Source organism: Bombina bombina, chromosome 8, assembly GCF_027579735.1.
Source record: "Bombina bombina isolate aBomBom1 chromosome 8, aBomBom1.pri, whole genome shotgun sequence".
Classification (NCBI taxonomy): Eukaryota; Metazoa; Chordata; class Amphibia; order Anura; family Bombinatoridae; genus Bombina; species Bombina bombina.
Window position 1 is genome coordinate 106,290,659 of NC_069506.1, and position 144,179 is coordinate 106,434,837.

The window sequence follows — 144,179 nt, forward strand, 5'->3', positions numbered from 1 at the left end:
TCGCAGAAAGACTCTCCCTACACTTTCACCCATGCTCTCACTGAGAGGCTGTCAGGACTACTTAAAACTCCAGTCTCATGCCGAAGAGTACTACCCTCCATAAGAGACTATCGAAAACTTCTGACACTTCTCTGCCAACCTCCTGGGACGAAAGGCAAAAAATGACTGGGGGATGAGGGAAGCGGGAGGAGTATTTAAGCCTTTGGCTGGGGTGTCTTTGCCTCCCTCCTGGTGGCCAGGTTCTAAATTCCCAAAAGCAATGAATGCAGCTGTGGACTCTTTTTCCATTTATTTAGAAAAATATCCATTCTCTGTGTCCAGTCCTGTGTCTTACTAATTGAATATGGCTTCAATAGGTGATCCTCCACATTTTTGGAAGATATATTTTCATTAAAAGGGGCTTTTATAGGAAAACTTCCTAAAACTTGACATTTGTTGTCCCCTTATACTACAATCAATGAACTCTCTCTTATTTCTGCTCAGTCACTATTTTTACTTTGCTAAACTTACATGTGCTCTGAAGCAGCCCACAGTAATTTGGATGTTTTTTTCAAAGCAACCCTTTGTAAACACTTATCAGAGAGGTTGTGGGACATACTGTAATCTTGACTTTGGAGTTGCATTTGTTGTTGGTCTTCTTCTTTATCTGTCTTTGATTATAGTATCCTGGAGGATCTTTCCCTAGTATCCCTATAAACTAATTCTGGCCTAGCTCTGATGGGGTACCTTTAAATGGACTTGCTGTTTGAGAAGCCAACCTACTCATACTTCTTAGCTCAGTTCCACCAACCAGCCTAGTCTTTTGACTCCTCTTAGCATCACTTACTTCTCACTCTTTCCCCCATTATCATTCAACTCCTCTCATCCTCCCTTACTAATAATAACCTCTCTCACTTTCCTAAGTCAGCTGTTACTCATGCAAACAATCACACTGGTTTTCAAGTCAAAATATTTTGGCACAGGATGGTCTTCACTGACATTTTCAGTAATATTAGATGCTCATGTATTTTGTTGTGAACATTTTCCTATATACCCTTTTCCACAAGCACACTCCTGAAGGTATGCTATGCAACCAGCTGTGCATCTGATTATATAATGCATTTGATATTGTCCTCCTGTAACAGAAGACATTTCTCCATATCGGCCTAGAGAAGGATTAGTATTCAAAATATGACAATGGTGATTTCTCTTTTTATTTTTAAGGTATTATTTTAAAATTGCTCTCAATGGCATGGAAGATATTAAAACCAGAGAACATTGAGTGCTTACTCCTTTTTTGCGTAAAACAATAGAGGAAGTGGATATTTGAACAATAATTGCATACAAATAATTCAACAGTTTTTTTGTTTTGTTTTTATCATTCACCATAAACTAATTCCCATCAGTCAGTCAGTCCAAATAGTGTCCTATTGATAATGAGTACTTCATGTTGTCAACTAAAGAAATCATACAATGCTTAGTAAGCATAGCCACTATATGAGACACAAAAGATAAAATGTTTTCTTGTATGTAATAAGTAACTCTTATCTCTTTAGTAATGTATAATTCAGGAGAAAAAGTACTTTTTTTGCATACATACATACTGTACCACTTAAAAAGTGCAACTGATTAAATCATTATAAATACATTTATTATTTTTTGTGTCTGCAAACAATAATTCTGTATGCTTTTTGTATCATCTATAAGAATTTTCTTCCCAGAAATAACACATTTAGAAAACATTGCTCCTAACTGCAGCCTCAACAAAAATACATGATTTATCACAAGGACAAAAGGTTTTCACATTAAAAGGAAACATACATTTTTTCCATTTTGTGAATTTTGTGGTGTGAAATCAGACTTGATATCTGAGAAAAGCTTATACCACACTCAGAACACATATAATCCTTCTTCTCTGTATGTACTTTTTGGTGTCTAAACAGATATGATCGTCTGGAAAATGCTTTCCCACAATAAGAGCAAATATAGGGTTTCTCTCCAGTATGAATTCTGTGATGTCTAACTAAATTTGACTTATCAGAGAAGCATTTTTTACATACCTGGCAAACATATGGTCTCTCTCCTGTATGCGTTCTTAGGTGTATAGCTAAACTTGATTTTTGGAAGAAACATTTGCCACATTTAGGGCAAACCAATGGTTTTTCAACTGTATGTATTTTCTGGTGTTCAATCAGCTGTGAACTTTGAGAAAAGTTTTTTCCACATTCAGTGCAAGAATAGTGATCTTCACAATTTGCTCTTCTATCTTTGGTTTCTTTCTTCTTAATTCTAAAAGTCCTATATGCTGCACTACTGCCAAACTTTACTCCATGTTTATAATACACTGGAACAAAAAAAGGGTTTGCTGCCTCACATATAGCTGATTTGTTATAATAGTTTTTATCACTCTCTCCTTCATGGATACTTTGAGAATGACTTATATGTTCTTCCAACATTCCGTCTGATGAACAGGGTCCTGTTTGTGTTTCTTCAACCAAATTCAAGCTCTCTGGTCTATCTGTAAAAAGTACACTTTAAGTTAATATACAATTCTATAAGTTAAATGGACAGTATACTCCAGAATTGTTATTGTTTTATAAAAAGATTTTATTTTTGCATGACTAACATGGTTATATTAATATACTTTTTACCTCTGTGATTACATAGTATCTAAGCTTCTGCAGACTGCCCCCTTATTTCAGTTCTTTTGACAGACTTGCATTTTAACCAAGCAGTGCTGACTCATAAATAAATCCACAGGAATGAGCACAATGTTTATCTATTTGGCACATATTAGCGCTGTCTAGCTGTAAAAAACTGTCAAAATGCACTAAGATAAGAGGCAGCCTTCAAGTGCTTAGAAATTAGCATATGAGCCTACCTAGGTTTAGCTTTCAATAAAGAATAGCAAGAGAACAAAGCAAATTTTAATGATAAAAGTATATTGGAAAGTTGTTTAAAGTTACTGCCCTATCTGGATCATGAAAGATTAATTTTTAAATATTTTAATGGGTTTCCTTTGTTGCTATGGCAAAACAAATAATTAGAAATATTTTAGAAATCTACTCCTGTTGAAACTTTGTCAAGAAAAGTACGAAATTTAAAAAATTTTGGACCTATAGTTGCATTGAACAATGACCTACTCCAGGAGACGTACTCACACATTGCACTTTACAGGTTCATCTCTTTCTCTATAATTCATTTAGCGTTAGACATATGAGTAATTCCTGTGTGCATAACATTATACGCTTGCCTTAACTACCTCTTTACCAGCATATAGCGGCACCCACAACAGGTTCATCTCTACCTCTCCAACAGTTCCTGAGGCTAGACATATGAATAACCCCTGTGTGCCTGCACTTTGTTCTAATCATAAAACTACCATCTACGGCAAGAATCTCTGCATGAACTACTCCAAAGGGGTTAAAACACTGTCTGGAGACTTATACAAACAGAAGACGGACCACTGCTTATATCCATGATCACCACGCTGTTACGAACAGCGGACAGTATTGACTTTTATTAATGATCTGAGGAAAGCGATCCACCATTTGCAAGTATCTCTGCCATCACTATATTAATATAAACAGATTGATACAAAGTTTCTTTTTTACCGGTACTTTTCAAAATAACATTGTATCCAGTCGACTGCTACCATTGGACCATTTCTGTAAGTCAGGTGACGCAACGTCACTATCCACGGATTTCAGTCACAACTTAACGGACACAATACCGGGTTTGCATTACATCTGCCCCGGTTATTAGGATTTTTTGCAATAGTAGTAGGTCATTGTATTTATTTGTCATTTCTCGATATGTTAGTAACATAACTCTAGCACGTATCATCCTACTATTGTCTCTATTTTATGTCTGGTTAGGTCAAAATATTTGGACCTATAGTTGCATTGAAGATATAGTTATTAAAACTTATTTATGAAAAAAGTAGGGCATTTAATACTAGTGGTTTCTTAATTGGATACTAAACAGTCTGTTTCATTGCTGTAATAAAAAAATTAAAAACACTAAGCAGGCGGGCGTATCCGGGCAGAGTCCATGACAGGTTGCATAAACCAGAAGCTACACACCAGGGGATAGATAGTTTACCAGTTCTTTAGAGTTACTTTCCGATTTCTGCCTAATAAGTACTAGAAACGTGTGTACAAGCTGTTGCTACATTGTGCAACACCTTTTGTCTTTGATGTTGTCAGTATATGGCCGGGTTATAACACAATATATTTAATAATTATCCTTTAAACAAAACCTCAATAAAATATGCATATACTAAAACCATAAAATTAATATAAATTCCTGAATTCATTTTATTAGTTAATATCTATAAAAAATAGTCTAGGGGTGGTGTGAGTGCTAGCTACGTGGTATGTGCTTAAATCCCTGTGCAGTCTAGTATAATCTCCAAATACAGACTAGTGTTACAAGAAATGGAAAGGGGTGGGATAAGCACTCTAAAAGGAGCGAACCAATTAATAAAAAATAGTGAACAGAAATAATGGATATAATATATTAGGAACTGGATTAAAAGATTGTTTAAAAAATGAATTTAATATAAAGTATATATCAGCAGTATGTAAAATAACAATATCAAATGGAAATATCCGACAGTTAATGATATCAAACAATTATTAATATATATATAAAAGATGCCGGCATCAGTTAAAAAATGTGGTAAACAAAAAATTATTAGATAAAAAATTCCGTCTTAAAAAACTGGAGGTCAGAATATTTAAATAATGTAATTACCCAGTATATAAGTCTAAAAGCAATTTGCAATTAAATAACAGCTAGATATTTTGACCTAACCAGACATAAAATAGAGACAATAGTAGGATGATACATGCTAGAGTTATATTACTAACATATGGAGAAATGACAAATAAATACAATGACCTACTCCAGGAGACGTACTCACACATTGCACTTTACAGGTTCATCTCTTTCTCTATAATTCATTTAGAGTTAGACATATGAGTAATTCCTGTGTGCATAACATTATACGCTTGCCTTAACTACCTCTTTACCAGCATATAGCGGCACCCACAACAGGTTCATCTCTACCTCTCCAACAGTTCCTGAGGCTAGACATATGAATAACCCCTGTGTGCCTGCACTTTGTTCTAATCATAAAACTACCATCTACGGCAAGAATCTCTGCATGAACTACTCCAAAGGGGTTAAAACACTGTCTGGAGACTTATACAAACAGAAGACGGACCACTGCTTATATCCATGATCACCACGCTGTTACGAACAGCGGACAGTATTGACTTTTATTAATGATCTGAGGAAAGCGATCCACCATTTGCAAGTATCTCTGCCATCACTATATTAATATAAACAGATTGATACAAAGTTTCTTTTTTACCGGTACTTTTCAAAATAACATTGTATCCAGTCGACTGCTACCATTGGACCATTTCTGTAAGTCAGGTGACGCAACGTCACTATCCACGGATTTCAGTCACAACTTAACGGACACAATACCGGGTTTGCATTACATCTGCCCCGGTTATTTGGATTTTTTGCAATAGTAGTAGGTCATTGTATTTATTTGTCATTTCTCGATATGTTAGTAACATAACTCTAGCACGTATCATCCTACTATTGTCTCTATTTTATGTCTGGTTAGGTCAAAATATCTAGCTGTTATTTAATTGCAAATTGCTTTTAGACTAATATACTGGGTAATTACATTATTTAAATATTCTGACATCCAGTTTTTTAAGACGGAATTTTTCGTCTAATAATTTTTTGTTTACCACATTTTTTAACTGATGCCGGCATCTTTTATATATATATTAAGAATTGTTTGATATCATTAACTGTCGGATATTTCCATTTGATATTGTTATTGTTGTTTTACATACTGCTGATATATACTTTATATTAAATTAATTTTTTAAACAATCTTTTAATCCAGTTCCTAATATATTATATCCATTATTTCTGTTCACTGTTTTTTATTAATTGGTTCGCTCCTTTTAGAGCGCTTATCCCACCCCTTTCCATTTCTTAATATCTATAAACACATTGAATTATATTTGTAGGAACTAGCATATGAATCAATACTATACACGTTTGAATTATTAAAATATGCTATACTCTTTACAAAGCAACCCAAATTGTAACTTTATTACTAACCTTATTCACAATTGAATTGCATCAAAATATCACACTGAGACCAAGATATAAGCCACTAATATTCAGACAATACAATTAAATTATTTAACCCACAATTGATTCTCATGCAATTCTAATTAGGACACTAAAAGTACATATATCCTTAAAGTAAACGGTCACTTTGAATGCCAATTTATCTAACTGAAATAAATTCTTAGTTATCTACAATTAAGACAATTCTAGAATATATATATATATATATATATATATATATATATATATATATATATATATATATGTATATGTAAATTTTCCAGGATAAATTGCTTAGCACTAATGATTAGTTTAAAATACACAGACTATGAAATACTAGTTTTAAAATACACATATGCTCTTTAAATTTATTTACTACAGCAACAAGGAATGCTTATCTTAAATGTTTACCTATATTTTAGCAACCTTTTAATACTTTACCAAAATGAACACCAAATCGATAAGTCAGTTTCCAAAAACTTCTTGATTCATCTCAGAAGACAAAATAAGTATATTTTGCAATTAATGAGAAAAGTTAGCCCAGCTTTGCTATAGTAAACTGTATTTCAAACGCAGCCAATTTCCAGTTACAAGTTAGCTCAACAGCATGTCCTTTTCCTATTTTGCATTCACTTATATATGTTTTAATCATTTATGAAACAATATAGGTGGCCCTACGGATCTGCACATGGACTGGTCACCTGGGAAGTCTTATCGGATTGGCCCTAGGCTTGGCATGGTTACTATGGAGATGCATCTTTTAACCGTTAAATCTTTTGACAGTTATACTGGATTCTGGCCATCGGGGGCAGCATGACAAACAGATTAATTTAACCATTCCTAGACAGTAAAATATTTCTTTAAAAATGTTCATATAAAATGCCATAATTTCTTTATATTGCTAAATTACATGTTCAAATGTACTGTATTATGTCACACTATTTATTCTGATTATTCCAATACTAAATACAGTATGTTTTTTAACATTATATTATATCAAAGTAATTTATATGGCTAACTGATTAGCTTAAAATCCATTTAAAATAGCCTTCAGTATCCTGGCATTTATATACAAACACAGCATATTTCATATTCAGTACTGCACTGCATCCCAACATGAATATAATATATTTCATATTTTTAATAAATCCCGAATGCATGAATCTTGTCTATGCAGATCTGAAATAAAAATAATAGGGTTACTAATTTTTATGTTAAAATATAAAATATCCATATGTCTGTTTTTATGATTAAGGACCTCATGTTTTCCTGTCAAATAAAGGGAAAATTGTCAAATATGTATAAATCTATTTGCAGCATTTATCTAAAATGTTACTATTAATTATTGCTTTTTAGGTCCACAAATATCCCATTACATCAGTTGTTCCTATAATTTTCATTAGATTTCTGGAAAACAGAGAATAAAATAAAATGTGTTTATCTTGGAATAACAAACATTTTATATATATATATATATATATATATATATATATATATATATATATATTTATTAATGCAGTTATTCATTTAATTTATTTCAATCTGAATTGCATTATAGACATGTAATACAGTCTAAGGTATATATGTTAAATATTCTGTTGTCAACAGTACACAGCAGAGGTCATTTTACAAGCCTGTGCTGCTCTAGTTTATGCTCAGAATATATTCTCCATCCATTCCCTGTTTGCTACCCCCTGCAAGGCTGTGAGCTTAAAACTGGTATCTTTTAATTAGGATAAACGTGTCTTCATCCAGCCAAAACCATTTGGCAGGGGGGTTTGTGATTTCAGTGAAATAGCACTGTTGTAAATAGCCTCATATTTAATTAATTCTGTGGTCTCACCAACTATATATATATATATATATATATATATATATATATATATATATATATATATATATATATATATATATATATATACTCCTGGAAAAACAAATGCACTATCAGGTTTTTTTTAGGTAAATAAAAAGCAATCTTTAATGGAACGTTTTCAGGGACTTCATCAGCATCCTGATGCTTATGATGGGGAAGAAGTCCCTGAAAATGTTCCATTAAAGATTGCTTTTTCTTTACCTAAAAAAGACCTGAGAGTGCATTCGTTTTTCCAGGAGTATCCATTGCATGTTTGAACCCAGGCAGATGTCCCAAGGAGGGTAACAATGTACAGTGAACGGCATTTTATATATATATATATATATATATATATATATAACATTTTCATTATTAATATTCATATACCCTGACATAAATCCCCCTTCCAACTTCAAATAGATGTAGGACACATGTATTTGAATTGGCTTAAAGTCAGTGGTGCATCATAGACAGTCTTCTATGGAGAGATTCCGTTATTTTTGAGCCCTTATGCTTATCAGCTAGGCATCTTTAAACCACAGTATGTCTTAAGTGCATTTGGGGATATGACACTTCATACTCCCTCTATGACTTGTAGTTGGGACCTAGGATGGCACGCTCGCAGCTGATTGATATGGACCCATTTATCTATGAAACTTTCATTTTTGGGGATCTGTATTTTATAGGCCACTGGAGATATTTTGTCAGTAATGACAAAAAGACCTTTCCATGATGGGAGAAATGTATTCTCCTTAACCTGATCTCTTCCAAAGTTATAAAGATAAACTTTATCATTTATTTCATATTCCTTTTTGGACGTCTTGAGATCATAATAGGTTTTAGTGGCAGTTGCGGCTTTCTTTAAGTTTCTTTTGAGCAAATGCAAAGGCATATTGCAGGTGCTTCCTTAGGTTCTCCACATATTGATGCGTATTGGCAGTGTTTATCAAGTTCCGGTCTGATGTACGGTAGATGCTGAGGTAGAACCATTCTTCTACCAATCATCAGTTCAAAAGGTGACATGTTGGTAGCACTACTTGGAGTTGCTCTTCATGCCATTAAGACTAGAGGTAGTTTTATATCCCACTCTTTACCAGTTTCACTCACAAACTTTTTGAGGATTTTAACAATGGACTGGTTGTAATGCTCTACTCCACCACTTGAGGCAGCTCTATAAGCAATATGGAGCTTCCTTTTTACCCCTAGGATTTTCCACATTTTGGTCATCACTTCGCTAGTGAAGTGGGTTCCCCGATCTGATTCTATTCTTTGGGGCAAACCAAATCTGGAAAACACGTGGTTGATGAGCAATGCTGCGCATGTTTCAGCATTATTGTTAGGTGCACTGATGCACTCTACCCATTTAGTGAACAGGCATGTCACTGTTAACATGTATTTGTTACCTCTTGATGACCTAGTTACTGGACCAATAAAATCAATTTGTTTATCTGACCATGCATTACCATCCCCCTTTTCTGCAATGGAGCTCTATGCGTTGGCGCAGTGGGTTGGAACTGTGGGCAGATTAAACACCCTTGACAGTAGGGTTGAACATCTTTCAACATGTGTGGCCAAAAGGCATATTCACACAATATTTCATACGTGAGTTTGGCAACACAATGACCAGATGTGGGAGCATTAGACCTCTGAACTTGGTGGTTACTACCCATTGCTGGATGCCAGTTTTGGAGGTTCTAATTAACAAACCATCCTGTAACTTGAATTGTGATCTGGATTTTATTAAGATTCTAAGATCTTCTTTGCCAATACAATCATCTTTTGAGATGGGGTTGCTTTCAGGATCTTCTATGTGTTTATAGAAGATGCCTACAATGGGGTCTTCTTTTTGACTAGTGATCAGGTCCTCACTAGAAGAATCCTGACTCCATTGCACCAGGTTAGGCTCACTCTGTTGTTTAGCCTGGTTTCTGGTAATGGCTTCTACTTGAATTGCACCCATTAAGTGGTCAATATTAAGGAGTTCTCCAGTTATGGATCCTTGTTTGGCTAATGAATCCGCAAGGTCATTGCCTTCCTTATCAGGACCTAGAACCCTGGAATGACCCTTGGTCTTTTTCCAGTGTATGGTTAAATCATTGGATACCACTAGATTATCAATCTCGCAGAACAACTTGCCATGCTTGACTGGTTTGTTATTGCTTTTCTGCATGCCATTTCTTTTCCAAGTTGGCAGGTATTCAACAAAACTGTCACGCACGTAATTTAAATCAGTGATGATCACAAATTCATGAATACCATGTTCAATAGCCATTTCAATGGTTTTTAGAACAGCAGTGAGTTCTGCAACTTGACTGGATTTTGGTCCAATGTTGAAACCTATAGATATATTTGGGAATCCATTTGCCCAAGTTATACCAATGCCAGCCACTAGTCTGTGCTCATTATCAATAGTGGCATGGTGGTAACAACCATCAACATATACCCAAGGTAATGTTTGACACTGGTCCTCATTATACATTTTATATGGGGAAAGCAATTGTTCCTCCAGAAAATCATCTTCTGATAATTCTTCCCCAGGATCTTTAGCAGTACAGTCATGGAGCTCAGCAAGCCCCTGTGCGACTGGATTCTTTTTATTCTGCTTGTAGCGAATTTCTAAAGGCCACCCTTGTAAGGAAAGAGTCCACGCTGTTATGCGGCTATTAGACAAATTCCCATCTCTTATTCTCTCACTTTGCAAATATAGCAAAGGCTGGTGGGCCATTTATACAATAATTTTCTCGCCCTGTATGTAGCTGTGGAAATTTTGTAGAGCCCATACAGTAGATAAGAGGGCTTTTTCGCAATCGCTAAATTTTATTTCTACTGGGGATAAAGTTTTGCTCGCCTTTACTTAAATTATCATGCTTTTGGTATAAAACGGCACTCATGCTTAAATCTTTGTAATCTGTCTCTAAAAATAAAGGTTTTCCACCTTCAGGGTACGCTAAGCAAGGTGCTTGTGTGAGTTTTCTCTTCAGCTCCTTGATGGCTGTCTCTTGAGACTCACTCCAGTGCCATTTAACATCCTTCTTTAGAAGTAGTAGTAGTAGTAGTGGTTTAGCTAATTCTGCATAATTATCAATAAATTTACGAGAATAATTTGTCATACCCAGGAATGATCTCAATTCCTTTAAGTTAGTTGGGTTTTTAGAATTTACTATAGCTTCTATCTTTTTCTTCTGAGTATTTAGCCCTTCAGAAGTAACTTCATGTCCCAAGAAGTTTACACGAGTGCGGCACCATTGAGCTTTTTGTAGGGATAATTTGACACCTGCCCTTTTAAGTTGGCTGAGGACGTGTTTAAGCTCTGCGATGTGTTTTTCAAATCTGTGCTTTTGATTAAAACATCATCGACATAAGATAAGGTCCCCCTTTCCAGTGCATCAGGCATAGCCTTATGAATGAATACAGCAAATTCATGTCCAGAATTTATGTATCCAAAAGGAAGTCTCTGAAATGCATACTGGACCTTTTGGAATGAGAATGCCAGCTTATACTGGTCCTCCTCATGTACCTTTTATAGTCCAATATCCCTGTGCACAATCAATGGCAGTGAATATTCTGGATCCCTGCATCTGTGCTAGGCAATGGTCAATATATGGCACAGGCCAGCCAGACATGTACACTCGTTTGTTTAGCTGTCTTAAGTCAGCACACAAACGCCATTGTCCATTGGGCTTAAGAACACCTAGAATAGGATTATTATAAGAGCTGTGCACCTGTCGGATAATACCCCTTTCTTCCAAGTTCCTTATGATTTCTGCAAGAGAAATATATGAGGCTAAAGGAAGTCTGTATTGTTTAACAAAGACAGGTGGTGCATTGGGATCTGTTTGTATTCTTGCAATGTGTAAGTCTGTAGTCCCACAGTCATAAGAATCCCTAGCAAAGATATTCTTGTACTCCATCCGGAGTTCGCGTAGCTGTCAGCATTCATCATCACTGGAACAGCCATTAGCTAAGGATATTTGCTCTTCGACTATTTGGTGAAATCCTGGAAAGATTTCAGGCTGTCCTATTTCATAGGCTTCTTCCAATCTAGAGGTGAGATCCCCTTGATTATAATTTATATTGCCCCATGACTCTGGGTATTGGGGTATTCTTGCTGTTTGATCGGCTGATCAAATACTAGAGAGGCTTCTTCAATTTTACAGATGCTTTCCTCTGAGCTGAAGGGATAAATAGACTGAATTGTAAATAGATCCCCCTCGGGCATAGATGCAAAGGATTGTTCTATTAATTGTTCTTCAGTTAAGTATCCTTCAGGTATTAGCCCAATTATATTATTCTGGAATCCAAAAGTGTAATAACTTGATTCCAGTGCATATCCTATGGTAGTTCCCTTGGATAAGGTTATATCCTGTGGGGTGATTTATATACAATAACATGTATTGGAATAGTTCCAATATTTACCAAAGGAGTATAGGTCATTGTGATACCCAGATTTTGTATTCTATGGGAGAGGCAAATTAGTGTTTCAGAAGTTTTTAATTTGTGATCTCTCTTTACCTGTAAGGGTAAAATAAATTTATCAGCCCCAGCAGGAATTATAACATCGCTAGACACCTGCATATTCACAGCATATGGCAATTGCTGGTTTGATTTCAGGGCTGCATTTTCATCCTGAAATACTTCAGGGTCCCCCTTTAACCTGCTCCAGAGGCAAGAGTTAATCAAATCTATTTGTATGGCATATCTATGTAAGATATCATTGCCAATGTATATTTGATTATGGGGAGTATTTAAAACTAAAAACAGGTGCTTCACTGACTTATTACCTATAGAGACAGATAATAAGCACTTAGCTGTGATGTTATAGCTTTCAAACCTGTCATCCAGGCTGTGGACACAGTTGTCTTTGGGAGAAAGATATTTAATCACTTTAGGTTCCGCTATCTGTGATAATAAACATTCGCTAATATAGCTAGCTTCCTGTTTTAAGTTCAATTTGGCATACTTTGTTGTACCAAGGTCATGCACTTGTATAGGGATAAATAGATCCTCTTTAACTCTCTCAATTCCTGCGAGGTATTGAGCGTGCCCCCCCCCCCTTAGGGATCTTATGATCCCCCTTGTGGAGAGATATGGTTAATAAATCGCCGTCTAAGGAAATATTCGCTATCTTTCCAGGCGACATTTTAAAAGTATTACCATCAGAGCCACTTAAAGGAGTCTGATCATCTATTTGTAGGATAGTGATTTCAGGTACAGAGTTATTCCTTAAATGAATCTCCACAGCATCTGGCTTCTCTTCCACCACGTGACAGTTATGTCGGGTGTGAGATATACTGAATTGCTCATAATTAATAGGCCTTTTAACTTGTGACCAAATTACATTATTTATGCAATCAATTATGGTGCTTAATAGCTTCAAGAGATCACTATCGATAATTAAACGATCAGTTGGCAGATCCACTATAATGACAGGGTGTCTTATAACCCTGTTCCCCAGTTTAAATTTTAACCAGGCCGTACCGTAGACTTTTAGAGAGTCACCCCCAACACCTATTAGTGAACCATCAAATTCTTTTATTTTAGGTTTGTGGGGTGTTAGCTCATTTATCTGTGTGTAGTACCCGTGGGATAGAATAGTTGCCTGAGACCCAATATCAATTAATCCCATGATAGGGTTGGATACTGAATCCAGAGAGTCGCCCCCAACACCTATTAGTGAACCATCAAATTCCTTTATTTTAGGTTTGTGGGGTGTTAGCTCATTTAGCTGTGTTGCCTGAGACCCAGTATCAATTAATCCCATGATAGGGTTGGATACTGAATCCTGCAGCTCAGCTAATACATAATATCTCCCTGCAGTTTCTACCATTTCACACATAAAATTGGCATTATCATACATCTGTGGGCTTCGCCACGTGTTACCTGAATCCGCTGTGTTACCTGATGCAGAAGAGACGTTACTCTTACCGGTTCCCTCTATAATAGGGTCGACTGGGTTCTTGTGTACTGCATCTGTTGAAATGAGGTTAAGAAAACGCTGCAAAGGAAGAGATTAGTTAATTTTTCCCAGCTGAGGTTGCTTGTCATCACAGCTAAATCGTCTGTTTCCGGTCTGTGGGGAGAGAACATGATTAGTACCATTTTTGACATTCATCATTTTATTTATATATCTCTCCCCTCTCTTTCAGGTGATACTGCAGTATTTATGACTGTGCCTGTGGCCCACTGCTGACCACTGGCTGTACCTCTAAAAAAGTATTGTTCGGTTGCTGAGCCGTAAAAGGTTGACTCATATTAGCGAATTGTTCGCTCAACCGATTTAACTGGGTATAAAGCTGATCTACTTAATCGTATAAGTTACCTCTCTCCCTGGGCCTATCTCTTGATGCCCCATAATCATGATTCCTGGACCATTGGTTCCCCTCAGAATCAGGGCCGCTGTTTCTATCCTGGCGTGGTTGCCCCTGGGGTTCAGCATTAGTATTTTGGGGAGCATTATTTACTTGGGGTGTCTGGTTACCCTGAGAATATCTTCGCCACTTATTTTATCTACCCTTGCGGGGGTACCAATTATTTTGTGGGCATTCTCTTTGGGAGTAATTATTTACTTGGGAATGTCCCCCACTTTGGGTATAGTCTTTCTGCGCCTCAGCCCGTGTTGGGGGAGGGGTAGAGTTAAACCTCTGTGGGGATGGCCTGTTTCCTCTGGCCACCTCTGCATAGGTTTTCTTTTTAGACTCCAAATTGAGGGGGCTAGGTGACACCCTAGTTTCTGAAACAATTTTGGGTTTTGATTCCCTTTTAACCCCCTGTTCACCAGACTGCTGAATAGAGTATAACTTTGTACTCTCTTTGATCAGCCATTTCAATGAGCAGTTCTCATCAAAATCTCTAGCTAAATTAATTTTGATGGGGGCGGGCAGTGCTTCAAAAAATAAATTCACAAATTCTGAGCATTCAAATATGGGAATATCTTCAGCCATACTGTACGCTTTTTTCAGTACAGAAAGGAACTCTATGGGGCTCTGATTTGCACTACATTTTAAACCATATACAGCTATTTTCGCTGCAGTTTTAGTGCGATGTTGCCCGAATTCCTTTCTGCACTGTCGTTTTGTTTCATTCTAGGAATGAATATTCATATCCTTTAGTGAAGCAAAGAATTTGTGATGTTTACCTTCAAATACCCAGGGCAGAAATTTAATTTTTGACTGCTCACTTGTAACATTCATCATAGCTAAAGCATTTTCAAAGGCCTCTAAGTGATCAATTACAGAGTTTGTTCCCTTGTTGGAGAATCTAGGTACTGCATCCTTTAGGAAAGTAATTATTTTATGGGAGTCATATACCTTATTAGACTTATTTTGGGATTCTCTAGGAGCCTTATTTTTGGGGTTGGAGTGTTCCCTATTTTCACTATGGGGAGACCCCCTACGTACATTAGTACTACGTGGGCTATTTGGGTAGTTAGCTCTGCCCTCTGACTCTCTATTAGAGTTTCCTTCCCCCTCATCAGCTGAGTTACAGCAGCTCCCAAAATTTACATCATGAGGTGACTGTCTATTTGGGAAATCTATTTCTGACCCAACAGGGGTCATTTGTCTACACTCTTCCATATATTTCTGCATTTCGTCCCTGATGCATTCTATAAGGGAGTTAGAATTATCTGCATTATTCTCACTGTTAAAGGATTTCACCCCTAAGGATGAAGTAAATCAGCCGTCCAATGCGCCAAGATTACGAGTATAAAATGTAACTGTTATTTAGCAAATGCAGGTAAAAGTTCTTGTGACATAGTACATGTACATATCAATATCACAGCTAGAGAACCAGTTAGCCTCTATTCACCACTCCAACATGTTTCGTGCCTGAAACGGCACTTCATCAGGGATAGGGTTAACTGTGATTGGTACAGTTTAAAAAACACGCAATAGCCTATCATGAATGACTTGGATCTTTAAGCCTATCAGATCATGTGTTACTTTACACGTCATGAACTTATTTCAGCAATATAGGTCCGCATTCAGTTAGGGATTGGTCCATGTATTAAAAATTTAACATTAGAAATTAACTCCTATACAAATAGGTGATATAGGAAATGTGGCCTGAAATTAAACGATTTCTTGGTTGGAACTTTTTATCAAAAATACTCATTACTGTGAATCTCGTTCTATTATTGCAAATTCACTACTATATTGGCAAATGTATGAAAAAAATAAATAAATATATATATATATATATATATATACACTTGTAAAAAAGGGGTACATATTATTTCCAATTGTAGGTATGGGAAACAGCACCTGTATTCTTTTGTCCTGTGGCAAGGAATAGGACTAGCCAGGTCCCAATGTACTCTTGAACAAAATGGATTTCCAGCCTCCAGGGTATAATAAAAAGACCTTTTATTTTTCTTTCACAGGGTCCATAAACAAACGACCATATTATTATTATTATTATTATTATAAGGAATCTTAAGGGATGATATTTGCTTTGATGTTGCTTTAATGTTGCAATATCGTGAGTATTTGCTTTAATGTTGCAATAGCATGAAAAATCCTAGACAATAATATTTGCTTTAGTGTTGCAATATCCAAAACAGGAGCCGTACCAGGGTTCATTGTATTGTTAAGAGATATAAATGAAATTCTATGAATTGTGGAATACGATAATTATTTACTGTCAAGTTATTTTTATGCCTATCCACAATAGATCAATTCGTAGTGGTGGTCTCTTGATAAGTGAATAACGATCCTAAAATTGCCTCTAGTAAAATGTGTTAAATCACTGATAGCTCATGAATTATAAAAAGGGGTGCTGACTAAATTGGAAAGTGAAAAATAAAAGTGCCACGTTTATTAATACAAAATCTGTGAAATGAGTTAACACAAAACAGGAAAGCACTGTTTACTTTGATAAAACCTGCAGCATAACGTATATGATATAAATGAAAATATCCGCTGTAGGGAATATAGCTGACATCATATATTGTGTTGACTCATTGAGGTGCTAGTGTATGTGATGAGATAAAGTATGTTAAACTCGTAATATACCATGTAGAAATTTATTGTGTAGTAATCGTGCTACTAAAGGTTTATATGTTGGGTTTTGTATTGAACCCATCAACTATATAGTAAAAACTAAGTTTGCATGAAGTATAATAAAACAATCTGCAGCAGAACTGTAAGGGTGCTCTCGGCTTACAATGTATTGGACGAACGATATGGCAGTGACAAAAATAAAAAATACTCATAGCACAGGGCCGATGAAAAGCAATGGTAAAACAAAATTTATGCTAACCTGATAAATTTCTTTCTCTTGTGGTGTATCCAGTCCACGGGTTCATCCATTACTTGTGGGATATTCTCCTTCCCAACAGGAAGCTGCAAGAGGACACCCACAGCAGAGCTGTCTATATAGCTCCTCCCCTAACTGCCACCCCCAGTCATTCGACCGAAGACAAGCAAGAAAAAAAGGAGAAACTATAGGGTGCAGTGGTGAATGTAGTTTAAAAATAAAAAACACCTGCCTTAAAATGACAGGGCGTGCCGTGGACTGGATACACCACAAGAGAAATAAATTTATCAGGTAAGCATAAATTTTGTTTTCTCTTGTAAAGGTGTATCCAGTCCACGGGTTCATCCATTACTTGTGGGATACCAATACCAAAGCTTTAGGACATGAAGGGAGGGACAAGGCAGGAACTTAAACGGAAGGCACCACTGCCTAAAAGACCTTTCTCCCAAAAATAGCCTCCGAAGTAGCAAAAGTATAAAATTTATAGAATTATAAGACCAAGTCGCCGCCTTACAAATCTGTTCAACAGAGGCCTCATGTTTAAAAGCCCATGAGGAAGCTACTGCTCTAGTAGAATGAGCAGTAATTCTTTCAGGAGGCTGCTGGCCAGCAGTCTCATAAGCTAAGCGTATTATACTTCTTAGCCAAAAAGAAAGAGAAGTTGCCAAAGCTTTTTGGCCTCTCCTCTGTCCAGAGTAGACAACAAACAAAGCAGATGTTTGACGAAAATCCTTCGTAGCTTGTAAATAAAACTTTAAAGCACGAACCACATCAAGATTGTGTAATAGACGTTCCTTCTTTGAAGAAGGATTAGGACGTAGTGAAGGAACAACAATCTCCTGATTGATATTCTTATTAGATACCACCTTAGGAAGAAACCCAGGTTTGGTATGTAACACTACCTTATCTGCATGGAAAATCAGATAAGGGGAATCACATTGTAAAGCAGATAACTCTGAAACTCTTCGAGCCGAGGAGATAGCTACTAAAAAGAGAACTTTCCAAGATAAAAGCTTAATATCTATGGAATGCAAAGGTTCAAACGAAACTCCTTGAAGAACTTTAAGAACTAAATTTAAACCCCATGGCAGAGCAACAGGTTTAAACACAGGCTTGATTCTAATTAAAGCCTGACAAAACGCCTGAACGTCTGGAACCTCAGCCAGACGTTTGTGCAAAAGAATAGACAGAGCAGAAATCTGTCCCTTCAAGGAACTAGCTGACAATCCCTTCTCCAATCCTTCTTGGAGAAAGGATAATATCCTAGGAATCCTGACCTTACTCCATGAGTAACCCTTGGATTCACACCAGTGAAGATATTTACACCATATCTTATGATAGATTTTCCTGGTGACAGGCTTTCGAGCCTGAATTAAGGTATCAATGACCGATTCGGAAAAACCAAGCGTTGATAGACTCAAGCATTCAATCTCCAAGCAGTCAGACGTAGAGAAATTAGATTTGGATGTTTGAAGGGACCTTGAAGTAGAAGGTCCTGCCTTAGCGGCAGAGTCCATGGTGGAAAAGATGACATGTCCACCAGATCTGCATAACAAGTCCTGCGTGGCCACGCAGGGGCTATCAAGATCACCGAAGCTCTCTCCTGCTTGATCTTGGCAATCAGACGAGGGAGCAGAGGAAACGGTGGAAACACATAAGCCAGGCTGAAGGACCAGGGCGCTGCTAGAGCATCTATCAGCGCTGCCTTGGGATCCCTGGACCTGGACCCGTAACAAGGAAGCTTGGCGTTCTGACGAGACGCCATGAGATCCAGTTCTGGTTTGCCCCATAGTTGAATCAAATGGGCAAATACCTCCGGATGGTGAACCTCTGCCCATAGAATTATCTTTGAAACCTCCAACATTGCCAGGGGGCTCCTTGTTCCCCCCTGATGGTTGATATAGGCTACAGTTGTGATGTTGTCCGACTGAAATCTGATTAACCTGACCGCAGCTAGCTGAGGCCAAGCCTGAAGAGCATTGAATATCGCTCTTAGTTCCAGAATGTTTATCGGAAGGAGGGCCTCCTCCTGAGTCCACGAACCCTGAGCCTTCAGGGAGTTTCAGACTGCACCCCAGCCCAGAAGGCTGGCATCTGTCATTACTATAGTCCATTCTGGCCTGCGGAAACTCATTCCCTTGGACAGATGGACCCAAGATAGCCACCAGAGAAGAGAATCCCTGGTCTCTTGATCCAGATTTAGTAGAGGGGACAAATATGTGTAATCTCCATTCCACTGATTGAGCATGCAAAGTTGCAGTGGTCTGAGATGTAGGCGGGCAAACGGAACTATGTCCATTGCCGCTACCATTAATCCGATTACCTCCATACACTGAGCCACTGACGGATGGGAAGTGGAATAAAGAGCACGGCAGGAAGTTAGAAGTTTTGACAACCTTACCTCTGTCAGATAAATCTTCATTTATACTGAGTCTATCAGAGTTCCTAGGAAGGAAACTCTTGTGAGAGGGGAGAGAAAACTCTTTCCTTCGTTCACCTTCCACCCGTGAGACCTCAGGAATGCCAGAACAATGTCCGTATGGGACCTGGCGATTTGAAAAGTCAACGCCTGTATCAGGATGTTGTCTAGGTAAGGGGCCACTGCTATACCCCGCGGCCTTAGAACCGCCAGAAGGGACCCTAGAACCTTTGTAAAGATTCTTGGTGCCGTGGCTAACCCGAAGGGAAGAGCCACAAACTGGTAATGCCTGTCTAGGAAGGCGAACCTGAGAAACTGATGATCACTGTGTATCGGAATGTGTAGATAAGCATACTTTAAACCCACGGTAGTCATGTATTGACCCTCTTGCATCATAGGTAGGATGGTTGGAATAGTCTCCATCTTGAAGGATGGGACCCTGAGAAATTTGGTCTGAAAGTTCCCTATTTCTTGGGAACTATGAACAGATTTGAATAGAAGCCCTGCCCCTGTTCCTCCTTTGGAAATGGGTGGATCACTCCCATAACTAGTAGGTCTTGAACGCAATGTAAGAATGCCTCTCTCTTTATCTGGTTTGCAGATAATTGTGAGAGATGAAATCTCCCCTTTGGAGATGAAGCTTTGAAATCCAGAAGATATCCCTGGGAAACAATCTCCAGAGTCCAGGGATCCTGGACATCTCTTGCCCAAGCCTGGGCGAAGAGAGAAAGTCTGCCCCCCACTAGATCCGGGGGCTACTCCTTCATGCTGTCTTAGAGGCAGCAGCAGGCTTTTTGGCCTGTTTCTGCACTCAAAGTCAGAGGGCCTTAAAAAAGTACTCCTAGGAGTAATCTAACAAGCCATGTGGAAAACTAGGCCCCAAATAAAGATTTATCACCCTCAGAGAAAAAAAGTTTTTATTTTTATAAATCATGCAAACGTTTTTACACTAAGTAATATAAGTATTAACATGAATATTACCCTTATTTGCAAGCATGATCCCAGTTGTTGTTAAATTACTGTATCAGGCTTACCTTAAATATACCAGGCACTGTCAGCATTTTCTAGACCTTATCTCTCTAGAAAAAAATATACTGAACATACCTCAAAGCAGGCAATCTGTAGACTGTCCCCCCAACTGAAGTTTTCTTTCCATACTCTTCAGTTATGTGTGAGAACAGCAATGGACCTTAGTTACAAACCGCTAAGGTCATGAAAACCTCCAGGCAGAATTCTTCTTCCAATTTCTGCCTGAGAGTAAAAACAGTACAACGCTGGTACCGTTTAAAAATAACAAACTTTTGATTGAAGGTAAAAACTACACTGTCACCACATCTCTCTTGATACTTCCTTTCTTGTCGAGAGCTGCAAGAGAATGACTGGGGGTGGCAGTTAGGGGAGGAGCTATATAGACAGCTCTGCTGTGGGTGTCCTCTTGCAGCTTCCTGTTGGGAAGGAGAATATCCCACAAGTAATGGATGAACCCGTGGACTGGATACACCTTTACAAGAGAAACATAAACCCTCAGGACTTTCCGATAAGCTTTTTCAATGTCAATGCCCTTAAAGGGAAATTACGGTCAAAATTTAAATGCACAGAAATAAATTGCATCTTTGAATATAAACATAATTGCAATATACATGTATTGGCAAAAAGGCTTCTAGTAAAAGTTAGCACTGTTCTTGTGCTTACATTTTTCTCTGCATGTGCAATTGTGAAGCATAGCTAGGTATTCTCAGTGCACCAGCATTTTAAATACTGCAGCTGCTCAGAGAATCATTGGGCTTGTATCATGTCAGTAATTAACAAATTGAGTCATTACCAGATGATACAAGCACCTTAGTCTCTCTGATCAAGTGCTGTGTTTAAAATGCTGGTACACAGAGCATACTTAAAGTGCCATAAAACATGTTGAGATCTGTGCATTTCCTAAAGTGCTAATTAATTAAAAATAGTTTTGCATTAAAAATTTTTGATTTAAATTGCTGGCAAGTATTTTTAAATAATTTTCAAAAATACTTAAATAGCCATACTGTCCGGATCACTGTGTTCCCACCCCCCTTATCAGTGTTTAGACACAGGCATTGCATTTCAACTGAGTTCACAGCTTCTAGGCAGCTCCAGCAGATAATCCCAATGCACTTTTGTATTCTACCAAATCAATAGATATAGATACAGCCCTAAAAGGAAATGTGTGGGGAGAGTTAGAGCTTTACAATTCGGAAACTTAAAGGGACAGTCAAGTCCAAAAAAAACTTTCATGATTTAAATAGGGCATGCAATTTTAAACAACTTCCCAATTTACTTTTATCACCAATTTTGCTTTGTTCTCTTGGTATTCTTAGTTGAAAGCTAAAACTAGGAGGTTCATATGCTAATTTCTTAGACCTTGAAGACTGCCTCTAATCTGAATACATTTTGACCACTAGAGGGCATTAGTTCACATGTTTCATATAGATAACATTGAGCTCATGCACGTAAAGTGACCTAGGACTGAGCACTGATTGGCTAAACTGCATGCCTGTCAAAAGAACTGAAATAAGGGGGCAGTCAGCAGAAGCTTAGATATAAGGTAATTACAGAGGTAAAAAGTATATTAATATAACAGTGTTGGTTGTGCAAAACTGGGGAATGGTAATAAAGGGATTATCTTTCTTTTTAAACAACAAAAATTCTGGTGTTGACTGTCCCTTTAAATGAAAGGGTCAATGGTGAGGCACTGCAGTATAAATTTGCAGGTAAAGTAATTAAAGTACATGTTATTAAACTTTGTCTCTATCCCAAATTGTTTTATGTCCCTTTTAAATACAGTTTTGAAACAGCTATAGCTTTTACTAAAAGTATTTTGGCAAATACATGTATATTGCAAAAATTATTCTATTCAAAACTGAAATACACCCATGTACATTCCAATTTTGGCTGGAATGTCCCTTTTAAGTACCTGTGAACTATTGTGCTTTTAAATAAAACAAAGAAAACATTGATAATGTTTACTGTCCCTTTAATGGTAAGTTTATAACTCAACCAGATTTGCTGGTGAAATAAAAAATTATATTTACCAATAAATCGGCTTCCTCATGCTGGAAGTAATCATCAATACTGACAGGATATAGTGTTATGCCAGATGTTCCCTCTAAGGCCAGTTTTGTGAGCAGCCCAGCAGTGAAACAGTTAATTAGAGCAATTAGCAAACATTAACTGTTTCACTGCTGGGCCGCTCACAAAACTGGCCTTAGAGGGAACACTGGTCATGTCCACTTTATTGTAGAAACCACCCATTAATGCCCTTCGTCTCCTTACCCATATTGTTCTTGAATTAGTAAAACATGAAAAAAAAATTTAACAATATTCTGTTTATTTTAAGTGAGATTCTTCTTTTAGTGTGTCATTTGAAAATGTGAGAATTTTAATTTTGAATGGTAAATACAGTACACCAGATACAAAATCCATAGAGGTAAATTCATTAACCCCGTCACTATTGGGAATTTCAGAGAAAAACTTGCTCAAAATGCTGGACAATTTTTAGCATTTTTGCTATTACTCCTTTTAAACAGAAATAAAGCTTTGTTGTTGTTTTTTTATTATTATTTATTTACCTATCAAAACACTATATATATATATATATATATATATATATATATATATATATATATATATATATATTTTTTTTTTTTTTTAAGTAGACAATCCAAGGTATTGATCTAGGCCCATTCTGGTTTATTTTATGCTACCATTTTCCCGCCAAATGCGATACTGTAATAAAACTAACTTTTTCACAAACTTTGGGTTTCTCACTAAAGTTGTTTACATATCGCGTATGCAATCATGACACAAATGATTGTAAAAGCTTCTCTGGGATCCTCTTTATTAGTAAATAGCAGGCACGCATGGCTTTGCCATTAGTTTTTGGTAATTAGAAGGCCGCTAATTGCAGCTGCGCATCACACTTCTGAAATTCCCGGCAGTGAAGGGGTTAATTAGTTTGCTGGTAAGGAAAATATTTATAGTAATGTAGGTATTACCTTCCTACCTGATGCCTCCCACCTCCCTCCTAAACAGCTCTCTCCCCCCTCATCCCCACCATCTTAGGTACAGCAGAAAGTCTGTCCTATATGCAGTTTATGGCTTTTTTTTTTCTTCTGCAGTTTTATTTCCCGAAACGGCTCTCTATCCCTCCCCTCCCAATAATGAATCCCATCTTTGGTACTGGCAACTGTCTGACCCAATCAAACTAATTATATTTATTAATTATATTTTTAATTTATTTATATTTTCAGTAGTTCCCCTTTTCCCCGCAATCGTTATTTAGGGGCCCCACCCCCATCCCAACTTTTTCTGTAGTGCAGGGCCCCATCCCTCTCACTTCCTTCAAAATTATTTTTTGTGCAGGGCTCCTCCCCCTCCCTCCGCAGCTGGACAATCAATATTGCTGAAGCTTTCTGACGCTGCAACGTAGATCTACATTATGTTGTACGATGGGCTATGTACCTCATGACGTCATTAAGGCTGAAGGGGTAAAGTTACAATCGCAGCTTTTGAGGCTTTGAGGAGCAGGCTCTTATGAGCAAGCCTGTAGCCACAAATTTAAGAAGCAGAAACTGCTTCTTTTGCCTTTCCACCACCTCAGAAGCGGCAAGATAAATCGCCATGAAACTAGCTCATTCAAGGTAATTGACACGCCCTGCAAACAACTGTGCGAGAACAGGGGTGGCATTGCACAAGAAAGCTCTTGTGCAATGTTGCATTGCATGGCAAAATGTAGCATAGCAAGTGCTGGTGGCTGGTGGACCTGTCTGCCTGCAATCATGATACATTTCACCCGAAGTCCTTTAAGGGACCAGGTTTGAAAACATTCAATTTGAGATCTGAAAGGGCAGACTTCACAGCTCACTTCTTGTCCATTAGAGTAGCCAGGGGGTACAGTCTTCATTTTGTTAAAGGGACATGCCACCCACATTTTTTCTTTTATGATTTAGAAAGAGAATGCAATTTTAAACATCTTTCTAATTTACTTATATTATCTAATTTGTTTTATTCTCTTGACATTCTTTGATGAAAAGCATATCTAGATATGCTAACTAGCTGCTGATTGGTTGCTGCACATAGAAGCCTCATGTGATTGGCTCACCATGTGCATTGCTTTTTCTTCAACTAAGGATATTTAAAAAATAAAGCAAAATAAATAATGGAAGTAAATTGTAATGTTGTTTAATTTTCTATTCTCTATCTGAATCATGAAAGAAAGATTTTGGGTTTAGTGGCCCTTTAAGGACTATTGGAAACAGATGTAAATATGCCCCTGTACTATTCTAACCAGTTACTGAGTAACTGACCTGATTCACACAGAGCATACAATTTTTAAAGTCACTTCTACATTTATTTTGTTCTCTTTCTATTCTTTTTTGAAAATATGTACCTACATTACTGGAAGCTAGCTAGTGATTGGTGGCTACACACATTTGTCTTTTTTTGTCTCTTGTCACTATACCCTCACACGTGGGTCAGTGAGCTTGGACACTGCAAACTCCCAGCCTGTGTCTATTAGCACAACAGTGTGCTATTCCACTTGTGATTGTGTTCATCATTATATCTTTTGAGTCCTTTAAAGTTTACAACTACTGGTTGTATATAACTGAGTATTTAACCCCTGCAAAGGGATTAAACACATAGATAAAAGCCAGTTCCTGAGCAGCAATGCACTACTGGCAGCTAGCTGAACAAATTCATGCAAGAATATGCTACTATGCGTTATCAGAATGAATGTCCCTCATGCTTGCCAATATATTGAGAAAAATAGAGAAGGGAGTAGAGAAGACCACAACTCTGTGTCCTCTTCTACCAAATTCTGTCTACCATACATGTTTTATTGATAATATTTTCAGTATTTATTAAAATAGAGATAACTTGGACTGCAGTCATCATATGTAATATACTCACTTATGTTGGATTCTTTATTGATTTCCTGATTATGGGCTTCCAGACAATTTCTTACAAACAGATCCTCGGTTTCTCCAACACATGTTTCTGCATTCATTCCACCTGCACACAACAGTCAAATATTAGTATTAGCTTTTCATTGTTTTTTTTTGTTTTTTTAATTCAGGCCCATTATAAATAAATTTAGAATTCCTTATGCTTTCAAATGGAACGAAATATAGTTGTGGTAGCTTTGACCTGTTTAAAACCCTTTTTTTCATGTGACTTTCTGTGAAATGTGAAAGTTCTTAAGCAGTTAATAAAGCTAATAAAAGCATTTTTTTAAAATAATTGTTTAGTATATTGAAATGATAAACACTGGCATAGATATGTTTTGCTAACAAATGAATGCATAAAAGAAAAAGTAGTGTGAAAATTGACCCATACATATCTTCGCTCTAAAAAACTAAATTTATGCTTACCTGATAAATTTATTTATTTCTTGACACGATGAGTCCACGGATCATCATTAATTACTGTTGGTAATATCACTCCTGCCCAGCAGGAGCTGGCAAAGAGCACCACAGCAAAGCTGTTAAATATCACCTCCCTTCCCTCCCACCCCAGTCTTTCTACCAAAGTAAAGGAGAGAAAGGAAGCAACAAGGTGCAGAGGTGTCTGAAGTTTATAAAATACTAACAACCTGTCTAAATAACAGGGCGGGCCGTGGACTCATCGTGTCAAGAAAGAAAGAAATTTATCAGGTAAGCATAAATTTTGTTTTCTTTCTAATGACACGATGAGTCCACAGATCATCATTAATTACTGTTGGGAATCAATACCCAAGCTAGAGTACACAGATGATAAGGGAGGGACAAGACAGGAAACCTAAACGGAAGGCACCACTGCTTGAAGAATTTTTCTCCCAAAAGCGGCCTCAGCCGAGGCAAAAAAGTCAAATTTATAGAAAAAGTGTGATGAGAGGACCAAATTGCAGCCTTGCAAATCTGTTCCATAGAGGCTTCATCCTTGAATGCCTAGGAAGAGGAAACAACCCTCGTAGAAAGAGCCGTTACTCCCTCAGGAGACTGCTGCCCAGCAGATTCATGGGCAAAGCAAAAGATACCCTTCCGCCACAAAGAAAGAGAAGCAGCCGTAGCTTTCTGTCCCTTACGTTAAACAGAAGACTAACGAAAAAACGAGTCGCCTGTAAATAGAGTTGTAGTACACGTACCACGTCCAGATTGTGTAGAAGCCAATCCTCCTGAGAAGAAGGAATGGGACACAAGGAGGGAACAACAATCTCCTGATTAATGTTCCTATCTGGAACTACTTTAGGGAGAAACACTAATTTAGTACATAAAGCCACCTTCTCAGATGAAAAATAAGGTAAGAGGACTCATATAGTAATACCGAGAGCTCTGACACTCTACGAGCAGAAGAATAGCAACAAAACTACCCAAGATAACAACTTATATCTAAGGAATGCCTAGACTCCAACAGAGCCTCTTAAAGAACCTTAAGAACTAAAATAAAATTCCAGGAAGGCGTAACTGGTTTGAACACAGGTCTGATCCTGATCAAGACCTGGCAAAAAGATAGAGAAGGCAAATATTTGACCCTTTAGGGAACTTGCCAATAAACCTACTTGGAGAAAACTGAATTCTAGGAATCCCAACTCTACTCCAAGAGTAGCCCTTGGATTCACACCGATATAGATATCTTATGGTAAATCTTTCTAGTCACAAGTTTACGTGAATCGAGGTCTCAATGACCGAGTCCGAAATCCACGCTTGGATAAATTTCCAAGCAGACAGACAGAAAAAAACTAGATTTGTATGAAGGAAGGCCCCTTGAAATAAAGGTACTTCCCCAACTGAAGTCTTCAAGGTGGAAGAGATGACATGTCCACCAGGTCTGCATAGCAAATCGTGCGAGGCCACGCCAGTGCACCCTCTCCGCTTTTTTTTCTTGAGCCGTTGCTCGAATCAAGCAGAGACAATAGGTATGCAAGACTGAAATTTCAAGGTACCGCTAGAGCGCCTTTCAGTACCGCCTGAGGATCCCTTGACCATGACCCGTACCTCAGGAGCTTGGCATTCTGCCGAGATTCCATGAGATCCAATTCTGGCTGACCCCATTTGAGAATCAGGCTGGAAAACACTTCCAGATGGAGCTCCCACTCCCCCGGGAGAAAGGACTGCCTGCTCAGGAAGTACGCCACAGCGATTGTGGGTCTCTGCCCACTGAATGATCTTGGCTACCTCTATCATGGCCAAGGAACTCCTAGCTCCTCCTGATGGTGGATGAAAACCACTGAGGCTAAATTGTCCGACTGGAACCTGAAGAACCGGGCCGAAGTTAACGAAGACTAGGCCCGGAGAGCATTGATGATCACTCTCAGTTCCAAAATGTTTATGGGGAGAACAGAGAGTCCCTGTTCTCTGAACCTTTAGAGCCCCAGGCTGCTCCCCATCCCAGAAGGCTGGCATCTGTTGTCACAATCACCTAAGAGGTTCTGCGAAAGCAGGTTCCCTGGGAGAGATGATCTAGAGACAACCACCAAAAATAGAGAATCCCTTGCCTCCTGCTCCAGCGGTAATCGCGGCGACAGATACGCATAATCTCTGTTACACTGCCTGCACCTTAACTGCAGAGGTCTGAGATGGAAACGGGCGACCGGGATGATGTCCAATGTTGCTACCATCAGCCCGATTACCTTCATGCACTGAGCCACTGATGGCCGAGGAGGACTGAAGTGCTGGGCAAGAATCGAAATTGTTTGATTTCCTGACTCTGTCATAAAAATCTTCATTGATAAGGAATCTATTATGGTTCCCCAGAAAAACAAAATTTATGCTTACCTGATAAATGTATTTCTCTTGTGGTGTATCCAGTCCACGGATTCATCCATTACTTGTGGGATATTCTCCTTCCCAACAGGAAGCTGCAAGAGGATCACCCACAGCAGAGCTGTCTATATAGCTCCTCCCCTAACTGCCACTCCCAGTCATTCGACCGAAGACAAGCAAAAGAAAGGAGAAACTATAGGATGCAGTGGTGACTGTAGTTTAAAAATAAAAAACACCTGCCTTAAAATGACAGGGCGGGCCGTGGACTGGATACACCACAAGAGAAATAAATTTATCAGGTAAGCATAAATTTTGTTTTCTCTTGTAAGGTGTATCCAGTCCACGGATTCATCCATTACTTGTGGGATACCAATACCAAAGCTATAGGACACGGATGAAGGGAGGGACAAGGCAGGCGCTTAAACAGAAGGCACCACTGCCTGTAAGACCTTTGTCCCAAAAATAGCCTCCTGAAGAAGCAAAAGTATCAAATTTGTAGAATTTAGAAAAAGTATGAAGCGAAGACCAAGTCGCCGCCTTACAAATCTGTTCAACAGAAGCCTCATTTTTAAAAGCCCATGTGGAAACCACCGCTCTAGTGGAATGAGCTGTAATTCTTTCAGGAGGCTGCTGGCCAGCAGTCTCATAAGCTAAGCGGATTATACTTCGTAACCAAAAAGAAAGAGAAGTTGCTGAAGCCTTTTGGCCTCTCCTCTGTCCAGAGTAGACAACAAACAATGCAGATGTTTGACGAAAATCCTTAGTAGCTTGTAAATAAAACTTTAAAGCACGAACCACGTCAAGATTGTGTAATAGATGTTCCTTCTTTGAAGAAGGATTAGGACACAGTGACGGAACAACAACCTCCTGATTGATATTCTTATTAGATACCACCTTAGGAAGAAACCCAGGTTTGGTACGCAAACTAACTTATCTGCATGGAAGATCAGATAAGGGGAATCACACTGTAAGGCAGATAACTCTGAAACTCTTCGAGCCGAAGAGATAGCTACCAAAAACAGAACTTTCCAAGATAAAAGCTTGATATCTATGGAATGCAGAGGTTCAAACGGAACCCCTTGAAGAACTTTAAGAACTAAATTTAAACTCCATGGCGGAGCAACAGGTTTAAACACAGGCTTGATTCTAACTAAAGCCTGACAAAACGCCTGAACGTCTGGAACATCTGCCAGACGCTTGTGCAAAAGAATAGACAGAGCAGAAATCTGTCCCTTTAAGGAATTAGCTGACAATCCCTTCTCCAATCCTTCTTGGAGAAAGGATAATATCCTAGGAATCCTGACTTTACTCCATGAGTAACCCTTGGATTCACACCAATGAAGATATTTACACCATATCTTATGATAGATCTTCCTGGTGACAGGCTTTCGAGCCTGAATTAAGGTATCAATGACCGACTCTGAGAAACTACGTTTTGATAAAATCAAGCGTTCAATCTCCAAGCAGTCAGACGCAGAGAAATTAGATTTGGATGGTTGAAAGGACCCTGAAGTAGAAGGTCCTGCCTCAGCGGCAGAGTCCATGGTGGAAGGGATGACATGTCCACCAGATCTGCATACCAAGTCCTGCGTGGCCACGCAGGAGCTATCAAAATCACAGAAGCTCTCTACTGCTTGATCTTGGCAATCAATACTGAGCGGAAGAATATACAAAGAAACATTTTCATTTTCATCTACATCCAGGCTCCAGAATCGGTTAGGAGCATTCAAGTAAGTAAAACTATCGTTCCTTACTATTTACTATTTTCTCCTAGTCCGTAGAGCTCTGGCAACGTACTAAAAACTACCCGGGCAACGTACATCAGACTATTGATAACAAATAGCAAACTCATCATACTGTAATAAAGACTACAAACGGTTTTTCAGTTTGAACAAGCTATCCTTTTCAGTCGGCCGACTGTATTCTGCTGCATAATAATTATGTTTACATAAGAATTTAACAATCACACCTACAGAAACTTGCTTTTACATTGACCGTTTTTCACACATGTTTTTGTACATCAACTACATGTATGTATACCTCGAGGAGTCGAATTAGTGCATATTAACAAACTATTCCTACTGACGTGTAACAATTGTGAATTGAAAGTTTGTCCACACTACACTAGGTTTTGATGTACTAGGTGTTTTGCAAATATAACTAAACAGATCTATATTGACTACATCTATAGGAAAATATTTTTCTAACACATATGCACTTTTCTTAGTAAGATCCCTACATACATAGACAAGATATACACAATAAGAAACCCTTCTTATATACCTCTCACAATCACTTGAAATGTCATTATACTTGAAATTTCATTATACCTCTCTATGATCTTTATGTATCTTTATTATTTTAATATATTTTAACAGATTTTGTATAATAATTTTTACAGAATTCCGATGAACTTTTTTTAGAAGAACTTTTGTACTTTTTATAGATAAACTTTTTATAGACAATCTTGTATTAAAATAAAGGATTATATTTTTCAACTATATGTCTATCATTGTAATGAACTGACCGAATACAAATTTATAGATTTTTAAACATATAGTAACATATTCCAACCATTTTTTTAGTTGCAGCATTTATTTGCGCCCTAAACTCTTAAACTCTCTTCTGCACAAACTAATCTAATATCAATTAGGGGTTGATATTTCAGGAGTTAGGGCTAGTCAACACTAGGCAGCGCAGGAAAGTCTTTGAAAAATCTGTTCTTAATCAGACGAGGGAGCAGAGGAAACTGTGGAAACACATAAGCCAGGTTGAAGGACCAAGGCGCTGCTAGAGCATCTATCAGCGCTGCCTTGGGATCCCTGGACCTGGATCTGTAACAAGGAAGCTTGGCGTTCTGACGAGATGCCATGAGATCCAGTTCTGGTTTGCCCCAAAGTTGAATCAACTGTGCAAACACCTCCGGATGGAGTTCCCACTCCCCCGGATGAAAAGTCTGCCGACTTAGAAAATCCGCCTCCCAGTTCTCTACTCCTGGGATATGGATAGCTGATAGATGGCAAGAGTGAACCTCTGCCAATAGAATTATTTTTGAAACCTCCAACATTGCTAGGGAACTCCTTGTTCCCCCTTGATGGTTGATGTAGGCTACAGTCGTGATATTGTCCGACTGAAATCTCATGAACCTGACCGCAGCAAGCTGAGGCCAAGCCTGAAGAGCATTGAATATCGCTCTTAGTTCCAGAATGTTTATCAGAAGGAGTGCCTCCTCCTGAGTCCACGAGCCCTGAGCCTTCAGGGAGTTCCAGACTGCACCCCAGCCCAGAAGGCTGGCATCTGTCGTTACTATTGTCCAATCTGGCCTGCGGAAGGTCATACCTTTGCACAGATGGACCCGAGATAGCCACCAGAGAAGAGAATCCCTGGTCTCTTGATCCAGATTTAGTAGAGGGGACAAATATGTGTAATCCCCATTCCACTGACTGAGCATGCAGAGTTGCAGCGGTCTGAGATGTAGGCGGGCAAACGGCACTATGTCCATTGCCGCTACCATTAAGCCGATTACTTCCATACACTGAGCCACTGAAGGGCGAGAAGTAGAATAAAGAACACGGCAGGAATTTAGAAGTTTTGACAACCTGGCCTCTGTCAGGTAAATCTTAATTTCTACAGAATCTATCAGAGTTCCTAGGAAGGAAACTCTTGTGAGAGGGGATAGAGAACTCTTTTCTTCTTTCACTTTCCACCCATGAGACCTCAGGAATGCCAGAACAATGTCCGTATAGGACCTGGCGATTTGAAAATTCGACGCCTGTATCAGAATGTCGTCTAGGTAAGGGGCTACTGCTATACCCCGCAGCCTTAGGACCGCTAGGAGTGACCCTAGAACTTTCGTAAAGATTCTTGGTGCCGTAGCTAACCCAAAGGGAAGAGCCACAAACTGGTATTGCCTGTCTAGGAAGACGAACCTGAGAAACCGATGATGATCTCTGTGTATCGGAATGTGAAGATAAGCATCCTTTAAGTCCACGGTAGTCATATATTGACCCTCCTGGATCATAGGTAGGATGGTTCGAATAGTCTCCATCTTGAAGGATGGGACCCTGAGAAATTTGTTTAGGATCTTGAGATCTAAGATTGGTCTGAAAGTTCCCTCTTTCTTGGGAACTACAAACAGATTTGAATAGAAGCCTTGCCCCTGTTCCTCCTTTGGAACTGGGTGGATCACTCCCATAACTAGGAGGTCTTGAACACAATGTAAGAATGCCTCTCTCTTTATCTGGTTTGCAGATAATTGTGAGAGATGAAATCTCCCTTTTGGGGAAGAAGCTTTGAACTCCAGAAGATATCCATGGGACACAATTTCCAACACCCAGGGATCCTGGACATCTCTTGCCCAAGTCTGGGCGAAGAGACAAAGTCTGCCCCCTACTAGATCCGTTTCCGGATCGGGGGCTGACCCTTCATGCTGTTTTAGAGGCAGCAGCAGGTTTTTTGGCCTGCTTTCCTTTGTTCCAAGCCTGGTTAGGTCTCCAGATCGGCTTGGACTGGGCAAAATTTCCCTCTTGTTTTGTATTAGAGGAAGTTGAAGCTGCGCCTCTCTTGAAGTTTAGAAAGGAACGAAAATTAGTCTGTTTGGTCCTTAATTTGTTGGACCAATCCTGAGGAAGGGCGTGACCTTTTCCTCCAGTAATATCAGAAATGATCTCCTTCAGTCCAGGCCGAATAGGGTCTGCCCCTTGAAGGGAATGTTGAGAAGCTTAGACTTTGAAGTAACGTCAGCTGACCAGGATTTGAGCCATAGCGCCCTACGCGCCTGAATAGCAAAATCTGAGTTTTTAGCCGTTAGCTTGGTTAAATGAACAACGGCGTCAGAAACAAATGAATTGGCTATCTTAAGATCTTTAAGTTTGTCAAGGATATCATCCAATGGGGATTCTATCTATAGTGCCTCTTCTAAAGACTCAAACCAGAAGGCCGCAGCAGCAGCAGTGACAGGGGCAATGCATGCAAGGGGCTGGAGAATAAAACCTTGTTGAATAAAAATTTTCTTAAGGTAACCCTCTAATTTTTTGTCCATTGGATCTAGAAAAGCACAACTGTCCTTGACAGGGATAGTTGTACGCTTCGCTAGGGTAGAGACTGCTCCCTCCACCTTAGGGACCGTTTGTCACAAGTCCCGTGTAGCGGCATCTATAGGAAACATCTTTTTAAAAACAGGAGGGGGAGAGAACGGTACACCTGGTCTATCCCATTCCTTAGTAATAATTTCTGAAAACCTCTTAGGTATTGGAAAAACATCAGTGTAAACAGGCACTGCATAGTATTTATCCAATTTACACAATTTCTCTGGGACTACAATGGCGTCACAGTCATCCAGAGTTGCTAAAACCTCCCTGAGCAACACGCGGAGGTGTTCAAGCTTAAATTTAAATGTAGACATATCAGAATCAGGTTGAAGTGTCTTCCCTGAGTCAGAAAAATCACCCACAGATAGAAGCTCTCCTGCTTCGGCTTCTGCAAATTGTGAGGGTATATCAGACATAGCTACTAAAGCGTCAGAGAGCTCTGTGTTTGTTCTAGCCCCAGAGCTGTCTCGATTTCCTTGTAACCCTGGCAGTTTGGACAATACCTCTGTAAGGGTATGAATCATAACCGCCATGTCTTGTAAAGTATACGCAATGGGCACGCTAGATGTACTTGGCGTCCCTTGAGCGGGAGTTATAGGCTCTGACACGTGGGGAGAGTTAGTCGGCATAACTTCCCCCTTGTCAATTTCCTCTGGTGATAAATATTTTAAAGCCAGAATATGGTCTTTAAAATTTATAGTAAGATCAGTGCATTTGGTACACATTCTAAGAGGGGGTTCCACAATGGCTTCTAAACATAATGAACAAGGAGTTTCCTCTATGTCAGACATGTTTAACAGACTAGTAATGAGACCAGCAAGCTTGGAAAACACTTTAATTAATGTGAAAAAGCAGAATATAAAAAACGGTACTGTGCCTTTTAAGGGAAAAAAACAAACACCAAAACTGCAAAACAGTGGAAAAAAAGCAGTTAACTCTACGAAATTTTTACAGTGTGTATAATAGACTAAAATAGCATTGCACCCACTTGCAAATGGATGATTAACCCCTCAGGCTCAAAAACAAAGCAGAAAAACGGTAAAACCGTTATAACAGTCACAAGCAAACTGCCACAGCTCTACTGTGGCTCCTACCTGCCCATAAAACGACTTTTGTAGGCACAAAACCCCTTTACAGAGGTCCAATATGTCAGGGGACTCCTTCAGGGAAGCTGGATGTCTCAGAATGTAAAAACTACTGCGCAATTAGAGCGCAAAAACAGGCCCCTCCCACCATGCACTCAAAGTGAAAGGGCCATAATAACTACTCCTAGGAGAAATCTAGTCAGCCATGTGGAAAACTAGGCCCCAAATAAAGATTTATCACCCTCAGTAAAAAACGTTCTTTATATATCATGCAAACGTTTTACATACTAAGTAATAAGAGCAAGTAACATGAATATTACCCTTTACTGCAAGCATGATGCCAGTCGTTTGTTAAATCACTGTAATCAGGCTTACCTTAAATATATCAGGCACTGTCAGCATTTTCTAGACCTTATCATCTCTCTAGAAAAAAAACAAAATTTATGCTTACCTGATAAATTCATTTCTCCTGTAGTGTGGTCAGTCCACGGGTCATCATTACTTCTGGGATATTATCTCCTCCCCTACAGGAAGTGCAAGAGGATTCACCCAGCAGAGCTGCTATATAGCTCCTCCCCCCTACGTCACCTCCAGTCATTCGACCAAAGGACCAACGAGAAAGGAGAAGCCGAAGGGTGTAGTGGTGACTGGAGTATAATCCAAAAAAATTTTTGGCCTGCCATAAAAAACAGGGCGGGCCGTGGACTGACCACACTACAGGAGAAATGAATTTATCAGGTAAGCATAAATTTTGTTTTCTCCTGTTAAGTGTGGTCAGTCCACGGGTCATCATTACTTCTGGGATACCAATACCAAAGCAAAAGTACACGGATGACGGGAGGGACAGGCAGGCTCTTTATACGGAGGGAACCACTGCCTGAAGAACCTTTCTCCGAAAAACAGCCTCCGAAGAAGCAAAAGTGTCAAATTTGTAAAATTTGGAAAAAGTATGAAGAGAAGACCAAGTTGCAGCCTTGCAAATCTGTTCAACAGAAACCTCATTCTTAAAGGCCCAAGTGGAAGCCACAGCTCTAGTAGAATGAGCTGTAATTCTTTCAGGAGGCTGCTGTCCAGCAGTCTCATAGGCTAATCGTATTATGCTACGAAGCCAAAAAGAGAGAGAGGTAGCCGAAGCTTTTTGACCTCTCCTCTGACCAGAATAAACGACAAACAGGGAAGACGTTTGACGAAAATCCTTAGTTGCCTGTAGATAAAATTTCAGGGCACGGACTACATCTAGATTGTGTAGCAGACGTTCCTTCTTCGAGGAAGGATTAGGACACAAAGATGGAACAACAATCTCTTGATTGATATTCCTGTTAGTGACCACCTTAGGTAGGAACCCAGGTTTAGTACGCAGAACTACCTTGTCTGAATGAAAAATCAGATAAGGAGAATCACAATGTAAGGCAGATAACTCAGAAACTCTTCGAGCCGAGGAAATAGCCATTAAAAACAGAACTTTCCAAGATAACAACTTGATATCAATGGAATGAAGGGGTTCAAACGGAACACCCTGTAAAACATTAAGAACTAAGTTCAAACTCCATGGCGGAGCAACAGTTTTAAACACAGGCTTGATCCTAGCTAAAGCCTGACAAAAAGCTTGAACGTCCGGAACTTCTGACAGACGTTTGTGTAAAAGAATGGACAGAGCTGAAATCTGTCCCTTTAAAGAACTAGCAGATAACCCCTTTTCTAAACCTTCTTGTAGAAAAGACAATATCCTTGGAATCCTAACCTTACTCCATGAGTAACTCTTGGATTCGCACCAATATAAGTATTTACGCCATATTTTATGGTAAATCCTTCTGGTAACAGGCTTCCTAGCCTGTATTAAGGTATCAATAACTGGCTCAGAAAAACCACGTTTTGATAAAATCAAGCGTTCAATTTCCAAGCAGTCAGCTTCAGAGAAGTTAGATTTTGATGTTTGAATGGACCCTGGATCAGAAGGTTCTGTTTCAGAGGTAGAGACCAAGGCGGACAGGATGACATGTCCACTAGATCTGCATACCAAGTCCTGCGTGGCCATGCAGGTGCTATTAGAATCACTGATGCTCTCTCCTGTTTGATTCTGGCAATCAATCGAGGAAGCATCGGGAAGGGTGGAAACACATAAGCCATCCCGAAGGTCCAAGGTGCTGTCAAAGCATCTATCAGAACCGCTCCCGGATCCCTGGATCTGGACCCGTAGCGAGGAAGCTTGGCGTTCTGACGAGACGCCATGAGATCTATCTCTGGTTTGCCCCAACGTCGAAGTATCTGGGCAAAGACCTCCAGATGAAGTTCCCACTCCCCCGGATGAAAAGTCTGACGACTTAAGAAATCCGCCTCCCAGTTCTCCACTCCCGGGATGTGGATTGCAGACAGGTGGCAAGAGTGAGACTCTGCCCAGCGAATTATCTTTGATACTTCCATCATTGCTAGGGAGCTTCTTGTCCCTCCCTGATGGTTGATGTAAGCTACAGTCGTGATGTTGTCCGACTGAAACCTGATGAAACCCCGAGTTGTTAACTGGGGCCAAGCCAGAAGGGCATTGAGAACTGCTCTCAATTCCAGAATGTTTATTGGAAGGAGACTCTCCTCCTGATTCCATAGTCCCTGAGCCTTCAGAGAATTCCAGACAGCACCCCAACCTAGAAGGCTGGCGTCTGTTGTTACAATTGTCCAGTCTGGCCTACTGAATGGCATTCCCCTGGACAGGTGTGGCCGATAAAGCCACCATAGAAGAGAATTTCTGGTCTCTTGATTCAGATTCAGAGTGGGGGACAAATCTGAGTAATCCCCATTCCACTGACTTAGCATGCACAATTGCAGCGGTCTGAGATGTAGGCGTGCAAAAGGTACTATGTCCATTGCCGCTACCATTAAGCCGATCACCTCCATGCATTGAGCTACTGACGGGTGTTGAATGGAATGAAGGACCCGGCATGCATTTTGAAGCTTTGTTAACCTGTCTTCTGTCAGGTAAATCTTCATTTCTACAGAATCTATCAGAGTCCCCAAGAAAGGAACTCTTGTGAGTGGAAAGAGAGAACTCTTCTTTTCGTTCACCTTCCATCCATGCGACCTTAGAAATGCCAGTACTAACTCTGTATGAGACTTGGCAGTTTGAAAGCTTGAAGCTTGTATCAGAATGTCGTCTAGGTACGGAGCTACCGAAATTCCTTGCGGTCTTAGTACCGCCAGAAGAGTACCCAGAACCTTTGTGAAGATTCTTGGAGCTGTAGCCAATCCGAATGGAAGAGCTACAAACTGGTAATGCCTGTCTAGAAAGGCAAACCTTAGATACCGGTAATGATTTCTGTGAATCGGTATGTGAAGGTAAGCATCCTTTAAATCCACTGTGGTCATGTACTGACCCTCTTGGATCATGGGCAAAATTGTTCGAATCGTTTCCATCTTGAACGATGGAACTCTTAGGAATTTGTTTAGGATCTTTAAATCCAAGATTGGCCTGAAAGTTCCCTCTTTTTTGGGAACTACAAACAGATTTGAGTAAAACCCTTGTCCTTGTTCCGACCGCGGAACTGGATGGATCACTCCCATTAATAAAAGATCTTGTACGCAGCGTAGGAACGCTTCTTTCTTTATTTGGTTTGTTGACAACCTTGACAGATGAAATCTCCCTCTTGGGGGAGAGGATTTGAAGTCCAGAAGGTATCCCTGAGATATGATCTCTAACGCCCAGGGATCCTGAACATCTCTTGCCCAAGCCTGGGCGAAGAGAGAAAGTCTGCCCCTTACTAGATCCGGTCCCGGATCGGGGGCCCTCGATTCATGCTGTCTTAGGGGCAGCAGCAGGTTTCCTGGCCTGCTTGCCCTTGTTCCAGGACTGGTTAGGTTTCCAGCCTTGTCTGTAGCGAGCAACAGCTCCTTCCTGTTTTGGTGCAGAGGAAGTTGATGCTGTTCCTGCTTTAAAATTACGAAAGGAACGAAAATTAGACTGTCTAGCCCTAGGGTTGGCTTTGTCCTGAGGCAGGGCATGGCCTTTACCTCCTGTAATGTCAGCGATAATCTCCTTCAAACCGGGCCCGAATAAGGTCTGCCCTTTGAAAGGTATATTAAGCAATTTAGATTTAGAAGTAACATCAGCTGACCAGGATTTTAGCCACAGCGCTCTGCGTGCCTGAATGGCAAATCCGGAATTCTTAGCCGTAAGTTTAGTTAAATGTACTACGGCATCTGAAATAAATGAGTTAGCTAACTTAAGGGTTCTAAGTTTGAGTGTAATTTCATCTAGTGTAGATGATTCAAGTGTCTCTTCCAGAGACTCAAACCAAAATGCTGCTGCAGCCGTGACAGGCGCAATACATGCAAGAGGTTGCAATATAAAACCTTGTTGAACAAACATTTTCTTAAGGTAACCCTCTAATTTTTTATCCATTGGATCTGAAAAGGCACAGCTATCCTCCACCGGGATAGTGGTACGCTTAGCTAAAGTAGAAACTGCTCCCTCCACCTTAGGGACCGTTTGCCATAAGTCCCGTGTGGTGGCGTCTATTGGAAACATTTTTCTAAATATCGGAGGAGGTGAGAACGGCACACCGGGCCTATCCCACTCCTTAGTAACAATTTCAGTAAGTCTCTTAGGTATAGGAAAAACATCAGTACTCGCCGGTACCGCAAAATATTTATCCAACCTACACATTTTCTCTGGTATTGCAACTGTGTTACAATCATTCAGAGCCGCTAACACCTCCCCTAGTAATACACGGAGGTTTTCCAGCTTAAATTTAAAATTTGAAATATCTGAATCCAGTCTGTTTGGATCAGAACCGTCACCCACAGAATGAAGTTCTCCGTCCTCATGTTCTGCCGCCTGTGACGCAGTGTCTGACATGGCCCTAATATTATCAGCGCACTCTGTTCTCATCCCAGAGTGATCACGCTTGCCTCTAAGTTCTGGTAATTTAGCCAAAACTTCAGTCATAACAGTAGCCATATCCTGTAATGTGATTTGAAATGGCCGCCCAGATGTACTCGGCGCTACAATATCACGCACCTCCCGAGCGGGAGATGCAGGTACTGACACGTGAGGCGAGTTAGTCGGCATAACTCTCCCCTCGTTGTCTGGTGAAAAATGTTCAATTTGTACAGATTGACTTTTATTTAAAGTAGCATCAATACAGTTAGTACATAAATTTCTATTGGGCTCCACTTTGGCATTAGCACATATAGCACATGTATCTTCCTCTGAATCAGACATGTTTAACACACTAGCAATTAACTAGCAACTTGGAAATGCTTTTTCAAGTAATTTACAATAATATGAAAACGAACTGTGCCTATAAGAAGCACAGAAAAAATTATGACAGTTGAAAATAATTAAGTTATAGCATCAAATCTTTGTAAGAAATATACAATTTTAGCAAAGGATTGTTCCCATTAGCAAAGGATAACTAACCCTGGCAGCAGAAAAAATACACAAATAAACGTTTTTTATCACAGTCAACTACACTCTTCACAGCTCTGCTGTGATGATTACCTCCCTCAAAAAAGGCTTTGGAGATCCCTGAGTTCTGTAGAGATGAACCGGATCATGCAGGAAGAAAATGAACCTCTGACTGAGATTTTTGATGCGTAGTAAAAGCGCCAAAAATGGCCCCTCCCCCTCACACATAACAGTGAGAGAGATCAGTGAACTGCTTTAATTTAAACAAAACTATTGCCAAGTGGAAAAAATAGTGCCCAAAACATTTTTTCACCCAGTACCTCAGAGAAATAAACGTTTTTACATGCCAGCAAAAAAACGTTTAACCTCAATAAATTAATTGTTATTTAAAACCTATTGCAAGTCCCTGCAAATTAGGTTAAGTCTATGCATACAGTATAAATCCAGTGAAGTACCATTCCCCAGAATACTGAAGTGTAAAATATACATACATGACAGCCTGATACCAGCTACATCTACTGCATTTAAGGCTGAGTTTACATTATAACGGTATGGCAGGATTTTCTCATCAATTCCATGTCAGAAAATAACAAACTGCTACATACCTCTTTGCAGATTAATCTGCCCGCTGTCCCCTGATCTGAAGTTTACCTCTCCTCAGATGGCCGAGAAACAGCAATATGATCTTAACTACTCCGGCTAAAATCATAGAAAAAACTCAGGTAGATTCTTCTTCAAATTCTACCAGAGAATGAATAACACACTCCGGTGCTATTATAAAATAACAAACTTTTGATTGAAGGTAATAAACTAATTAAATCACCACAGTCCTCTCACACATCCTATCTATTCGTTGGGTGCAAGAGAATGACTGGAGGTGACGTAGGGGGGAGGAGCTATATAGCAGCTCTGCTGGGTGAATCCTCTTGCACTTCCTGTAGGGGAGGAGATAATATCCCAGAAGTAATGATGACCCGTGGACTGACCACACTTAACAGGAGAAATATACTGAACATACCTCAGAGCAGTTAATTCTGCAGGCCGTTCCCCCAGCTGAAGTTTTCCCATACTCTTCAGTTATGTGTGAGAACAGCAGTGGACCTTAGTTACAACCTGCTAAGATCATCAAAAACTTCATGCAAAACTCTTCTTCTATTTTCTGCCTGAGGTAAAAACAGTACAACGCCGGTACCGTTTAACAATAACAAACTTTTGATTGAAGATAAACTACACTAATTCACCACATCTCTCTTGATACTTCCTTTCTTGTCGAGAGCTGCAAGAGAATGACTGGGAGTGGCAGTTAGGGGAGGAGCTATATATAGACAGCTCTGCTGTGGGTGATCCTCTTGCAGCTTCCTGTTGGGAAGGAGAATATCCCACAAGTAATGGATGAATCCGTGGACTGGATACACCTTACAAGAGAAATCACCTTTGAAATTGGAACTAAGGAATTCTTTTCTAAATTCACCATCAATGATACCGCAGGAAAGATGATAACATTTCCATGTGAGATCTTTCTTGTTGAAAGGTAGACGCCTGAACTAGAATGTCTTTTAGATAAGTTGTCACCGTTAGCTGGGATCCCAGGACCCTTGAGGAAATTCTGGAAACCGTGGAAAGACCGAATGGAAGAGCCACAAGTTGAAAGTGTTTGACTAGAAATGCAAACCTTAGAAACGTGATAGTCCCTGTGTATGGGAACATGCAGATACGCGTCCTTTAAATCAACTGTCATAACCTGACCCTGGACCAAAGGAAGAATGGAACGATAGTTTCCATCTTGAAGGACGGCACTCTGAGGAACTTATTTAGACTCTTGAGATCTAAAATCGGTCTGAAGGTTCCCTTTTTGAGGACCACAAACAGATTTGAATAGAACCCCAGACCTCGTTCCTGCATTGTAACAGGAACTATCACTCCCAGGTCGGAAAGGTCCCGAACACAGTGTAAGAACGCCTCTCTCTGTATCTGGACTACAGATAATCTTGAAAGCAGAAAACTGCCCCTGGGAGGAAAGGTCTTGATTCTCGTTTGTTTCCCCGGGACGATGTCTACCGCCTACGGATCCTGAACATCTCGAATCCAAGCCGAATAAAGAATGAAAGTCTGCCCCCCACAAGATCCGGTCCTGGATTAGGGCAGACCCCGCATGCTGCTTTTGATGCAATAGCAGGCTTTTTGGATCATCATAATAACACAATATGACTTATTTAACTATAATATATCACTTCAGTCATTAATAAGTGACTTTAAATATTGCTCAAATTTATTAGGGTTTTTTGAATTTGGTATAAGATGTTTACTTTGCACTTAGGACACACATTTTTTATTATCACCATCATTTGCAATAATACATATACTAATAACAAGTTACATAAACTAAATCATAAATCAAGTTGCGTAAAATCAACGCAATTACTAGCAATAGAATTCTCTAGCACAGCTGTTTATACAAATCATACAACGTAAACAGTTTGACAATAACAATGGTAGGCATACATATGTTTCTACTTAGGCATCCGACCCCATCCATGCAGCCGCAAAACTTGACAACTCAGTGACGTCACATAAAAGGGAGGGTGTTAAGCTTCTGCCACGCAATAAAAAGCTGTCTAAAGCACGAAGCGCGCACACCCCCTTTGAGAAAGCCGTGAGAACGGCGAAACATGTTAGGGAATTGGTGAGGAGTCAGGGAGCTCCTGTGTTTGTTAGGGCTAGCTAAACAGGGGAATACCATGTTATATACTTAACTACTAGGTTAACCTCATACCGCACTAGCAAAATTATTTAACAATATTTAGTTATATCGCAGGCACTTATCATTTTATACTAATTGTGCTCTGCATATCTAGGATGTTGCTGGTCGGTAGTTAATCATGTGGAGGTGCACGCTAACGTTACTGGTAATACGATTCTAAATCCAGTATTTTCAAGCTTATTTTCTGTTGCCAAATCCAGATAGATACATTCTGTTACTACAAAAGATGTATATATTTTTCACCACTTGATTTAAGAAGATATACCGGATATTATTGGTAGCAGTAATCTATACAATTTTTTTATCAATAATCCGTGGTTATTTCATATAATATTCAGTCATTATAGTGAAACAGGATGCAAACATTTAATGAGCACCTTGTATTTAATATTTTATGACAACGGTGATAATACAGGCTGATATACTGAGAATATAAATAAGACTTTATTACAATTTGGGTCTCCTTATGGATATTTACTCACAATCAAGCAGGTATTAGCTAACTTTATACCAAGCATTGAACTACAATATATATCCGAATTTGACCCTTTCATTACCAGGTATCAATTGTTAAACTGAATACCCAGATTAAGAACAAATATATTCACAATATATCTCTTTAAGGAATATATCTCTTTATGGAATAAAGGTAACATGGTAGCCAGTCTTTCAGTGATTTTATTGTTCTCTGGGATTTGGTATCATTGGATACCCAAGTATGCACCAATCACACTGATTACAAATATGAATACATGATATTTGAACTAAATCTACAACTGTGATACAGTAGTTAAAGAATCTATTATTCTTTGATGTGATAATACAGGTTGATATACTGAGAATATAAAGAATACCTGATTACACATTGGGTCTCCTTATGGATATTTATATACAATCAAGTAGGTATTAGCAAACTTGACACTAAGTATGTAACAACTATATATATAAAAATCTGACCCTTTCATTACCAGGTACCTTTGTTAACTGAAAACCATACTAAGAACTGATATATTTACAAAATATCCCTTTTAAGATTAACCATTTAGGTTATCATATGTCATAAAGGTAACATAGTTGCCAGTCTTTCAGGGATTTGTGTCGTTCTCTGGGAACTAGTATCATTGGATACCCAAGTATGCACCAATCATGCTGAGTACCACTATGGATACATGGTATTTGCATTAATCTACAATTGTGATATAGTAGATAGTCTATATCCCCTTACTTTAGCCATTGTTTTTAATTGCACATCCCTTAATGTTATCTCCTGTTTTTTTGCGTATTTAATAAAAGTTATATTTTAAAGTATTGTAGCGATATCCCCAACCCATTTGGTGATCATATCAATTAATAATACACAATGTGTTGAATATGTCTACAATGAGTGCTATATGTGTATTCTAGAATGGCTACTATATCCATTCCATTTTGATTTGGAGGCTTTTTGGATTGTCTTCCCATGTTCCAAGACTGATTGGTACTCCAGGAAGGCTTGGACTGCTGCTGCTTGGAGGAGGAAGTAAAAGGATTACCCTAGAAATTTCGAAAGGAACGAAAAATACTCTGACATCCCTATTGATTATTTATCTTATCCTGAAGGAGGAAAGGTTCCTTTCCTCCCGTGATGTCAGTAATTAGTTCTGTTAAACCCGGCCCAAACAAAGTATTTCCTTTGTAAAGGAATCGCCAAAAGTTTAGACTTGGATGACACATCCGCAGACCAAGATCTTAACCAAGAAGCCTCTGCGGGCCAGTATGGCAAAAAACGAAATCTTAGCTCCCAGCTTAATAACCTGAAGGGAAGCATCAGTGGTAAAGGAGTTGGCCAACTTAAGGGCCTTTATCCTATCCTGGATTTCTTCAAGGGAAGTGTCTGTTTTTAATAGATTTAGAAAGTGCATCAACCAGTATGCTGTCACACTAGTGATATTAGCAATATAAACCACGGGTTGTCCTTGTAAACCCTGGTGTACATATCCTCTAACTTCTTATCCATAGGATCCTTAAAAGAGCAACTATTCTCTATCGGGATAGTAGTTCTCCTGGTTAGAGTGTAAATTGTCCCTTCCACTTTGGATACCGTCTGTCAAGATTTCTTGATAGAATCTGCTTTAGGAAACCCTTTAAATACAGGGGATGGAGAAAAAAGGGATACCCAGTCTCTCCCATTCCTTAGCAATAATCTCAGTAGCTCGATCTGGTACAGGAAAAACTTCCACCATGGAAGGTACATCAAAATACTTATGTAGCTTACTGGACTTTTTAGGATTGACAACCACCATGGTGTCGTTGTCATCCAGTGTAGCTAAAACCTCCTTGAGTAACAGACAGAGATGTTCTAGCTGAAACCTGAAAGATACAACTCAGAATCAGTAGGAGGAATTACACTGTCTGAGTCTGAGATTTCACCTTCAGATGCTACCAAAGTATCCTCCTCCTCAGGATTCTGGGAGGGGGCATTCAAAATAGCAACCACAGCGTCAGTAACCTTACTTACTGAATGTTTACTTTTCCTCTTGCGCTTTCCCTGCAGCATGGGAAAAGCAGACAACGCATCAGAGACTGCAGAGGGCATGAGGGAAGCGATGTCTAGCAACGTGACTCCTGGTGGAGTTACAGAGGAAGCGCAGGGCACTGTAAGAGTGGGCAATAAATATATGGACACATGAGGAGAAAGCTGCAAAATATATTGAACATAGTCGTTAGGCACCTAATGCCTTACACAATGTTGGCTCAAAAAAAATCTATCCCTGTAATATAAAGTTTTGTTAAAACATAAGAAACAGAAGGGATAGGTGGTTCCATATTATCGTCAAAACAAGTATTTTGCAAGGCATCTTGGTCCATTCTGACTCACAATGGATCAAATTATCACTATCATTATTATAAAAAAATATATACATTTTTAATAAAATTTTAAACATTTGTCACTTTAAATTTTAAAACGTTTTTCTTTTTATTTGTATTTTGCCGTATGCAACTGAATAATGAGTTTGCAACTATAATTAACAGCCTGTACACCTCAGCTTAGTTTTGCTGAGGTGCCTAACTGCCCTGCTGACAGTGGATACCAATTTCTCTAAGAAGATCTGGAACTCGCAATAGCCCTCATGCTGCTTAACCAGCTTAGCATCTGCAGTATAGAGAGCAGCTGTCCGGTCCCAAGAGCGCAGCCTTAAACTTAATATGCGCTTTTCAGAGTAATTATTATTCGGTCACAGTAAGGCAGGAGAAAAACAGAATTTATGTTTACCTGATAAATTACTTTCTCCAACGGTGTGTCCGGTCCACGGCGTCATCCTTACTTGTGGGATATTCTCTTCCCCAACAGGAAATGGCAAAGAGCCCAGCAAAGCTGGTCACATGATCCCTCCTAGGCTCCACCTACCCCAGTCATTCGACCGACGTTAAGGAGGAATATTTGCATAGGAGAAACCATATGGTACCGTGGTGACTGTAGTTAAAGAAAATAAATTATCAGACCTGATTAAAAAAACCAGGGCGGGCCGTGGACCGGACACACCGTTGGAGAAAGTAATTTATCAGGTAAACATAAATTCTGTTTTCTCCAACATAGGTGTGTCCGGTCCACGGCGTCATCCTTACTTGTGGGAACCAATACCAAAGCTTTAGGACACGGATGAAGGGAGGGAGCAAATCAGGTCACCTAAATGGAAGGCACCACGGCTTGCAAAACCTTTCTCCCAAAAATAGCCTCAGAAGAAGCAAAAGTATCAAACTTGTAAAATTTGGTAAAAGTGTGCAGTGAAGACCAAGTTGCTGCCCTACATATCTGATCAACAGAAGCCTCGTTCTTGAAGGCCCATGTGGAAGCCACAGCCCTAGTGGAATGAGCTGTGATTCTTTCGGGAGGCTGCCGTCCGGCAGTCTCGTAAGCCAATCTGATGATGCTTTTAATCCAAAAAGAGAGAGAGGTAGAAGTTGCTTTTTGACCTCTCCTTTTACCAGAATAAACAACAAACAAGGAAGATGTTTGTCTAAAATCCTTTGTAGCATCTAAATAGAATTTTAGAGCGCGAACAACATCCAAATTGTGCAACAAACGTTCCTTCTTTGAAACTGGTTTCGGACACAGAGAAGGTACGATAATCTCCTGGTTAATGTTTTTGTTAGAAACAACTTTTGGAAGAAAACCAGGTTTAGTACGTAAAACCACCTTATCTGCATGGAACACCAGATAAGGAGGAGAACACTGCAGAGCAGATAATTCTGAAACTCTTCTAGCAGAAGAAATTGCAACTAAAAACAAAACTTTCCAAGATAATAACTTAATATCAACGGAATGCAAGGGTTCAAACGGAACCCCCTGAAGAACTGAAAGAACTAAATTGAGACTCCAAGGAGGAGTCAAAGGTTTGTAAACAGGCTTAATTCTAACCAGAGCCTGAACAAAGGCTGAACATCTGGCACAGCAGCCAGTTTTTTGTGAAGTAACACCGACAAGGCAGAAATCTGTCCCTTCAGGGAACTTGCAGATAATCCTTTTTCCAATCCTTCTTGAAGGAAGGATAGAATCCTAGGAATCTTAACCTTGTCCCAAGAGAATCCTTTAGATTCACACCAACAGATATATTTTTTCCAAATTTTGTGGTAAATCTTTCTAGTTACAGGCTTTCTGGCCTGAACAAGAGTATCAATAACAGAATCTGAGAACCCTCGCTTCGATAAAATCAAGCGTTCAATCTCCAAGCAGTCAGCTGGAGTGAAACCAGATTCGGATGTTCGAACGGACCCTGAACAAGAAGGTCTCGTCTCAAAGGTAGCTTCCAAGGTGGAGCCGATGACATATTCACCAGATCTGCATACCAAGTCCTGCGTGGCCACGCAGGAGCTATCAAGATCACCGACGCCCTCTCCTGATTGATCCTGGCTACCAGCCTGGGGATGAGAGGAAACGGCGGGAACACATAAGCTAGTTTGAAGGTCCAAGGTGCTACTAGTGCATCCACTAGAGCCGCCTTGGGATCCCTGGATCTGGACCCGTAGCAAGGAACTTTGAAGTTCTGACGAGAGGCCATCAGATCCATGTCTGGAATGCCCCACAGCTGAGTGACTTGGGCAAAGATTTCCGGATGGAGTTCCCACTCCCCCGGATGCAATGTCTGACGACTCAGAAAATCCGCTTCCCAATTCTCCACTCCTGGGATGTGGATAGCAGACAGGTGGCAGGAGTGAGACTCCGCCCATAGAATGATTTTGGTCACTTCTTCCATCGCTAGGGAACTCCTTGTTCCCCCCTGATGGTTGATGTACGCAACAGTTGTCATGTTGTCTGATTGAAACCGTATGAACTTGGCCCTCGCTAGCTGAGGCCAAGCCTTGAGAGCATTGAATATCGCTCTCAGTTCCAGAATATTTATCGGTAGAAGAGATTCTTCCCGAGACCAAAGACCCTGAGCTTTCAGGGATCCCCAGACCGCGCCCCAGCCCATCAGACTGGCGTCGGTCGTGACAATGACCCACTCTGGTCTGCGGAATGTCATCCCTTGTGACAGGTTGTCCAGGGACAGCCACCAACGGAGTGAGTCTCTGGTCCTCTGATTTACTTGTATCTTCGGAGACAAGTCTGTATAGTCCCCATTCCACTGACTGAGCATGCACAGTTGTAATGGTCTTAGATGAATGCGCGCAAAAGGAACTATGTCCATTGCCGCTACCATCAACCCGATCACTTCCATGCACTGAGCTATGGAAGGAAGAGGAACGGAATGAAGTATCCGACAAGAGTCTAGAAGCTTTGTTTTTCTGGCCTCTGTCAGAAAAATCCTCATTTCTAAGGAGTCTATTATTGTTCCCAAGAAGGGAACCCTTGTTGACGGGGATAGAGAACTCTTTTCCACGTTCACTTTCCATCCGTGAGATCTGAGAAAGGCCAGGACAATGTCCGTGTGAGCCTTTGCTTGAGGAAGGGACGACGCTTGAATCAGAATGTCGTCCAAGTAAGGTACTACAGCAATGCCCCTTGGTCTTAGCACAGCTAGAAGGGACCCTAGTACCTTTGTGAAAATCCTTGGAGCAGTGGCTAATCCGAAAGGAAGCGCCACGAACTGGTAATGTTTGTCCAGGAATGCGAACCTTAGGAACCGATGATGTTCCTTGTGGATAGGAATATGTAGATACGCATCCTTTAAATCCACCGTGGTCATGAATTGACCTTCCTGGATGGAAGGAAGAATAGTTCGAATGGTTTCCATCTTGAACGATGGAACCTTGAGAAACTTGTTTAAGATCTTGAGATCTAAGATTGGTCTGAACGTTCCCTCTTTTTCGGGAACTATGAACAGATTGGAGTAGAACCCCATCCCTTGTTCTCTTAATGGAACAGGATGAATCACTCCCATTTTTAACAGGTCTTCTACACAATGTAAGAATGCCTGTCTTTTTATGTGGTCTGAAGACAACTGAGACCTGTGGAACCTCCCCCTTGGGGGAAGTCCCTTGAATTCCAGAAGATAACCTTGGGAGACTATTTCTAGCGCCCAAGGATCCAGAATATCTCTTGCCCAAGCCTGAGCGAAGAGAGAGAGTCTGCCCCCCACCAGATCCGGTCCCGGATCGGGGGCCAACATTTCATGCTGTCTTGGTAGCAGTGGCAGGTTTCTTGGCCTGCTTTCCCTTGTTCCAGCCTTGCATTGGTCTCCAAGCTGGCTTGGCTTGAGAAGTATTACCCTCTTGCTTAGAGGACGTAGCACCTTGGGCTGGTCCGTTTCTACGAAAGGGACGAAAATTAGGTTTATTTTTTGCCTTGAAAGGCCGATCCTGAGGAAGGGCGTGGCCCTTACCCCCAGTGATATCAGAGATAATCTCTTTCAAGTCAGGGCCAAACAGCGTTTTCCCCTTGAAAGGAATGTTAAGTAGCTTGTTCTTGGAAGACGCATCAGCCGACCAAGATTTCAACCAAAGCGCTCTGCGCGCCACAATAGCAAACCCAGAATTCTTAGCCGCTAACCTAGCCAATTGCAAAGTGGCGTCTAGGGTGAAAGAATTAGCCAATTTGAGAGCATTGATTCTGTCCATAATCTCCTCCAAAGGAGGAGAATCACTATCGACCGCTCTTATCAGATCATCGAACCAGAAACATGCGGCTGTAGCGACAGGGACAATGCATGAAATTGGTTGTAGAAGGTAACCTTGCTGAACAAACATTTTTTTAAGCAAACCTTCTAATTTTTTATCCATAGGATCTTTGAAAGCACAACTATCCTCTATGGGTATAGTGGTGCGTTTGTTTAAAGTGGAAACCGCTCCCTCGACCTTGGGGACTGTCTGCCATAAGTCCTTTCTGGGGTCGACCATAGGAAACAATTTTTTAAATATGGGGGGAGGGACGAAAGGAATACCGGGCCTTTCCCATTCTTTATTAACAATGTCCGCCACCCGCTTGGGTATAGGAAAAGCTTCTGGGAGCCCCGGCACCTCTAGGAACTTGTCCATTTTACAAAGTTTCTCTGGGATGACCAACTTGTCACAATCATCCAGAGTGGATAATACCTCCTTAAGCAGAATGCGGAGATGTTCCAACTTAAATTTAAATGCAATCACATCAGGTTCAGCCTGTTGAGAAATGTTCCCTGAATCAGTAATTTCTCCCTCAGACAAAACCTCCCTGGCCCCATCAGACTGGGTTAGGGGCCCTTCAGAAATATTATTATCAGCGTCGTCATGCTCTTCAGTATCTAAAACAGAGCAGCCGCGCTTACGCTGATAAGTGTTCATTTTGGCTAAAATGTTTTTGACAGAATTATCCATTACAGCCGTTAATTGTTGCATAGTAAGGAGTATTGGCGCGCTAGATGTACTAGGGGCCTCCTGAGTGGGCAAGACTCGTGTAGACGAAGGAGGGAATGATGCAGTACCATGCTTACTCCCCTCACTTGAGGAATCATCTTGGGCATCATTGTCATTATCACATAAATCACATTTATTTAAATGAATAGGAATTCTGGCTTCCCCACATTCAGAACACAGTCTATCTGGTAGTTCAGACATGTTAAACAGGCATAAACTTGATAACAAAGTACAAAAAACGTTTTAAAATAAAACCGTTACTGTCACTTTAAATTTTAAACTGAACACACTTTATTACTGCAATTGCGAAAAAACATGAAGGAATTGTTCAAAATTCACCAAATTTTCACCACAGTGTCTTAAAGCCTTAAAAGTATTGCACACCAAATTTGGAAGCTTTAACCCTTAAAATAACGGAACCGGAGCCGTTTTGAACTTTAACCCCTTTACAGTCCCTGGTATCTGCTTTGCTGAGACCCAACCAAGCCCAAAGGGGAATACGATACCAAATGACGCCTTCAGAAAGTCTTTTCTAAGTATCAGAGCTCCTCTCACATGCGACTGCATGCCATGCCTCTCAAAAACAAGTGCGCAACACCGGCGCGAAAATGAGGCTCTGCTTATGCTTTGGGAAGCCCCTAAAGAATAAGGTGTCTAAACCAGTGCCTGCCGATATTATTATATCAAAATACCCAGATAAAATGATTCCTCAAGGCTAAATATGTGTTAATAATGAATCGATTTAGCCCAAAAAAAGTCTACAGTTTTAATAAGCCCTTGTGAAGCCCTTATTTACGATCGTAATAAACATGGCTTACCGGATCCCATAGGGAAAATGACAGCTTCCAGCATTACATCGTCTTGTTAGAATGTGTCATACCTCAAGCAGCAAGAGACTGCACACTGTTCCCCCAACTGAAGTTAATTGCTCTCAACAGTCCTGTGTGGAACAGCCATGGATTTTAGTGACGGTTGCTAAAATCATTTTCCTCATACAAACAGAAATCTTCATCTCTTTTCTGTTTCTGAGTAAATAGTACATACCAGCACTATTTCAAAATAACAAACTCTTGATTGAATAATAAAAACTACAGTTAAACACTAAAAAACTCTAAGCCATCTCCGTGGAGATGTTGCCTGTACAACGGCAAAGAGAATGACTGGGGTAGGCGGAGCCTAGGAGGGATCATGTGACCAGCTTTGCTGGGCTCTTTGCCATTTCCTGTTGGGGAAGAGAATATCCCACAAGTAAGGATGACGCCGTGGACCGGACACACCTATGTTGGAGAAATGGCGCGTACTAGTAAACCGCTGCCTCAGATAGCCCTGCCCATCGTGGGCGTCTGCAAAATGAAACTCCCGGTCGGCATAAGATAAAGTCGAGCCGAATTGAACCAAATAAAATGAGCCTTATTAACCTCAGCCCCAGTGCCTGCTATAACGTACTGCCAAAATATGTTCCCCTTGACCTATAGGGGAAAAAACTGAGTGTCCCATATTGAATAAAGTGCCCACTTTTTCCTGATTGTTATCCCAGAAAAATAAAGTCAGCACTTACCTCATAAATCTGCCAGGCAGCATGGCAGCTCACTAGATTTGAGAGGTCTTCTCCCTGACATGGACCTGTGGAAAAAGGAGATAAAGACTGAGAAATTTTACTCAGGCTTTCAGTATTAGGGAAGCATCAGTATGGGAGGTGCAGTGAGAATTATGTCCCACAAGTTCCCATTGCTCTAAAGCCACCACTGCGCTACTGAAGAGACTGATATGGACTACAGCTACACCCTAGAACAAAGCAGCACAATCTTGCACTACTTAAAAAATAATAAAATCTTGCTTGAAGAAGGTAGGTGATATTGGGAGGGAAGGTAAGTGATATTTAACAGCTTTGCTGTGGTGCTCTTTGCCGCCTCCTGCTGGGCAGGAGTGATATTGCCAACAGTAATTAATGATGATCCGTGGACTCATTGTGTCATAAGAAAAAAACAGCCATTTGTTTAAAAAAAGTCCTTTCTAAAAAGATGCAGTATCTATAATGCAATTATACCCCTAATCACAAACATAAAGAGACAGTAAAGTCAAAATTAAGAGTGGATAAAACTGGTTAGAGTGACATTTTAAACCACTTTAAAATGTGCTTATATTATCAATTTTGCTTAGTTCTCTGGATTTGCTTTGTTGAAGAGTAAACCTAGGTGAGCTTAGGAGCGTGTATTTGTCTTTTTGATGTCTGGCAGCTGTGTTTGCAGCAATGTTTACATAAAAATTTGGTGTGCAAGTCAAATTGTATTCTATTATCAAAATGAACTCTTTCTCTGTAAACCCTTTGTTGCAATGCCTTTCCATAACAGCATACTAAGGTAGGCTCAGGATAGTGCACATATCTTAAAAGGACATGAAATCCACATTCTTTTATTCGATTCAGAAAGAGTTTAAAAGCAGGCAGGGTAGGGGTAGGAGCTTACACGTGTCTGAAGTACTATATTACAGCAGTTTTGCAAGAATGCTTTTAACAATTCTATACATTTGCAAAAGCACTAGATGGCAGCAGTATTTGCAACAACCTTTCTAACAATAATATAAATATACTTCTCAAGATCCTGAGCCTGCCTCAGTATGCTCTTATGTGGAGAGGTATGCTCTATCTAAATTAGAATGTTTAAATTTGACTGCCACTTCTCTTTAACATTTCTTCCTTTTTAGTTATTTCCTTTAGCTCATGTAAAAGGGACAGTCTAGTCCAAAATAAACTTTCATGATTTAAATAGGGAATGTAATTTTAAACAACTTTCCAATTTACTTTAATCACCAATTTTGCTTTGTTCTCTTAGTATTCTTAGTTGAAAGCTAAACCTAAGAGGTTCATATGCTAATTTCTTAGACCTTGAAGGCCGCCTCTAAGCTGAATGCATTTTAACAGTTTTTCACCACTAGAGGATGTTAGTTCATGTGAGTCATATAGATAACATTGTGCTCACGCACATTGAGTTACCTGGGAGTCAGCACTGACTGACTAAAATGCAAGTCTGACAAAAGAACTAAAATAAGGGGGCAGTCTGTAGAGGTTTAGATACAAGGTAATCACAGAGGTAAAAATTATATTAATAGAACTGTGTTGGCTGTGCAAAACTAGGGAATGGGTAATAAAGGCATTATCTATCTTTTAAAATAACAATTCTTCTGTAGGCTCTCCCTTTAAGTACTCTTTTGCTCCTTATGCATACAAAAAATTGTAGTAAAATTGTAAATGTTACTGTTTTCCTATTATAATCGATCTTTCCACATTCAACACTGTCAAACATTCAACTCCAACATTTTATTGATCTATCTAAATACATTATCTTTACCTATTTCTGGATTTGAAACAAACTTTGTGTTTATATTTTACATCTATTGCCCACAAACCGTCTTTCGAGATCAATCTAAGTTCCTAAACTATGGATCTAGACCAGTGGTTCTCAACCAAAGTGACCTCAAGTCCCGGTAAATTTTAGCTGGACATGTCCAGGGCCCGGTAGTTTATATATATATATATATATATATATATAGTAAGCAGCAGGGATTTGCCCTATCAGTAACTAAGCAGTTCAGTGTGGGTTTAGTGGGGGCCCTGGAGTGTGGGGGTCCTGCCGAGGGTCTGTCGCTGTGAGGGCCATGGAGTGTGAGGTCTGGCCCTGGAGGATGGGGGCCCTTTCTTTGGCCCTTAATGTTGGGGGTCCTGGCTCTGGAGGTTGATGGGTCTGTTGGGGTTAGGGCAGGGAGGCTACCATGTTCATTTGCATACATTTGAATACATTGATTGGTCTCAGTCTGCCCCTTGTGTGCAGTGGGGTAAGAGTGTGCAGTGGGGGCATGACAGGTCAAGGCCCACCAGCAGGGCTATCACGGCCCGGTACTGGGCCACGGCCCAGCTGTTGAGAAACCAGGATCTAGACAAACAATCTCATAATTCATGAAGGGTTTTAAATAAATAATTATACCACAAGTAACTCACTTGTACAGGGATCTGAATACATTTCCATCTGATGAACAGCTTTTAAATGATCCTCTTCCATGCAAACTGAATCGTTGTAGAAAGTTTCTATGTGTATTTCTATAAAAAAAGAAAATGATTGATTAATAGAATATATTCAGTGTTTACATTTAAGTTACCTGTTACCATCCACCCAGAGAGGAGAACAGATTCACTAAATGTATAGGCGGTAGATTAATTACTCTGGAGAGTTCAATAAATCATACGCCTACATTTATAAATGAATATATGCTATAAAGACACCATAATATTGAAGGTAACACACACAGGCCTATATATGTACACACAGAGAGACAGTGTTATTTAGAAAGACATTTCTAGACAAAATGAACAGAGATAAATGCATACCGACATAATATAGAAAAGAAATAGGCAAACACCCTGAAGGAAATAAAAACTTCAAAAGTTAAACGATCTTGGAGGGGAAACAAAATAAGCAAATTGGACAGACCCAATATATGTAACAATCTTTACCAACGTACAAAATCTGTGATGTTCCACGAAAGGTGGCAGCCAGAAGACAATGAAAATTGGCTGTGAACACTACAAAGTAGACATAAAAATCTGTAACTACCACGCATTTCCTCAGCTGACACAAAAAAAGGTTGAGGCCAGCAATTATTAAATAATAAAAATGTAGGTGATAATTGTCAAGCCCTTAATGCCAGGTGTGGTAGTAATTAGGGATGCACCTAAATTTCAGCCGCAAAAACATTTTTGGCTATTTCGGTTATTTTGCCTGTTATTTTCGGTAAAATTACTGTGTAGCATGTTTCAAATTTGATGCTAGCCTAGAGCTGCTGTTTAAGTTCATTACTTGACTTACTGTTTTGCATATAATGAGTTTTCTATGACTATACTTCATTTGACTACTTGGTAAAAAAAAAAAAACCTGTTAAAACAATATTAAATATCAATATACTGTATTATTCTTTATTTAGTTCTATGCAACAGAATCAGATTTAAGTAGGAATGCACCGAAATTATAATCTAATTATGCAAAAAAAAACCTAAAAATAAATATTTGAAAAAATACATTTTCAGTTTTCGGCCAAGTGCATCCTGGATTTTCGGGTTCAATTTTGGTCCAGAATTTCCATTTCGGTGCATCACTAGTAGTAATCATATACAAAATTGTGTTTAGATAAGGAAAATGTTTCATCTTAAACTCTCAATCAGTAACATGAAAAATTAAACACTGCTAATTAATTATAAAAATCATAAAGTGGTTGTAGGAGGAAACAATTTTATTTATCAGTTATTTTCTTTCTAAAGCTGACGCGATACATAATAAATAAATTGTATCTACGTTATTTACATACGGCTTAAAATGAAGATAAAGTTTTCACGATTGCATTATCTAATTATATTTTTTACCAAAAATAAATATTATTTTAATTCATCATTTTTTTAATTCTAAGTTTAAAATGAGTTTTATAGCTGTAAACTTACTTGCTTTTGAGTAGAAAATTCAACCCGTAATAATTTTTTTGTTTGTTTGCTGGTCACGTTTTTATCTCTGCCTATTGAAATCCTGGCCGTTACGCGGCCGTCAAACTACGTCATCCACCTAAGGGATGATCTGCGCTGGCGTTTAGCCTTTGTTTTTGGTATAGAAGATTACCGCATGCGCATTGCTTAGTAGACAATGCTGTGTGCATGCGCAGATCATTTGGATTCTCCTGAACACTCTTTTGAGACACGTATAGAGCGGGTGGGACCGCTCTATACGTCACTGTCACAAAGATCAGGAAGTGGATGTGGGGAGGAGTTATTAACATAACGGTATGTTAATATAGAACAATATTATTCTGCAAATAAATAATGAATTTTAAAAATAAAGATAGCGACCTTAATATTGGAACTAGGAAGACTTTGTTACTGTTTACAAGTATCTAAAACGTTACCTTCACTTTAAAGAAGTAAAACCTCCAGCATACAGATAGAAAATGACATACATACAGGGTTGCCATCCAGCGCTATCCAGTGTGCTGAACCTAAAATGGGCCGGCTCCTAACCTTTACATTCCTGCTTTTTAAATAAAGATAGCAAGAGAAAGAAGAAGAATTGATAATAGGAGTAAATTAGAAAGTTGCTTAAAATTGCATGCACTATCTGAATCATGAAAGAAAATATTTGGATCCTGAACAAAATTATGTCAAGACAGGATAACTAGGCAATGGGATGTGTTAAAGACAAAGCAAAAGAGACAATAAAAAGATAAAAAGAACAGTCAGTGAAAAGTGGCAATAAAATTATCCATAATTTGATTAGGAAACAAAATACAAAGAACTAGCATAGAAAATGGAAGATGCATGAAGAGCGCTACATACATGAATTACTTAATTGATAATTCTTTCACTGTTTCTTGTAGCAGAGTGTGGGAATGAATACCATAATTTATGTAAGAACTTACCTGACAAATTCATTTCTTTCATAGTGGCAAGAGTCCATGAGCTAGTGACATATGGGATATACAATCCTACCAGGAGGGGGCAAAGTTTCCCAAACCTCAAATGCCTATTAATACACCTCCCACCTCACTCATAAAGAGGAACAGGATAAATAAAGTGCTTTATATATAAAAAAAAAAATTGTAATCCCAAAAACAATTGGGCGGGTCTCAGGGACTCTTGCCACTATGAAAGAAATTAATTTATCAGGTAAGTTCTTATATAAATTATGTTTTCTTTCATGTAAGTGGCAAGAATCCATGAGCTAGTGACATATGGGATATAATACCCAAGATGTGGAAGTCCACGAGTCACTAAAGAGGGAGGGATAAAATTAAAACAGCTATTTTCGCTGAGAAATTAAATCCAAAAAAATATGTTTTTTTAAAAATTTTAAAAAAACTCAAATCATAGGCACTAGAATCAAACGGAGATAGCTGCCTGAAGAACCTTTCTACCAAAGGCTCCTTACGAAGAAGCAAACACATCAAAATGGTAAAATTTAGCAAATGTATGCAAAGAAGATCAAGTTGCTGCTTTGCAATTTTTTTTTTATTTAGGTACTTAAATAAGGCATACAAATAGCTTAAACATACAAAGTACTTTGCCATGCAATACAAAAAGAGAAATGTACACGTCAGCTTAGGTCTATAAAGGTATGATAAGCCTTTTGCAATATCCATGTATGAAATAGAAACATGAAAAAAAAAACAGTAATAAATGGCAAACTAAAATACACAAAGCCTAATGATAAAAGAACCTTCCATACCAGAACTCACAGGTTACTCTTGGACCTGAAATATGGAAACATGTCACGGAAAGGAAAGGTATAATGAAGTGAGGAGACCACTCTTGGATTTCACAATAGTAACCTCAGTTTTTGTGTTTATTTATTTTTTTGAAAGATGGTGGTATCATCTGTAGATGTGCATATTAAAGGAGAGATAGAAATGAACTGTATGAGCCACTTTTGCTCTTGAGCCCGCTCTACTTTTATGACAAATATATTATTTGGGTGGAGGATACACTATGCATGAAATGAGACACATAGGAGATTATAATTGCTTGGGATCTGTATAGTATAGTTGGAACATTTTATGGTGTTGAGGGAAAAATACTAATCTGAAGTTATGTGAATCAGAGTACTTATAAACAATAAATTAACTAGGAAAAAGAGTAAAGCTGCTCTCAAATAAAACAAGGGTCTCAACTGAAATTAATTAGAATGAGAGCCCTCCCTCTATATGTTGAAATAAGAATGTAGAGAATTTTGTCTCCCCTTAGCATAAATACAATATGATAAACCCGAGACGATAAGAGGCAACACAATATAATAACAGTTATAACAATGATAATATGCTAAATCAAAGGGCAAGAAAACCTGGTCACATAAATGGCATTTATCCCCAATTAGATGGAACCAAAGTAAATATATAGGAATAGAGGGCTCACCTCCCCGGCCGCAGAAAGCCAGCCCTCCCTGTGAAAATCAAGGATATGTTGAATGACACGTAGCAGAGAAATAAATAGTAATGTTACCTCAAGCATTGTAAACACTGCTAAACATATAGTAAAATCAGGCAGGGAGTGTTGAAAAGCCTCCACAGGGAGTAGATGTGTTCAACACCCTATATCGCAAACATGTAGGTATGCATTTGAAGGGAGAGGGGGAAACGTACACAAAAAAACAAGCCAATATATGCATAAACTGAAAAGCATTTATAGTGTCCTTGTTTGGGCAATAAAACTGATCCATAGCTAGTCCGGGAGCAAATTACAATGGTGTAAGTTGAAATGTTCCGTTACCCAACTCTGGTTTTTGGTGAAGTGTAGAGAGTCCCACATGCTTCAGGATGGTCACCGGGTTTCCCTGAGAACATTGAGAGGCCATTATAGCAGTGGACCTCTGGATATACCGTTGGGGATAGATGCTGAGCAAGGGATCTCTTGTGCTCATAACTCTTGGCCGCATCCGTTGTCGCCAGACTTGAGGAGGGTGCCGCAATGCTGTGTCTGTTAATTGTCTGTGAGATAGCGATACTCCTAATGGCTCCTTGAGGTTCCATGGCTGACTTATCGCCCCCGACAGAAGTCTAGGAGCCGGCTTCCAGATCTGTTTGCTCTACAGCCAGATCTCTCATCTGCCATAATAGTATGATCCAGCTTAGGATCCAAGCTAGGTCCATAAGTAGTTCCAGGGTTGGATGCCATATGCAGCGTCTTGTCAAAGTCAGCGCGGTAATCCATGAGCAAATAGCTCAGCTGCTCCAAAATTATAATAGCACCCTCCATATCAATCCTCTCCGTGGAAGGTAAAGCGGGAATATTGAATAAAGATTGTGCAATTTTGTCAGTGATTAACAAGCTAACACTGCGAGTAACCACAGAGAAGGTGCTCTGCCGGGGGGGTCTAGTGAGAGGCCGTAGCTTCTAATGAGATCCAGGAAGCTTAAACCTGATCCGATGCTGAAGAAAGTAATTTCAATCTGTAGGGTATGCTCTACTGTACATTATATGCTGTAAATCTGCATTTAGTCAGGCTGTAAAATTTAGTTTTTAAGAGGTTTGAGCCCAAGGGTTGGAGCAGTAAGCAAACATGCGACCTGTCATGGCCGCCGCCCGGAAGTTCCCCCCTGCTTTGCAAATTTGATCAACTGAAGCTTCATTCTTGAAAGCCCAAGATGTGGCAACTGATCTTGTAGAATGAGCTGTAATACGCTGAGGCGGAGGCGGCCCGCCTCCAAATAAGGTTTATGAATCAAAAGCTTGAACCAAGATGCCAAGGAAATGGCAGAGGCTTTCTGACCTTTTCTGGAACCAGAAAAAATAACAAAAAGACTAGAAGTCTTTCTGAAATCTTTAGTAGCCTCAACATAATATTTCAAAGCTCTTACCACATCCAAAGAATGTAAATACCTTTCAAGAGACTTTATAGGGGTCTATTTAACAAGGGCTGAATGGCCCCTGTTCCACTTGTTTCCGCGCGAGCCTTTAGGCTCGCCGGAAACAGGAGTTAAGAAGCAACGGTCTTTAGACCAGTGCTCCTAAACCTCTGAGGCGGCGTATAGCAATCCACCCGATCATGTACGATCGGGCTGACTGACACCCCCTGCTAGCGGCCAATTGGCCGCGAATCTGCAGGGGGCGGTATTGCACCAGCAGTTCACAAGAACTGCTGGTGCAATGATAAATGCAGACAGCGTATGCTGTCAGCATTTATCGATGTGCGACAGACATGGTTCGCTATAGCGGATCATGTCCGTCTGCAGATTAATAAATAGACCCCTTAGGATTAGGACACAAGGAAGGAACAATAATTTCTCTAATGATGTAGTTAGAATTCACAACCTTAGGCAAAAATGTAAACAAAGCCTGCAAAACAGCTTTATCTTGATGGAAAATCAGATAAGGAGACTCTTAAGAGAGAGCAGACAATTCAGAAACTCTTCTAGCAGAAGAGATAGACAAAAGAAATAAAACTTTCCAAGAAAGTAGTTTAATATCCAAAGAATGCATAGGCTCAAAAGGAGTAGCCTGCAAAATCTTAAAACCAAATTGAGACTCCAAGGAGGAGAAATTGATTTAATAACAGGCTTGATAAGAATCAAAGCCTGAACAAAACAGTGAATATCAGGAAGCTTAGCAATCTTTCTATGAAAAAGCAGATATTTGTCCTATCAAAGTATTTTCCATCCAAAAAAGTATTTATTGCTAGGGGACTGCGAGTCCCCCCTTGATGATTGACATATGCCACTGCTGTGACATTGTCTGTTTGAAACCGAATATACGATTCTCTGTTTAATAGAGGCCAAGCCTGAAGAGCTCTGAAAATAGCACGGAGTTCTAAGATATAGATTGGTAACCTCGTATCTCGAGGATTCCAAACTCGTTGTGCTGTCAGAGACCCCCAAACTGCTCCACAACCTGAGAGATGTGCATCTGATGTGATCACAGTCCAGGTAGGACAAACAAAGGAGGCCCCTTAAACAATAAGGTGATGATTTAACCACCAAGTCAGAGAGAGTAGAGAGTTGGGATTTTAATATATCAATTGTGATATGAGTATAATCCCTGCACCATTGGTGCCACATGCAAAACTGTAGAGGTCTCATATAAAAACAAACAAAAAGGATTGCGTCCGATGCTGCAATCATGAGACCTAAAATTTACATGCACATAGCCACTAAAGGGAATGATAAGAGACTGAAGGTTTAGACAAGCTAAAACCAATTTCAAACATCTCTTTTCTGTTAGATTCAGTGTCTATGACTCTATCCCTATCTGAAAATCTATTGAGCTAGTACCAAGATATCGTCCAAATAAGGAAACCTTGCAATACCCTCCTCTCTGATTACAGATAGAAGGGCACCTAAAACTATTAAGAATATTCTTGGTGCTGTTGCAAGGCCAAACGGAAGAGCGACAAATTGGTAATGCTTGTTTAGAAAAGAGAATCTCATAAAATGATAGTGATCTGGATGAATCGGATTGTGAAGGTAAGCGTCCTGTAAGTCTATTGTGGACATGAAGTGATTTGGTTTCTTATAAGGCTTGGATTTATTCCAATTTGGAGATGGTCTCCAATTTGAGCCAGAGGCCTTGAGGAAGGCGTGTTTTTCTATTCTCTATTCTGACGAAAGGAACGAAAATGATTGGGAGCTTTAAATTTACCCTTAGATTTCTCGTCTTGGGGCAGAAAAACTCCCTTACCCCCAGTAACAATGGAGATAATAGAATTTAATGGTGAACCAAAAAGATTTTTACCTTGAAAAGAGAGAGATAATAATCTAGTTTTATACACCATGTCAGCATTCCAAGATTTAAGCCATAAAGCTCTTCTAGTTAGAATGGCTAAAGACATGGATTTTACATTTATCTTCTTAACATCAAATATAGCATCACAAATAAAATGATTTGCATGTTGAAGTAAAACAATAATGTTAGATAATTCCGAATCTAAAGACAACTGCTGCGCTAAACTGTCCAACCAACAAATAGAAGCAGCAGCAACATCAGCTATAGATATAACAGGTCTAAGAATATAGCCAGTATGTAAATATGGCCGCCTTGGATAAGATTCAAGCTTCCTATCTAAAGGATTCTTGGCTACAGGACAGGTAAAGGATACAATTTCTTAAACCTAGAAGAACAGTTAAAAGAGAAACCAGGCTTAGACCATTCTTTAAATAGCGCCAGGAATAGGAAATACTTTAGGAGTAATAACAGTAGTCTTAAATACAGAATTTAGACAATTACTAGCTTTATCATCAGGAGATTTAGACTCCTCAATACCCAAAGTAAAAAAAAAACTTCCTTTAAGAGAGAACGAATATATTATAACTTAAATAAAAAAGATTTGTCTATATCAGTCTCTGATGTGGAATCCTCTGAATCAGAGGATACCCCATCAGTAGAGGATACATCAGTATGCTGAAGGTCAGAAATTAAATCACAAACGCCTAGATTTAGAGTTCTGCGGTAGTCGTCAAAACCAGCATTAAGGGGTCCTAACGCTGGTTTTTACCGCCCGCTGGTATTTAGAGTCAATCAGGAAAGGGTCTAACGCTCACTTTCCAGCCGCGACTTTTCCATACCGCAGATCCCCTTACGCCAATTAATGGGATCTTCCTAACGCTTGTATTTAGAGTCTTGGCTGAAGTGAGCGTTAGAACTCTTAACGACAAAACTCCAGCCGCAGAAAAAAGTCAGGAGTGGTCATTAAGGTAGGAAAAATCTGATTGGCTGATTGAATCAGCCAATCAGATTCAAGTTCAATCTGATTGGCTGATCCAATCAGCCAATCAGATTGAGCTCGCATTCTATTGGCTGTTCCGATCAGCCAATAGAATGCAAGCTCAATCTGATTGGCTGATCCAATCAGCCAATCGGATTGAACTTGAATCTGATTGGCTGATTCAATCAGCCAATCAGATTTTTCCTACCTTAATTCCGATTGGCTGATAGAATCCTATCAGCCAATCAGAATTCAAGGGACGCCATCTTGGATGACGTCATTTAAAAGAACCTTCATTCGTTGTTAGTCCGTCGGTGAGGAAGGATGGCTCCGTGTCGGCTGCTTCAAGATGGACCCGCTCCGGATGGAAGAAGATAGAAGATGCCGCCTGGATGAAGATTTTGGACCCTCTGGAGGACCTCTTCTTGCCGGATTGGATGAAGACTTCGGACCCTCTTCTGGACGGATCGGTGATACCCGGCTGGGTGAATACAAGGTAGGGAGATCATCTGGGGCTTAGTGTTAGGTTTTTTAAGGGGGGTTTGGGTGGGTTAGATTAGGGGTATGTGGGTGGTGGGTTGTAATGTTGGGGGGTATTGTATGGGTTTTTTTCAGGCAAAAGAGCTGATTTCTTTGGGGCATGCCCCGCAAAAGGCCCTTTTAAGGGCTGGTAAGGTAATAGAGCTGTTAACTTTTTATTTTAAAATAGGGTAGGGCAATTTTTTATTTTGGGTGGCTTTGTTATTTTTTTAGGGGGCTTAGAGTAGGTGTAATTAGTTTAAAATTCTTGTAATCTTTTTTTATTTTTTGTAATTTAGTGTTTTGTTTTTTTTGTAATTTAGTTTAGTTGATTTAATTGTAGGTAGTTTATTTAATTAATTTATTGATAGTGTAGTGTTAGGTTTAATTGTAACTTAGGTTAGGATTTATTTTACAGGTAATTTTGTAATTATTTTAATTAGATAGCTATTAAATAGTTAATAACTATTTAATAGCTATTGTACCTAGTTAAAATAAATACAAAGTTGCCTGTAAAATAAATATAAATCCTAAAATAGCTACAATATAATTATTCGTTATATTGTAGCTATATTAGGGTTTATTTTACAGGTAAGTATTTAGCTTTAAATAGGATTAATTTATTTAATAAGAAATAATTTAGTTAGATTTAAATTATATTTAACTTAGGGGGGTGTTAGGGTTAGGGTTAGACTTAGCTTTAGGGGTTAATACATTTATTATAGTGGCGGCAAGGTCCGGTCGGAAGATTAGGGGTTAATAAGTGTAGGTAAGGTAGCAGCGACGTTGGGGGGGAAGATTGGGGGTAATAAATATAATGTAGGTGTCAACGACGTTGGGGGCAGCAGATTAGGGGTTCATAGGGATAATGTAGGTTGCGGCAGTGTACGGAGCAGCAGATTAGGGGTTAATAATAAAATGCAGGTGTCAGCGATAGCTGCAGATTAGGGGTTAATAAGTGTAAGATTAGGGGTGTTTAGACTCGGGGTACATGTTAGGGTGTTAGGTGCAGACTTAGAAACTGTTTCCCCATAGGAAACAATGGGGCTGCGTTAGGAGCTGAATGCTGCTTTTTTGCAGGTGTTAGGTTTTTTTTCAGCTCAAACTGCCCCATTGTTTCCTATGGGGGAATCGTGCACGAGCACGTTTTTCAAGCTGGCCGCTACCGTAAGCAATGCTGGTATTGAGAGTTGAAGTGGCAGTAAATTATGCTCTACGCTCCCTTTTTGGAGCCTAACGCAGCCCTTCAGAGAACTCTAAATACCAGCGTTATTTAAAAGGTGCGGGGGAATAAAAACACGCATAGCTAACGCACCCCTTTGGCCGCAAAACTCTAAATCTAGGTGTAAGTTTAGGAAAATGTTGCAAATACCTTTTTATATTTATTTGAAGGAAAAATAGCAGTCAATGCCTTCACTATAGCTGCAGCAATAAAATCTAACATTCCTGCAATAATGCTATGCACATTTAGACTGAGATGGAATAATAGTGTGTGTATTTGTATTCATAGATATATTTAACAATTTGTTAAAACAAGAGCCACATAATTGAGCTGAATAATTAAGATCAGCTTAATTACAACACACATACAGCTAGATTACGAGTTTTGAGCACTATAGGGAAATTAACGACCACCACAAAAGTGGTGGTATTTAACCTCCCTATAGCGCTGCTATTACAGGTTTTGTAAAACCCAGCTTGTGCGGGCAATATGGTTGCGTTGAGCTCCATACCTCACCCAAATATAAGGGGTGTTTTGACGTGCTCGTGCATGATTTCCCCATAGACATCAATGGGGAGAGTCGGCTAAAAAAAAGCCTAACACCTGCAATTGAGGAAACAAAGCTCCATAACGCAGCCCCATTGATGTCTATGGGCAAAGAAAAAGTTACGTTTAAACCTAACACCCTAACATAAAAAACACGTCTAAACACCACTAAATCTGCTGCACCTAACATCGCCCCCACCTACATACAGTTATTAACCCCTAATTTGCTGCCCTTAACATCTCTGCCACCTAAATAAAAATATTAACCCCATATCTGCTGCCCCTAACATCGCCGCCACATACATAGTTATTAACCCCTAATCTGCTGCCCCCAATGTCGCCGCCATTATACTAAAGTTATTATCACCTAAACCTCTGGCCTCCCACATAACTAACACTAAATAAATATATTAACCCTAAACCTAACCCTAACGTAACCCTAAGCATAACCCTAATGTAACCCTAAGCCTAAATCTACCCCTAACCCCCCCTAACTTAAATATAATGAAAATAAATCTAAATTAAAATTACAATTATTACCTAAATAATTCCTATTTAAAACTAAATACTTACCTGTAAAAAAAAAAAAAAAACTAAGCTAGCTACAATATAACTAATAGTTATATTGTATCTATCTTAGGTTTTATTTTTTCTTTCACAGGTAAGTTTGTATTTATTTTAACTAGGTAGACTAGTTAGTAAATAGTTATTTACTAACTACCTAGATAAATAAATACAGTTACCTGTAAAATAAAACCTAACCTGCCTTACACTAAAAACTAACAATACAATAAAATAAAATAAATTTTTAAAATACAATTATCTAAATTACAAAAAAATAAACACTAAATTATACAAAATAAAAAACAAAATTATCAAAAATAAAAATGAATTACTCAATCTAATAGCCCTATCAAAATAAAAAAGCCCACCCAAAATATAAAAAACCCTAGCCTACACTAAACTGCCAATGGCCCTTAAAAGGGCCTTTTGCGGGGCATTGCCTGTAAAAAAAAAAAAAATACAAACACCCCGAACAGTAAAACTCACCACCCACCTAACCAAACCCCCCAAATAAAAACCTATATAAATAAACCTAAGCTAACCATTGCCATGAAAAGGGCATTTGGATGGGCATTGCCCTTAAAAGGGCATTTAGCTCTTTTAAATTGCCCAAACCCTAAGCTAAAAATAAAACCCACCCAATGAACCCTTAAAAAAAACCTAACACTAACCCCCCGACGATCCACTTACAGATTTCGAAGACCGGACATCCATCCTCATCCAGGAGGCAGAAGTCTTCAGCCAAGCGGGCAGAAGTCCTCATCGAAGCCGGCAGAAGTTTTCATCCAAGCGGGCAGAAGTCTTCATCCAGACGGCATCTTCTATCTTCATCCATCCGGTGCGGAGTGGGTCCATCTTCAAGACATCCTGCGCGGAGCATCCTCTTCTTCCAATCGCTGCTGTAGAATGAAGTTTTCCTTTTAAGTGACGTCATCCAAGATGGCATCCCTTACATTTCAATTGGCTGATAGAATTCTATCAGCCAATAGGAATTAAAGGTAAAAAATCCTATTGGCTGTTGCAATCAGCCAATAGGATTGAGCTTGCATTCTATTGGCTATTCCAATCAGCCAATAGAATGTGAGCGCAATCCTATTGACTGATTGCAACAGCCAATAGGATTTTTTCACCTTTAATTCCTATTGGCTGATAGAATTCTATCAGCCAATCGGAATGCAAGGGACGCCATCTTGGATGACGTCACTTAAAAGGGAAACTTCATTCTACAGCAGCGATCAGAAGAAGAGGATTCTCCGCGTCCGGATGTCTTGAAGATAGACCTCTGCGCCTGATGGATGAAGATAGAAGATGCCGTCTGGATGAAGACTTCTGCCCGCTTGGATGAAGACTTCTGCCGCCTGGATGAGGATGGATGTCCGGTCTTCGAAAACTGTAAGTAGATCATCGGGGGTTAGTGTTAGGTTTTTTTAAGGGTTTATTGGGTGGGTTTTATTTATTTTTAGCTTAGGGTTTGGGCAATGTAAAAGAGCTAAATGTCCTTTTAAGGGCAATGCCCATACAAATGCCCTTTTCAGGGCAATGGTTAGCTTAGGTTTATTTAGATGTGGGTGATAGGTTTTACATTTGGGGGGTTGTTTGTATTTTTTTTTTAACAAGTAAAAGATGATTTCTTTGGGGCAATGCCCCGCAAAAGGTCCTTTTAAGGGCCATCGGCAGCTTAGTGTAGACTAGGTTTTTTTTTTATTTTGATAGGGCAATTAGATTAGGAGTAATTTGTTTTTATTTTTGTGTAATTTAGTGTTTTATTTTTTTTGTAATTTAGATAACTGAATTTTATTAATTTAATTTATTTTATTGTAATGTTGGGTATTAGTGTAAGGCAGGTTAGGTTTTATTTTACAGGTAAGTTTGTATTTATTTTAACTAGGTAGCTAGTAAATAGTTAGTAACTATTTACTAACTAGTCTACCTAGTTAAAAAAAATACAAACTTACCTGTGAAATAAAAATAAAACCTAAGATAGATACAATATAACTATAAGTTATATTGTAGCTAGCTTATGTTTTTTTTTTACAGGTAAGTATTTAGTTTTAAATAGGAATTATTTAGGTAATAATTTAAGTTTTATTTAGATTGATTTTAATTATATTTAAGTTAGGGGGTGTTAGGGTTAGATTTAGGTTTACGTTAGGTTTAGGGGTTAATATATTTAGTGATGTGGGAGGCCAGAGGTTTAGGGGTTAATAGTTTTATTGTATTATATTTCGTTGTGGGGGGCTTGCGGTTTAGTGGTTAATAGGTTTATTATAGCGGCAGTGTTTTGGTGGACGGCAGATTAGGGGTTAATAATATTTAAATCGTGTTTGCCATGCGGGAGGGTGGTGGTTTAGGGGTTAATAGGTTTATTATAGTGGTGACGATGTCGGGGAGCAGTGGAATAGGGGTTAATACATTTTTTAAGTTGCAGCGATGTCCGGAGCCGCAGATTAGGGGTTAATATTTTTATTTTAGTATTTGCGATGCGGGCGGCCTTGGTTTAGGGGTTAATAGGTAGTTTATGGGTGTTAGTGTACTTTTTAGTTATGAGTTTTATGCTACATCTTTGTAACGTAAAACTCATAACTACTGACTTTAGATGGCGGTACGAATCTTGTCAGTATAGGGTGTACGCCTCACAGCAAAACTTGTAATATCGACGCTATGAAAGTCCCATTGAATAAGGATTTTTTTAAAAGTGCGGTACTGACGTTGCGTGACGGCCAAAATGGTGTGCGGTACACCTATACCTGCAAGACTTGTAATAGCGGCGTTAGGGAAAAAGCAGTTATGAAGCATAACAATGCTTTTTCACTCATTACGTCAAACTTGTAATCTAGCTGATACTTAGCTTTGTTAAATACCTGTTTAGGCAACTCAAATCCTATGGTAACATCAGAGGCAGGTTCAGTTTGAGACATAATTGCAAAAAACTAAATTTGAATAAATAAATTAATTCTGCAAATTATCCATGCTCCTATATATGATATATATATAACATGCTTGAGAGAATGGGAAACACAGTGAAAAAAAATATCAAAAAAGAAAACGGATTCATAAAATGCTGTATGAAAACTCTCTAAGGGGGGTAGTTATCAAGCCGTCTACTTTTCTGGCTTCGCCGGCCCAATACGTCCGCCTAAGCTCGCCTACCTTCGCCGCCACGGACCTTGAATACGTTCGCCTAAGTTATCAAATAAAGCTGTCAAAAAGCCGCGGGGCGATGAGCAGCGGACTGTGACAGTTATCACTCATCCGATCTCGCTGCTCTTCGGCTTTTTCCCAGCTTTATTGCTAGCCTGTCACTAAGCACCCACACTAAACTACACTGTTCTATCCCTATACCGGCGCCCCCGGAGCCTCCCGCAACTAAATAAATTTACTAACCCCTAAACCGCCGCTCCTAGACCCTGCCGCAACTCTTATAAATGTATTAACCCCTAAACCGCCGCTCCTAGACCCTGCCGCAACTCTTATAAATGTATTAACCCCTAAACCGCCGCTCCTAGACCCTGCCGCAACTCTTATAAATGTATTAACCCCTAAACCGCCGCTCCTAGACCCTGCCGCAACTCTTATAAATGTATTAACCCCTAAACCGCCGCTCCCGGAGCCCACCGCCACCTACAATATACCTAGTAACCCCTATCCTGCCCCCCCTATACCGTCGCCCTCTATAATAAAATTATTAACCCCTATCCTGCTGATCCCGCACCTCGCCGCAACTAAATAAATAGTTTAACCCCTAAACCGCCGCTCCCTATATTAAACCTATTAACCCCTATCATGCCCCCCCTACACCGTCGCCACCTATAATTAATTTATTAACCCCTATCCTGCCCCCCACTACGACGCCGCCACTGTAATAAATTTATTAACCCCTAAACCTAAGTCTAACACTAACCCTAACGCCCCCCTAACTTAAATATTAATTAAATCTAAATAATATTTATATTATGAACTAAATTAATCCTATTTAAAACTAAATACTTACCTGTAAAATAAACCCTAATATAGCTACAATATAAATAATAATTATATTGTAGCTATCTTAGGATTTATATTTATTTTACAGGTAACTTTGTATTTATTTTAGCTAGTTAGAATAGTTATTAAATAGTTAACTATTTAATAACTACCTAGCTAAAAGAAATACAAAATTACCTGTAAAATAAATCCTAACCTAAGTTACAATTAAACCTAATACTACACTATCATTAAATTAATTAAATAAACTACCTACAAATAACTACAATTAAATACAATTACATCAACTAACTAAAGTACAAAAAATAAAAAAAGCTAAGTTACAGAAAATAAAAAAATAAGTTACAAACATTTTACAAATATTACAACAATTTTAAGCTACTTACACCTAATCTAAGCCCCCTAATAAAATAACAAACCCCCCCAAAATAAAAAAATGCCCTACCCTATTGTAATTTAAATAAAGTTCAACGCTCGTTTACCTTACCAGCCCTTAAAAGGGCCATTTGTGGGGGCATGCCCCCAAAAGTTCAGCTCATTTGCCTGTAAATGAAAAATACAACCCCCCCAACATTAAAACCCACCACCCACATACCCCTAATCTAACCCAAACCCCCCTTACAAAAACCTAACACTAATCCCCTGAAGATCATCCTACCTTGAGTCGTCTTCACTCAGCCGAGCAGCGATGGAACCCAAGTGGACATCCGAACCGGCAGAAGTGATCATCCAAGGGGCGCTGAAGAAATCTTCCATCCGATGAAGTCATCATCCAGGCGGCGCTGAAGAAGTCTTCGATCCGGGCGATGTCATCTTCCAAGCCGGGTCTTGAATCTTCCTTCCGCCGCCGCGGAACATCCTTCTTCACCGACGGACTACGACGAATGAAGGCTCCTTTAAGGGACGTCATCCAAGATGGCGTCCCCTCAATTCCGATTGGCTGATAGGATTCTATCAGCCAATTGGAATTAAGGTAGGAAAAATCTGATTGGCTGATTCCATCAGCCAATCAGATTCAAGTTCAATCCGATTGGCTGATCCAATCAGCCAAACAGATTGAGCTCGCATTCTATTGGCTGTTCCGATCAGCCAATAGAATGCGAGCTCTATCTGATTGGCTGATTGGATCAGCCAATCGGATTGAACTTGAATCTGATTGGCTGATGGAATCAGCCAATCAGATTTTTCCTACCTTAATTCCGATTGGCTGATAGAATCCTATCAGCCAATCGGAATTGAGGGGACGCCATCTTGGATGACGTCCCTTAAAGGAGCCTTCATTCGTCGTAGTCCGTCGGTGAAGAAGGATGTTCCGCGGCGGCGGAAGGAAGATTCAAGACCCGGCTTGGAAGATGACATCGCCTGGATCGAAGACTTCTTCAGTGCCGCCTGGATGATGACTTCATCGGATGGAAGATTTCTTCAGCGCCCCTTGGATGATCACTTCTGCCGGTCCGGATGTCCACTTGGGTTCCATCGCTGCTCGGCTGAGTGAAGACGACTCAAGGTAGGATGATCTTCAGGGGATTAGTGTTAGGTTTTTGTAAGGGGGGTTTGGGTTAGATTAGGGGTATGTGGGTGGTGGGTTTTAATGTTGGGGGGGGGTTGTATTTTTCATTTACAGGCAAAAGAGCTGAACTTTTGGGGGCATGCCCCCACAAATGGCCCTTTTAAGGGCTGGTAAGGTAAACGAGCGTTGAACTTTATTTAATTTACAATAGGGTAGGGCATTTTTTTTATTTTGGGGGGGTTTGTTATTTTATTAGGGGGCTTAGATTAGGTGTAAGTAGCATAAAATTGTTGTAATATTTGTAAAATGTTTGTAACTTATTTTTTTATTTTCTGTAACTTAGCTTTTTTTATTTTTTGTACTTTAGTTAGTTGATGTAATTGTATTTAATTGTAGTTATTTGTAGGTAGTTTATTTAATTAATTTAATGATAGTGTAGTATTAGGTTTAATTGTAACTTAGGTTAGGATTTATTTTACAGGTAATTTTGTATTTCTTTTAGCTAGGTAGTTATTAAATAGTTAATAACTATTTAATAACTATTCTAACTAGCTAACATAAATACAAAGTTACCTGTAAAATAAATATAAATCTTAAAATAGCTACAATGTAATTATTATTTATATTGTAGCTATATTAGGGTTTATTTTACAGGTAAGTATTTAGTTTTAAATAGGAATAATATATTAAAGTATAGTGTAGTGTTAGGTGGAATTGTAACTTAGGTTAGTTTTTATTTTACAGGTAAATTTCTCTTTATTTTAGCTAGGTAAGCTATTAAATAGTTAATATCTATTTAATAGCTATTGTACCAAGTTAAAATAAATGCAAAGTTGCCTGTAAAATAAAAATAAATCCTAAGATAGCTACAATATAATTATTATTTATATTGTAGCTATATTAGGGTTTATTTTACAGGTAAGCATTTAGTTTTAAATAGGATTAATGTAGTTAATAATAGAAATATTATTTAGATTTATTTAATTAATATTTAAGTAAAGGGGGCATTAGGGTTAGTGTTAGACTTAGGTTTAGGGGTTAATAACGTTATTATAGAGGGCGGCGGTATAGGGGGGCAGGATAGGGGTTAATAGGTATAATGTAGGTGGCGGTGGGCTCCGGGAGCGGCGGTTTAGGGGTTAATACATTTATTATAGTTGCGGTGGGCTCCGGGAGGCGGCGGTTTAGGGGTTAATATGTATAGAGTAGCTTGCGGTGGGCTCCGGGAGCGGCGGTTTAGGGGGTAATAACTTTATTTAGATGCGGCGGTGTAGGGGGGACAGATTAGGGGTGTTTAGACTCGGGGTACATGTTAGGGTGTTAGGTGCAGACATCTCCCATAGGAATGAATGGGATGTCTGTCAGCAGCGAACTTGTACTTTCGCTATGGTCAGACTCCCATTGATTCCTATGGGATCCGCCGCCTCCAGGCTGGAGCTTTGAAAACCAGGTACGCTGGGCCGTAAAAGTGCCGAGCGTACCTGCTAGTTTTTTGATAACTAGCAAAAGTAGTGAGATTGTGCCGCACAAAAGTAGTGAGATTGTGTGCGGAACATCTGGAGTGACGTAAGAATCGATCTGTGTCGGACTGAGTCCGGCGGATCGAAGCTTACGTCACAAAATTCTACTTTTGCCGGTCTCGAGCCTTTGATAACTAAGGCGTATCAGCTTCGACACAAATACGCTGCGGAATTCCAGCGTATTTGAGGTTGACGGCTTGATAACTAGGCCCCTAAGTGTTTTCTGAGAACACTGAATGAGCTAGGGGCAGAGCTTATAACTGCAATTTTAGCGGGAAATTTTTGGCACCAACAAAATGGCACACAATGATGACACATCACCCTATGACATAAATAGCATCATCACATGCGCAACATGCCGAGCTGAAGAGGATTTCTAATACACCTATCACTCTAAAAAGCAGGTAAGAATTTTGATTGTATATACAAAAAAACAAAATGTACCAAAATAAAGCCTAATGGATACTTCTATTATAGCTGCATAAAATGTGATTATCAACATTCCATGAGACTAACATAATACTTAGCATTCTAATTTATAAATTACTAGCTCCAAAAAAGAAAACCCTGTATGTTTCACAGACTCTACCAACCATGACAAATATTTAGCCACAAATAGTCGCTAAAAACAGCACTGAATTACTGACTCAAGGCATGTATACAAAAATATATAACAACTTTACTTAAAAAGTGTCCAATCCATAGCTGAGAGTGTCTTATATAATAAAAGTATATACTTAACGTGTAAGACACCCATCTACATATAGCAGCCAAACAAGTACTGAAACATATCAGTAGAGGTAATGGTAGAGGAGTATAATGTCGATCTGTAAAGGGAGGCAGCAGATGAATCCCTGCTACCGAATTTACAGAGAGCCCTAGAAAAGATTTCCCATAGGTGAAAACATGGTATCATCAGGCAATACTCTCTTCCCATCCCTCAGACAAACACTGTACTTAGAGAGGAACCGGGCTTTAATATGCTTAGAAGCGCCTATCACAGAAGAAATCAAGCACATCATGCTTCACCACCTTCTAAGGAGGCAAAGTTTGCAAAACTGAGGTATGAGTGAGGTGGGAGGTGTATTTATAGACATTTGAGGTTTGCGATACTTTGCCCCCTCCTGGTAGGAATGTATATCCCATACGTCACTAGCTCATGGACTCTTGCCACTTACATGAAAGAAAGATACTTCTTCAATAATACAGTAAATTAAATATTCTCATTACCCATGATGTTTTACTTACGGTATTAAAATGTTAAAGCAAATAAAACTGGGGATACAGATAATATAGATAAAAGGTTATTAAATAAGTATTGTTGGACCACATGGAACAGTTAATTATGCAATGTGCCAAACCTTATTAATATATGGGGCTGATTAAAATCCATTAAAAAAAAGTTTATCTAATGATTTTTCATTATTAAAGCCTAAGGGTATTTTAGTAGCCAAATTATTTGAGAAGCTTTTCTAAAGTATTGTGATTGACCCTGTAGTTATCTACAGATGTAGATGATCTCTGAGGAAGTGCATGCACAAAACGCATCAGATCAGAGGAGTTACCATATGAACTGTATGCTAACAAAGAAATAAACGTCTGCTGTTGATTTGAACTACGTTGGGTTTCAGCTTTCCTTGTTATTGATCCTGTAGGTAGGAATGAGAAGACAACCTGCTATAAAAAGTTGATGCTATTGTAAGGAGGCACTGCCATATAGTTACATACAATACACACAGACAATTACACAGATAATGATCTGCAGACCATTTCCCACAAGTAATGGTACAGAGACAGTCACACATAGAAAAGAAACAGAAAACTATTCATAGACAACAACATAGAGCCATTTACACACTGACAAATGCAGACAGACACAGTTACTTATATACTCTGATATTATTCTATATACTTACTAATATCTGTATCTTCACCTGTTTTCTCTGCTTGAGCTTCTTGTTGTTTTATTACACTGGATTCCTCTATTTCCTCAATGCTTTCTGCATTTCTGCCATCTGTACAAGCCATGTCATTTATATTTTTATTTGAAGTAATTCAAATGTTTATTTCACAAATCTGTCTGATGTTGAAAGTAAATTTACATAGAGGGCTGGAAAAATAGAACTATAGGTTCTCAGCTGGGGGGGGGTTGAATAGTCAACTCAAGACAAATAGTTACTAGTTCATTCTGTGTTACAAACTGGATTGTAGAAATGTATACAGAGATTATAAATATTTATTTTATATGTCTGTGTGTGTTCTCAAACAGCTTTTATTTATTACCTAGGTTTAACTTTTAAAGGGGCAGTCAACCCCAGAATTGTTGTTGTTTAAAAAGAAAGATAATCCCTTTATTACCCATTCCCCAGTTTTGCATAATCAACACAGTTATATAAATACACTTTTTACCTCTGTAATTACCTTGTATCTAAGCCTCTGCAAACTGCCCCCTTTATTTCAGTGCTTTTCACAGACTTGCTTTTTAGCCAATCAGTGCTGACTCCAGGGTAACTTCACGTGCATGAGCTCAATGTTATCTATATGAAACACATGAACTAATGCCCTCTAGTGGTCAAAATGCATTCAGATTAGAGGCAGTTTGCAAGGTCTACGAAATTAGCATATGAGCCTCTTAGAATTAGCTTTCAACTAAGAATTACCAAGAGAACAAAGCAAAATTGGTGATAAAAGTAAATTGGAAAGTTGTTTAAAATTACATGCCCTATTTAAATCATGAAAGTTTTTTTTTTGGACTTGACTGTCCCTTTAACAAAGAATACATAGAGAACAAAGAAAATTTGTTGATAAAAGAAAATGGGAAAGTTGATTAAAATCGCATGTTCTATCTGAATCATGAAAGTTCAATTTTGACTTTACTGTCCCTTTTAAAAAATAGTATGTAACTGATGTTGGGTTGACTTAAAAATAGTGCTGAAAACAAAATGTAAAGGGACAGTCAAGTCAAAATTAAACTTTCATGATTAAGATAGGGCATACAATTTTAAACAACTTTCCAATTTACTTTTAACAACAAATTTGCTTTGTTCTCTTGGCATTCTTTGTTAAAATTAAACCTAGGTAGGCTCATATGCTAATTTTTAAGTCCTTGAAGGTCGCCTCTTATCTCAGTGCATTTTGACAATTTTTCACAGCTAGACCGCGCTAGTTCATGTGGGCCATATAGATAACATTGTGCAAAGAGGCTTAGATACAGAGGTAAATAGTATATTAATAAAACTGTTTTGGTTATGCAAAACTGGGTGATTGGTAATAAAGGGATTACCAATCTTTTAAAATAATAATTCTGGAGTAGACGTCCCTTTAACAATTTTAACAGAGCATGTACTTTTTAAGACACTTTTAGATTCACTTCTATTATCAAATTGAATTTGTTCTCTTGGTATCGTTTGTTGAAAATAATATGTACATATCCTACACTACTGGCTCGATGGTGAATGTTACTGGCTCACCAGATGTGTTCAGCTAGCTCTCAATAGTGCATGGCTGTTCTAGAGCTGAAAATATGTTAATCATTTTGCAAGGGTTAAATCCACAATTTATCAGGCACTTTTATTTTTTCTTCAACTCTTCAGATTCATTATTTTGCCATTTTTTAAAAAAAAGGGAGAAAACGTATGCATTCTAAATGTTATATCCATGTGGAGACTTTACCTGAATTTTCCTCACCACCATTAAACGCTGAATATCTTTCCATGTGCTGAACAGCTTTCTCCTCTGTCTCCTCTTCTGATTCATCACTAATTGATATTATATCTAGATTTTCATAACCATGATCTGTTAAATAAAAGTTATTAGCATATTTTCTTGTTTACAACAAATATGAAGTTTAATTAAACAAAGTTTAAAGGGATACTAAATCCAAATTATTTCTTTCATGATTCAGATAGAGCATACAAATTTAAGCAACTTTTTAATTTACTCCTATTTATTTTTCTTTGTATCTTTTTTTGAAAAGCAGGAATGAAAGCTACGGAGCCGGCCCAATTTAGGTTCAGCACCTGGGTAGCGCTTGCTGATTGGCGGCTTAAGCTGTGACACGTAAATCGATGCAAAGCAGCTAGAATAGTTTGCAACCTTCACTTCGCGCTGCACCGCCTCGCAGCTTGTCCACACTGTAGTCTGTACCCTGCTATCACTGGTCATGCACAGGGCTGTTACAGAATATATGAATAAAAATTACACTGTGCTCTATATAGCTACCAACAGTCCTGATTTTATTAGAACAAGGCCTTATGTTGGTTGAATTAATAAACTATGAGAAATAATGAAGGTGTGGTGTGTGTGTGTATAGATTCAGGTTCCATTCTTTTATTATGTAGATTATACTGTATATAGCACCTTTATTACTAAGTAACAAAGGACTTGTTTTATAAAAAAAGAAGTGTTTGCAGCATAAAAAAATAAAAATGTTTAGTACATTTTTAAATATAAATAATATTACATGTGTTTAATAAATAATACGTAAAAAACATAAATTATGCTTACCAGATAATATCCTTTCCTTCTGTATGAGGAGAGTCCATGGTTTCATTCCTTACTTGTGGGAATATAGAACCTGGCCACCAGGAGGAGGCAAAAACACCCCAGCCAAAAGCTTAAATACCTCCCCCACTTCCCTCATATCACAGTCATTATGCCAAGGTAACAAGGAACAGTAGGAGAAATATCAGGGTATAAATGGTGCCAGAAGAACAAAACAAAATTAGGTCCACCCATTGGAGAATACGGGCAGGAGCCGTGGACTCTCCTCATACAGAAGGAAATGATCTGGTAAGCATAATTTATGTTTTCCTTCTTAATATGAAGAGAGTCCACGGCTTCATATCTTACTTGTTGGAAACATATACCCAAGCTCCAGAGGACACTGAATGAACGGTAGGCAAAAAAAGGAGACGGACCCTATTCTGAGGGCACCACAGCCTGCAAAACCTTTCTCTCAAAAGCTGCTTCAGCCAAAGCAAAAACGTCAAACTTGTAAAATTTAGAAAAGGTATGTAAGGAGGACCAGGTAGCCGCCCTACAAATCTGATCCATAGAGGCCTCATTCTTGAAGGCCCAAGAGGAAGTCACTGCTCTAGTTGAATGAGCCTTAATCCTCTGAGGAGGCTTATGTCCCACTGTCTCATAAGCTAAGCGAATAATGCTCCTCAATGAAAAGGATAAGGAAGTGAATGCTTCCCAGAATAGACTTCAAACAAAGAAGAAGTCTGTCTAAACTCCTTTGTAGCTTGAAGATAGAACTTCAAGGCCCGAACCACATCCAAATTATGAAGTAACCGTTCCGTTGAAGGAGGAGGATTAGGACACAAAGAAGAAACCACAATCTCCTGAATGATGATGCGATCTGAAACGACCTTAGGAAGAAAACCTAACCCAGTACGAAGACCAGCCTTATCAGCATGAAATACTAGGTAAGGAAGTTCACATTGCAAGGCAGCCATTTCAGAGACTCTGTGTGCCGAAGCAATAGCCAGCAGAAAAAAAACCTTACAAGACAGTAATTTAATGTCAACTACATGCATAGGCTCAAACGGAGCCTTCTGCAAAACTTTAAGAACAAGATTTAAACTCCAAGGAGGAGCGCTAGATCTAAACACAGGCCTGATTCTAGCCAAAACATGCACAAAAGACTGAATATCTGGAAGCTCAGCGAGCCTATTGTGCAGCAAAACAGATAGGGACAAAATCTGTCCCTTAAGGGAGCTAGCAGAAAGGCCCTTCTCCAGACCATCCTGGAGAAAGGAAAGAATCCTGGAAACCCTGACCTTATGCCAGGGGAATCCACGCTCTTAATACCAGAATAAGTAGGTCCTCCACACCTTATGATAGATGCGACGAGTAACTGGCTTATAAGCTTGAATAAGAGTATCAATAGCTCTCTCAGAGAAACCTCTCTTGGCTAGGACTAAGCATTCAATTTCCACGCAGTCAGCCTCAGAGAATCTAGATTTTGATGAACAAAAGGACCTTGTTCCAGCAGATTCCTGCGACAAGGTAACTTCCACGGAGGAGATGACGACATCCCTACTAGATCCGTGAACCACATCCTTTGCGGCCACGATGGAGCAATTATTATCACTGATGCCTGCTCCTGCTTCATGCGGGCCACTACTCGAGGAAGAGGTAATGGCGGAAAAACATAATTTATGTAAGAACTTACCTGATAAATTCATTACTTTCATAATGGCAAGAGTCCATGAGCTAGTGACGTATGGGATATACATTCCTACCAGGAGGGGCAAAGTTTCCCAAACCTCAAAATGCCTATAAATACACCTCCCACCACACTCATACCTTAGTTTAATGTATAGCCAAGTAGTGAGGTGTAAAAAGGAGTAAAAAAAAAAAACATACAAAAAAAAAGAAGTGGAAAATAATATTGTGCTTTTATACAAAAAAAATATAACCACCAAAAATAGGGTGAGCCTCATGGACTCTTGCCATTATGAAATAAATAAATTTATCAGTTAGGTTCTTACATAAATTATGTTTTTTTTTTCATGTAAATGGCAAGAGTCCATGAGCTAGTGACGTATGGGATAAAATCCCAAGATGTGGAAATCCACAGAAGAGTCACTAGAAAGGGAGGGATAAAATAAAAAGTTATTTCCGCTGAGAAATGAAATCCAAACAAAAAAACATAATTTATGCTTACCTGATAAATTCCTTTCTCCTGTAGTGTAGTCAGTCCACGGGTCATCCATTACTTATGGGATTATATCTCCTCCCTAACAGGAAGTGCAAGAGGATCACCCAAGCAGAGCTGCTATATAGCTCCTCCCCTCTACGTCATACCCAGTCATTCGACCGAAACCAAACGAGAAAGGAGAAACTATAGGGTGCAGTGGTGACTGGAGTTTAATTTAAAATTTAGACCTGCCGTAAAAACAGGGCGGGCCGTGGACTGACTACACTACAGGAGAAAGGAATTTATCAGGTAAGCATAAATTATGTTTTCTCCTGTTAAGTGTAGTCAGTCCACGGGTCATCCATTACTTATGGGATACCAATACCAAAGCTAAAAGTACACGGATGACGGGAGGGACAGGCAGGATCTTTACACGGAAGGAACCACTGCCTGTAGAACCTTTCTCCCAAAAACAGCCTCCGAAGAAGCAAAAGTGTCAAATTTGTAAAATTTTGAAAAAGTGTGAAGTGAAGACCAAGTTGCAGCCTTGCAAATCTGTTCAACAGAGGCCTCATTCTTAAAGGCCCAAGTGGAAGCCACAGCTCTAGTAAAATGAGCTGTAATCCTTTCAGGAGGCTGCTGTCCAGCAGTCTCATAGGCTAAACGTATTATGCTACGAAGCCAAAAAGAGAGAGAGGTAGCCAAAGCTTTTTGACCTCTCCTCTGTCCAGAATAAACGACAAACAGGGAAGAAGTTTGACGAAAACCCTTGGTTGCCTGCAAATAAAATTTCAGGGCACGGACGACGTCCAGATTGTGCAGAAGTCGTTCCTTCTTTGAAGAAGGGTTAGGGCACAATGATGGAACAACAATTTCTTGATTGATATTCTTGTTAGTGACTACCTTAGGTAAGAACCCAGGTTTAGTACGCAGAACTACCTTGTCTGAATGAAAAATCAGATAAGGAGAATCACAATGTAAGGCCGATAACTCAGAGACTCTTCGAGCCGAGGAAATAGCCATTAAAAACAGAACTTTCCAAGATAACAGCTTGATATCAATGGAATGAAGGGGTTCAAACAGAACACCTTGCAAAACGTTAAGAACTAAGTTTAAGCTCCACGGCGGAGCAACAGTCTTAAACACAGGCTTAATCCTAGCCAAAGCCTGACAAAAAGCCTGAACGTCTGGAACTTCTGACAGACGTTTGTGTAAAAGGATAGACAGAGCTGAGATCTGTCCCTTTAACGAACTAGCAGATAAGCCCTTTTCTAAACCTTCTTGTAGAAAAGACAATATCCTCGGAATCCTAACCTTACTCCATGAGTAACTCTTGGATTCGCACCAATATAAGTATTTACGCCATATTTTATGGTAAATTTTCCTGGTAACAGGTTTTCTAGCCTGTATTAAGGTATCAATCACTGACTCCGAGAATCCCCGCTTTGATAGAATCAAGCGTTCAATCTCCATGCAGTCAGCCTCAGAGAAATTAGATTTGGATGTTTGAAAGGACCCTGAATCAGAAGGTCCTGTCTCAGAGGCAGAGACCATGGTGGACAGGACGACATGTCCACTAGATCTGCATACCAGGTCCTGCGTGGCCACGCAGGCGCTATTAGAATCATCGATGCTCTCTCCTGTTTGATCCTGGCAATCAATCGAGGAAGCATCGGGAAGGGTGGAAACACATAAGCCATGTTGAAGACCCAAGGTGCTGTCAGAGCATCTATCAGTACCGCTCCCGGGTCCCTGGACCTGGATCCATAACAAGGAAGCTTGGCGTTCTGGCAAGACGCCATGAGATCCAGATCTGGTTTGCCCCAATGATGAAGCAGTTGGGTAAACACCTCCGGATGAAGTTCCCACTCCCCCGGATGAAAAGTCTGGCGACTTAGGAAATCCGCCCCCCAGTTCTCCACGCCTGGGATGTGGATCGCTGACAGGTGGCAAGAGTGAGACTCTGCCCAGCGAATTATCTTTGAGACTTCCATCATCGCTAGGGAACTCCTTGTCCCTCCCTGATGGTTGATGTAAGCCACAGTCGTGATGTTGACTGAAACCTGATGAACCTCAGAGTTGCTAACTGAGGCCAAGCCAGAAGAGCATTGAAAACTGCTCTTAATTCCAGAATGTTTATTGGAAGGAGTCTCTCCTCCTGAGTCCATGATCCCTGAGCCTTCAGGGAATTCCAGACAGCGCCCCAACCTAGCAGGCTGGCGTCTGTTGTTACAATCGTCCAATCTGGCCTGCTGAAGGGCATCCCCCTGGACAGATGTGGCCGAGAAAGCCACCATAGAAGAGAATCTCTGGTCTCTTGATCCAGATTTAGCATAGGGGACAAATCTGAGTAATCCCCATTCCACTGACTTAGCATGCACAATTGCAGCGGTCTGAGATGCAGGCGTGCAAAAGGTACTATGTCCATTGCCGCTACCATTAAGCCGATTACCTCCATGCATTGAGCCACTGACGGGTGTTGAATGGAATGAAGGACACGGCAAGCATTTAGAAGTTTTGATAACCTGTCCTCTGTCAGGTAAATTTTCATTTCTACAGAATCTATAAGAGTCCCTAAGAAGGGAACTCTTGTGAGTGGCAATAGAGAACTCTTTTCTACGTTCACCTTCCACCCATGCGACCTTAGAAATGCCAGAACTAACTCTGTATGAGACTTGGCAGTTTGGAAACTTGACGCTTGTATCAGAATGTCGTCTAGGTACGGAGCTACTGCTATTCCTCGCGGTCTTAGTACCGCCAGAAGAGAGCCCAGAACCTTTGTAAAGATTCTTGGAGCTGTAGCTAACCCGAAGGGAAGAGCTACAAACTGGTAATGCCTGTTTAGGAAGGCAAACCTTAGATACCGGTAATGATCCTTGTGAATCGGTATGTGAAGGTAGGCATCCTTTAAATCCACTGTGGTCATGTACTGACCCTCTTGGATCATAGGTAAGATGGTCCGAATAGTTTCCATTTTGAACGATGGAACTCTTAGGAATTTGTTTAGGATCTTTAAGTCCAAGATTGGTCTGAAGGTTCCCTCTTTTTTGGGAACCACAAACAGATTTGAGTAAAACCCTTGTCCGTGTTCCGACCGCGGAACTGGGTGGATCACTCCCATTAGTAAAAGGTCTTGTACACAGCATAGAAACGCCTCTTTCTTTATCTGGTTTGCTGACAACCTTGAAAGATGAAATCTCCCTTTTGGAGGAGAAGCTTTGAAGTCCAGAAGATATCCCTGAGATATGATCTCTAACGCCCAGGGATCCTGGACATCTCTTGCCCAAGCCTGGGCGAAGAGAGAAAGTCTGCCCGCCACTAGATCCGTTTCCGGATCGGGGGCCCTCACTTCATGCTGTCTTAGGGGCAGCAGCAGGTTTTCTGGCCTGCTTGCCCTTGTTCCAGGACTGGTTAGGTTTCCAGCCCTGTCTGTAGCGAGCAACAGTTCCTTCCTGTCTTGGAGCGGAGGAAGTTGATGCTGCTCCTGCCTTGAAGTTACGAAAGGCACGAAAATTAGACTGTTTAGCCCTTGGTTTGGCCCTGTCTTGAGGCAGGGCATGGCCCTTACCTCCAGTAATGTCAGCGATAATTTCTTTCAAACCGGGACCAAATAATGTCTGCCCTTTGAAAGGAATGTTAAGCAATTTAGATTTAGAAGTCACATCAGCTGACCAGGATTTAAGCCACAGCGCTCTACGCGCTTGAATGGCGAATCCGGAGTTCTTAGCCGTAAGTTTAGTTAAGTGTACTACGGCATCAGAAATAAATGAATTAGCTAGCTTAAGGACTTTAAGCTTGTCTATAATCTCATCCAATGGAGCTGTACTAAGGGTCTCTTCCAGAGACTCAAACCAGAATGCCGCCGCAGCCGTGACAGGCGCAATGCATGCAAGGGGTTGTAATATAAAACCTTGCTGAACAAACATTTTCTTAAGGTAACCCTCTAACTTTTTATCCATTGGATCTGAAAAAGCACAGCTATCCTCCACCGGGATAGTGGTGCGCTTAGCCAGAGTAGAAACTGCTCCCTCCACCTTAGGGACCGTCTGCCATAAGTCCCGTGTGGTGGCGTCTATTGGAAACATTTTTCTAAATATAGGAGGGGGTGAAAAAGGCACACCGGGTCTATCCCACTCCTTGTTAACAATTTCTGTAAGCCTTTTAGGTATAGGAAAAACGTCAGTACACGCCGGTACCGCAAAATATTTATCCAGCCTACATATTTTCTCTGGAATTGCAACCGTGTTACAATCATTCAGAGCCGCTAATACCTCCCCTAGTAATACACGGAGGTTCTCAAGCTTAAATTTAAAATTTGAAATGTCTGAGTCCAGTTTACTTGGATCAGATCCGTCACCTACAGACTGAAGCTCTCCGTCCTCATGTTCTGCAAATTGTGACGCAGTATCAGACATGGCTCTATTATTATCAGCGCACTCGCGTTTACCCCTAAATTCTGGCAATTTAGATAGTACTTCAGTCATAACATTAGCCATGTCTTGCAAAGTGATTTGTATGGGCCGCCCTGATGTACTTGGCGCCACAATATCACGCACCTCCTGAGCGGGAGGCGAAGGTACTGACACGTGAGGAGAGTTAGTCGGCATAACTTCCCCCTCGTTGTCTGGTGAAAATTTCTTTACATGTACAGATTGGCTTTTATTTAAAGTAGCATCAATGCAATTAGTACACAAATTTCTATTGGGCTCCGCATTGGCCTTTAAACATAGTGAACAAAGAGATTCATCTGTGTCAGACATGTTTAAACAGACTAGCAATGAGACTAGCAAGCTTGGAAAATACTTTTCAAATAAATTTACAAGCAATATAAAAAACGCTACTGTGCCTTTAAGAAGCACAAAAAAACTGTCACAGTTGAAATAACAATGAACCAAATTAGTTATAGCAACCAAATTTTCACAGTAAATGTATTAAGTTAGCAAAGGATTGCACCCACCAGCAAATGGATGATTAACCCCTTAATACCCAAAAACGGATAACAATTTAATATTAACGTTTTTATCACAGTCAAAACACACTATCACAGGTCTGCTGTGAGTGATTACCTCCCTCAAAACTAGTTTTGGAGACCCCTGAGCTCTGTAGAGACGTCCTGGATCATGGAGGAAGAAATAGGAAGACTGTGACTAAATTTTTACTGCGCAATAAAGCGCTAAAATAGGCCCCTCCCACTCATATTACAACAGTGGGGAAGCTCAGTAAACTGATTTTATTCAGAAACAAACGACAGCCATGTGGTAAAAATCATGCCCATAAAGTTTTATCACCAAGTACCTCAGAAAAAAAAAAAACGATTAACATGCCAGTAAACGTTTTAAAAATGAAATTATGAAATGTTATTAATAAGCCTGCTGCTAGTCGCTTTCACTGCAGTGTAGGCTCAAATATTACTTAAATATAGACAGTATTTTCTTAGTGAAATTCCATTCCCCAGAAATACCTCAGAGTATACATACATACATATCAGCCTGATACCAGTCGCTACTACTGCATTTAAGGCTGCACTTACATTACATCGGTATTAGCAGTATTTTCTCAGTCAATTCCATTCCTTAGAAAATAATATACTGCAACATACCTCCTTGCAGGTGAGCCCTGCCTGCTATCCCCTGTTCTGAAGTTACCTCACTCCTCAGAATGGCCGAGAACAGCAAGTGGATCTTAGTTACGACCGCTAAGATCATAGACAAACTCAGGTAGATTCTTCTTCTAATGCTGCCTGAGAAGAAACAACACACTCCGGTGCCGTTTAAAATAACAAACTTTTGATTGAAGAAATAAAAACTAAGTTTAACAACCACAGTCCTCTCACACGTCCTATCTATTAGTTAGGTGCAAGAGAATGACTGGGTATGACGTAGAGGGGAGGAGCTATATAGCAGCTCTGCTTGGGTGATCCTCTTGCACTTCCTGTTAGGGAGGAGATATAATCCCATAAGTAATGGATGACCCGTGGACTGACTACACTTAACAGGAGAAATAAGTTTTTCTTCTAAATTTTAAGAAAAAAACTTAAAATATAAGCACAAGAATCAAACTGAGAACTTTTCTACCAAAGACTGCTTCAGAAGAAGCAAATACATTGCAATGGTAAAATGTAGTAAATGTATGCAAAGAAAACCAAGTTGCTGCTTTGCAAATCTGATCAACTGAAGCTTCATTCTTAAAAGCCCAAGAAGTGGCAACTGATCTAGTAGAATAAGCCGTAATTCTCTGAGGCGGAGACTGACACGCCACCAAGTAAGTCTTGTGAATCAAATGCTTTAACCAAGAAGCCAAAGAAATGGCAGAGGCTTTCTGACCTTTCCTAGAACCAGAAAAGACAACAAATAGAAATCTTCCTGAAATATTTAGTAGCCTCAACATAGTATTTCAAAGCTCTTACCACATCCAAAGAGTGTAACGATATCTCAAGAGAATTCTTAGGATTCGGACACAAGGAAGGAGAACAACAATGTTCCTACTAATGTTAGAATTCACAACCTTAGGAAGAAATTTAAAAAAAATCCACAAAACAGCTTTATCCTTATGGAAATTTAGAAAAGGAGACTCACAAGAGAGAGCAGACAAGTCAGAAACTCTTCTAGCAGAAGAGATAGCCAAAAGGAACAATACTTTCCAAGAAAGTAGTTTAATATCCAAAGAATGCATAGGCTCAAAAGGAGGAGCCTGCAAAATCTTTAAAACCAAATTAAGACTCCAAGGAGGAGAAATAGAATTAATAACAGGCTTGATACAGACCAAAGCCTGAACAAAACAGTGAATATCATGAAGTTTAGTAATCTTTCTAGGAAATAAAACAGAGCAGAGATTTGTCCCTTCAAAGTACTTGCAGACAAACCTTTATCCAAACTGCCCTGAAGAAACTGTAAAATTATAGGAATTCTAAAAGAATGCCAAGAGAATTTATGAGAAGAACACCATCAAATATACGTTTTCCAAACCTGATAATAAATTTTCCTTGAAACAGACTTACGAGCCTGCAACATAGTATTAATCACTGTGTCCAAGAAACCTCTATGACTAGGCAGTAAGCGTTCAATTTCCATACCTTCAAATTTAGCGATTTGAGATCCTGATGGAAAAACGGCCCTTTAGACAGGTCTGGCCTTAAAGGAAGTGGCCAAGGTGGACAACTGGACAGCCTGACAAGATCCGCATACCAAAACCTGTGAGGCCATACTGGTGCTATCAGAAACACATGCGATTGTTCCATTATGATCTTGGAGATCACCCTTGGAAGAAGAACTAGAGGCGGAAAAATATAAGCAAGTTGGTAAGACCAAGGAACTGCTAACGCATCCACCATCTCCGCCTGAGGATCCCTGGACCTGGAAAGGTATCTGGGAAGTTTCTTGAATCCATCAGATCTATTTCTGGAAGACCCCACATCTGTACAATCTGAAAAAACACATCTGGATGAAGAGACCACTCCCCTGGATGTAAAGTCTGACGGCTGATATAATCCACTTCCCAATTGTCTACACCTGAGATATGAATCACAGAAATTAGACAAAAGTTGGATTCTGCCCAAGAAAGTATCTGTGATACTTCTTTCATTGCTAAAGGACTGCAAGTCCCTCCCTAATAACTGACATATGCCACAGTTGTGATATTGTCTGTTGAAAGCAAATTAAAGTTCTCTCTTTAATAGAGGCCAAGCATGAAGAGCCCTGAAAATAGCACAGAGTTCCAAGATATTGATTGGTAACCTCGCCTCTAGAGGATTCCAAACCCCTTGTGCTGTCAGAGACCCCCAGACAGCTCCCCAACCTGAAAAACTTGCTTCTGTTGAAACTACAGTCCAGGAAGGGGGTACAAAAGAGGCCCCTTGAACAATACGACGATGGTCTAACCACCAAGTCAGAGAGAGTAGAATGCTGGGATTTAAGAATATCAATTGTGATATCCGAGTAGAATATCTGCACCATTGATTCAGCATGCAAAGCTGCAGAGGTCTCATATGAAAACGAGCAAAGGGGGTCACGTCCGATGCTGCAGTCATCAGACCTAAAACTTCCATGCACATAGCCACTAAAAAGAATGATTGAGACTGAAGGTTTCGACAGGCTGAAACCAATTTTATTCGTCTTTTGTCTGTTAAAGATAGAGTAATGGACACTGATTCAATCTGGAAACCGAAAAAGGTGACCCCTTGTCTGAGGAATCAAGAAACTCATTGGTAAATTGATCCTCCAACCATGTCTTTGAAGAAACAACACTACATTGATTCGTGTGAGATTCTGTTAAATGAAAAGACTGAGCCAGTGCCAAGATATCGTCCAAATAAGGAAACACCGCAATACCCTGCTCTCTGATTACAGATAGAAGGGCACCGAGAACCTTTGAAAAGATTCTTGGACCTGTCGCTAGGCCAAATGGAAGAGCGACAAATTGGTAATGCTTGTCTAGAAAAGAGAATCTCAGAAACCGACAGTGATCTGGATGAATCGGAATGTGAAGATAAGCGTCCTGTAAGTCTATTGTGAACATGTAATGACCTTGCTGACCAAAAGGCAGAATAGTCCTTATAGTCACCATCTTGAAAGTTGGGACCCTTACAAAACGATTCAAAAACTTCAGATCCAGAACTGGTCTGAATGAATTTTCTTTCTTTGGGACAATGAATAGATTTGAATAAAAACCCAGACCCTCTTCCTGAAGCGGAACTGTTATAATCACCCCTGAAAGCTCCAGATGTGAAACACACTTAAGAAAAGCCTGAGCTTTAACAGGATTTGTTGGAACGTGAGAGAGAGAGAATCTTCTCACAGGAGGTCTTATTCTGAAACCTATTCGATACCCTTGAGAGACAATGTTCTGAATCCACTGATTCTGAATAAAATCTGCCCAAATGTTTTGAAATAATTTCAATCTGCCCACCACCAGTTGAACTGGATTGAGGGCTGCACCTTCATGCAGTCTTGGGGGCTGGCTTTTGTTTCTTATAAGGCTTAGATTTATTCTAACTTGACGTCCTTAGGGGAAGGAGTGGTTTTCTGTTCTCTATTCTGACGAAAGGAACGAAAACGATTAGAAGCTTTAGATTTACCCTTAGATTTTTTTTATCTTGCTGCAAAAATACTCCCCCCCCCCCTGTGATAGTGGAAATAATAGAATCCAACTGAGAACCAAATAAATTATTACCCTGGAAAGACAGAGATAGTAACCTAGATTTAGATACCATGTCAGCATTCCATGATTTAAGCCATGAAGCTCTTCTAGCTAAAATAGCTAAAGACATTGATTTAACATCAATCTTGATGATATCAAAAATAGCATCACAGATAAAATGATTAGCATGTTGAAGCAAATGAACAATTCTAGACAAATAAGGATCTGCTTCCTGACGTGCTAAGCTATCCAACCAAAAAGTTGATGCAGCCACAACATCAGCCATAGACATGGCAGGTCTGAGAATATAACCAGAATGTAAATAAGCTTTCCTCAGATAAGATTCAATCTGCCTATCTAAAGGATCCTTAAAAGAAGTACTATCTTCCATAGGAATAGTAGTACGTCTGGCAAGAGTAGAAATAGCCCCATCAACCTTAGGTCACTGGTAAAGGATATACAGTATCTTCTTAAACCTAGAAGAAGGATTAAAAGAAGCACCAGGTTTAGACCATTCCTTAGCATTCACATCAGAAACCGCATCTGGGACAGGAAAAACCTCAGGAGTAATCATAGGAGGTTTAAAAACAGAATGTAAACGTTTACTGGTTTTGTTATCAAGAGGACCAGACTCCTCAATACCCAAAGTAACCAATACTTCTTTCAACAAAGACCGAATATATTCAATCTTAAAAAGATAAGAAGATTTATCAATTTCAATGTCTGAAGTAGGATCTTCTGAACCAGAGAGATCCTCTTCAGAGGAGGATATTTCAGTATGTTGTCGATCATTACAAATTTCATCAGTTTTATGAGAAGTTTTAAAAGACCTTTTACGTTTATTAGAAGGTGGAATATCAGACATAGCCTTTTGTATTGTATCAGCAATATAATTTTTCATATCAACAGGGATATCATGTACATTGGATGTTGAGGGAACACCAGACGCTGTACTAGTACTAATAGAAACATTATTGGCATGCAAAAGCTTATCATGACAACTGTTACATAATATAGCCGGAGATATAATCTCAGCTTGCTTACAAAAGATACACTTCGCTTTGGTAGAACTGTGTTCACGCAGCATGGTTCCTACAGTAGCTACTGAGACAGGATCAGACTGAAACATCTTGCAAAATGTAAAAAAAAAAATAACATTTAAACAAAATATCCAATTTCCTCCATATAGCAGTTTCAGGAATGGGGAAAAAAATGCATATGCTAAATAGGGAGAAAAGCAAACAGCATAGCCCTCTAGAATAGAGGAAATAGAGCAAAGAGCATAAAGGAAGTGGGGTAATATAACCAAAAAATATTTGGCGCCAAGTATGACGCACGACTCAAAGGGAAGTGAAACATTTTTGGCGCCAACAAACATCCAGAAATGATGTAACTCGCGTCATAACTAGCTAGATTTTGCACCAAACAACCAAACGTCAATAAAGACGCAGGAAATTACGAAACTTGCAACACTATAGACACAAATTTGCGTAAAAAAACAATTACGAAACTTGCAACACTATAGACACAAATTTGCGTAAAAAAACAATTCTTGACAAAAATGACACAATAAATAACAACATGTTGCGCCCTCGCGAGCCTAGATTTGCCCGCAAAATTTAAGGAAAAACAAGTCAAATTGCAAAAAAAGACTAACCTCTGGGTAATAAAATATTAAAAAAATAACTTCCTAAAACATGATTCACATACTGAAATTGTTAGATTGCAAAGGGAAATGCACATAGACCTGACTCATGGCAAATATAAGTAAATACATATATTTTAAAACTTTATATTAATACATAAAGCGTTACATAAAGCGCCAAACATAGCTGAGAGTGTCTTAAACAATGACACATACTTACAGAAAGACACCCATCCACGTATAGCAGCCAAACCAGTAATGAAAACTATCAGTAGAGGTAATGGTATAAGATTATCCCTGAAAAGGGAGGTAGGAGATGAATCCCTACGACTGATAACAGAGAACCCTTGAAAAGATTTCCCATGAGTGAAACCATAAAAATCAACAGGCAATACTCTCTTCACATCCCTCTGACAAACACTGTACTCTGAGAGGAATTGGGCTTCAAAATGCTAGAAGCGCCTATCATAGAAGAAATCAAGCACAAACTTATTTCACAACCTCCACAGGAGGCAAAGTTTGTAAAACTAAGGTGTGAGTGTGGTGGGAGGTGAATTTATAGGCATTTTGAGGTTTGGGAAACTTTGCCCCTCCTGGTAGGCATGTATATCCCATACGTCACTAGCTCATGGACTCTTGCCATTTACATGAAAGAAAAGGTATATTAGACTGAACCTCCAAGGCACCACTAATGCATCTATTAGCTCTGCCTGAGGATCCCTGAATCTCGATCCATACCTGGGTAGCTTGGTATTGAGATGGGACGCCATGAGATCTATTTCCAGAGTCCCCCACCTGTTGCATATCTCTGCAAACACCTCGGAATGAAGAGACCATTCCCCCGGATGAAAGGATTGTCTGCTAAGAAAATCCGCTTCCCAGTTGTCCACACCCGGAATGTGGATCGCTGAAAGCGAACAGTTGTGGGCCTCCACACACTCCAGAATTTGAGATACCTCCCTCATTGCTAGGGAGCTCCTTGTTCCTCCCTGGTGGTTGATGTAAGCCACAGAGGTGATATCGTCTGATTGGAATCAGATAAACTGGAACCAACCCAGACGGGGTCAAGCCTTCAGAGCATTGAAGATTGCTCGAAGTTCCAGAATGTTGATCGGAAGAAAGCTCTCCTCCCGAAACCAAAGGCCCTGAGCCTTCTTGGCTCCCAAAACTGCTCCTCATCCTGAGAGACTCGCATCTGTAGTCACAATCTCCCAGGATGGTCCTAAAAAGGATGTCCCTCGGGACAGGTGATCTGGACAAAGCCACCAAGACAGCGATTCTCTCAACCGGTTGTCCAGAGAGATCTGTTGAGACAGATCCGAATGATTGCCATTCCACTGTCTCAGCATGCACAGCTGTAACGGTCTGAGACCGAACCTGGCAAAGGGAATTATGCCCATGCTGGACAACATGAGACCTATAACCTCCATACACTGCGGCACAGTGGGCCTTGAGGAGGTCCGGAGGGCAAGACATGCCGAAGTCAGCTTGCAGCGTCTCTGGTCTGAAAGAAATATCCCTATGACTAGTGAGTCTATTATAGTTCCCAGGAATTCTACCCTGGTGCTTGGAATAAGAGAACTCTTTTCTAAGTTTATCTTCCATCCATGAGATCGAAGAAGAGGTAGAAGAGATTCTGAATGTTCTTCCGCTAGACGAAAGGATGGTGCTTGTACCAGAATATCGTCCAAGTAAGGTGCTACTGCAATGCCCTAGGTTCTGGCCACGGCTAAGAGAGCCCCCAGAACCTTTGTGAAAAATCTTGGGGCAGTAGCTAGGCCAAACGAAAGAACAATAAACTGGAAGTGCTGGTCCAGGAAGGCCAACCTTAGAAACTGAAAGTGTTCCCTGTGGATTGGGACATAAAGGTAAGCATCCTTCAGATCTATAGTGGTCATGAACTGTCCCTTCTGAACTAAGGGAAGGATAGACCTTATTGTCTCCATCTTGAACGAGGGGATGTTCAGAAACTTCTTTAAGCACTTTAGGTCCAGAATCGGGCAGAAAGTTCCCTCCTCCTTTGGGACCAGAGTAGTATCCCAAGCCTCGTACCTCTATGGGAACCGGGACAATGACTTCTAAGGAGGACAGATCCACACCACAGAAAGGCATTCCTCTTCTCTGATTTTGATGATAGATTTGAGAGAAGGAATCTGCCCTTGGGTGGAAGAGACTTGAACCCAATTCTGTAACCCTGTGCAATGACCTCCAGGACCCAAGGATCCTGCACATCCCTGAACCAAGCTTCTGAGAAGAGCGAAAGTCTGCCCCCTAACTGATCCATAGACGGACCGGGGGTGACCCCATCATGCTGATTTAGTCTCAGTGTGCTTCTTGCTCCGCTTGGACTTATTCCAGGACTGAGCCGGCTTCCAATTCTTAGGTTGCTCGGTCTTAGCGGAGGATTGCTGGTGCTGGGATTTATCAGAACAAAAGGAACGAAAATTATTGTATTGTCCCTTAGATCTGTTCTTTTTATCTTGCGGTAGGAAGGCACCCTTGCCCCCTGTAACCGTGGAAATAATGGAGTCCAGGCCTGGACCAAACAAAATCTTACCCTTGAATGGAAGGGAAAGGAGTATGGACTTGGAAGTCAAGTCCGCAGACCAGGACTTCAGTCACAGAGCCCGGCGGGCCTAAATAGAAAATCCAGATGTTTTAGCATTTAAACAAATAATTTGCATATTCGCATCACAAATAAAAGAATTAGCAACCCTTAAGCCTTAATTCTATCAAGAATAATATCGAGGACATCTTCCACCTCGATCAATTCCGATGAGTCGCACCAGTAGGTAGCCGCTCCCGCAACCACGGCAACTGCCGCCGCTGGTTGAATTAAATATCCCGAATGTTGAAACATCTTTCTTAACAGAGTTTCCATCTTTTTATCCATGGGCTCTTTGAACGACAAACTATCCTCCAGTGGGATAGTAGTGTTTTTTGCAAGAGTGGAAACAGGGCCATCCACCTTAGGGACGGAACCCCACAACTCCAATTGAGAAACCGGGAACAGTTTCTTAAAGGCAGACGAAGGGGTGAAGGAAGAACCAATCCTCTCCCATTCATTCTTAATAATGTTTGCCATCTTTACAGGAACAGGGAAAGTATGAAGAACAACCCTGTCTTCGTAAACTCTATCCAGTTTAGGAATTAAGTTCTTCGGGCAGTTTGGCCTCTGGAACCTCTAAGGTAGCCAGAACTTCCTTTTAAAAGCAAGCGCAAGTGCTCCATCCTAAATCTAAAATTTGGTTCCTCCGCAATCGGAGGCTTAGAGGCAGCCGATTCAGACCCAGAAAGTTCACACTCTGAAGTATCAGAAAGAACTTCATCATCCGATAACAGTCTATCAGCCAATAAACTAGACGATGACCCCTGGGAAGGATAGCAATATTTGACCTTGTGCTTAGCAGGGCGAGGTAAAGCACTAATGGCTGCATACACCGCCATTTTTAACTGCGCAGTGAAGTCTGAGGTAAAAAGGCCTCCTCCAGATGGAGGATCCGGCATGCTATGCGAAACTGCATGTGTATTAGGAGATTAAAGCAGGGTGCGCAACTCACGGGACGGGGACCCCTCAGAGGTGGAAGGCTCAGTGGTATCAAACACGTTAACCTTTTTTGACATAATCACTTTTTCTAGGCATGTGGAACATAATTGAGAGGGTGGGTATACCTCTGCCTCCTCACAAAATAAACAGGCATTAGTCTTGGGTATAGAGGGAGTACCCTCTAAAACGTCAGAGTCCTCCATAGTTATGGGCTATATCCTAATGTAACAATAACGAACGTTATATAAAATATAAAAACGGCACCTTTATACCCCCAATGGCTGGGGCACTCACCACCTCCTATGACCTAGGCACACAGAGTAAATCGCTTTTCTCGAATAACCAGCACGGTCAGAGAGTAGGAAGTGAAACTACGACCACACCCGGTCACATGGGGCGCAACCTAGGACCGCCTCCGCTAAGGAAAAGCGCGCCAAGCTTGTAAAGCTGCGCAGCTCTAAAGTGAAAGTAACCTGTATGTTCCAACCTCAGCCTATGAGCCTCAAAATAAACATCTCACACATAACGCAGTATAAATCAAATACAAATGTATGAGATTAATCCCCACTGTTTAATAATCCCTCCCTCAGGAGATATTAAACCCTTGATTCCATACAGATAAAAGGAACCACACTGTGACCCTGTCTTCTAGTGTTACCATATGTGTAAAAAATTAAACAATCTTACCGGAATCTATGCTGTGGAACAGAAACACAGCCTCTCAAGTGTGACAGTCTTGTAGCATCGCTCCTGGCATAGACTTGAGTGATGAAAGCAGGCAGTGAAACTAGTCAACACTGATTGCTTAGGAGCTGCTAATACGAGTCCGGATGGTTTCGCAGAAAGACTCTCCCTGCATCTCCAGACCCTAACTTTCGTCGATGCTCACACAGAGGCTGACAAGACTACTTAAAAACCCAGTCCCATTTCAAAGGGTAGATGCCCTTCATAAGTAACTACTCCGTATCTTCTGACACTTCTCTGCCAACCTCCTGTGACGAAAGGCAAAGAATGACTGGGATATGAGGGAAGTGGGGGAGGTAGTTAAGCCTTTGGCTGGGGTGTCTTTGTCTCCTCCTGGTGGCCAGGTTCTGTATTCCCACAAGTAACGAATGAAGCCGTGGACTCTCCTCATATTAAGAAGGAAATACCATTTTTTATCGATGTGCAGGCAAAACTCCACTCTCAGCACTACTGCTGACCAATAGATTCCTCCCAACAGACGCTTATTTGTCTGGAGGAATCTGATTGGCTGCCCAGGTTTATACGTGTGAGTCGATTGGCTGAAGATGACATTTTTCATCTTGCATCGCTCAGCTACGCGAGCGAGGTAAGTAGACACACTGCACGTGAATGTCTGCGCGCGTGTCACGGGCTTAAATGTAACCACCAATCAGCAAGCGATATCCAGGGTTCTGAACCAAAAAGGGGCCGGCTCCTAAACATTCATTCCTGCTTTTTCAAATAAAGATACCAAGAGAACAAATACAAATTGATAATAGGAGTAAATTAGAAATGTGCTTAAAATTGCATGCTCTATCCCCAGAGGCAGAAATTTTTTTAACTTTCTGCAATGAGATTTTTTTGTGAAAACTTTTCTGCAGGCCATTTTTAAATAAAAAGCCAGTTAATAAACAATGCACTGCTGCTTTACAGTGCTACTGCTTATTTGACAGTTAACTTCAAACAACACTTTTCTCTTGATGCACTGGAACACTTAAACAGTGCAGCCAGAACACAGCTCTGTTTGAAGAGTACAGCTGCAAAGTTATAGCACTAAGTCTAACAGTTCCTGCATGGGTTCTGTTCTTTCTGTAAACATGCTGCATTTTCTGCGATGACATCTCAGATCACTGTATGTTCTGCCTTGGGGGCTCTATCTGAATCATAAAATAAAAAATGTGGGTTTAGTATCCCTTTAAGTAATTAAAAAATATTTTAAAATCTATAGCAGTATTACAAAATTTGTTTCCAGAATTTAGTCTCTCATTGATTAAAAAATATAGGGCTAGATTATGAGTGGTGCGCTGTTGCACACAAGCGAAAAGGGGATTATTGTGGCTCTTTGCATGCGTCGGAAGAAGCGCACACGTATCACGAGTTGAAAGTAAATGAGTTTGCTTGAGTGCAATTGAATTGAATGAGCATCAGTATAGTGTGACTTCAGAACTATTAAGTGGTGGGAAAAAATAAAAAATAAATTTTAAAAGTACAGTTACAATCATAATAATACTATCCGACAAAAAATATTTAAAAAAAATATTGCATAAAAAGTTGTAAGGGACTAAAAAGGACTGCAAAGGGCTTTAACATAGATATATTTAATGTCGGGTTCACGCACTTGAAAAAACACGATCAAGTTTACGTACGAGTAAGGTTATTTCCCCCCCCCACTTTTCACGCTCCATTGATGTCTATGGAGGAATATGTTAATGAGGTCACTATATTCGCGTCTGGGTTATCACTCGTGTGAAAACTTGTGTGAAAACTTTTTTCCCCCCCAACTTGTAATACACGTGATACCAAACGCATGCAAAAAGCATCACACTAGCGATATTAGTTCGTGAGCAGGAGCACAAAGTACCGCTCCACTCATAATCTAGCCTATAGTGTTTACTGACTGCAAACACAAATTAGAGTATTTTATTTTGATTATCTTAAAAAAAAAAATACCTGGGCTCCCAGTTACTGGGATGTTTTCATTCTTCTGTGTCTGGTGATTCTCCAAAATGGCATCCTTGTAAAGTTCCTTGTGTCCTTCTATATATTCCCACTCCTCCATAGAGAAATACATTGCAACATCATCGCACTTTATAGGGACCTGAAACAGACCGCAACTGATGATTCTCTCAGATTAGTTTACTAAGGAAGTCTTATTTGAAAAAGACAAAAGGTAATGTGACTGAGAACGTACAGAGAAGCCAATAAAAAGGTGGAAAATAAACGCAAGTCCACATAAAGCTTGGTCAGTAAAGGAAGTCATTAGCAAAATCGCTTTGGGTCGCAACCTATTCACAAAGCTTACATAGAAAGTAATACAACACAATATACCGTCTGCCAGTGTTGTCTGCCCTTGAACTTGTGAAGGAGAAAAGAGATCTTCTTAAAGGGATATGAAACCCCAAAATGTGTGATTTGGACAGAGCATACAATTTAAAAAAAAAGTTTCCAAATTTACTTCTTTTATCAAATTTGCTTTGTTCCTATGATATTCTGTATTGAAGAGATACCTAGGTAGGCATCTGGAGCACTACATGGCAGGAAATAGTGCCCTGCCATCTAGTGCTCTTGCAAATGCAAACATTCTACTCTCTACTCTATCAGAATCATGAAAGAAACATTTTGAATTTTATATCCCTTTAAATGATCAGTTACACCAGAAAACTGAATTAAACAATAGCCCAGGATGAAAAAGATGTCAAATTAAAGGTTCTTTCTTTGATAAAGCTGTATCACATCTTAGGCATTTAGATTAAAGCATGTCTGTCAGGTTTTTAACAACATGAGATTTCATAGTAAACTTTCTTGACCTTTTAACGCTGTTATGCCGTTCTATTTCGTCATAATTACACTGGGCTTTAGTGCCGTTATGATGAAATAGAACGTCATAACCGTTGGCTGTCCTAAAGCCAACTCAGTTTCCGATGATGTGATCGCGGTCTGGAGGGCGTGCCTAGCGTCACAGGGACGCCTCCCTGACCTGATCCCATCATTGAAATCTTGCGATCACATGCGCGATCGCAGGATTTCAATTTGTTCATTGTTCCAATGTAGACAAATTAACCCTGTCATCAAAGGGTTAAACTGAATAGGGAAATAACATGAGTGTACATGAGGCTCCCTCCCTTGCCTGTCCCAGGACAGACATAATGATTTGCTGCTTAAAGCCCTTTGCAATGAGGTTTGAATACTTGGTATATTTTGAGGTAAAATATCTTTCATTTTTACATAGAGATGCTCAGGTGATATTTTCTAGTCAGCTTTTTACAGCTATGCTGCATCAGTTTCAAGTGTTTCAACATTTGGGTATCATGGCCCTTTAAGTTTTATTTTGAGTAATAACAAATAAAACTATTTTAAGACAATTCTTTATGTTTAATTGACATCAATATTTTATCTCTATCTCTCTCTCTCACTAACTATATATATATATATATATATATATATATATATATATATATATATATATATATATATATATATATATATATATATATATATATAAAGAAAAAACTAATTAGTTAATAGAAGTGAATTGGAAAGTTGTTTAAAATTGTATATACTCTCTATCCCAATCATGAAAGAAGCATTTTGGGTTTCATGTCCCTTTAATCCTCTGCAAAGGGCTTAAAACATGCTTTTGTGTTGCTTCCAATGAGGATATGAAAAGCAGGAATAAATAAATATGCTCCAATAATTGGCCATATTCTTACCTGAAGCAGAATATGGATGTTACAGGAAAGCAACTTTGTTTAAGTCTTTTTGGCGGAGCTAAATTCACAGTAAAATAAGGATATCTGCTTACAAATACAGTTTCAAACAAAAAAAGGCACATTTTATTTTTACATTAGAATATCCTATTCAAAGTTGCATGGAGAATTTGTAAAGTGAAGACAACAAATTTTCATGATGTGATAATAGATTTTAATTTAAGCATTAGTGGCAAAGAGCTTTCCAGAAAAAAATAGTTTTAATTAATAAAAAAAACATACATACTATATATTTATAAAACGGAGAGCTTACGTGCTGCTGGTAGCTGTAAGGGTCCGATATCAACCTAACTGTGCATGTGCAGTGAAAAGTTTACCTTAGACCTCCATCTGACTACAATTGCAACTCTGCATGCGCCGTTGGGTTGACATTGTAGCCTTACATCAAGCAAGAGTGCTAAAGCGCACTGCAGTATAGATGCATAGGACGTGTGGTGCTTAAGCATGATTAAGGGTGAATTACCCGTAATGTAACTTGTTTTCTTTCTGTGTGCCTTACTGAAAGATGCCTGAATAAAGACAAGTTCTCTTCATTCATTTGGTGCTGTGGAAATTACTGTTTTGGATGCTTGTGGGGTGTATGCAGTTACCCCGTTTCCATGTGCATCTGGTATAGTGATGTACTCTATCAGTGACTTTTCTATGTCATGCTGCAGGAACAGTAAAAGCGTTATTTTAAAAAGAATATAGTTTCCAGACACTTTGAAATGGCTGGCAAACTCCGAACACTGATGTCACGATCCGAGTTGCATATTGCTTCCAATCACAATAGCTTCACTAGTTGCATTCAGCAGACTATCAAAGCTAATGAGCAGAGTGCCCAGACGCAGCTCGGATTGTGACACTGTCAGCTTTCAGTGAGTCCAAGGGGCCTAATTATTATGTGTCTGTCCGACATGATCCGATCAGCGGATCATGTCTGACAGACATCGTTGAATGCAGGGGGTGTCAATCAACCCGATCGTATTCAATCGAGTTGAATTGCGGCAATGTCTGTCCGCCTCCTCAGAGCAGGCGGACATGATATGGGCCCTCAAGCTCCATACCGAGCTTGATAAATGGGCCCCCATAGCTCAGTCCCTTTTCTATATGTATTCTGTGAGAAATGTGGCAGGTCTGTAAACTGCTAACTCAAAGGCCATTTTATTGGTTTAAAATAGATACTGGGAAATCTTAAAGGGACATTAAATTGCTGAGTACAAATCCTATATTAACTATGCTATTGTTTTTCTCCTATAGCTGCAGCTCTCTTTAAAGCCATTCTGTTATTTTAACTAATTAAACTAATTAAACGATCCAATTAAAGCTCTCTATTTAATACTGGGTGCCGCCATCTTGTAGCGCACGGATTTTTGCATCCTGCGACAGAAGCGGTGTGCTTTCACAGATCTTGCTTTTTGACAGCTTTAACTTGCACTTCAGTTTAGCTCACATACTAGAGATTGCAAGAGTTACATTTTTACAGTTTTGTACACAGTTTAAAAATGACATAAAAAATATAAACTCCAAGATGGCGACACCCAGTGTGAAGATGTAAAGCTTTACTAACTGATAACTGTAAGTGGCTAAAATAAGAGAAATACATTGAAAACAGGTGCCAAAACAGGAGGAAAAAACAGTTGTACTCGGCAGTTTAATGTCACTTTAAGTGAACAAAACTTGCTTTACCATGTTTATTATGCAGTACAGGCGTACCTCAGAGATATTGCGAGTTTGGCTCCAGACCACCGCAATAAAGCAAATATAGCAATAAAGTGAGTCACACTCATTTTCTTGTTTCCCAGTGCATATAAAAGTTATATTTACACTATATTGTAATCTATTGAAGGGACACTGAACCCTAACTTTTTCTTTTGTGATTCAGATAGAGCATGCAATTTTAAGAAACTATCTAATTTACTCCTATTATCATTTTTTCTTCATTCTCTTGCTATCTTTATTTGAAAAAGAAGGCATCTAAGCTAAGGAGCCAGCCAATTTTTGGTTCAGAACCCTGGACAGCACTTTTTTAATGGTGGGTGAATTTATCCACCAATCGTCAAGAACGACCCAGGTTGTTCGCCAAAAATGGGCCGGCATCTAAACTTACATTCTTGCTTTTCAAATAGATAGCGAGAGAATGAAGACAATATGATAATAGGAGTAAATTAGAAAGTTGCTTAAAATTGCATGCTCTATCTGAATCGCAAAAGAAAAAATTTGGGTTCAGTGTCCCTTTAAGTGTGCACTAGCATAATATCTACAAAAAACATGTACATACCTTACCTAAAAAACATAATTTATGCTTACCTGAAAATGTATTTGGTGGTGTATCCAGTCCACGGATCATCCATTACTTGTGGGATATTCTCCTTCCCAACAGGAAGTTGCAAGAGGATCACCCACAGCAGAGCTGCTATATAGCTCCTCCCCTAACTGCCATATCCAGTCATTCGACCGAAACTAGCAGAGAAAGGAGAAACCATAGGGTGCAGTGGTGACTGTAGTTTAAAATTTAGGCCTGCCTTAAAAGGACAGGGCGGGCCGTGGACTGGATACACCACAAGAGAAATAAATTTATCAGGTAAGCATAAATTATGTTTTCTCTTGTTAGGTGTATCCAGTCCACGGATCATCCATTACTTGTGGGATACCAATACCAAAGCTAAAGTACACGGATGAAGGGAGGGACAAGGCAGGTACTTAAACGGAAGGGACCACTGCCTATAGAACCTTTCTCCCAAAAATAGCCTCCGAAGAAGCAAAAGTTCAAAATTTTACAAATTTGATAAAGGTATGAAGCGAAGACCAAGTCGCCGCTTTGCAAATCTGTTCAACAGAAGCCTCATTTTTAAAGGCCCAGGTGAAAGCCACAGCTCTAGTAGAATGAGCTGTAATCCTTTCAGGGGGCTGCTGTCCAGCAGTCTCATAGGCTAAGCGTATTACGCTCCGAAGCCAAAAAGAAAGAGAGGTTGCCGAAGCCTTTTGACCTCTCCTCTGTCCAGAGTAAACAACAAACAGGGAAGATGTTTGACGAAAATCTTTAGTCGCTTGTAAGTAAAACTTTAAAGCACGGACTACGTCCAAATTATGTAAAAGACGTTCCTTCTTTAAAGAAGGATTAGGACACAATGATGGAACAACAATCTCTTGATTGATATTCTTGTTGGAAACTACCTTAGGTAAAAACCCAGGTTTTGTACGCAGAACTACTTTATCTGTATGGAAAATCAGATAAGGAGAATCACATTGTAAAGCTGATAACTCATAGACTCTACGAGCCGAGGAAATAGCCATCAAAAACAGAACTTTCCAAGATAAAAGTTTGATATCAATGGAATGAAGGGGTTCAAACGGAACTCCTTGAAGAACCTTAAGAACCAAGTTTAAGCTCCATGGAGGAGCAACAGGTTTAAACACAGGCTTAATTCTAACCAAAGCCTGACAAAATGCCTGGACGTCTGGAACCTCTGCCAGACGCTTGTGCAAAAGGATAGACAGAGCAGAAATCTGTCCCTTTAAAGAACTAGCTGATAATCCTTTATCCAAACCCTCTTGGAGAAAGGACAATATCCTAGGAATCCTAACCTTACTCCATGAGTAATTCTTGGATTCACACCAATGAAGATATTTGCGCCATATCTTATGGTAGATTTTCCTGGTTACAGGCTTTCGTGCCTGTATTAAGGTATCAATGACTGACTCGGAGAAGCCACGCCTTGATAAAATCAAGCGTTCAATCTCCAGGCAGTCAGTCTCAGAGAAATTAGATTTGGATGATTGAAAGGACCTTGTAGTAGAAGGTCTTGTCTCAGAGGCAGAGGCCAAGGTGGAAAGGATGATATGTCCACCAGGTCTGCATACCAGGTCCTGCGTGGCCACGCAGGCGCGATCAAGATCACCGATGCTCTCTCCTGTTTGATTTTGGCAATCAGTCGAGGGAGCAGAGGAAACGGTGGAAACACATAAGCCAGGTTGAAGAACCACGGTGCTGCTAGAGCATCTATCAGCGTCGCTTCTGGGTCCCTGGACCTGGATCCGTAACAAGGAAGCTTGGCGTTCTGGCGAGACGCCATGAGATCCAATTCTGGTGTGCCCCAACGATGAACCAATTGAGCAAACACCTCCGGATGGAGTTCCCACTCCCCCGGATGAAAAGTCTGACGACTTAGAAAATCCGCCTCCCAGTTCTCTACACCTGGGATATGGATCGCTGATAGATGGCAAGAGTGAGTCTCTGCCCAGCGAATTATCTTGGAGACTTCTAACATCGCTAGGGAGCTCCTGGTCCCCCCTTGATAGTTGATGTAAGCCACAGTCGTGATGTTGTCTGACTGAAATCTGATGAACCTCAGGGTTGCTAACTGAGGCCAAGCTAGAAGAGCATTTAATATTGCTCTTAACTCCAGACTATTTATTGGGAGGAGTTTCTCCTCCTGAGTCCACGATCCCTGAGCCTTCAGGGAATTCCAGACTGCACCCCAACCAAGAAGGCTGGCATCTGTTGTTACAATTGTCCAATCTGGCCTGCGAAAGGTCATACCTTTGGACAGATGGACCCGAGATAGCCACCAGAGAAGAGAATCTCTGGTCTCTTGATCCAGATTTAGCAGAGGGGACAAATCTGTGTAATCCCCATTCCACTGACTGAGCATGCATAATTGCAGCGGTCTGAGATGTAGGCGCGCAAATGGCACTATGTCCATCGCCGCTACCATTAAGCCGATCACTTCCATGCACTGAGCCACCGAAGGGCGCGGAATGTAGTGAAGAACACGGCAGGAATTTAGAAGCTTTGATAACCTGGACTCTGTCAGGTAAATTTTCATTTCTACAGAATCTATCAGAGTTCCTAGGAAGGAAACCCTTGTGAGGGGTGATAGAGAACTCTTTCCCTCGTTCACTTTCCACCCATGCGACCTCAGAAATGCCAACACTATGTCCGTATGAGATTTGGCAATTTGGAAGTTTGACGCCTGTATCAGGATGTCGTCTAGATTAAGGGGCCACTGCTATGCCCCGTGGTATTAGGACCGCCAGAAGAGACCCCAGAACCTTTGTAAAAATTCTTGGGGCTGTAGCTAACCCGAAGGGAAGAGCCACAAACTGGTAATGCCTGTCTAGAAAGGCAAACCTTAGGAACCGATGATGATCTTTGTGAATCGGTATGTGAAGGTAAGCATCCTTCAAATCCACTGTGGTCATGTACTGACCCTCCTGGATCATAGGTAGGATTGTCCGAATAGTTTCCATTTTGAACGATGGAACTCTGAGGAATTTGTTTAAGATCTTTAGATCCAAAATTGGTCTGAAGGTTCCCTCTTTTTTGGGAACCACAAACAGATTTGAATAAAATCCCTGTCCTTGTTCCATCTGTGGAACTGGATGGATCACTCCCATTATTAGGAGGTCTTGCACACAGCGTAAGAATGCCTCTTTCTTTATCTGGTTTACAGATAATCTCGAAAGGTGAAATGTCCCTTGTGGGGGGGAAGCTTTGAAGTCCAGAAGATATCCCTGAGATATGATCTCCAACGCCCAGGGATCCTGAACATCTCTTGCCCACGCCTGGGCGAAGAGAGAAAGTCTGCCCCCTACTAGATCCGTTGCCGGATAGGGGGCCATTCCTTCATGCTGTCTTAGAGGCAGCAGCAGGCTTTCTGGCCTGCTTGCCTTTGCTCCAGGCCTGGTTAGATTTTGCTTGGATTGCGCAAAAGTTCCCTCTTGTTTTGTAGCAGAGGAAGTTGATGCTGCACCTGCCTTGAAGTTTCGAAAGGCACGAAAATTAGACTGTTTGGCCCTTGATTTGGCCCTGTCCTGAGGAAGGGTATGACCCTTACCTCCAGTAATGTCAGCAATAATTTCCCTCAAACCAGGCCTGAATAGGGTCTGCCCCTTGAAGGGAATGTTAAGTAATTTAGACTTTGAAGTCACGTCAGCTGACCAAGATTTAAGCCATAGCGCCCTACGCGCCTGGATGGCGAATCCAGAATTCTTAGCCGTTAGTTTAGTCAAATGAACAATGGCATCAGAAACATAAGAATTAGCTAGCTTAAGTGTTCTAAGCTTGTCAAGTATTTCAGTCAATGGAGTAGCTGTCTGAAAGGCCTCTTCCAGAGACTCAAACCAGAACGCCGCAGTGACAGGAGCAATGCATGCAAGGGGCTGCAGGATAAAACCTTGTTGAATAAACATTTTCTTAAGGTAACCTAATTTTTTATCCATTGGATCTGAAAAAGCACAACTGTTCTCGACAGGGATAGTGGTACGCTTTGCTAAAGTAGAAACTGCTCCCTCCACCTTAGGGACCGTCTGCCATAAGTCCCGTGTGGTGGCGTCTATTGGAAACATTTTTCTAAAAATAGGAGGGGGGGAAAACGGCACACCGGGTCTGTCCCACTCCTTAGTAATAATTTCTGTAAACCTTTTAGGTATTGGAAAAAACGTCAGTACACACCGGCACCGCGTAGTATTTATCCAGTCTACACAATTTCTCTGGCACTGCAATTGTGTCACAGTCATTCAGAGCAGCTAAAACCTCTCCAAGCAACACCCGGAGGTTCTCAAGCTTAAATTTAAAAGTAGACATATCTGAATCAGGTTTCCCCGAGTCAGAGACGTCACCCACAGACTGAAGCTCTTCCTCAGCTTCTGCATATTGTGACGCAGTGCCAGACATGGGCCTTAAAACATCTGTGCGCTCTGTATTACGTCTAAACCAGAGCTATCACGCTTTCCTCTGAATTCAGGCAGTCTGGCTAATAGCGCTGACAGGTTATTATCCATGATTGCCGCCATGTCCTGCAAAGTAATCGCTATGGGCGTCTTTGATGTACTTGGCGCCATTTTAGCGTGAGTCCCTTGAGCGGGAGTCAAAAGGGTCCGACACGTGGGGAGAGTTAGTCGGCATAACTTCCCCCTCGTCAGAATCCTCTGGTGATAATTCTTTTAAAGATAACAGCTGATCTTTATTGTTTAAAGTGAAATCAATACATTTAGTACACATTCTCCTATGGGGTTCCACCATGGCTTTTAAACATAATGAACAAGGAGTTTCCTCTATGTCAGACATGTTTATACAGACTAGCAATGAGACTAGCAAGCTTGGAAAACACTTTAAATCAAGTTAACAAGCAATATAAAAAAAAAAACGTTACTGTGCCTTTAAGAGAAACAAATTTTGCCAAAATTTGAAATAACAGTGAAAAAAGGCAGTTAAACTAACGAAATGTTTACAGTGTATGTAACAAGTTAGCAGAGCATTGCACCCACTTGCAAATGGATGATTAACCCCTTAATACAAAAAACAAATTAACAAAACGAAAAATATGTTTTTTAAACAGTCATAACAACTGCCACAGCTCCTACTTTTGAAGCCTTTTGAGCCCTTCAGAGATGTCCTATAGCATGCAGGGGACTGCTGAGGGAAGCTGAATGTCACAGTTTGTAATTTTAACTGCACCAACTGTAACTTTTATACTCTAACAGTGGAAAGCCTCAGGAAACTGTTTCTAGGCAAAAATAAAGCCAGCCATGTGGAAAAAACTAGGCCCCAATAAGTTTTATCACCAAAGCATATATAAAAACGATTAAACATGCCAGCAAACCTTTTATATTGCACATTAATCAGAGTATATACCTCTGATAGCAAGCCTGATACTAGTCGCTATTAAATCACTGTATTTAGGCTTTAACTTACATTAATCCGGTATCAGCAGCATTTTCTAGCAAATTCCATCCCTAGAAAAACTTAACTGCACATACCTTATTGCAGGATACCCTGCACGCCATTCTCCCTCTGAAGTTACCTCACTCCTCAGACATATGTGAGAATAGCAGTGGATCTTAGTTACTTCTGCTAAGATCATAGAAAAACGCAGGCAGATTCTTCTTCTAAATGCTGCCTGAGATAAAATAGCACAACTCCGGTACCATTTAAAAACAATAAACTTTTGATTGAAGAAAAAACTAACTATATTTTACCACTTTCCTCTTACTACCTCCAGCTATGTTGAGAGCTTGCAAGAGAATGACTGGGTATGGCAGTTAGGGGAGGAGCTATATAGCAGCTCTGCTGTGGGTGATCCTCTTGCAACTTCCTGTTGGGAAGGAGAATATCCCACAAGTAATGGATGATCCGTGGACTGGATACACCTAACAAGAGAAAATACTTTATTGCTAAAAAAAAATGCTAACCATCATCTGAGCCTTTAGTAAGTCATAATCTTTTTTGCTGGTGGTGTGTATATATAAGTGTGTTTATATGTGTATTTTTGTGTTTATGTATATATGTTGGTAAAATGGCATTGGCTCTGATAGGGTTGCCACAAACCTTCAATTTCTTAAAAAAAGAGCAATATCTGCAAAGCGCAATAAAGCGAAGCACAATAAAACGAGGTGTGCCTGTATTTGTCTCATTTTCTTTCATAAACGTATGAAAACCCTGTTTGTGAGGTACTAAAGTAACAATGCAACAGTTTTTTTATTTTGAAAGCCTGCAAGAAACCTCACAGATTTTCCTATTAGGTCTCACCGACCTAAAGAGTTTACTGATTTTGGATTTGATATAATGTCACATTCTCCAGCTGTGCTCACCTCTCCAGTCTGCTGATTACAGCTGTTGATAGAAGAATCTTTCTTCACAATGGTGTATTCCTAAGGAATGAGGAAAGAAACGTCAAAATTCATTGAAAAAACAGTGTTTGATTTATTTCTTCAATTACTCAACGCTCATTCAACTGTGTTCACAAAAATACTGTCAAGCATGATGTGATATGAACATAAAAGCTATATAAGAGGATTCTAGATTAAAGCCACTAGAAATAAATTGAACAAATGGGAATATGAACATATTTCAAATAAATTATCACATCCGTATTATCTTCATAATCTTCATTCTCTAGATGACTCAATATTAAAACAACTCATGGTCTATAGAGATAAAATGAACACACATCTTCAAATAAAGGACAAAAAATGCCTCTTGTTATTATAAAAAAAAAAGTTCTTATTCTGAGGCAAACAAACCAGGACGTCCTGAAATACACACTCAACATTGTGCTACCTATTTAGGCCAATTAGCGCTGCCCTCTGTTTCAACCGAGGCAATTACTAGCGAAGAAGTGAGAGGACATCAAATTAGTGAAGCCAGGTTAAGCTCCCAGGCTAGGTGGGTTCTCTGTCTCATTTGTAAATTATTCTGACAACACATCGTGCCATATCGCTTAAAGGTATTTCAACAAATAGATTGTTTTACCCAAGCCTGGAAGATAAATAGATCAACCAGCTAATTTCTGATCAATATCCCATTTAAGCACTGACTTGAAAATCTTTGCAAAAATTCTTGCCAACAAACGAAATAAATTGCCAGATTTAATCTCTCATGATCAAGTTGGCTTCGTACCGCAGAGAGAGGCCAGGGATAATACGGTAACAATTTTGGATTTGTTAGATTGTTAAATGTGGAAGAATTCCAGCCATATTTTATCTACAAATGCTGAGAAACCGTTTGATAGGCTGTACTTTCTTAGAAACTAGATAAGGCTTTCTAAATTTATTGTCCCTTCCCCTTTTATCCAATGTATAATGGCAATTTATTCCATCCCAACAGCACAAATTCGACTAAACGGTCTTCTCTCAGACCAATTTGAAATTAGGAATGGCACAAGACAAAGTCCCACTATACCCATTATTCTTTATTGTATATATATATATATATATATATAGTCCTTGGGCGCTAAAATAAGACAAAACATTGCTGTTACAGGCATAACAGTTGGAAATTAAGTTTATCAATTAGAAATGTTTGCAGAGATATCCTCCTGACCCTGTTGTCACCCGAAACTTCTCTCTCTGTGGTACTGGAAGAACTGAAACTCTATGGTGAGGTTACAAATGTCCTTGTTAATCAAAATAAATCAGAATTATTACCTGTTAGTTTGCAACTAAAAGAGACTGCTAAAGTAAAATCTCATAGTTCTTTTAAACTTCAATCTGAATCTCTTAAATATATCGGTATCTTTTTATTCCCACATAGAGAAAAATTGCTTACTCTTAATTATGTAAGATTACTTAATAAAATAACACAATTAACTTCATCTTGGTTGTCCAAAAACACATATTAGATCAGTAGAATAAACACTGTAAAAACTGTGTTTTACAAACTTCCCCTATTCCCTATACAGATATATACCTACAAAAAAATGCAAAAGATTATCAACAATTATATCTGGAAACATAGACACCCAAGAATAGGCAAACAATATATGTATGCTCTTAAAGAACTAGGTGGCTTGGGAGTTCCACATTTTTATGCTTTATAAAGAAATACATATCCCTTGTCATGATTTCCGTTCATCGCCGCCTCACTGCGGCTCACGGAGCTCTTCTGTTGTGTTTTCGTCACGTTGCCTAGCAACGTGACGTATTGTCTGACACTCCCTCTGATGTCATGGACCTCTTTCTCAGCCTTTAAATCACGGCGGGAGATCTTGTTTGGGGCCCGTTTGTAAATCCTGACTTCGGATCTGTGAGTACTCAGTTTATTCCAAATTACTCTACCTGCCTTCTGGATATTTACCTGTGCCTGAATTTCCATTTATTTGCTAATAATCTACTTAAAGGGACTTATCTTTATTTGTTGCAAACCTGCAAAGAAGGAGTATTTATCATTTGTTTGCCCATAATCTACTTAAAGGGACATTATCTTTTTGTTGCAAACCTGCAAAGAAGAAGCATTTGCCATCTGTTTGCTAATAACTTGTTTAAAGGGACATTAACTTTATTTGCTGCAAACCTGCAAAGAAGGAGCATTTATCATTTGTTTGCTAATAATCTACTTAAAGGGACTTATCTTTATTTGTTGCAAACCTGCAAAGAAGGAGCATTTATCATTTGTCTGCTAATAACCTATTTAAAGGGACATTAACTTTATTTGTTGCAAACCTGCAAAGAAGGAGCATTTATCTTTTGTTTGCTGATAACCTGTTTAAAGGGACATTTTCTTTTTCTTGCTAACCTGCTAAAGAGGAATAGTTATCATTTGTTTGCTGAAAACCTGCTTAAAGGGACATTATTTTCAATATTCATTTGTTGCTGATAACCTGATTAAAGGGACATTATTTTACTATATCAAGAAGATATACAGAGTTACTATTTCTTTTGGGAGAACCTTGTATCCTGCTTATTTTGTTTCCTGAGTGGGTCACGTCCTGGATATTCCTCAGTGTGCTAGCGTATGTTCTACTTTTCACGCTAGCAGTTGGGTTAGATCCTAAGCTGACTATATACGGCTGACATCCCTACAAATAATTGTGGAATGGAGTAGGCATAATTTGTTGGATCACAAGCATTGGTTCCAAATTGAACATAAGATCATTGGACACCAACAGCTTGGGGGAGCTGGTTGGTTTCCTAAAATGATAAACTTGATTTGTAATCTTGAACTGTCAACAGGTTTGGGAGACTGTTTCAGACTGGATGTTCATTATCAATAATATTCAAGTTATCTCTACACCACACTCACCTTTATATTTTAAACAACTTTCCAATTTACTTATATTATCAAATCTGCTTAATTCTCTTCCTATTATCAAATTTGCTTCATTCTCTTGTTATCCTTAGCTGAATTAACAGCACTGCACTACTGGCAGCTAGATGAACACATATAGTTAGCCAATCACAAGAGACAAATGTATGCATGCACCAATCAGCAGCTAGCTCCCACTAGTGTAGGATATGTGTGTATTCTTTTTCAACAAGGGGTACCAAGAAAATGAAGCAAATTTGAAAATAGAAGTGATTTTAAAAGTGTCTTAAAATAACATGCTCTATCTGAATCATTCAAATTTAATTTTGACTTTCCTATCCCTTTAACACCTATCCTAGCAAATCCTGAATTTGTTGTAGGTCTAGCTCACATTCAAGAGATAGAACTACATATAAGTAGACTCATGCCAATTATATCACTAACAGATAGAAATAGATTAAAACCCAAACAAAAATTGATCATTTAGGGCTAGGTTTTAGGAAAAAATAGGTTGCCAGGTCAATCATTTTATTAACTCACATAAGGATAGACACAATTTGCTTAGACCACCTAACGTCATTGAGCAGATGTGTTTAACCGAAAAACCACACAAAACTTTTTTTTATTTTCCCTCTATAAATTACTGCTTAAAGGGACAGTATACACCAATTTTCATATAACTGCAAGTAATAATAAACACTATTATAAAGAATAATATGCACATATGCTGATCTAAAAATACAGTATAAAACCTTTTAAAAACTTACTTAGAAGCTCCCAGTTTTGCACTTTTGATTAGTTTGACTGGAACACCCACTGAAAGCAGACTCTTCCCCCCTCCCCCTTCCTGTGCATATGAAAAAACTCTTTAAACAAACAAGTGCAAGCTGGAGTAGGTATACTTAAGTATTCTAGTAAAACATTGGGGCATGGTTAGGAGTCTGAAAATCAGCACAATGTTATTTAAAAATAAGCAAAACTACACATTTAAAAAAAAATAAAAAAATTGTATAGGTTATATAAATGGATCATCTACAAAACATTTATGCAAAGAAAAATCTAGTGTATAATGTCCCTTTAATGCCATGCCCCTAACCCTCCTACATTTTTACCGACTTAGGAAAAAGAAAAATGAACTTGGGGAACAATTTATGCAATAGTAGTGGAAATTTACCAGAATACAGCACATTCAGCTCATTCTGTGCATTCTGTGCATGCACTCGAGACGAACATCAAGATATTATTCTGATGGTACCTGCCCCCACTAAGAATAAAATATGTTTCCAGGGGCTTCCAACAGGTGCTGGAGATTGGGGACCGATAAAGGAGCCAAGTTTCACATTTGGTGGAATTGTAATAAAATCAAAAGATTATGGGATTATGATTTAAAATGAGATTAATAGCATCCTTTCCTGCAACCTACTATTGTCCCCTCAAATATGTCCCTTTAATCTGCTGGGAGAGATTATATGCACTATCCAAAGAGTCCTTTGTTAAATTTTACTCAATGCTGCCGGACAACTTATTGCTTCAAACTGGAAAAGTGTAAGCGCCCCCACATTGGTTATGTGGAATAAAGGGTACAGAAAACTTTACTTGAAAGATGCTACTATTTTAAAATGGGACACTTGAGAATATTTCATAACATTATGTTTTATTGGGATTCATATGTAGGGGAACACAACACTATATAATCAGATCATTCTTTTCCTTACATTTATTTAACGATTATTCTGTCATAGTGTCAGAGACATCTATTTAAAACATTTAGGAAGCCAGTTGATATAATTTTCGTTTTGAATGCAGAATTAAAGTGATGGTAAAGTTACCTTACCAGTATAGCATCAATTGTGTAAAATCAATATAAGTTTCATTCATCAGTTCTTATATATGTGAGTAGAAATAAAGTTATCAGCCTTACAAGTGCAATTTATTAACGTCCGATAATTCAACCCGTATAAACATTTTTTTTTCTCCTACTGATCACGCTGTTAGGCGAACCAATTGAAATTCTGGCTGTTAGGCAGCTGTCCATTGACGTCACCCGCTCCCTTAAATCATCTGCGCATGCGCCATTTGTTTTCCTTGTTCTAGAGAACAGCGCATGCTCCCATTTTGTGCATGCGTCCTGATTACTTGGGGGAATCGCCAGTTACGTCATAGGCTTCTTACTGACAACTGCATCATTATACGATTATCGTATGCGCTGTGGAAAGCAGCATAGGCAATTTGCGCATGCGCAGTTAGATTTGCAGTTACTTCAGAATCGGGAACAAGCTTTTGAGCAAGGTAGAGAGCAGAACACGGAAGTAGGGGTAGGGAGGAGTGGGGTGAGAAACGGCAGGGAATTTGAAATATATATATTTTTAAAACAAAAGCAGTAATATTAAAAAAGCACTTAGCGACTACATACATTTACTATTGATAGATGATTTGGTGTCTTCAATACCGGTTACATTTACCTCCACTTTAATGCTTAAATATAATACAAGTACAGGTTACATTTTGATAATAGCTATAATTATTGTTCCATTTTGTTTCATTAAGTTGAGTTACTTATGTTGATGTAATTACTATTCCAATATGACATTCTGCGAAAATATGTAATGTATTGATTACTTTATTCTACTGTACATGTCAAGTGTAATGCGAATGGTCTCATAGAAATATCTCCATCAGGCTCCAGATCACACGTGCTGGGCTTTCAATTTTATTAAACATTTTCTTAAAAATCTATTCAAACACACAATGTAGATGGGCTTGCTTGGATATAAGATTTTGTGTAGTTCTTTTTTTACACATGACATGTCGTAATTGTAAGTTATATTGTTGATAATTTACTTGGAAATTAATAAATAGCCATTAAAAAAAAAATACTGTCAAATACAGATGTACATAACTATAGTCCTCAATTGCTAATGACATTCATGGAACACGTACGCACATTCATAGAATGTTTGCTAAAATATGATCTGCATGAGGAACAGTGTATCGTTCTGTTTAAAGATTATTATAAAGAAGAAAATCTGTACAGTAGTCAAAAAAATTTTTTTGGACTACTGCGATCTCAGGCCCCCATTCCAATTCATCAGAAAAGCAGTACAAAAACATAAAATATGCATAATCTGATTATTTCTGGCTTTCTTTTCTAAGACACAACAACCCATTAGAATGGAAGAAAGACCGAAGTCTCATTTTTCCCACTTTAAATTAACGCTTGTTTTTATGTTAAATAAGCCCTAAGCGGCTTCTGAATTCACTCCTTTTTTTTTGTCTGGGTTCTCCGCCTTGCTTCCTTCGGCTCTCCCTTTTTCTCTTCTCTTTTTCCAAGCTAATCTTCTTATTGCTGTTTTATTTATTTGTTTTAATTCCTTGTATTTATTTTTGTATTCAGAAGTATTTGCTTTTTGTAAGTATGCTACTAAAGTTTCCCAGTAGAAGAAAAAAAAATATATAGAGTCCCAACATGATAACACTGCCAGTACGCAGTTTAGGGCATTTTTTTTTTTTTTACATTTAAGTATTTATTTTTATTTTCTGTAGTGTAGGAATCCTTCCTCATCCTATCACCTCCCTGATCCCCCCACAAAGAGCCCCCTCCACTGTTTTCCACCATCTTTGTTACTGCCGGCCAGTCTGACAGTAAAAAATGACACTTATTTTATTATTTCTTTGATGTAAATATTTTCTCTTAGTGTAGGGGACCCCCCTCACCCTCCTCTCTATAAGCAATCTTATTTTCTGCATTTTTACCATAGGGACCCATACCTCCCTCTCACCTGAGAAACCCTTTTTGCTGTAGTGTATGGACCCGCCCCTCCCTCCCCACTCCCACGATGTGCCACTCACCCGCCTCACCGCAAAGATCTTTACAGACACTTTGACTGTCTGTAACGATCAGCAGTCTGGCTTCATATGGTACCGGAGCATGATTAGTGCTCCCTTACCATATGAAGGTAGATGCCTTCTACCCCCAGGTTACGGCTACTGCTGTCAGACCACAACTTGCGTCTCTGTGCTGGACGTAGGTATTATGTCAACACAGTACACTGGGCAAGGTAATGAATGAAGAACAACTAAGATATTATGTTTAAAACAAGATAAAACAAGGTTTTAAATGGTGAAGGCTGTTGAATTAGAATCATCCAAATATTCTGCTAAAAGCTGCTGGAAAAATGTTTTCTGATATCAGAATACAGCAGTTGAATTCCATAAATGCAAAGTACTGAAGTTAATGTGGCTAGAAGCTACTGGAAAACTACATACATAATAACCATACTTTCTATTGTATTTCAAATAGACTGTAAAAACCCTGAAAAATAGTTCAAATGGCTATTCTAATGGATTGTGAGAAATCTCTCTTGAGTTTAAAACATTAATAGCTCAATGAATAACATACAACACCGCGTTTTTTTTGTTTGTTTTTTAAATATGCCATTTTTTACCATAATGGATTTTTCTACCTACAATATATTAATTTTAACACACATACACATTACAGTGAAGGATATAAGTGCATGTCACTCAGTATTCAGCTACTATCACCTCTCCAGTCAGCAGGTAGATAATTTCCAGAGCATGAGCCAAGAACTTCTCAACCATTTTCTTCTTATCCTTGCTCATTATGCTTGTTCATGGGTTATTCAGATGCAATGAGAGGAAGTTCTGTAGAAATCATAAAGATGCTAAATGTAAGTCATAATAGGAAATAGCATTTACCATTTGAATCACCGATTTATGAAGAGCAGAAAAACAACTATTGGCCCCTAGTAAAAAAAAATATCAAACGTTAACATCTAAACCAACATAGGCAGAAATCAACTCAGAGTAAATTAAATAATGTGTCCTGCTAGTGAAAGGAAATCAACCACAATTACTTCTCTTTAATGTCCAGTTCTGTAATGGGACTTATTTTGCAATTACAAATTGTAGACTGTGTGGTATAATAATAAATGCAACAGAAGCTGAGCACTATCTTAGGAATGCAGGATTTTCATTTTGCTGACTGTATTCTTTCAATTTAATTTCTCTCATACATAAATCCTTCAGTCTCTTGTCCATCAAGAGCAATCTACAAGCCATAGATATTGCTTTTATCTCAAGCAGTGTACAAACTCTCCTTGTTGTGCGAAAACTACTTCCTCTCACAAAAATGCCTCATCCTTTCCACTCTTTTAGTACACTTATTCAATATAAATCTTAGTGTCCCCAAACTCCCGGTAAACACGGAATACTGACTTTATATTTACAAAGCATCATCATTTAAGAAACAGTTTTCTTGACTAGCAATCCTTAGATTACTACTTTTTTCTTTCATTGCTTCGTCATGATTTCATACCCTATCTTTCACTAAACACTGCCTCATCTGACATACATCTTGTGTAAGGCATTGGGTTCCCTCAGCAAATTATCACAGTTTCCTCTTCAGACTTTCCGCTCAATCTCCAGCAATATCCTTTAACGTTATGCCTCTAACAAAATAATCCTCTATTATTCTCTCTCATGCATAGGATTCTCATTCTGTCACTTTTTCCTCCCATGAGCCTGTCGTCAACCTCCTTGTACATACAAATACTCCTGATACTGTCACATAAATTGCACACCATCAGCCACCTTCTTAGACCCATGTCTCTCACACCCATGTGCCTTATCATGTCACCTTTGTACTAAACCTCATCCTCTCATCACTTCTCACTCACTTACAGAATCCACCTTATCCTTACTACTCCTCTCTTAACCTCCTCCTTTCATCTCCTGTCGAGCACAGCATCTATCTCAACTTCTCAATCCCTCTCACTCAAAGCCTCTGCCTCACTGATGATTCCCCTCTCCCTCAGATTCATCCTCCTTCTCTCATCCCCTCTCCTCACCACCGTTTCCTTCACACAGAAACTATTGCTCATCCTCTCATCCCCTTTCCCATCATACTCAGCATCAACCTTATCCCATCTCTTTCAAGCCTCTACCTCATTTTTTTATTAATTTATTAATTAATACTAATCATTACATCCCCTATCCCAAGACAAGGAAGTTGGTTTCTTATTCAAGCTGTTTCTTATTCGTGAAATTTTGTTTCTTATTCATGGAAGTTGGTTTCTTATTCAATTTTTTGTCAGACTGCTTTAAATTGACTTTAAAATAAAAATATAGGTTTTATTTAAATAATAATATGATTCATATAATGTAGTTACACAGAGGTGGAATCCCTTTATACAACAATTGGATATACAAACTGGAAAAAGGACATACGTTGGCACCAATATCAATATTACTATTTTGAATAAGTAACTGATATTTTCAAAGGGTTAATGACCATTGGGCCACTAAATTCTCTATGAATATACACAGGGTAGATCCCCCTCCATGACATGCAATTGTTTTTAGCCTTGCCCAATTGTGTTTTGGGCACAGAAATTGATGCTAACACTGGCATTGGTGCTGTAATTACCATTTTTGAATAAGTAACAGATATTTTTGAAGGGATAATGACCATTGGGCCACTGATTTCACTATGAATACAGTGGGGCAAAAAAGTATTTAGTCAGCCACCAATTGTGCAAGTTCTCCCACTTAAGAAGATGAGAGAGGCCTGTAATTTTCATCATAGGTATACCTCAACTATGAGAGACAAAATGTGGAAACAAATCCAGACAATCACATTGTCTGATTTGGAAAGAATTTATTTGCAAATTATGGTGGAAAATAAGTATTTGGTCAATATCAAAAGTTCATCTCAATACTTTGTTATATATCCTTTGTTGGCAATGACAGAGGTCAAACGTTTTCTGTAAGTCTTCACAAGGTTGTCACACACTGTTGCTGGTATGTTGGCCCATTCCTGCATGCAGATCTCCTCTAGAGCAGTGATGTTTTGGGGCTGTCGATGGGCAACACGGACTTTCAACTCCCTCCAAAGGTTTTCTATGGGGTTGAGATCTGGAGACTGGCTAGGCCACTCCAGGACCTTGAAATGCTTCTTACGAAGCCGCTCCTTTGTTGCCTGGGCAGTGTGTTTGGTATCATTGTCATGCTGAAAGACCCAGCCACGTTTCATCTTCAATGCCCTTGCTGATGGAAGGAGGTTTGCACTCAAAATCTCACGATACATGGCCCCATTCATTCTTTCATGTACACGGATCAGTCGTCCTGTTCCCTTTGCAGAGAAACAGCCACAAAGCATGATGTTGCCACCCCCATGCTTCACAGTAGGTATGGTGTTCTTTGGTTGCAACTCAGCATTCTCTCTCCTCCAAACACGACGAGTTGTGTTTCTACCAAACAGTTCTACTTTGGTTTCATCTGACCATATGACATTCTCCCAATCTGCTTCTGGATCATCCAAATGCTCTCTAGCATACTTCAGACGGGCCCGCTGCAGGATCTGAGTCCCTGGCGGCGTAGTGTGTTACTGATGGTAGCCTTTGTTACGTTGGTCCCAGCTATCTGCAGGTCATTAACTAGGTCCCCCCGTGTGGTTCTGGGATGTTTGCGCACCGTTCTAGTGATCATTTTGACCCCACGGGGTGAGATCTTGCGTGGAGCACCAGATCGAGGGAGATTATCAGTGGTCATTTTCTAATTATTGCTCCCACAGTTGATTTCTTCACACCAAGCTGCTTGCCTATTGCAGATTCAGTCTTCCTAGCCTGGTGTAGGTCTACAATTTTGTTTCTGGTGTCCTTTGACAGCTCTTTGGTCTTCACCATAGTGGAGTTTGGAGTGTGACTGTTTGAGGTTGTGGACAGGTTTTTTTTTTTACTGATAACAAGTTCAAACAGGTGCCATTAATACAGGTAATGAGTGGAGGACAGAGGAGCCTCTTAAAGAAGACGATACAGGTCTGTGAGAGCCAGAAATCTTGCTTGTTTGTAGGTGACCAAATACTTATTTTCCACCATAATATGAAAATAAATTCTTTCCAAATCAATGTTATTGTCAGGATTAGTTTCCACATTTTGTCTCTCATAGTTGAGGTATACCTATGATGAAAATTACAGGCCTCCTCATCTTCTTAAGTGGGAGAACTTGCACAATTGGTGGCTGACTAAATACTTTTTTGCCCCACTGTATATACAGGGTAGATCCCCCTCCATGACATGCAATTGTTTTTAGCCTGGCCCAATGGTGTTTTGGGCAGAAATATTGATGCCAACACTGGCATTTGTGCTGTAATTACAATTTTTGAATAAGTAACAGATATTTTTGAAGGGTTAATAACCACTGGATCACTGATTTCACTATGAATATATACAGGATAGATCCGCCTCTATGACATGCAATTGTTTTTAGCCTGGCCCAATTGTGTTTTTGGCACAGAAATTTATGCCAACACTGGCATTGGTGCTGTAATTACCATTTTTGAATAATTAACAGATATTTTCAAAGGGTTAATAACCATTGGGCCACTGATTTCACTATGAATATATACAGGGTAGATCCCCCTCCATGACATGCAATTGTTTTAAGCCTGGCCCAATGGTGTTTTGGGCACAGAAATTGATGTCAACACTGGCATTGGTGCTGTAATTACCAATTTTGAATAAGTAACAGATATTTTCAAAGGGTTAATAACCATTGGCCCACTGATTTCACTATGAATATATACAGGGTAGATCCCCCTCCATGACATGCAATTGTTTTTAGCCTGGCCCAATGGTGTTTTGGGCACAGAAATTGATGCCAACACTGGCATTGGTGCTGTAATTACCATTTTTGAATAAGTAACAGATATTTTCAAAGGGTTAATAACCATTGGGCGACTGATTTCACTATTATTATATACAGGGCAGATCCCCCTCCATGACATGCAAATTGGTTTTAGCCTGGCCCAATGATGTTTTGGGCACAGAAATTGATGCCAACCCTGACATAGGTGTTGGACTTCTCATTTTTGAATAAGTAACTGATATTTTCAAAGGGTTAATAACCATTGGGCCACTGATTTCACTATAAATATATACAGGGTAGATCCCCCTCCATGACATGCAGTTTTTTTTAGTCTGGCCCAATGGTGTTTTGGGCAGAAATATTGACGCCAACACTGACATTGGTGCTGTAATTACCATTTTTTAATAAGTAACATATATTTTCAAAGGGTTAATAACCATTGAGCCACTGATTTCACTTTGAATATATACAGAGTAGATCCCCCTCCATGACATGAAATTGTTTTTAGCCTGGCTCAATTGTGTTTTGGGCACAGAAATTGATGCCGACACTGGCATTGGTGCTGTTATTGCCATTTTTGAATAAGTAACAGATATTTTCAAAGGGTTAATAACCATTGGGCCACTGATTTCACTATGAATATATACAGGGTAGATCCCCCTCCATGACATGCAATTGTTTTTAGCTTGGCCCAATGTTGTTTTGGGCACAAAAATTGATGCCAAGATAGATGTCACACACACACACAATGTGAAGGGCCTAGGTGCAGTTACTTAAAATTTGCTACTATTGTGTGAAAAAGCTCATACAGAGCCCATGGGCCGATTTAACAAAGTCTGGCAGACATGATACGCTGTAGCGTATCATGTCCACCAGAAATCACAGAATGTGGACACCATACGCTGTCGGCATTCAGCAATGCACAAACAGTTCTAGTGAACTGCTTGTGCAATGCCGCCCCCTCCAGATTCGCGGCCAATCGGCCACTAGCAGGGGTTGTCAATCAACCCAATCGTATGAGATTGGGTTGATTGCTGTACGCCACTCAGAGGCGGCGTACCAGTTAAGGAGTAGCGGTCTTAAGACCGCTGCTTCTTAACTGCTGTTTCCGGCAAGCCTGAAGGTTTGTGCGGAAACAGTTACATTGGGGCCGATTAACTGTTTGGTTAATCGGTCCACATATCTGAGCAGCCACATCTCTTAAAGGGAACCCTTACTGGAAAAAAGAGGGTCTATCATTTCAGATGAGGGCTTTTATGTCCCTCTAGGATGAAGGTTATTAACAAAAAAATGTTGATCAATGGAATCAACAGCTAAATTATACAAGGCATCAGTTGTCCTCCTATGATATGGATAATCACCATGAGAAATAATAAACACTTCCCCGAATGACTACCATTGACTTTGCTATGAAACTCTAGGAAGGCTACTATACAGCTCAGAGCTCTAGAGTAAAACACCATTGGGCCAGGCTAAAAACAACTGCATGTCATGGAGAGGTACCTACCCTGTATATATTCACAGTGAAATCAGTGGCCCAATGGTTATTAATCCTTTGAAAATATCAGTTACTTATTAAAAAATGAGAATTATGTCACCTATGCCAGGGTTGGCATCAATTTCTGTGCCTAAAACTTTATTGGTCCAGGCTAAAAACAATTGCATGTCATGGAGGGGGATCTACCCTGTATATATTCATAGTTAAATCAGTGGCCCAATGGTTATTAACCCCTCAAATATCTGTTACTTATTAAAAAATGGTAATTACAGCACCAATGTCAGTGTTGGCATCAATTTCTGTGCCCAAAAAACCATTGGGCCAGGCTAAAAAACAATTACATGTCATGGAGAGGGATCTACCCTGTATATATTCATAGTGAAATCAGTGGCCCAATGGTTATTAACCATTCGAAAATATCTGTTACTTATTCAAAAATGGTAATTACTGCACCAATGCAGTTGGCATCAATTTATGTGCCCAAAACACCACTGGGCCAGGCTAAAAAACAATTGCATGGCATGGAGGGGGATCTACCCTGCATATATTCATAGTGAAATCATTGGCCCAATGGTTATTAACCCTTTGAAAATAGCAGTTACTTATTCAAAAATGAGACGTACAGCACCTATGCCAGGGTTGGCATCAATTTCTGTGCCCAAAACACCATTGGGCCAGGCTAAAAACAATTGCATGTCATGGAGGGGGATCTACCCTGTATATATTCATAGTGAAAATAGTGGCCCAATGGTTATTAACCCTTTGAAAATATTGGTTAGTTATTCAAAAATGGTATTTACAGCACCAATGCCAGTGTTGGCATCAATTTCTGTGCCCAAAACACCATTGAACCAGGCTAAAAACAATTGCAAGTCATGGATGGGGATCTACCCTGTATATATTCATAGTTAAATCATTGGCCCAATGGTTATTAACCCTTCGACAATATCTGTTATTCAAAATTAGTAATTACAGCGACAATGCCAGTGTTAGCATCAATTTCTGTGCCCAAAACACCATTGGGCCAGGCTAAAAACAATTGCATGTCATGGAGGGGGGTCTACCCTGTATATAGTATAGTGAAATCAGTGGCCCAATGGTCATTAACCCTTTGAAAATATCAGTTACTTATTCAAAATAGTAATATTGGTATTGATGCCAACGTATGCCCTTTTTTCCAGTTTTTATATCCAATTGTTGTATAAAGGGATTCTACCTCTGTGTAACTAAATTATATGAATCATATTATTATTTAAATAAAACCTATATTTTTATTTTAAAGTCAATTTAAAGCAGTCTGACAAAAATTTTGAATAAGAAACCAACTTCCATGAATAAGAAACAGAATTTCACGAATAAGAAACAGCTTGAATAAGAAACCAACTTCCTTGTCGTCCCTATCCCTCAGCCTACTCACATCAACTCCATCTCCTTAAAGGGACACTGAACCCAAAAATTTTCTTTTGTGATTCAGATAGAGCATGCCATTTTAAGCAACTTTCTAATTTACTCCTATTAGCAATTTTTCTTCGTTCTCTTGTTATCTGTATTTGAAAAAGAAGGCATCTAAGCTTTTGTTGGGGTTCAGAACTCTGGATAGCACTTATTGGTGGATGAATTTATTCACCAATCAGCAAGGACAACCCAGGTTGTTCACCAAAAATGGGCCGGCATCTAAACTTACATTCTTGCATTTCAAATAAAGATACCAAGAGAATGAAGAAAATTTGATAATAGGAGTAAATTAGAAAGTTGCTTAAAATGTCATGCTCTATCTGAATCACAAAAGAAAAAATGTCTTCCTCATCCTCTCACCACACACAGGCATATCCTCTTCTTTGCATACCCTCTTCATAAACCTCTCATCTTCACTCACTCACTAAAAGGGTCCTCCTCAACTTTTCAGTTCTATTTCTTTCACTTATATCCCATTTCCCCATACACAACCTATTATTCATCCTCAGAACCCCTCTTCCTCACACTCTTGTTACCTAACACCCACATTTAGCATCCTCATTCTCACACATCCACCTAACCCCCCTCCCCCTACTCATCCTTCTCTTCAGCCTCTTACTAATTCAAAAACAGCATCCTAATTACCCTCAGTCACCAGCCTAGCTACTCATTTTTCACTTTAATCACCTATTCATGCACAATTACATATTATCTCCTCTTCCTCACAGCCCCCGTCTTCACAACAATTTCTATCATACACAGTCTACACTTCATACTTTTACCCTCCACCTATAAGCTTCCTGCATCAGCAACATCTCCTTCATGCATGATTATTTCACATCCTTTGAAACTGATCTCTTCTAAACAAACTTTCATTGCTTCAAAAGAACATCATACATTATTTTTTCACACAAAATTATATACCCAGTTATATAGAAATGTCTATTAGCATATATAGGACTAGAATAATGTATACGCCTTTTGGTTTTTTAAACTATGAACATACACAAGCACCTACCGGTGTTTATACTGCGCTATGTATTGCCCAGATTTTCCTTGTTGTTGTCAGTCACGTGATGCCATGACGCTTCATACACGTCTGAAGTCAGACAAGCCATGATTGTTTTGGGACGTTTTTATTGTAGCGCTTATTTGTTTGACATTTGCATTAATTACAAGTAAACGTGTTTTAAAACATTTGCCGAATATCAGCAGAGAAAACAATTCCTACAGACTGCAGCAGCGCAAACCATTTCACTTTGATGGTAATTCCCTCTTCACAGTTATTGGCCGTCTGATGTCATATGATGCATTTTTTCAGCATCAGATTATTTGATGCGTTATTTCAGTGTAGTTCTGTATGTTACCAGGGGTAGTTATTGAAACCATAATTAAATATATTGCTGCGCTATAAAAAAAAAAAAAAAAAAAAAAAGGTTTTGTATGTTATTCACGATCTGTGTTGTGTAGTTATTAGCGTTTGGTGCACCACATTTTTTTTTCTTTGTAATTCAAACAGCACATTTTAAAGTCCGGATAACAATCTCCACATCGCATGACTCTTTTTTTAGGGAAATCCTTCTTCCTTCTTTATACTGTGTGGAAGTAGGGGCTCTTAAAGCTGCCTTGATACTAAAACCACATTTTTTTTTCTTTCATTATTCAGATAGAGCATGCACTTTTAAGAAACTTTCTAATTTACTCCTAGTATCAATTTTTTCTTCATTCTCTTGCTATCTCTATTTAAAAAGCAGGAATGTAAATCTTAGCAGCCAGTCCATTTTAGGTTCAGCACCATGGATAGCACTTAGTTATTGGTGGATGACATTTAGCTACCAATCAGCAAGCATAACCCAGGTTCTCAACCAAAAATGGGCCTATGCATCACATTCCTGTATTTTAAATAAAGATAGCAAGAGAATAAAGAAAAATGATAATAGGAGTAAATTAGAAAGTTGTTTGAAATTGCATGCTCTATCTGAATCATGAAAGAAAAAAATTGGGTTTAGTGTCCCTTTAAAGCTTTCCACAATTTACTGCAGCTTTTAGCTAAATTCAGTAAACTGAATGTAACAAACTGTTAACACTGTATTTAACGTTAGGCAAAATAAACATACTTGCAAATCTGTAGGTATTTTTTTCATGATGAATATAAGCTTTTAACACCGCAAATTAAACTTTTTTGATTCAGATAGGGCATGTAATTTTAAACAACTTTCTAATTTTCTTTTATCATCAAATTTGATTTGTTCTATTGGTATTCTTAGCTGAGAGCTAAACCTAGGCTCATATGCTAATTACTAAGCCCTTAAAGACCGCCTCTTCTCTGAATGCATTTGACAGTTTTTCACAGCTAGAGGGCGTTAGCTCATGTCTTTCATATAATAACATTATGCTCACGCACTAATTGCCTGAAATGTAAGTCTGTCAAAAGATCTGAGATAAGGAGGCAGACAGCATAAGCTTAGATACAAGGTAATTACAGAGGTAAAAAGTATATATATATATATATATATATATATATATATATATATATATATATATTTTTTTTTGCCCCTGGGACATTAGTTGCTGGTAATATAGCAGCCCTAACCCACACAGCCTCTTACATAAATTCAAGTTCTCTGGCTATCAAGTATGGGCTTCTCACTTCTCTCCAGCTTCTGCCTACCACACCACCCTCGTAATAAGAAGGCAGGGGGCCACAGGCAAAAATAAACTTGTAAAAGGAACTGGGGGACTCCACTTCGAGCGTTTTAACCCATTTGCAACCAGAGATATTAAGCTGCTATTAACATTTATGAGATGTCATATGTGCTGTTTTCTTCTGGATCAGCATAAACTGAAGTACTGCTAGATGGGGTTTGTTATATCAGGAGGCTGCGTCACTGGGCTGCCTCTGCCGTCTGCTCACTGTACATCCTGCTGCTGTACCCTGGCTCCAGTTACCTTGCTATAGCACTTTAATCTTCGTAGAGGTCCCGATAGATACAATTGTACACTAGATCTTTTTTTGCATAAATGTTTTGTAGATGATCCATTTATATAGCCCACCTGGGTGTGTTTATTGTAAAAATGTATAGTTTTGCTTATTTTTAAATTACATTGTGCTGATTTTCAGATTCCTAACCAAGTTCCAAAGTTTTAGATGTATACAGACTTCAGACTGCTTCTGTTTGTATAATGGGTCTTTTCATATGCAGGGGAGGTTCTGCTCTTAGCCTCTTTCAGTGGGTGTCCCATGCTAATCTTATCAACAGTGCTAAATTGTGAGCTTCTAACTAACGGCTAGATTACGAGTTTTGCGGTATGAGTAAAAAGCAGCGTTATAACGCTGCTTTTTTACTACTGCTGGTATTACGAGTCTTGCAATTTTAGGGGCACTGCACGCTTTTTTGACCTTACCGCAAACCAATTTACGCAAATTGCGTATAGTCTATTTTCAATGGGACTTGCATAGCGCTGGTATTACAAGTGTGTCCTGGGAGGCCAAAAAGTGAGCAGTACACCCTATCCCGTCAAGATTCCTAACGCTTTTCAAAGTCAGTAGTTATGAGTTTTACACTACAAAGCCGTAGCATAAAACTCATAACTAAAGTGTTAAAAAGTACTCTAACACCCATAAACTACCTACAGGGAGTGCAGAATTATTAGGCAAATGAGTATTTTGACCACATCATCCTCTTTATGCATGTTGTCTTACTCCAAGCTGTATAGGCTCGAAAGCCTACTACCAATTAAGCATATTAGGTGATGTGCATCTCTGTAATGAGAAGGGGTGTGGTCTAATGACATCAACACCCTATATCAGGTGTGCATAATTATTAGGCAACCTTCTTTCCTTTGGCAAAATGGGTCAAAAGAAGGACTTGACAGGCTCAGAAAAGTCAAAAATAGTGAGATATCTTGCAGAGGGATGCAGCACTCTTAAAATTGCAAAGCTTCTGAAGCGTGATCATCGAACAATCAAGCGTTTCATTCAAAATAGTCAACAGGGTCGCAAGAAGCGTGTGGAAAAACCAAGGCGCAAAATAACTGCCCATGAACTGAGAAAAGTCAAGCGTGCAGCTGCCAAGATGCCACTTGCCACCAGTTTGGCCATATTTCAGAGCTGCAACATCACTGGAGTGCCCAAAAGCACAAGGTGTGCAATACTCAGAGACATGGCCAAGGTAAGAAAGGCTGAAAGACAACCACCACTGAACAAGACACACACGCTGAAACGTCAAGACTGGGCCAAGAAATATCTCAAGACTGATTTTTCTAAGGTTTTATGGACTGATGAAATGAGAGTGAGTCTTGATGGGCCAGATGGATGGGCCCGTGTCTGGATTGGTAAAGGGCAGAGAGCTCCAGTCCGACTCAGACGCCAGCAAGGTGGAGGTGGAGTACTGGTTTGGGCTGGTATCATCAAAGATGAGCTTGTGGGGCCTTTTCGGGTTGAGGATGGAGTCAAGCTCAACTCCCAGTCCTACTGCCAGTTTCTGGAAGACACCTTCTTCAAGCAGTGGTACAGGAAGAAGTCTGCATCCTTCAAGAAAAACATGATTTTCATGCAGGACAATGCTCCATCACACGCGTCCAAGTACTCCACAGCGTGGCTGGCAAGAAAGGGTATAAAAGAAGAAAATCTAATGACATGGCCTCCTTGTTCACCTGATCTGAACCCCATTGAGAACCTGTGGTCCATCATCAAATGTGAGATTTACATGGACGGAAAACAGTACACCTCTCTGAACAGTGTCTGGGAGGCTGTGGTTGCTGCTGCACGCAATGTTGATGGTGAACAGATCAAAACGCTGACAGAATCCATGGATGGCAGGCTTTTGAGTGTCCTTGCAAAGAAAGGTGGCTATATTGGTCACTGATTTGTTTTTGTTTTGTTTTTGAATGTCAGAAATGTATATTTGTGAATGTTGAGATGTTATATTGGTTTCACTGGTAAAAATAAATAATTGAAATGGGTATATATTTGTTTTTTGTTAAGTTGCCTAATAATTATGCACAGCAATAGTCACCTGCACACACAGATATCCCCCTAAAATAGCTATAACTAAAAACAAACTAAAAACTACTTCCAAAACTATTCAGCTTTGATATTAATGAGTTTTTTGGGTTCATTGAGAACATGGTTGTTGTTCAATAATAAAATTAATCCTCAAAAATACAACTTGCCTAATAATTCTGCACTCCCTGTATTAACCCCTAAACCGAGGCCCTCCCGCATCACAAACACTATAATAAAAATATTAACCCCTAATCTTCCTCTCCGGACATCGCAGCCACTAGAATAAACATATTAACCCCTAAACCGCCACACTCCCGCCTCGCAAACACTAATTAAATATTATTAACCCCTTATCTGTCTAACCCTAACCCCCCCTAACTTAAATATAATTTAAATAAATCTAATGAAAAAATCATTACCTAAATAATTCCTATTTAAAAGTAAATACTTACCTATAAAATAAACCCTAAGCTAGCTACAATATAACTAATAGTTACATTGTATCTATCTTAGGGTTTATTTTTATTTTACAGGCAAGTTTGTATTTATTTTATCTAGGTAGAATAGTTAATAAATAGTTATTAACTATTTACTAACTACCTAGCTAAAATAAATACAAATTGACCTGTAAAATAAAACCTAACCTAAGTTACACTAACACCTAACCTAACAGTACAATTAAATAAATTCCCTACATTAAATACAATTAAATTAAATACAATTAGCTAAATTACAAAAAAAAAACCCCACTAAATTACAGAAAATAAAAAAACAAATTACAAGATCTTTAAACTAATTACACCTAATCTAATAGCCCTATCAAAATAAAAAAGCCCCCCCAAAATTAAAATAAACCCCTAGCCTAAACTAAACTACCAATAGCCCTTAAAAGGGCCTTTTGCGGGGCATTGCCCCCAAGAAATCGGCTCTTTTACCTGTAAAAAAAAACAAAACAAACAACCCCCCCAACAGTAAAACCCACCACCCACACAACCAACCCCCCAAATAAAATCTTAACTAAAAAAAACTAAGCTCCCCATTGCCCTGAAAAGGGCATTTGGATGGGCATTTAGCTCTATTGCGGCCCAAAGCCCTAACCTAAAAATAAAACCCACCCAATACACCCTTAAAAAATCCTAACACTAACCCCCTGAAGATCCACTTACCGGGAGAAGTCTTCATCCAAGCGGCACAATGTCCTCAACGAAGCCGGCAGAAGTGGTCCTCCAGACGGGCAGAAGTGGTCCTCCAGACGAGCAGAAGTCTTCATCCAGACGGCATCTTCTATCTTCATCCTTCCGACGCGGAGCGGGTCCATATTCAAGACATCCGGCGCAGAGCATCCTCTTCCAACGACGACTACCCGACGAATGAAGGTACCTTTAAGTGACGTCATCCAAATGGGGTCCCTTAGATTCCGATTGGCTGATAGAATTCTATCAGCCAATCGGAATTAAAGTTGAAAAAATCCTATTGGCTGATTGCATGTATTGGCTGATTGGAACAGCCAATAGAATGCAAGCTCAATCCTATTGGCTGATTGGATCAGCCAATAGGATTGAAGCTCAATCCTATTGGCTGATTGCATCAGCCAATAGATTTTTTCAACCTTAATTCCGATTGGCTGATAGAATTCTATCAGCCAATCGGAATCTAAGGGACGCCATCTTGGATGACGTCAATTAAAGGTACTTTCATTCGTCAGGTAGTCGTCATTGGAAGAGGATGCTCCACGCCGGATGTCTTGAAGATGGACCCGCTCCGCATCGGAAGTATAAAGATAGAAGATGCTGTCTGGATGAAGACTTCTGCCCATCTGGAGGACCATTTCTGCCCATCTGGAGGAACACTTCTGCCGGATTTGTTGAGGACATTTTGCCGCTTGGATGAAGACTTCTCTCGGTAAGTGGATCTTCAGGGGGTTAGTGTTAGGATTTTTTAAGGGTGTATTGGGTGGGTTTTATTTTTAGGTTAGGGCTTTGGGCCGCAATAGAGCTAAATGCCCTTTTATGGGCAATGCCCATCCAAATGCCCTTTTCAGGGCAATGGGGAGCTTAGGTTTTTTTAGTTAAAATTTTATTTGGGGATTGGTTGTGTGGGTGGTGGGTTTTACTGTTGGGGGGTTGTTTGTATTTTTTTTTTTACAGGTAAAAGAGCTGATTTCTTGGGGGCAATGCCCCGCAAAAAGGCCCTTTTAAGGGCTGATGGTAGTTTAGTTTAGGCTAGGGTTTTTTTTTATTTATTTTGGGTGGGCTTTTTTTATTTTGATAGGGCTATTAGATTAGGGGTAATTAGTTTAAAGATCTTGTAATTTGTTTTTTATTTTCTATAATTTAGTGTTTTTTTGTGGTAATTTAGCTAATTGTATTGAATTTATATAATTGTATTTAATTTAGGGAATTGATTTAATTGTACTGTAAGGTTAGGTGTTGTAACTTAGGTTAGGTTTTATTTTAAAGTTCAATTTGTATTTATTTTAGCTAGGTAGTTAGTAAAAAGTTAATAACTATTTAGTAACTATTTTACCTAGTTAAAATAAATACAAACTTGCCTGTAAAATAAAAATAAACCCTAAGCTAGATACAATATAACTATTAGTTATATTGTAGCTAGCTTAGGGTTTATTTTATAGTTAAAGGGCCATAATACCCAAATGTTTAAACACTTGAAAGTGATGCAGCATAGCTGTAAAAAGCTGACTAGAAAATATCACCTGAACATCTCTATGTAAAAAAGAAAGATATTTTACCTCAAAAGTTCCTCAGTAGCCATATCCCATTGTAAAGGATTTCTAAGCAGCATATTAGTATGTCTGTCCTGGGACAGCTGAAAGGATGAGCCTGGTGCACTCTCATATTATTTCCCTATTCAGATTAGGGAAGTTTACAATGAAATCTCATGAGAGTTAAGTCAAATCTCATGAGATCACAGTAAAAGAGTTCATGACCTCAGCACTGCTGATGCTGATTGACTGCTGTTCATTTCTTCATTTTTTTTTTTACCTGCAGCTGGGAGCAGCTGAGTATAAATTTTTACATAGAACTTACTCTGCTGAGCTGAGGATATTGTGAGGTAAAATATCTTCCTTTTTTACATAGAGATGCTCAGGTGATATTTTCCTGTCAGCTTTTTACAGTTATACTGCATCAATTTCAAGTGATTTAGCATATGAGTATTATGTCCCTTTAAGTATTTAGTTTTAAATAGAAATTATTTAGGTGGCGGCGACGTTGGGGGCGGCAGATTAGGGGTTAATAAATGTAGGTAGGTTGCGGCAACATTGGGGGAGGGAGATTAGGGGTTAATAAATATAATGTAGGTGTCGGCAATGTTGGTGGCAGCAGATTAGGGGTTACTAAGTATAATGTAGGTGTGGGCGATGTCGGGGCGGTAGATTAGGGGTTAATAAATGTAAGATTAGGGGTGTTTAGACTCGGGGTTCATGTTAGGGTGTTAGGTGTAATTTGTAAACATAAAATGTGTTTCCCCATAGGAATCAATGGGGCTGCATTACTGAGCTTTACACTGTTTTATTGCAGGTGTTATACTTTTTTTCAGCCGGCTCTCCCCATCCATGTCTATGGGGAAATCGTGCACGAGCACGTAAAACCAGCTCACCGTTGACTTAAGCAGCGCTGGTATTGGAGTGAAGTGTGGAGCTAAATTTTGCTCTACGCTCACTTCTTGCCTTTTAATGCCGGGTTGAGAAAAACCTGTAATACCAGCGCTGCACGGAAGTGAGCGGTGAGAATAACATGCAAGTTAGCACCGCACCCCTGTTACCGCAAAACTCATAATCTAGGCGAGTGTTTTTGAAAGATTTTATAATGGATTTTTATATCAGTATCTGTGCAAATTATTCTTTATAGTAGTGACTATTACATGCAGTTAAATGAAAATTGGTGTATACTGCCCCTTTAAGTCCTGCCATGATAAATTACTTGATACCTTTGGTCCTGTCACAAAATTATTCAAACTATTAGAAAATGCCATTACAGAGGAGTCTTCTATGGACCCTTATGTAGAGGAGGAAGGTCTTAAAATCCATAAACCCAAAATGTCAGAATTTTGCACCTACGGAAATGGTACCTTTAACCAATGGGCTTTTATTTGGAGACCAAGGCCTCAAAGACTTGAACAATTATATTAATACTTTTAATTCTCTAAATAAGATCAAAATTAACACTAAAAATATATTTTGCCAACATCAGAATAAGGTTTTCGACAGAGCTGGGAAATGAAGAGACCACTTTCCCAGCCCTCGATTTCACTCAAGGTCTCAATTCCAGGACATTAATGCTCCTTCAACATCACATTCAGGAATCTTCCCAACAAGATCAAGAGGCTGGATTAATCAGAACTCTAGACTCAGATTCCAGAGGAGGCCATATTCAGGTAAAACCTCTTCTCAGTTATCCCATTTTTCCCCACACATAGTGAGAGGGAGGTTAGCTCTATTCAAACACAAAGCAATGGGAAGCAATTACTCTATACTAGGGGTCAGCAACCTTGGCTCTCTTGATGTTTTGGAACTAAATTTCCCGTGATGCTCAGAGAGCCTAAATAATGTCTTAGCATCATGGGAAATGTAGTTGCTCAGACAGCCTAAAGAATGTCTTAGCATCATGGGAAATGTAGTTCCAAAACAGCTGGAAAGCCAAGGTTGCTGACCCCTGCTCTAGAACCTTAGGTTCGTCAAACCATTTCAGGTTTTCAGCTAGAATTTGTAGCTTCCCCAGTTCAAACAAAATTACCAACTCCAATAGTGATTTCTCATGAGACCTAATAAGGAGAAAAAAAGAGGCGCCACATAGGGTAATATTGTCTGGAAAACCAAACAAATCAGAAGCGTGTTATGGAGCTTCTAAGGGTGGCTACTCACAAGACGTGGCGGCACAACCGGAGTGCCTAGCAGGACGATACGAGACCCACAGAGTCGCCCGTAAGACTCACACAAGCATCCGGAGCATCGTACATTATGTCATGTGACAGGGCAGTCCAATCAGAAGTGCAGTACAACAGACCAGACACCAATACAGCTTGGGATATCAGGCAACAGGCTGGGCGTCACAGTGTTAGCGAGATTGCAGGCACACACAGTGGACGGAAGTAAAAACTTAAAACTTGTCGCAAGTAGAATAAAATCCAATGTGTAAACTTTACTGTCATACACAATGTCTCAGCAGCGCGTTTCTCAGCAACATATGCTGTTTCATCAGGCTATATCACCAGGGGTCAGCAACCTTGGCTCTCCTGATGTTTTGGAACTAAATTTCCCATGATGCTCAGGGAGCCTAAATAATGTCTTAGCATCATGGGAAATGTAGTTGCTCAGACAGCCTAAAGAATGTCTTAGCATCATGGGAAATGTAGTTCCAAAACAGCTGGAAAGCCAAGATTGCAGACCCCGCTCTAGACCCTTAGGTTCGTCAAACCATTTCAGGTTTTCAGCTAGAATTTGTAGCTTCCCCAGTTCAAACAAAATTACCAACTCCAATAGTGTTTTCTCGCCTAGACTGAAAATTGTTAGACAAAGAGTTTGCAGACCTGGCAATAAAATCAGCCATAGAACAAGCTCCAATGTTGGATCTTTCATTGATAAGCAACATGTTTTTTGTAAAGAAAAAAGGTTTCCTCCAACCCGTAATAAATCTCAGAAATCTCAATATATTTATTCATTACAATAATTTCAAGATGGAGGGTATTCACCTCCTCAGAGATTGCCTCTTGCACAATGATTGGATGGTCAGGTTGGATGGTCAGGTAAGAGCTGACAGATGTATACCTGACAGTTCCCATTTTTTCACCTCGCAGGAAATATCTGAGATTTCTCTGGAAAAAACTCTTTATGGCAGTTCACATGCCTTCCTTTTGGTCTTTGGTGGTAGTAGCTTGGCTTCGCTTGCGAGGCATCCGTCTGATTATTTATTTGGACACAATTCATAGAGTAAATCAAGATCCTTCCATTTTTTTTGTTTAAATGTTTTTTTATTGGGTCAAACAAATTTTAACAATTATAGACAAAATAGTACATAGGAGATTTGTACATATTTCAATTTGCGATATAGTACTACTATAGTACAACCCATATTTTCTGTTTTTACAAGGTGTGCATATAAGGTGGGGGAAAGAAGAGGAAGAGAAAAAAGTGTGGGGTATATACTATATAGTTCAGACAGATTTTTCTAAATATATCACAGGTCAATAAATGCAATTGCACTTTGCTAGGTTGAATTTTCCTGGAGTGAGTGGTTGTAATAATGTGATTAAATTCTGAGACCCACTGGGAGAAGGTAGGGATCTGCTATGACTTCCAGTGTCTAGGGATTAATCTCTTAGCGCATGTTAGCATAAAGTGAAGCAGTTTTGTGTGGTCGATGCAGCGTAAATGTGGAGTTTGATTAAGGAGGATAGTGTTAGGATTAAGAGTTATATTGGTGTTTAAAGTCTGATTTAAGCAGCATCCTATTTGTGCCTAGTAGTTTTTAATATTATCACAAGACCACCAAATATGAGTGATAGTTCCTACCTCTCCACATATTCTCCAGCAACTGGAAGAAGCATTGGGATACAGAGTTCGCAGTCGTTGAGGTGTAAGGTACCATTGGGCTAGTATTTTATAGTTAAGTTCGGTTAGTGTTAGTGAAATGGAGGAGTGAGTCATTCTGAAGCATTGTCTCCATTCATCATCACTAATGTTAGATTGTAACTCTGAATTCCATTTTACTAAATATGTAGGCTTTTTCTCTGGGAATGAGCCTCGAAGCATTAAGTATATAATAGAAAGATGTGCTTTTCTTATAATAGGAGTAGTGCATATTTTCTCAAAAGATGCAAGGGGCCTTATAATATCTTGTTTATGTGGACTGGTAGTGATTGAGTGTCTGATTTGTAGCTAAGAGTACTAGTTTGGGAATGGAGATCCTAGTTCCTCATTTAATGTGACACAGTCTTTAACGCTAACGGTATCAGTTGTTAAGTATATAGGTAGGTTCTGGTGTTCCTTAACCAGATTTTTGTGAATAAAGGAGCAGTGTTGTAAAAAGATTGGATTATTTAATAATGGAGTCAGGGGTGACACTGGAGTGGATATTCCTTTTGTATGTGCAATTACATAGTCCCAGACCTCTAAAGTGGCTTTGATGTATCTATTAGATCCATTTTTATATCTCAAATGAACACAGCAATCAAATTACTACAAGATCTTGGATTCCTAATACATTTCAAGAAATCCATTATCAATCCTTCTCAATCCCTGGCTTTTTTAGGGTTCAAGATAAACTCCAAACTCTTTCTTGAGCCTGCCTATGGAGAAAATAAAGAAAATACAGTCAGAAATGTTCTCAATTCTCAAAATGAGAACTTTTCCGACCAGATACCTTGCGAGAATAATTGGTCTCCTTTCTTCGTCTATTCAAGCTATTTACCCAGCTCAATTACATTACAGAGCACTTCAGCGGCTGAAGATTTATTATCTTCACAGAGGATATCCTTATTTTCACAATATATCTGTATCTTCATATGCAAGAAAGGAACTACAATGGTGGCTATCAAACATTCTTGCATGGAATGGAAAGGCCATTTTTGGGAGCTCTCCAAATGTCATTATAGAATCAGATGCCAGCAAGACTGTATGTGGTGCCAGAGGTGGCTTTCTTATAACTGGAGGCAAATGGAGTCATGCAAAACAACAACTTCATATCAAGAATCTAGAATTGATAGGCTCCTTTGCAGTCAAGAGTTTCTCCAAAGATTCCTCTCCTCGATCCATTCTTCTCAGAATGGACAATATCTCGGCAGTCAGATATATCAACAATTTGGGAGGCACCAATTCCAAAAATGTATTTAATTTGACTTTATTCACTTTTGTTTAGTTCAGAACATCTTTATAGCAGCAGAATTAATTCCAGGCCTATAAAATGCTGTTGCAGATTGGGGTTCAAGGTATTTAACAGATTCCAGCGATTGGAAGTTAAACCCTCAAATATTTTCAAAAATATTTGCTCTCTGGGGTCCATTTTTTCTAGATCTTTTTGCATCTTGCCTCTACCATCAACTTCAATAGTTCTTGAGTTAGAAAGCCCAATCCAGAAGCTCAGGCTACAGATACTTTCCTTTAAATTAAGGCCAGTTCGGGTAGCATATGCCTTTCCACCTTTCTCAATGATTTCCAGGACAATAACCAAAGTCAAGAGGGATCACATTACTCTTTTCCTGATTACTCCATGGTGGACAGCTCAACCATGGTACCCCATTCTTCTGGAAATGTCTTACCTTCATCCAATCCTGTTACCCCATCAGGACATACTTTCAAATCCAATAGGAGATTGTCACAAACTGGTTTTGTCAGCTTTTCTCAAACTAATTGCTTGGATGATTTTATGGGTACCTGGTGTTCAGGTCTTTCTGCAGGAGCTAGATCACTCCTCTGGGACTCTTGGTCACCAGGAAATCTTGCATTTCTTCTTGCAAAAGATGGTTTGGCTGGTGCAGTTAGAGGAGTCTGGATCCCTTTTCAGCCTCTCTAAATGAAATTCTAATTTATTTATCTTCATTGTTGGAGGCGGTATTGGCATACAGATCCATTAATGTTGCAATGTCTTCCATCTCTGCTGGTCACAAACTCTTCCTTAACCCTCCCATTGGTCAACATTCTTTAGTTTGTAGACTCAGGAAATCTATTAGACTTAAAACCTCCCTTATCCAAATACTCTCACTTTTGGGATGCTAACCTAATTTTTTCCCTTTTTAAATCCTGGCCAATTCATTCTAATTTATCCTTAAAACAATTATCAGCAAAACTTGCCACTTTATTATGTCTCTTATCTTGTAGAAGGTTTTCTGATATCAGAGCTATTGATTGTGATGCAAAAATGCTTTCCCCTCAAGGGGTAATTTTTCCCATTTCATGCAGGACTAAAACTTCTACTAACCTTTTTAATCCTTACTTTCCTGAAGAACCTCAGCTTTGTGTTGTTTTATGCTTAAAGGAATATGAACTAAGAACTGCTAGCTTTAGAACGAACACCACTAAACAATTGCTTATTTCTTTGACTCAACCGCATCTCCCTGTTTCTTCAACAATAGCTGTTGGTCAGGAATTGAATATTTTTTTCTCTGCCAATTCTATTACAGGTGCAGCAGCTTTTAAAGCTTTTGTTAATTCAGTTTCTCTTCAAGAGATCCTTAATGCTGCCTATTGGTCCTCTGATCAAACCTTCTGACAATTTTATTTTAAACCTATTCATCAAATAGCAAAATATGAAGTCTCTGTCTTTATAATAACATTCAGATTATCCTAGTTTTATGAAGGAATAATCTAGGTTTTATTAGACAGAGACAACTATTTCCCCTCCCTTTCTTTCCCTTTCCTCTTGTTATTACATATTTTATATAGTTTCAACAACCTACGTGTTATTTATTCTAGCACCAAATCTCACTCCAGCAACCTTCTGAAGCTTCTAATTTTTACAATCAACAGATTCCACTTCTATCAACTAATGAGTTTGAGACTATTCCAAGTTCTTTCCAACCTTAATCATCTTCTCATTGCTACAGATTATCGACAAAATCATTCAGTTGCAAGACTATACTTCTCCTCATAACGTTTATGCTGTTTTACTCCTGTTTTTTCCAAGTTTTTTCAGATTGGATTCCCCCCCCCCCCCTTCATTAGCATCAATGAGGAGGGATATCCGCTTTCTTGTCACTATATGGTTATTGGGACGTACAAGACTGGTCATTATTTGGTGTTGTTACTGAGGGACATTTTTTCTCTGTTGCATTCTTTGTATTCTTGTTTTAATGTTTTATCTTTTATTGTTATATATGCTTCAAATTGCTTAATGAGCAATAAAGAAAAAGACAAAATATTCGTCTGTCTTTTTAATAAAATCTAGATTATTCCTTCATAAAACTAGGATAATTGGTATTAGCAGCATTATAATTACAAAAAAAAACAATTTGCAAAGCCATGCATGTTTGCTATTTCTGAACAAAGGGGATCCCAGAGAAACTTTTGTGTCACAATTGCACAAGCGGTATGTAAATAATTTCATTGAGAATCCTGAAGTGTGTGTGAAAAAGTTAACTATGTTTATATGATGGCATTTGGCCGTGAACTGGTGGCATAAAATATACCAAAATGGGCATAGATTAATATCTTAGGTTGTCTGCTTAAATAAAATATATATAGTTTTGATAGGTACATAAAAAAGGCTCTATTTCTGGAGTAATAGCAAAAATGCTAAAAAAAATCTCTGGTATTTTGGGCAAGTTCTTCTCTGAAGGGGTTAAGCAAAGTAACATACTGCAAAACGAATTTCCTGTAACAGATACCCTCTTCAGTGTGTGTTTGTATGTATATATATATATATATATGCGCGAAATGCGTCAGAACATCTTGAAAAATCTACTCTGTTGGCTTTGAATAAATAGAGACTTCAGCAAACCAGCTCTCCGAGCGTTACCTTTGTTTATATATATATATATATATATATATATATATATATATATATATATCTATATTAAACAAAAGAACGGGCGGCAGAGGTATACGTACATAGCGGTTCAGCTGTATATTTCTGAGTAATATTTGATCCTCATTGGTAGTGCTGGGGAATCACTGTTGTTTAGCGTTTTTGTATCCAGTACATCTGTATATGATACACTTCTTCACTTTCTGTGGCCATTACATTTGCGGATTTATCCTATATTTGATTGTCTGATCCTTTGGGACTTTATCCACTCCTTTAAGGAAAAATATTGCTAAGCATCAGTTGGACTGTACACCGAGAGGTCTATGGGCAATATAGCTTATGGGGCATATAGGCTTATATAGCCTGTTTGATTGAATTACACTTAGATCCCAGACACACTCCTCCTTTTCTTTTGTGTATATATATATATATATATATATATATATATACACAGTACTGTTCAAAAGTCTAAGGCCACCATTAGATGTGTTGTTTTAGCGATGGTATAATGACCATATATAATTATTTCTCAGTCTCTTTATTAGAATACAACCAGAAAAACATAATTTATGCTAACCAGATACATTTCTTTCCAGATAGGGAAGAGTCCACGGCTTCATTCCTATATATATCCCTCCCACTTCCTCATTACCCTAGTCATTCTGCCGAGGGAACAAGGAAAAGTAGAAGAAATATCATGGTATAAATGGTGCCAGAAGAATAAGATAAATAATAGGGGGCCATCCTTAGACAAGAAAAAATGGGCGGGGGCCGTGGACTCTCCCTAACTGAAAGGAAAGGAGTTTATCTGGTAAGCATAAATTATGTTTTCCTTCCTAAGATAGGGAGAGTCCACTGCTTCATTCCTTACTGTTGGGAAAACTATACCCAAGGTCCAGAGTACACTGAATGAATAACGGGAGGGAACAAAAAGGAAGAGACGAACCTTAAGCAAAAAGATAGGGAAGTCGAAGTAGCCTTCTGCCCCTTACGCTTTCCCGAATAGACAACAAACAAAAAGGAAGATTGTCTAAACTACTTAGTAGCCTGAAGATAGAACTTCAAGGAACGAACCGCATCCAAATTGCGAAGTAAACCCTTTTTTTCGATGGAGGATTAGGACACAAGGAAGGACCCACTATCTCTTGACTGATGTTGCAATCTGACACAACCTTAGGAAGAAAACCTAATTTAGTATGTAAAACTACCTTATCTGCATTAAAAATCAGATAAGGGAACTCACTTTGCAAAGCAGAAATCTCAGAAACTCTGCACTCAGAGGCAATAGCCAATAAAAAGAGAACCTTCCAAGATAACAATTTAATGTCAACAGAATGCAGAGGATCAAATGGAGCATGTTGCAAAACATGAAGAACAATGAGGACACATTAAACACAGGTCTGATCCTAATCAGAGCCTTAACAAAGGACTGCACATCTGGAAGCTCATCCAGTCTCTTGTGCAATAAAACCGACAGGGCCAAAATCTGTCCCCTCAGGGAACTAGCAGAAAGGCCCTTCTCCAGTCCATCCTGGAGAAAGATAAGATCCTAGCAACCTTAACTCTGTGCCAGGAAAAAACACGCTTTTCACACCAGAATAAGTAGGTCCTCCACACTTTGTGGTAGATACGTCAAGTAACTGGTTTACGAGCTTGAATACGAGTATCAATGACACTCTCAGAGAAACCTCTCTTGGCTTATACCAAGTGTTCAATCTCCACGCAGTCAGCCACAGAGAATATAGATTTTGATGAACAAATGGACCTTGTATCAACAGGTCTCTGCAACAAGTTAACTTCCACGGAGGAGATAAGGACATCCCTACTAGATCCGCAAACCACGTCTTTCGTGGCGACAATGGAGCAATCAGGATTACTGATACCCGCTGCTGCTTAATGCGGGCCACCACTCGAGGAAGAAGCGGTAATGGAAGAAAAATATGAGTTTGAACCTCCAGGGCACTGCTAGTGCATCTATTAGATTCGCTTGGGGATCCCTCTACCTCGACCCGTACCAGGGTAGCTTGGTATTGAGACGGGATGCCATGAGATCTATCTCCGCCGTCCCCAACGTGCTGCATATCTCTGCAAACACCTTGGGATGGAGAGACCATTCACCTGGATAGAAGGATTGCCTGCTGAGAAAATCCACCTCCCTGATGTCCACACCCGGCATGTGGATCGCTGACAGCGAACAGCTGTGGGCCTCTGTCCACTCCAGAATCTGAGATACTTCCTTCATCACCAAGGAACTACAGCAAGTTAACGTCATCGCCGATTGCTTAGGAGCTGTAAGCAGTTGTCTGGATGGTTTCGCAGAAAAACTTTCCGTGCATCTCCATACTCTAACTTTCATCAATACTCTTACTGAGAGGTTGACATGACTACTTAAAACTCCAGTCCTATCTCGAAGGGCAGATACCCTTTTTCAGGACTCTCCGAATCTTCTGACACTTTTGCCACCTCCTAATGTTACAAAAGGCAAAGAATGACTGGGGTAATGAGGAAGTGGGAGGGATATTTAAGCCTTTGGCTGGGGTGTCTTTGCCTCCTCCTGGTGGCCAGGTGTTGTATTTCCCAACATTAAGGAATGAAGCCGTGGACTCTTCCTATCTTAGGAAGGAAATACAGGATATTTGTAGGCAGTATTAAAAAAAACCCAAAGAAATCAGAAATATAAAAAAACATTGTCTATAGGGAGAAGTGGGAAGTTTTTAGTGTGACCTCCCCTTACACTTGAGCAATAGCAGGAACCTGGCTCTCGTAAACCTAAATGAAATGGAACACTAATGTCATTGCTAATACCTGTATTTGTCCTACTTGTCAAAATGACTGCTGTGACAAAGGTCTATTACACTACGTTTCTGCAAAACATGCTTGAGCATTACAGACACACGTGGTATGAGTTTAATTCATTGGAAGCTTGCTAATAAGACCAACTTTCAATCACATCATTCAATTAAAAATGCCAAAGATCACAGAATTTGACAGACATAAATTCATACTTTCGTATCAGCAAGGCCACTCTCAAAGGGAAATCAGCAAACAAACTAGATACTCAAGATGTGGTATTCAAGCTGTTATAAAGAAATCTGAAGAATCAGGAGAGGTCAAGGACAAAAAAAGGACTGGAAGGTGAAGAAAACAAAATCTGAGGAGAAGTTTCTCAGAGTTTTGTCTTTGAGAGACAGAAAGTAGTCCAGCAAGGACATAGCTCAGCATCTGGAAGCTTCATCAGGATGCCAAGTCGACTCTTCTACAGTCCGAAGATGCTTGATCAGGAATGGCCTTTGTGGAAGGGTAGCAGCAAATAAACCACATTTTCGGAAGGGGAACAGGGTGAAAAGGCTAAGATATGCTAAAGCTCACAAAGATTGGAATGAAGATCAGGGGAAGAGTATTATGGAGTGACAAATCCAAGTTTGAATTTTTTGGGTTCAATCATCAACAATATGTGGGAAGAAAAGATATAGAGATGGAAGAACAAGTGGTTGCGGCCTTCAGTGAAACATAGTGGAGGGTCTGTCCTGGTTTGGGGCTGAATTTCTGTCAGTGGTGTTGGCGATATTGTCCGAATTGATGGGATCTTGAATGTTGAAAAGTGCAGATAGGTTTTAATTCATCATGTCATTCCTTCTAGATAGAACCTGATTGGGAATGGCTTTATTTTTCAGCATGATAATGATCCCAAGTACACTACTAATACATTGAAATCATATTTGGAGAGAAAAACAGCTGATAAAATAGTGACAGTCATGGACTGGCCTCTACAGAGTCAAGACCTGAATATTATAGAGGCAGTATGGGATCACCTGGACAGAGAAAGAAAGAAAAGACATAACCTAAATCTAAAGAAGCACTCTGGGAAGTGCTGAAAGAAACCTGGTATAATATACCAGAAGATTACTTCAGAAAACTTCTGGACAGTTTCCCCAAAAGAGTTCAAGATGTGCTTACTGCCAAGGGAGGCCACACTAAATACTGACTTTTGCCCGAAGAAGCCATTTTGCTCTGAATTTTTTTTTTTTTTATATTTTGTGTACATATTTCCTGTATTTTTTGTGTGTATCTTAATAAAGGGACCGAAAAATAAATATGGATGGTCGTTAAAACTTTGCTAAAACAAATCGAATTGTGGCCTAAGACTTTTGCACACTACTGTGTGTGTGTGTGTGTATATATATATATATATATATATATATATATATATATATATGTGTGTAATTAATCAAGTCAAATTTAGAATTTAGGCCTTTGAGTATCCTGGTATCTAATTTAAACATCCAATGTTTAAATTAGATACCAGGATACCCAAAGGCCTAAATTCTAAATTTGACTTGATTAATTATTGGGAGTAATTATTATCCGATTATCTTTTTTCTTTTTCCCCTTACAGATATAATTTTACAAATTATATTTTACATTTTTTCATGAATTTATGTATTGGGTTGAAAATATATATATATATTTTCCTCCTATTCGTTCTAGTGTGTATATATATATGTATCAATACAGAATATAAATCAGCTTCCCATATTTGGAAGACAGTGATGAATGAATTAATATATAATATACATTAGTGCATCTAGATAAATTTTGTCTTTTCGATGTATATATCATATTATGTCTAGTATTCAATAACAATCAAAAAAACTGTATTGTATTTAAAAATCGTATTGAATTGTGTTTATATTTCTTATATCAAAATTGGTTACTGATGACAATTTCAAAAATATGTTCTCTATTGTTGTGCTAGCCTAATCTATGATTGAACTCAGTAGGTGTTTCTTTGATTTTACTGCCAATCAGAATTTTGTATGTGTCTTAAATCACCTGTAAGGCACAGCACCTATAGGCTAGGATTACGGCTAACCAGCCAAAATGCGTAAGCATAGGTGATGCGCCTGCTGTGTGTCTATTTTGAAGTTTCCGTATATTTTTAATGAAGCAATAAAGTAACATTTTATTTTTCACAAAGAGGAATCCAGCAATTTCTTTATTCCTTGAACTGTATCCAGCCGCTTTGGATTTCTCCAGCAGAGTTCCGTGTACCTCCTGTAGGATAGGCTTGACCCCTCCCCCCGACGTCAATGCTGTACTGGCCGAGTGAACGACAGAGCGAGTGCACCGCTCAAGGAGGAGGATCTCCATGACTGAGACGCTGTTTCCTCAGTTGAATACGTCGAGACAGGTGAGAGACAGGCAGATGAGCCGCTGATTCTGGTGATCCAGCTTCTCCCTAATTGCTCTGGCTGAGGGTGCGATAGAGCAAGGAAGAGTATCTCAGTGACTGAGACGTGGTTTCCTTTGTTGAATACGCCGAGACAGGTGAGACAGGCTAACTAGCCGCAGATTCTGGTGACCCGGCTCCCCTCTCACTGTAGCATAGCTACATATTAACACACGACTATAGCAGAGATCATCCCAGCCAGGAGCGGGTAATTAAAGATTAAAGATTGAACTCTTTTCATATAATCGGGAGTGAGGGGTTAATGCAACCACAGGGCACTCAAGTGTGTGCATTCACGGAAATAGTGAATTTGTAGCACTATAAGTCCCTCCAACCTTTTTTTATATAATGTAAATACATATATACACATATAAATATTTATGTACACAGAAACATTTATATTTATTTACATATACATCTTTAGACATTTATATATATGTATCTCAATGTTAAAGGGATATTCCAGCCAAAATTGGAAACCACATGGATGCATTTCGGTATTGAACAGAAGCATTTTTGTAATATACACGTATTAGCAAAAATCCTTCTTATAAAAGCTATAGCTGTTTCAAAAGTGTATTTAAGTATGCACCGTGCACCATCATTTTAAACACAGCACTTGCTCAGAGAGCCTAAGGTGCTTGTACCATCTGATAATGACTCAATTTGTTTGTTGCTGACATGATACAAGTCCCAGTGATGATCTGAGCAGCTGCATTATTTAAAATATGGGTGCAGTGACAATATCTAGCTATGCTTCACATGCACGTGCAGAGAAATATGTTAACTCTAAAACAGTGATAACTTTTACTAGAAGCATTTTTGCCTAAACATGTATATTACAAATATGTTTCTATTCAAAGATGTAATTAATCTATGTGCATTTAAATTTTGACTGGAATGTCCCTTTAAAGTCATTTGCCTGCCATTTTTTTTCTAACACCTGAGACCTCATATCTTTGAGCCCTTATAACTTTTTATGCATTTTTTTTTAAAATAAGTTGTATTAGATAGTGTTATTATGAGTGTAACTGTACTTTGTAATGTATTTTTGGTGAATTTTGTGACACTTTTATGTTACGTTAAACACTTAACCACAGCCTGTTGTAATCACTCTATCTAATTGCGCTCAACTCTTAATACAAGTGCAATTTAACCTGAGCACAAACGTTTGCACTCCACTTGTAATCTGGCCCATAGATAAGGATGGTTGATTCGTGGAACAGACTTCCAAAACAGGTGGTAAGAACTACTACTGTAAGAACATTTAGAAGTACCTGAGAAATGCATATGGACATTCTGAGACTTAAAGTGAAGGTTAAGTTACCGTAATGTCTATACGGTATAGCATTAAGTGTATTAAATAAACATAACTTTTATTCATCAATTCTAATATTAGTCTGCATTAATCAAGTTATTACCTTTCAAAATTAATTCCCGAACGTCCACAAATTCAACCCGTTTTTCTGGGGTTTTTTACTGGTGGGTCACGTTTTTGAGTAATCCAATTGAAATGTCGGCAGTTAGGCGGCCGTCACTTCACGTCATCCGCCCCTTTAGTAGTAAGCGCATGAGCTATTGAAATTATCAGAAATTGTGAAAACAAGTGCGCTCCCGTACGCATTTGGAAATATTGATCACCCATTAGCCGCATACGCACTGGTTCGCAGCATCGCCTATTAGCGCATGTGCAGTTAGAGACTGCAGCAAGAACGTGCATTTGAAAGACACAGGGGCCGCTGAAGACAGAAGTAGGGCATGGGAGGAGTCGTTCTCTAAGCAGTAGGGATTTTTATATATAATTTTTATTAGAAAATATTTAAGTAATTAAAAAAAAACGTAGCGACTAGATTAGGGTCATACCGAGACATGCTAGGTTGTATTGCTTAATCTCAAACTTTACCTTCACTTTAAAGACACGCTAAATACAGTATAGCTGAATAATTGGCAAACACACAAAAATAAAATGTAATAGCACTTACTTTGAATTTAAAATGAGCAATAGTTAATTCAAATTTCCTTCCCTCTGTATCACGTCAGGCATCAGCCAATCACAAAATGCATATACAGTATATGTATAAACTAAGCACTTTTGCACATGCTCAGTAGGAGCTGAGGCCTCAGAAAGTGTGAATATATAAAGAATGTGGACATTTTGATAATGGAAGTATGTCAACTTAAAGGGACATGAAACTCAAATG

The 144,179-nt window shown here is 39.3% G+C and overlaps 1 protein-coding gene across 2 annotated transcripts; it reads right to left on the reverse strand.

The window, feature by feature from the left end:
• Positions 1-1,179: 1,179 nt before the first annotated feature.
• On the reverse strand, positions 1,180-114,311 carry LOC128638508 (zinc finger protein 879-like). Of its 2 annotated transcripts, none has more exons than XM_053690506.1 (8): positions 114,188-114,311; positions 106,711-106,770; positions 96,320-96,467; positions 76,343-76,465; positions 74,605-74,685; positions 54,579-54,677; positions 25,611-25,712; positions 1,180-2,497 (listed from the first exon to the last, which is right to left on the reverse strand). In XM_053690506.1, exons 1-8 carry the CDS (start codon positions 114,263-114,265, stop codon positions 1,785-1,787), a joined length of 1,404 nt encoding a protein of 467 aa, XP_053546481.1. In that variant the 5' UTR covers positions 114,266-114,311; the 3' UTR covers positions 1,180-1,784. The 2 variants fall into 2 exon arrangements, with proteins under 2 accessions (XP_053546481.1, XP_053546480.1); XM_053690505.1 differs by having other exon boundaries at positions 74,587-74,685.
• Positions 114,312-144,179: the final 29,868 nt, after the last annotated feature.

Coding starts and splice junctions, on each gene's coding strand:
- LOC128638508 (XM_053690505.1), bottom strand. CDS start 114,265: ATGAGCAAGGATAAGAAGAAAATGGTTGAGAAGTTCTTGGCTCATGCT. Junction 74,686..76,342: donor TGGTGGTGAGGAAAATTCAG/GTAAAGTCTCCA, acceptor TGGCTTGTACAG/ATGGCAGAAATGCAGAAAGC. Junction 54,678..74,586: donor AGGTGAAGATACAGATATTA/GTAAGTATATAG, acceptor CTTTTTTTATAG/AAATACACATAGAAACTTTC.